The sequence below is a fragment of the Petromyzon marinus genome, chromosome 57, assembly GCF_048934315.1.
Source record: "Petromyzon marinus isolate PM22_M1 ecotype Great Lakes invasive population chromosome 57, UKy_Petmar_22M1.pri1.0, whole genome shotgun sequence".
Lineage (NCBI taxonomy): Eukaryota > Metazoa > Chordata > Hyperoartia > Petromyzontiformes > Petromyzontidae > Petromyzon > Petromyzon marinus.
Genome location: NC_133723.1, coordinates 1843680 through 1987858, shown reverse-complemented (window position 1 = coordinate 1987858; position 144179 = coordinate 1843680). Strand labels below are relative to the sequence as shown.

At 53.9% G+C, this 144179-nt stretch overlaps 6 protein-coding genes across 7 annotated transcripts in view; 2 read left to right on the top strand and 4 right to left on the bottom strand.

The window, feature by feature from the left end:
* CALML4 (calmodulin like 4) overlaps positions 1-26177 on the bottom strand; it is a 36786-nt gene extending 10609 nt beyond the window's left edge. Inside the window, exon 1 of the mRNA XM_032944926.2 lies at positions 26062-26177. Within this exon, the coding sequence (XP_032800817.1) occupies positions 26062-26064 (3 nt within the window). The 5' untranslated portion in view covers positions 26065-26177. The remainder of the gene's footprint in view (positions 1-26061) is intronic.
* Positions 26178-27400: 1223 nt separating this feature from the next.
* On the top strand, positions 27401-40567 carry ST8SIA5 (ST8 alpha-N-acetyl-neuraminide alpha-2,8-sialyltransferase 5). 2 transcript variants are annotated; one of them, XM_076052618.1, is made up of 9 exons: positions 27401-27521; positions 31688-31843; positions 33326-33415; positions 34665-34751; positions 35186-35330; positions 35675-35787; positions 37119-37211; positions 37435-37564; positions 37778-40567. In XM_076052618.1, the coding sequence occupies exons 2-9, from the start codon at positions 31716-31718 to the stop codon at positions 38114-38116; spliced, it is 1125 nt and encodes a 374-aa protein (XP_075908733.1). In that variant the 5' UTR covers positions 27401-27521; positions 31688-31715; the 3' UTR covers positions 38117-40567. The 2 variants fall into 2 exon arrangements, with proteins under 2 accessions (XP_075908733.1, XP_032831594.1); XM_032975703.2 differs by lacking the exon at positions 27401-27521 and adding an exon at positions 29604-30390.
* Positions 40568-48762: 8195 nt separating this feature from the next.
* Positions 48763-54774, bottom strand: LOC116937813 (transmembrane emp24 domain-containing protein 3-like). Its single transcript, XM_032944928.2, has 4 exons — positions 54535-54774; positions 52767-53015; positions 49272-50290; positions 48763-49042 (listed from the first exon to the last, which is right to left on the bottom strand). Exons 1-3 carry the CDS (start codon positions 54718-54720, stop codon positions 50060-50062), a joined length of 666 nt encoding a protein of 221 aa, XP_032800819.2. The 5' UTR covers positions 54721-54774; the 3' UTR covers positions 48763-49042; positions 49272-50059.
* Positions 54775-55379: 605 nt separating this feature from the next.
* Positions 55380-59202, top strand: C57H5orf63 (chromosome 57 C5orf63 homolog). Its single transcript, XM_032975975.2, has 4 exons — positions 55380-55553; positions 57806-57937; positions 58402-58458; positions 58590-59202. The coding sequence occupies exons 2-4, from the start codon at positions 57821-57823 to the stop codon at positions 58845-58847; spliced, it is 432 nt and encodes a 143-aa protein (XP_032831866.1). The 5' UTR covers positions 55380-55553; positions 57806-57820; the 3' UTR covers positions 58848-59202.
* JTB (jumping translocation breakpoint) lies at positions 59077-65148 on the bottom strand. Its single transcript, XM_032944922.2, has 5 exons — positions 64903-65148; positions 63108-63148; positions 62558-62634; positions 60911-60990; positions 59077-59623 (listed from the first exon to the last, which is right to left on the bottom strand). Exons 1-5 carry the CDS (start codon positions 64983-64985, stop codon positions 59467-59469), a joined length of 438 nt encoding a protein of 145 aa, XP_032800813.2. The 5' UTR covers positions 64986-65148; the 3' UTR covers positions 59077-59466.
* A 10787-nt stretch (positions 65149-75935) lies between these two features.
* LOC116955041 (uncharacterized) lies at positions 75936-134575 on the bottom strand. The gene is made up of 13 exons (XM_076052592.1): positions 134288-134575; positions 109918-110079; positions 98844-98907; positions 97341-97413; positions 95868-95971; positions 95207-95302; positions 94877-94948; positions 94146-94236; positions 89447-89621; positions 88634-88723; positions 87158-87255; positions 82794-83018; positions 75936-76324 (listed from the first exon to the last, which is right to left on the bottom strand). The coding sequence occupies exons 1-13, from the start codon at positions 134353-134355 to the stop codon at positions 75936-75938; spliced, it is 1707 nt and encodes a 568-aa protein (XP_075908707.1). The 5' UTR covers positions 134356-134575.
* Positions 134576-144179: the final 9604 nt, after the last annotated feature.

Here is a 144179-nt window from a genome sequence, read left to right as displayed (position 1 = left end):
CCTGACACAGTCTCCACATTCACCCTGACACAGTCTCCACATTCACCTTGACACAGTCTCCCTATTCACCCTGACACAGTCTCCATATTCACCCTGACACAGTCTCCCTATTCACCCTGACACAGTCTCCCTATTCACCCTGATACAGTCTCCCTATTCACCGTGACACAGTCCACATTCACCCTGACACAGTCTCCCTATTCACCGTGACACAGTCCACATTCACCCTGACACAGTCTCCACATTCACCCTGACACAGTCCACATTCACCCTGACACAGTCCACACTCACCCTGACAGTGTCTCCCTATTCACCCTGACACAGTCTCCCTATTCACCCTGACACAGTCTCGCTATTCACCCTGACACAGTCCACATTCACCCTGACACAGTCTCCCTATTCACCCTGATACAATCTCCCTATTCACCGTGACACAGTCCACATTCACCCTGAAACAGCCTCCCTATTCACCCTGACACAGTCCACATTCACCCTGACACAGTCTCCACATTCACCCTGACACAGTCTCCCTATTCACCCTGACACAGTCTCCACATTCACCCTGACAGTCTCCCTATTCACCCTGACACAGTCTCCCTATTCACCCTGACACAGTCTCCCTATTCATCCTGACACAATCTCCCTATTCACCATGACACAGTCTCCCTATTCACCATGACACAGTCTCCACATTCACCCTGACACAGTCTCCCTATTCACCCTGATACAGTCTCCCTATTCACCGTGACACAGTCCACATTCACCCTGACACAATCTCCCTATTCACCCTGACACAGTCCACATTCACCCTGACACAGTCCACATTCATCCTGACACAGTCTCCCTATTCACCCTGACAGTCTCCCTATTCACCCTGACACAGTCTCCACATTCACCCTGACAGTCTCCACATTCACCCTGACAGTCTCCCTATTCACCCTGACACAGTCTCCACATTCACCCTGACACAGTCTCCCTATTCACCCTGACACAGTCTCCCTATTCACCCTGACACAGTCTCCCTATTCACCCTGACACAATCTCCCTATTCACCCTGACACGGTCTCCCTATTCACCCTGACACAGTCTCCATATTCACCCTGACACAGTCTCCACATTCACCTTGACACAGTCTCCGTATTCACCCTGACACAGTCTCCATATTCACCCTGACACAGTCTCCCTATTCACCCTGACACAGTCTCCCTATTCACCCTGATACAGTCTCCCTATTCACCGTGACACAGTCCACATTCACCCTGACACAGTCTCCCTATTCACCGTGACACAGTCCACATTCACCCTGACACAGTCTCCACATTCACCCTGACACAGTCCACATTCACCCTGACACAGTCCACACTCACCCTGACAGTGTCTCCCTATTCACCCTGACACAGTCTCCCTATTCACCCTGACACAGTCTCGCTATTCACCCTGACACAGTCCACATTCACCCTGACACAGTCTCCCTATTCACCCTGATACAATCTCCCTATTCACCGTGACACAGTCCACATTCACCCTGAAACAGTCTCCCTATTCACCCTGACACAGTCCACATTCACCCTGACACAGTCTCCACATTCACCCTGACACAGTCTCCCTATTCACCCTGACACAGTCTCCACATTCACCCTGACAGTCTCCCTATTCACCCTGACACAGTCTCCCTATTCACCCTGACACAGTCTCCCTATTCATCCTAACACAATCTCCCTATTCACCATGACACAGTCTCCCTATTCACCCTGACACAGTCTCCACATTCACCCTGACACAGTCTCCCTATTCACCCTGATACAGTCTCCCTATTCACCGTGACACAGTCCACATTCACCCTGACACAATCTCCCTATTCACCCTGACACAGTCCACATTCACCCTGACACAGTCCACATTCATCCTGACACAGTCTCCCTATTCACCCTGACAGTCTCCCTATTCACCCTGACACAGTCTCCACATTCACCCTGACAGTCTCCACATTCACCCTGACAGTCTCCCTATTCACCCTGACACAGTCTCCACATTCACCCTGACACAGTCTCCCTATTCACCCTGACACAGTCTCCCTATTCACCCTGACACAGTCTCCCTATTCACCCTGACACAATCTCCCTATTCACCCTGACACGGTCTCCCTATTCACCCTGACACAGTCTCCATATTCACCCTGACACAGTCTCCACATTCACCTTGACACAGTCTCCCTATTCACCCTGACACAGTCTCCATATTCACCCTGACACAGTCTCCCTATGCACCCTGACACAGTCTCCCTATTCACCCTGATACAGTCTCCCTATTCACCGTGACACAGTCCACATTCACCCTGACACAGTCTCCCTATTCACCGTGACACAGTCCACATTCACCCTGACACAGTCCACACTCACCCTGACAGTGTCTCCCTATTCACCCTGACACAGTCTCCCTATTCACCCTGACACAGTCTCGCTATTCACCCTGACACAGTCCACATTCACCCTGACACAGTCTCCCTATTCACCCTGATACAGTCTCCCTATTCACCGTGACACAGTCCACATTCACCCTGACACAGTCTCCCTATTCACCGTGACACAGTCCACATTCACCCTGACACAGTCTCCACATTCACCCTGACACAGTCTACATTCACCCTGACACAGTCCACACTCACCCTGACAGTGTCTCCCTATTCACCCTGACACAGTCTCCCTATTCACCCTGACACAGTCTCGCTATTCACCCTGACACAGTCCACATTCACCCTGACACAGTCTCCCTATTCACCCTGACACAGTCTCCCTATTCACCCTGACACAGTCTCCACATTCACCCTGACACAGTCTCCCTATTCACCCTGATACAGTCTCCCTATTCACCGTGACACAGTCCACATTCACCCTGACACAATCTCCCTATTCACCCTGACACAGTCCACATTCACCCTGACACAATCCACATTCATCCTGACACAGTCTCCCTATTCACCCTGACACAGTCTCCATATTCACCCTGACACAGTCTCCCTATTCACCCTGACACAGTCTCCCTATTCACCCTGATACAGTCTCCCTATTCACCGTGACACAGTCCACATTCACCCTGACACAGTCTCCCTATTCACCGTGTCACAGTCCACATTCACCCTGACACAGTCTCCACATTCACCCTGACACAGTCCACATTCACCCTGACACAGTCCACACTCACCCTGACAGTGTCTCCCTATTCACCCTGACACAGTCTCCCTATTCACCCTGACACAGTCTCGCTATTCACCCTGACACAGTCCACATTCACCCTGACACAGTCTCCCTATTCACCCTGATACAATATCCCTATTCACCGTGACACAGTCCACATTCACCCTGAAACAGTCTCCCTATTCACCCTGACACAGTCCACATTCACCCTGACACAGTCTCCACATTCACCCTGACAGTCTCCCTATTCACCCTGACACAGTCTCCACATTCACCCTGACAGTCTCCCTATTCACCCTGACACAGTCTCCCTATTCACCCTGACACAGTCTCCCTATTCATCCTGACACAATCTCCCTATTCACCATGACACAGTCTCCCTATTCACCCTGACACAGTCTCCACATTCACCCTGACACAGTCTCCCTATTCACCCTGATACAGTCTCCCTATTCACCGTGACACAGTCCACATTCACCCTGACACAATCTCCCTATTCACCCTGACACAGTCCACATTCACCCTGACACAGTCCACATTCATCCTGACACAGTCTCCCTATTCACCCTGACAGTCTCCCTATTCACCCTGACACAGTCTCCACATTCACCCTGACAGTCTCCACATTCACCCTGACAGTCTCCCTATTCACCCTGACACAGTCTCCACATTCACCCTGACACAGTCTCCCTATTCACCCTGACACAGTCTCCCTATTCACCCTGACACAGTCTCCCTATTCACCCTGACACAATCTCCCTATTCACCCTGACACGGTCTCCCTATTCACCCTGACACAGTCTCCATATTCACCCTGACACAGTCTCCACATTCACCTTGACACAGTCTCCCTATTCACCCTGACACAGTCTCCATATTCACCCTGACACAGTCTCCCTATGCACCCTGACACAGTCTTCCTATTCACCCTGATACAGTCTCCCTATTCACCGTGACACAGTCCACATTCACCCTGACACAGTCTCCCTATTCACCGTGACACAGTCCACATTCACCCTGACACAGTCCACACTCACCCTGACAGTGTCTCCCTATTCACCCTGACACAGTCTCCCTATTCACCCTGACACAGTCTCGCTATTCACCCTGACACAGTCCACATTCACCCTGACACAGTCTCCCTATTCACCCTGATACAGTCTCCCTATTCACCGTGACACAGTCCACATTCACCCTGACACAGTCTCCCTATTCACCGTGACACAGTCCACATTCACCCTGACACAGTATACATTCACCCTGACACAGTCCACACTCACCCTGACAGTGTCTCCCTATTCACCCTGACACAGTCTCCCTATTCACCCTGACACAGTCTCGCTATTCACCCTGACACAGTCCACATTCACCCTGACACAGTCTCCCTATTCACCCTGACACAGTCTCCCTATTCACCCTGACACAGTCTCCACATTCACCCTGACACAGTCTCCCTATTCACCCTGATACAGTCTCCCTATTCACCATGACACAGTCCACATTCACCCTGACACAATCTCCCTATTCACCCTGCCACAGTCCACATTCACCCTGACACAATCCACATTCATCCTGACACAGTCTCCCTATTCACCCTGACAGTCTCCCTATTCACCCTGACACAGTCTCCACATTCACCCTGACAGTCTCCACATTCACCCTGACAGTCTCCCTATTCACCCTGAAACAGTCTCCACATTCACCCTGACACAGTCTCCCTATTCACCCTGACACAGTCTCCCTATTCACCCTGACACAGTCTCCCTATTCACCCTGACACAATCTCCCTATTCACCCTGACACGGTCTCCCTATTCACCCTGACACAGTCTCCATATTCACCCTGACACAGTCTCCACATTCACCTTGACACAGTCTCCCTATTCACCCTGACACAGTCTCCATATTCACCCTGACACAGTCTCCCTATTCACCCTGACACAGTCTCCCTATTCACCCTGATACAGTCTCCCTATTCACCGTGACACAGTCCACATTCACCCTGACACAGTCTCCCTATTCACCGTGACACAGTCCACATTCACCCTGACACAGTCTCCACATTCACCCTGACACAGTCCACATTCACCCTGACACAGTCCACACTCACCCTGACAGTGTCTCCCTATTCACCCTGACACAGTCTCCCTATTCACCCTGACACAGTCTCGCTATTCACCCTGACACAGTCCACATTCACCCTGACACAGTCTCCCTATTCACCCTGATACAATCTCCCTATTCACCGTGACACAGTCCACATTCACCCTGACACAGTCTCCCTATTCACCGTGACACAGTCCATCATTCACCCTGACACAGTCTCCACATTCACCCTGACACAGTCCACATTCACCCTGACACAGTCCACACTCACCCTGACAGTGTCTCCCTATTCACCCTGACACAGTCTCCCTATTCACCCTGACACAGTCTCGCTATTCACCCTGACACAGTCCACATTCACCCTGACACAGTCTCCCTATTCACCCTGACACAGCCTCCCTATTCACCCTGACACAGTCTCCTTATTCACCCTGATACAGTCCACATTCACCATGACACAGTCTCCACATTCACCCTGACACAATCTTCTTTGGTTCTTTCGGTAAAGTCACGTAGAATGAGAATAAAATAATAAATTGATAAAATAAAATAACACAATAATATATTTTATTTTTATTTTATCAATTTATTATTTTATTCTCATTCTACGTGACTTTACCGAAAGAACCAAAGAAGATGAATCATTGCAGTCACGAAAGCTTTAAATCGAAATCTGACACAATCTCCCTATTCACCCTGACACAGACCACATTCACCCTGACACAGTCTCCCTATTCACCCTGACACAGTCTCCCTATTCACCCTGACACAGTCCACACTCACCCTGAAACAGTCTCCCTATTCACCCTGACACAGTATCCCTATTCACCCTGACACAGTCTCCCTATTCACCCTGACACAGTTCAAATTCACCCTGACACAGTCTCCCTATTCAACCTGACACAGTCTCCACATTCACCCTGACACAGTCTCCCTATTCACCCTGACAGTCTCCCCTATTCACCCTGACACAGTCTCCACAGTCACCCTGAAACAATCTCCCTATTCACCCTGACACAGTCCACATTCACCCTGACACAGTCTCCCTATTCACCCTGACAAAGTCTCCCTATTCACCCTGACACAGTCCACACTCACCCTGACACAGTCTCCCTATTCACCCTGACACAGCCTCCCTATTCACCCTGACACAATCCACATTCACCCTGACACAGTCTCCCTATTCACCCTGACACAGTCTCCCCATTAACCTTGACACAGTCTCCCTATTCACCCTGACACAGTCTCCACATTCACCCTGACACAATCCACATTCACCCTGACACAGTCTCCCTATTCACCCTGACACAGTCTCCCTATTCACCCTGACAAGTCTCCCTATTCACCCTGACACAGTCCACATTCACCATGACACAGTCTCCCTATTCACCCTGACACAGCCTCCCTATTCACCCTCACAGTCTCCCCATTCACCCTGACACAGTCTCCACATTCACCCTGACACAGTCCACATTCACCCTGACACAGTCTCTCCATTCACCCTGAAACAGTCTCCCTATTCACCCTGACACAGTCCACATTCACCCTGACACAGTCCACATTCACCCTGACACAGTCTCCACATTCACCCTGACACAGTCTCCCTATTCACCCTGACACAGTCTCCCTATTCACCCTGACACAGTCTCCACATTCACCCTGACACAGTCTCCCTATTCACCCTGATACAGTCTCCCTATTCACCGTGACACAGTCCACATTCACCCTGACACAATCCCCCTATTCACCCTGACACAGTCCACATTCACCCTGACACAATCCACATTCATCCTGACACAGTCTCCCTATTCACCCTGACAGTCTCCCTATTCACCCTGACACAGTCTCCCCATTCACCCTGACACAGTCTCCCTATTCACCCTGACACAGTCTCCCCAATCACCCTGACAGTCTCCACATTCACCCTGACACAGTCCACATTCACCCTGACACAGTCTCCACATTCACCCTGACACAGTCTCCATATTCACCCTGACACAGTCTCCACATTCACCCTGACACAGTCTCCCTATTCACCCTGACACAGTCTTCCTATTCACCCTGACACAATCTCCCTATTCACCCTGACACGGTCTCCCTATTCACCCTGACACAGTGTCCACATTCACCCTGACACAGTCTCCACATTCACCCTGACACAGTCTCCCTATTCACCCTGACACAGTCTCCCTATTCACCCTGACACAGTCTCCCTATTCACCCTGACACAGTCTCCACATTCACCCTGACACAGCCTCCCTATTCACCGTGACACAATCCACATTCACCCTGACACAGTCTCCCTATTCACCCTGACACAGTCTCCCCATTAACCCTGACACAGTCTCCCTATTCACCCTGACACAGTCTCCCTATTCACCCTGACACAGTCTCCCTATTCATCCTGACACAGTCTCCCTATTCACCCTGATACAGTCTCCCTATTCACCCTGACAAGTCTCCCTATTCACCCTGACAGTCCACATTCACCCTGACACAGTCTCCCTATTCACCCTGACACAGTCCACATTCACCCTGACACAGTCTCCCTATTCACCCTGACACAGTCTCCCAATTCACCCTGACACAGACTCCCTATTCACCCTGACACAGTCTCCCTATTCACCCTGACAAGTCTCCCTATTCACCCTGACACAGTCTCCACATTCACCCTGACAGTCTCCCTATTCACCCTGACACAGTCTCCCTATTCACCCTGACACAGTCTCCCTATTCATCCTGACACAATCTCCCTATTCACCATGACACAGTCTCCCTATTCACCCTGACACAGTCTCCACATTCACCCTGACACAGTCTCCCTATTCACCCTGATACAGTCTCCCTATTCACCGTGACACAGTCCACATTCACCCTGACACAATCTCCCTATTCACCCTGACACAGTCCACATTCACCCTGACACAGTCCACATTCATCCTGACACAGTCTCCCTATTCACCCTGACAGTCTCCCTATTCACCCTGACACAGTCTCCACATTCACCCTGACAGTCTCCACATTCACCCTGACAGTCTCCCTATTCACCCTGACACAGTCTCCACATTCACCCTGACACAGTCTCCCTATTCACCCTGACACAGTCTCCCTATTCACCCTGACACAGTCTCCCTATTCACCCTGACACAATCTCCCTATTCACCCTGACACGGTCTCCCTATTCACCCTGACACAGTCTCCATATTCACCCTGACACAGTCTCCACATTCACCTTGACACAGTCTCCCTATTCACCCTGACACAGTCTCCATATTCACCCTGACACAGTCTCCCTATGCACCCTGACACAGTCTCCCTATTCACCCTGATACAGTCTCCCTATTCACCGTGACACAGTCCACATTCACCCTGACACAGTCTCCCTATTCACCGTGACACAGTCCACATTCACCCTGACACAGTCCACACTCACCCTGACAGTGTCTCCCTATTCACCCTGACACAGTCTCCCTATTCACCCTGACACAGTCTCGCTATTCACCCTGACACAGTCCACATTCACCCTGACACAGTCTCCCTATTCACCCTGATACAGTCTCCCTATTCACCGTGACACAGTCCACATTCACCCTGACACAGTCTCCCTATTCACCGTGACACAGTCCACATTCACCCTGACACAGTCTCCACATTCACCCTGACACAGTCTACATTCACCCTGACACAGTCCACACTCACCCTGACAGTGTCTCCCTATTCACCCTGACACAGTCTCCCTATTCACCCTGACACAGTCTCGCTATTCACCCTGACACAGTCCACATTCACCCTGACACAGTCTCCCTATTCACCCTGACACAGTCTCCCTATTCACCCTGACACAGTCTCCACATTCACCCTGACACAGTCTCCCTATTCACCCTGATACAGTCTCCCTATTCACCGTGACACAGTCCACATTCACCCTAACACAATCTCCCTATTCACCCTGACACAGTCCACATTCACCCTGACACAATCCACATTCATCCTGACACAGTCTCCCTATTCACCCTGACAGTCTCCCTATTCACCCTGACACAGTCTCCACATTCACCCTGACACAGTCTCCACATTCACCTTGACACAGTCTCCCTATTCACCCTGACACAGTCTCCATATTCACCCTGACACAGTCTCCCTATGCACCCTGACACAGTCTCCCTATTCACCCTGACACAGCCTCCCTATTCACCCTTACAGTCTCCCCATTCACCCTGACACAGTCTCCACATTCACCCTGACACAGTCCACATTCACCCTGACACAGTCTCTCCATTCACCCTGAAACAGTCTCCCTATTCACCCTGACACAGTCCACATTCACCCTGACACAGTCCACATTCACCCTGACACAGTCTCCACATTCACCCTGACACAGTCTCCACATTCACCCTGACAGTCTCCCTATTCACCCTGACACAGTCTCCCCATTCACCCTGACACAGTCTCCCTATTCACCCTGACACAGTCTCCCCAATCACCCTGACAGTCTCCACATTCACCCTGACACAGTCCACATTCACCCTGACACAGTCTCCACATTCACCCTGACACAGTCTCCATATTCACCCTGACACAGTCTCCACATTCACCCTGACACAGTCTCCCTATTCACCCTGACACAGTCTTCCTATTCACCCTGACACAATCTCCCTATTCACCCTGACACGGTCTCCCTATTCACCCTGACACAGTGTCCACATTCACCCTGACACAGTCTCCACATTCACCCTGACACAGTCTCCCTATTCACCCTGACACAGTCTCCCTATTCACCCTGACACAGTCTCCCTATTCACCCTGACACAGTCTCCACATTCACCCTGACACAGCCTCCCTATTCACCCTGACACAATCCACATTCACCCTGACACAGTCTCCCTATTCACCCTGACACAGTCTCCCCATTAACCCTGACACAGTCTCCCTATTCACCCTGACACAGTCTCCCTATTCATCCTGACACAGTCTCCCTATTCACCCTGATACAGTCTCCCTATTCACCCTGACAAGTCTCCCTATTCACCCTGACAGTCCACATTCACCCTGACACAGTCTCCCTATTCACCCTGACACAGTCCACATTCACCCTGACACAGTCTCCCTATTCACCCTGACACAGTCTCCCAATTCACCCTGACACAGACTCCCTATTCACCCTGACACAGTCTCCCTATTCACCCTGACAAGTCTCCCTATTCACCCTGACACAGTCTCCACATTCACCCTGACAGTCTCCCTATTCACCCTGACACAGTCTCCCTATTCACCCTGACACAGTCTCCCTATTCATCCTGACACAATCTCCCTATTCACCATGACACAGTCTCCCTATTCACCCTGACACAGTCTCCACATTCACCCTGACACAGTCTCCCTATTCACCCTGATACAGTCTCCCTATTCACCGTGACACAGTCCACATTCACCCTGACACAATCTCCCTATTCACCCTGACACAGTCCACATTCACCCTGACACAGTCCACATTCATCCTGACACAGTCTCCCTATTCACCCTGACAGTCTCCCTATTCACCCTGACACAGTCTCCACATTCACCCTGACAGTCTCCACATTCACCCTGACAGTCTCCCTATTCACCCTGACACAGTCTCCACATTCACCCTGACACAGTCTCCCTATTCACCCTGACACAGTCTCCCTATTCACCCTGACACAGTCTCCCTATTCACCCTGACACAATCTCCCTATTCACCCTGACACGGTCTCCCTATTCACCCTGACACAGTCTCCATATTCACCCTGACACAGTCTCCACATTCACCTTGACACAGTCTCCCTATTCACCCTGACACAGTCTCCATATTCACCCTGACACAGTCTCCCTATGCACCCTGACACAGTCTCCCTATTCACCCTGATACAGTCTCCCTATTCACCGTGACACAGTCCACATTCACCCTGACACAGTCTCCCTATTCACCGTGACACAGTCCACATTCACCCTGACACAGTCCACACTCACCCTGACAGTGTCTCCCTATTCACCCTGACACAGTCTCCCTATTCACCCTGACACAGTCTCGCTATTCACCCTGACACAGTCCACATTCACCCTGACACAGTCTCCCTATTCACCCTGATACAGTCTCCCTATTCACCGTGACACAGTCCACATTCACCCTGACACAGTCTCCCTATTCACCGTGACACAGTCCACATTCACCCTGACACAGTCTCCACATTCACCCTGACACAGTCTACATTCACCCTGACACAGTCCACACTCACCCTGACAGTGTCTCCCTATTCACCCTGACACAGTCTCCCTATTCACCCTGACACAGTCTCGCTATTCACCCTGACACAGTCCACATTCACCCTGACACAGTCTCCCTATTCACCCTGACACAGTCTCCCTATTCACCCTGACACAGTCTCCACATTCACCCTGACACAGTCTCCCTATTCACCCTGATACAGTCTCCCTATTCACCGTGACACAGTCCACATTCACCCTGACACAATCTCCCTATTCACCCTGACACAGTCCACATTCACCCTGACACAATCCACATTCATCCTGACACAGTCTCCCTATTCACCCTGACAGTCTCCCTATTCACCCTGACACAGTCTCCACATTCACCCTGACACAGTCTCCACATTCACCTTGACACAGTCTCCCTATTCACCCTGACACAGTCTCCATATTCACCCTGACACAGTCTCCCTATTCACCCTGACACAGTCTCCCTATTCACCCTGATACAGTCTCCCTATTCACCGTGACACAGTCCACATTCACCCTGACACAGTCTCCCTATTCACCGTGACACAGTCCACATTCACCCTGACACAGTCTCCACATTCACCCTGACACAGTCCACATTCACCCTGACACAGTCCACACTCACCCTGACAGTGTCTCCCTATTCACCCTGACACAGTCTCCCTATTCACCCTGACACAGTCTCGCTATTCACCCTGACACAGTCCACATTCACCCTGACACAGTCTCCCTATTCACCCTGATACAATCTCCCTATTCACCGTGACACAGTCCACATTCACCCTGAAACAGTCTCCCTATTCACCCTGACACAGTCCACATTCACCCTGACACAGTCTCCACATTCACCCTGACACAGTCTCCCTATTCACCCTGACACAGTCTCCACATTCACCCTGACAGTCTCCCTATTCACCCTGACACAGTCTCCCTATTCACCCTGACACAGTCTCCCTATTCATCCTGACACAATCTCCCTATTCACCATGACACAGTCTCCCTATTCACCCTGACACAGTCTCCACATTCACCCTGACACAGTCTCCCTATTCACCCTGATACAGTCTCCCTATTCACCATGACACAGTCCACATTCACCCTGACACAATCTCCCTATTCACCCTGACACAGTCCACATTCACCCTGACACAGTCCACATTCATCCTGACACAGTCTCCCTATTCACCCTGACAGTCTCCCTATTCACCCTGACACAGTCTCCACATTCACCCTGACAGTCTCCACATTCACCCTGACAGTCTCCCTATTCACCCTGACACAGTCTCCACATTCACCCTGACACAGTCTCCCTATTCACCCTGACACAGTCTCCCTATTCACCCTGACACAGTCTCCCTATTCACCCTGACACAATCTCCCTATTCACCCTGACACGGTCTCCCTATTCACCCTGACACAGTCTCCATATTCACCCTGACACAGTCTCCACATTCACCTTGACACAGTCTCCCTATTCACCCTGACACAGACTCCCTATTCACCCTGACACAGTCTCCCTATTCACCCTGACAAGTCTCCCTATTCACCCTGACACAGTCTCCACATTCACCCTGACAGTCTCCCTATTCACCCTGACACAGTCTCCCTATTCACCCTGACACAGTCTCCCTATTCATCCTGACACAATCTCCCTATTCACCATGACACAGTCTCCCTATTCACCCTGACACAGTCTCCACATTCACCCTGACACAGTCTCCCTATTCACCCTGATACAGTCTCCCTATTCACCGTGACACAGTCCACATTCACCCTGACACAATCTCCCTATTCACCCTGACACAGTCCACATTCACCCTGACACAGTCCACATTCATCCTGACACAGTCTCCCTATTCACCCTGACAGTCTCCCTATTCACCCTGACACAGTCTCCACATTCACCCTGACAGTCTCCACATTCACCCTGACAGTCTCCCTATTCACCCTGACACAGTCTCCACATTCACCCTGACACAGTCTCCCTATTCACCCTGACACAGTCTCCCTATTCACCCTGACACAGTCTCCCTATTCACCCTGACACAATCTCCCTATTCACCCTGACACGGTCTCCCTATTCACCCTGACACAGTCTCCATATTCACCCTGACACAGTCTCCACATTCACCTTGACACAGTCTCCCTATTCACCCTGACACAGTCTCCATATTCACCCTGACACAGTCTCCCTATGCACCCTGACACAGTCTCCCTATTCACCCTGATACAGTCTCCCTATTCACCGTGACACAGTCCACATTCACCCTGACACAGTCTCCCTATTCACCGTGACACAGTCCACATTCACCCTGACACAGTCCACACTCACCCTGACAGTGTCTCCCTATTCACCCTGACACAGTCTCCCTATTCACCCTGACACAGTCTCGCTATTCACCCTGACACAGTCCACATTCACCCTGACACAGTCTCCCTATTCACCCTGATACAGTCTCCCTATTCACCGTGACACAGTCCACATTCACCCTGACACAGTCTCCCTATTCACCGTGACACAGTCCACATTCACCCTGACACAGTCTCCACATTCACCCTGACACAGTCTACATTCACCCTGACACAGTCCACACTCACCCTGACAGTGTCTCCCTATTCACCCTGACACAGTCTCCCTATTCACCCTGACACAGTCTCGCTATTCACCCTGACACAGTCCACATTCACCCTGACACAGTCTCCCTATTCACCCTGACACAGTCTCCCTATTCACCCTGACACAGTCTCCACATTCACCCTGACACAGTCTCCCTATTCACCCTGATACAGTCTCCCTATTCACCGTGACACAGTCCACATTCACCCTGACACAATCTCCCTATTCACCCTGACACAGTCCACATTCACCCTGACACAATCCACATTCATCCTGACACAGTCTCCCTATTCACCCTGACAGTCTCCCTATTCACCCTGACACAGTCTCCACATTCACCCTGACACAGTCTCCACATTCACCTTGACACAGTCTCCCTATTCACCCTGACACAGTCTCCATATTCACCCTGACACAGTCTCCCTATTCACCCTGACACAGTCTCCCTATTCACCCTGATACAGTCTCCCTATTCACCGTGACACAGTCCACATTCACCCTGACACAGTCTCCCTATTCACCGTGACACAGTCCACATTCACCCTGACACAGTCTCCACATTCACCCTGACACAGTCCACATTCACCCTGACACAGTCCACACTCACCCTGACAGTGTCTCCCTATTCACCCTGACACAGTCTCCCTATTCACCCTGACACAGTCTCGCTATTCACCCTGACACAGTCCACATTCACCCTGACACAGTCTCCCTATTCACCCTGATACAATCTCCCTATTCACCGTGACACAGTCCACATTCACCCTGAAACAGTCTCCCTATTCACCCTGACACAGTCCACATTCACCCTGACACAGTCTCCACATTCACCCTGACACAGTCTCCCTATTCACCCTGACACAGTCTCCACATTCACCCTGACAGTCTCCCTATTCACCCTGACACAGTCTCCCTATTCACCCTGACACAGTCTCCCTATTCATCCTGACACAATCTCCCTATTCACCATGACACAGTCTCCCTATTCACCCTGACACAGTCTCCACATTCACCCTGACACAGTCTCCCTATTCACCCTGATACAGTCTCCCTATTCACCATGACACAGTCCACATTCACCCTGACACAATCTCCCTATTCACCCTGACACAGTCCACATTCACCCTGACACAGTCCACATTCATCCTGACACAGTCTCCCTATTCACCCTGACAGTCTCCCTATTCACCCTGACACAGTCTCCACATTCACCCTGACAGTCTCCACATTCACCCTGACAGTCTCCCTATTCACCCTGACACAGTCTCCACATTCACCCTGACACAGTCTCCCTATTCACCCTGACACAGTCTCCCTATTCACCCTGACACAGTCTCCCTATTCACCCTGACACAATCTCCCTATTCACCCTGACACGGTCTCCCTATTCACCCTGACACAGTCTCCATATTCACCCTGACACAGTCTCCACATTCACCTTGACACAGTCTCCCTATTCACCCTGACACAGTCTCCATATTCACCCTGACACAGTCTCCCTATGCACCCTGACACAGTCTCCCTATTCACCCTGATACAGTCTCCCTATTCACCGTGACACAGTCCACATTCACCCTGACACAGTCTCCCTATTCACCGTGACACAGTCCACATTCACCCTGACACAGTCCACACTCACCCTGACAGTGTCTCCCTATTCACCCTGACACAGTCTCCCTATTCACCCTGACACAGTCTCGCTATTCACCCTGACACAGTCCACATTCACCCTGACACAGTCTCCCTATTCACCCTGATACAGTCTCCCTATTCACCGTGACACAGTCCACATTCACCCTGACACAGTCTCCCTATTCACCGTGACACAGTCCACATTCACCCTGACACAGTCTACATTCACCCTGACACAGTCCACACTCACCCTGACAGTGTCTCCCTATTCACCCTGACACAGTCTCCCTATTCACCCTGACACAGTCTCGCTATTCACCCTGACACAGTCCACATTCACCCTGACACAGTCTCCCTATTCACCCTGACACAGTCTCCCTATTCACCCTGACACAGTCTCCACATTCACCCTAACACAGTCTCCCTATTCACCCTGATACAGTCTCCCTATTCACCGTGACACAGTCCACATTCACCCTGACACAATCTCCCTATTCACCCTGCCACAGTCCACATTCACCCTGACACAATCCACATTCATCCTGACACAGTCTCCCTATTCACCCTGACAGTCTCCCTATTCACCCTGACACAGTCTCCACATTCACCCTGACAGTCTCCACATTCACCCTGACAGTCTCCCTATTCACCCTGAAACAGTCTCCACATTCACCCTGACACAGTCTCCCTATTCACCCTGACACAGTCTCCCTATTCACCCTGACACAGTCTCCCTATTCACCCTGACACAATCTCCCTATTCACCCTGACACGGTCTCCCTATTCACCCTGACACAGTCTCCATATTCACCCTGACACAGTCTCCACATTCACCTTGACACAGTCTCCCTATTCACCCTGACACAGTCTCCATATTCACCCTGACACAGTCTCCCTATTCACCCTGACACAGTCTCCCTATTCACCCTGATACAGTCTCTCTATTCACCGTGACACAGTCCACATTCACCCTGACACAGTCTCCCTATTCACCGTGACACAGTCCACATTCACCCTGACACAGTCTCCACATTCACCCTGACACAGTCCACATTCACCCTGACACAGTCCACACTCACCCTGACAGTGTCTCCCTATTCACCCTGACACAGTCTCCCTATTCACCCTGACACAGTCTCGCTATTCACCCTGACACAGTCCACATTCACCCTGACACAGTCTCCCTATTCACCCTGATACAATCTCCCTATTCACCGTGACACAGTCCACATTCACCCTGACACAGTCTCCCTATTCACCGTGACACAGTCCATCATTCACCCTGACACAGTCTCCACATTCACCCTGACACAGTCCACATTCACCCTGACACAGTCCACACTCACCCTGACAGTGTCTCCCTATTCACCCTGACACAGTCTCCCTATTCACCCTGACACAGTCTCGCTATTCACCCTGACACAGTCCACATTCACCCTGACACAGTCTCCCTATTCACCCTGACACAGCCTCCCTATTCACCCTGACACAGTCTCCTTATTCACCCTGATACAGTCCACATTCACCATGACACAGTCTCCACATTCACCCTGACACAATCTTCTTTGGTTCTTTCGGTAAAGTCACGTAGAATGAGAATAAAATAATAAATTGATAAAATAAAATAACACAATAATATATTTTATTTTTATTTTATCAATTTATTATTTTATTCTCATTCTACGTGACTTTACCGAAAGAACCAAAGAAGATGAATCATTGCAGTCACGAAAGCTTTAAATCGAAATCTGACACAATCTCCCTATTCACCCTGACACAGACCACATTCACCCTGACACAGTCTCCCTATTCACCCTGACACAGTCTACCTATTCACCCTGACACAGTCCACACTCACTCTGAAACAGTCTCCCTATTCACCCTGACACAGTATCCCTATTCACCCTGACACAGTCTCCCTATTCACCCTGACACAGTCCAAATTCACCCTGACACAGTCTCCCTATTCAACCTGACACAGTCTCCACATTCACCCTGACACAGTCTCCCTATTCACCCTGACAGTCTCCCCTATTCACCCTGACACAGTCTCCACAGTCACCCTGACACAATCTCCCTATTCACCCTGACACAGTCCACATTCACCCTGACACAGTCTCCCTATTCACCCTGACAAAGTCTCCCTATTCACCCTGACACAGTCCACACTCACCCTGACACAGTCTCCCTATTCACCCTGACACAGCCTCCCTATTCACCCTGACACAATCCACATTCACCCTGACACAGTCTCCCTATTCACCCTGACACAGTCTCCCCATTAACCCTGACACAGTCTCCCTATTCACCCTGACACAGTCTCCACATTCACCCTGACACAATCCACATTCACCCTGACACAGTCTCCCCTATTCACCCTGACACAGTCTCCACATTCACCCTGACACAGTCTCCCTATTCACCCTGACACAGTCTCCCAATTCACCCTGACACAGTCTCCCTATTCACCCTGACACAGTCTCCCTATTCACCCTGACAAGTCTCCCTATTCACCCTGACACAGTCCACATTCACCATGACACAGTCTCCCTATTCACCCTGACACAGCCTCCCTATTCACCCTCACAGTCTCCCCATTCACCCTGACACAGTCTCCACATTCACCCTGACACAGTCCACATTCACCCTGACACAGTCTCTCCATTCACCCTGAAACAGTCTCCCTATTCACCCTGACACAGTCCACATTCACCCTGACACAGTCCACATTCACCCTGACACAGTCTCCACATTCACCCTGACACAGTCTCCACATTCACCCTGACAGTCTCCCTATTCACCCTGACACAGTCTCCCCATTCACCCTGACACAGTCTCCCTATTCACCCTGACACAGTCTCCCCAATCACCCTGACAGTCTCCACATTCACCCTGACACAGTCCACATTCACCCTGACACAGTCTCCACATTCACCCTGACACAGTCTCCATATTCACCCTGACACAGTCTCCACATTCACCCTGACACAGTCTCCCTATTCACCCTGACACAGTCTTCCTATTCACCCTGACACAATCTCCCTATTCACCCTGACACGGTCTCCCTATTCACCCTGACACAGTCTCTACATTCACCCTGACACAGTCTCCACATTCACCCTGACACAGTCTCCCTATTCACCCTGACACAGTCTCCCTATTCACCCTGACACAGTCCACACTCACCCTGACACAGTCTCCCTATTCACCCTGACACAGTCTCCCTATTCACCCTGACACAGTATCCCTATTCACCCTGACGCAGTCCAAATTCACCCTGACACAGTCTCCCTATTCAACCTGACACAGTCTCCACATTCACCCTGACACAGTCTCCCTATTCACCCTGACAGTCTCCCCTATTCACCCTGACACAGTCTCCAAAGTCACCCTGACACAATCTCCCTATTCACCCTGACACAGTCCACATTCACCCTGACACAGTCTCCCTATTCACCCTGACAAAGTCTCCCTATTCACCCTGACACAGTCCACACTCACCCTGACACAGTCTCCCTATTCACCCTGACACAGTCTCCACATTCACCCTGACACAGTCTCCCTATTCACCCTGACACAGTCTCCCCATTCACCCTGACACAATCTCCCTATTCACCCTGACACAGTCTCCCTATTCACCCTGACACAGTCTCCCTATTCACCCTGACACAATCTCCCTATTCACCCTGACACGGTCTCCCTATTCACCCTGACACAGTCTCTACATTCACCCTGACACAGTCTCCACATTCACCCTGACACAGTCTCCCTATTCACCCTGACACAGTCTCCCTATTCACCCTGACACAGTCTCCCTATTCACCCTGACACAGTCTCCACATTCACCCTGACACAGCCTCCCTATTCACCCTGACACAATCCACATTCACCCTGACACAGTCTCCCTATTCACCCTGACACAGTCTCCCCATTAACCCTGACACAGTCTCCCTATTCACCCTGACACAGTCTCCCTATTCACCCTGACACAGTCTCCCTATTCATCCTGACACAGTCTCCCTATTCACCCTGATACAGTCTCCCTATTCACCCTGACAAGTCTCCCTATTCACCCTGACAGTCCACATTCACCCTGACACAGTCTCCCTATTCACCCTGACACAGTCCACATTCACCCTGACACAGTCTCCCTATTCACCCTGACACAGTCTCCCAATTCACCCTGACACAGACTCCCTATTCACCCTGACACAGTCTCCCTATTCACCCTGACAAGTCTCCCTATTCACCCTGACACAGTCCACATTCACCCTGACACAGTCTCCCTATTCACCCTGACACAGCCTCCCTATTCACCCTCACAGTCTCCCCATTCACCCTGACACAGTCTCCACATTCACCCTGACACAGTCCACATTCACCCTGACACAGTCTCCCCATTCACCCTGAAACAGTCTCCCTATTCACCCTGACACAGTCCACATTCACCCTGACACAGTCCACATTCACCCTGACACAGTCTCCACATTCACCCTGACACAGTCTCCACATTCACCCTGACAGTCTCCCTATTCACCCTGACACAGTCTCCCCATTCACCCTGACACAGTCTCCCTATTCACCCTGACACAGTCTCCCCAATCACCCTGACACAGTCTCCACATTCACCCTGACACAGTCCACATTCACCCTGACACAGTCTCCACATTCACCCTGACAGTCTCCACATTCACCCTGACACAGTCTCCCCATTCACCCTGACACAGTCTCCCTATTCACCCTGACACAGTATCCCTATTCACCCTGACACAGTCTCCACATTCACCCTGACACAGTCTCCCTATTCACCCTGACACAGTCTCCCTAATCACCCTGACACAGTCTCCACATTCACCCTGACACAGCCTCCCTATTCACCCTGACACAGTCTCTTTATTCACCCTGACACAGCCTCCCTATTCACCCTGACACAGTCTCCTTATTCACCCTGATACAGTCCACATTCACCATGACACAGTCTCCACATTCACCCTGACACAATCTTCTTTGGTTCTTTCGGTAAAGTCACGTAGAATGAGAATAAAATAATAAATTGATAAAATAAAATAACACAATAATATATTTTATTTTTATTTTATCAATTTATTATTTTATTCTCATTCTACGTGACTTTACCGAAAGAACCAAAGAAGATGAATCATTGCAGTCACGAAAGCTTTAAATCGAAATCTGACACAATCTCCCTATTCACCCTGACACAGTCCACATTCACCCTGACACAGTCTCCCTATTCACCCTGACACAGTCTCCCTATTCACCCTGACACAGTCCACACTCACCCTGACACAGTCTCCCTATTCACCCTGACACAGTCTCCCTATTCACCCTGACACAGTATCCCTATTCACCCTGACGCAGTCCAAATTCACCCTGACACAGTCTCCCTATTCAACCTGACACAGTCTCCACATTCACCCTGACACAGTCTCCCTATTCACCCTGACAGTCTCTCCTATTCACCCTGACACAGTCTCCAAAGTCACCCTGACACAATCTCCCTATTCACCCTGACACAGTCCACATTCACCCTGACACAGTCTCCCTATTCACCCTGACAAAGTCTCCCTATTCACCCTGACACAGTCCACACTCACCCTGACACAGTCTCCCTATTCACCCTGACACAGTCTCCACATTCACCCTGACACAGTCTCCCTATTCACCCTGACACAGTCTCCCCATTCACCCTGACACAATCTCCCTATTCACCCTGACACAGTCTCCCTATTCACCCTGACACAGTCTCCCTATTCACCCTGACACAATCTCCCTATTCACCCTGACACGGTCTCCCTATTCACCCTGACACAGTCTCCACATTCACCCTGACACAGTCTCCACATTCACCCTGACACAGTCTCCCTATTCACCCTGACACAGTCTCCCTATTCACCCTGACACAGTCTCCCTATTCACCCTGACACAGTCTCCACATTCACCCTGACACAGCCTCCCTATTCACCCTGACACAATCCACATTCACCCTGACACAGTCTCCCTATTCACCCTGACACAGTCTCCCCATTAACCCTGACAGTCTCCCTATTCACCCTGACACAGTCTCCCTATTCACCCTGACACAGTATCCCCTATTCACCCTAACACAGTCTCCACATTCACCCTGACACAGTCTCCCTATTCACCCTGACACAGTCTCCCAATTCACCCTGACACAGTCTCCCTATTCACCCTGACACAGTCTCCCTATTCACCCCGACAAGTCTCCCTATTCACCCTGACACAGTCCACATTCACCCTGACACAGTCTCCCTATTCACCCTGACACAGCCTCCCTATTCACCCTCACAGTCTCCCCATTCACCCTGACACAGTCTCCCCATTCACCCTGAAACAGTCTCCCTATTCACCCTGACACAGTCCACATTCACCCTGACACAGTCCACATTCACCCTGACACAGTCTCCACATTCACCCTGACACAGTCTCCACATTCACCCTGACAGTCTCCCTATTCACCCTGACACAGTCTCCCCATTCACCCTGACACAGTCTCCCTATTCACCCTGACACAGTCTCCACATTCACCCTGACACAGTCTCCACATTCACCCTGACACAGTCTCCCTATTCACCCTGACACAGTCTCCCCATTCACCCTGACACAGTCTCCCTATTCACCTTGACACAGTCTCCCCAATCACCCTGACACAGTCTCCACATTCACCCTGACACAGTCTCCACATTCACCCTGACACAGTCTCCACATTCACCCTGACACAGTCTCCACATTCACCCTGACACAGTCTCCCTATTCACCCTGACACCGTCTCCCCATTCACCCTGACACAGTCTCCCTATTCACCCTGACACAGTCTCCCCAATCACCCTGACACAGTCTTCACATTCACCCTGACACAGTCTCCACATTCACCCTGACACAGTCTCCCCATTCACCCTGACACAGTCTCCCTATTCACCCTGACACAGTCTCCCTATTCACCCTGACACAGTCCAAATTCACCCTGACACAGTCTCCCCATTCACCCTGACACAGTCTCCCTATTCACCCTGACACAGTCTCCCTATTCACCATGGCACAGTCTCCCTATTCACCCTGACACAGTCTCCCTATTCACCCTGGCACAGTCTCCCTATTCACCCTGACACAGTCTCCCCAATCACCCTGACACAGTCTCCCTATTCACCCTGGCACAGTCTCCCAATTCACCCTGACACAGTCTCCCTATTCACCCTGACACAGTCTCCCCATTCACCCTGACACAGTCTCCCCATTCACCCTGACACAGTCTCCCTATGCACCCTGACACAGTCTCCCCATTCACCCTGACACAGTCTCCACATTCACCCTGACACAGTCCACATTCACCCTGACACAGTCTCCCCATTCACCCTGAAACAGTCTCCCTATTCACCCTGACAGTCCACATTCACCCTGACACAGTCCACATTCACCCTGACAGTCTCCCTATTCACCCTGACACAGTCTCCACATTCACCCTGACAGTCTCCCTATTCACCCTGACACAGTCTCCCCATTCACCCTGACACAGTCTCCCTATTCATCCTGACACAGTCTCCCCATTCACCCTGACACAGTCTCCCTATTCACCCTCACAGTCTCCCCATTCACCCTGACACAGTCTCCACATTCACCCTGACACAGTCCACATTCACCCTGACACAGTCTCCCCATTCACCCTGAAACAGTCTCCCTATTCACCCTGACACAGTCCACATTCACCCTGACACAGTCTCCACATTCACCCTGACACAGTCTCCACATTCACCCTGACACAGTCTCCCCATTCACCCTGAAACAGTCTCCCTATTCACCCTGACACAGTCTCCCCATTCACCCTGACACAGTCTCCACATTCACCCTGACACAGTCTCCCTATTCACCCTGACACAGTCTCCCCATTCACCCTGACACAGTCTCCCTATTCACCCTGACACAGTCTCCCCAATCACCCTGACACAGTCTCCACATTCACCCTGACACAGTCTCCACATTCACCCTGACACAGTCTCCCTATTCACCCTGACACAGTCTCCATATTCACCCTGACACAGTCCACTTTCACCCTGACACAGTCTCCCCAATCACCCTGACACAGTCTCCACATTCACCCTGACACAGTCTCCCCATTCACCCTGACACAGTCTCCCTATTCACCCTGACACAGTCTCCCTATTCACCATGGCACAGTCTCCCTATTCACCCTGACACAGTCTCCCTATTCACCCTGGCACAGTCTCCCTATTCACCCTGGCACAGTCTCCCTATTCATCCTGACACAGTCTCCCCATTCACCCTGACACAGTCTCCCTATTCACCCTCACAGTCTCCCCATTCACCCTGACACAGTCTCCACATTCACCCTGACACAGTCCACATTCACCCTGACACAGTCTCCCCATTCACCCTGAAACAGTCTCCCTATTCACCCTGACACAGTCCACATTCACCCTGACACAGTCTCCACATTCACCCTGACACAGTCTCCACATTCACCCTGACACAGTCTCCCCATTCACCCTGAAACAGTCTCCCTATTCACCCTAACACAGTCTCCCCATTCACCCTGACACAGTCTCCACATTCACCCTGACACAGTCTCCACATTCACCCTGACACAGTCTCCCCATTCACCCTGAAACAGTCTCCCTATTCACCCTGACACAGTCTCCCCATTCACCCTGACACAGTCTCCACATTCACCCTGACACAGTCTCCCTATTCACCCTGACACAGTCTCCCCATTCACCCTGACACAGTCTCCCTATTCACCCTGACACAGTCTCCCCAATCACCCTGACACAGTCTCCACATTCACCCTGACACAGTCTCCACATTCACCCTGACACAGTCTCCCTATTCACCCTGACACAGTCTCCATATTCACCCTGACACAGTCCACTTTCACCCTGACACAGTCTCCCCAATCACCCTGACACAGTCTCCACATTCACCCTGACACAGTCTCCCCATTCACCCTGACACAGTCTCCCTATTCACCCTGACACAGTCTCCCTATTCACCATGGCACAGTCTCCCTATTCACCCTGACACAGTCTCCCTATTCACCCTGGCACAGTCTCCCTATTCACCCTGGCACAGTCTCCCTATTCATCCTGACACAGTCTCCCCATTCACCCTGACACAGTCTCCCTATTCACCCTCACAGTCTCCCCATTCACCCTGACACAGTCTCCACATTCACCCTGACACAGTCCACATTCACCCTGACACAGTCTCCCCATTCACCCTGAAACAGTCTCCCTATTCACCCTGACACAGTCCACATTCACCCTGACACAGTCTCCACATTCACCCTGACACAGTCTCCACATTCACCCTGACACAGTCTCCCCATTCACCCTGAAACAGTCTCCCTATTCACCCTAACACAGTCTCCCCATTCACCCTGACACAGTCTCCACATTCACCCTGACACAGTCTCCCTATTCACCCTGACACAGTCTCCCCATTCACCCTGACACAGTCTCCCTATTCACCCTGACACAGTCTCCCCAATCACCCTGACACAGTCTCCACATTCACCCTGACACAGTCTCCACATTCACCCTGACACAGTCTCCCTATTCACCCTGACACAGTCTCCATATTCACCCTGACACAGTCCACTTTCACCCTGACACAGTCTCCCCAATCACCCTGACACAGTCTCCACATTCACCCTGACACAGTCTCCCCATTCACCCTGACACAGTCTCCCTATTCACCCTGACACAGTCTCCCTATTCACCATGGCACAGTCTCCCTATTCACCCTGACACAGTCTCCCTATTCACCCTGGCACAGTCTCCCTATTCACCCTGGCACAGTCTCCCCAATCACCCTGACACAGTCTCCCTATTCACCCTGACACAGTCTCCCCATTCACCCTGACACAGTCTCCCTATTCACCCTGACACAGTCTCCCTATTTACCCTGACACAGTCTCCCTATTCACCCTGACACAGTCTCCCCATTCACCCTGACACAGTCTCCCTATTCACCCTGACACAGTCTCCCCATTCACCCTGACACAGTCTCCCTATTCACCCTGACACAGTCTCCCTATTCACCCTGACACAGTCTCCCCATTCACCCTGACACAGTCTCCCTATTCACCCTGACACAGTCTCCCCATTCACCCTGACACAGTCTCCCTATTCACCCTGACACAGTCTCCCTATTCACCGTGACACAGTCTCCCTATTCATCCTGACATAGTCTCCCCATTCACCATAGCTCCGTGGTTGTGCGGGCTCCGTGCTTGAGGCGACGCCTGCGGTACACGGATACACTCCGCCTGGCTGGACCCTGCACCCTGCACCCCCCTCCCCCTCCTCTCTCCCTCCCCCAGCCCTTAAGGGCGCGCACAGTGGCCGGGCTCCCCGGGGTCTGTGGGTGGGTGGGGGTGGGAGTGGGGTCTGTGGGGTCTGTGGGTGGGGGTGGGGTCTGTGGGGTCTGTGGGTGGGTGGGGGTGGGGTCTGTGGGTGGGGGTGGGGTCTGTGGGGTCTGTGGGTGGGGTCTGTGGGGTCTGTGGGTGGGGGTGGGGTCTGTGGGTGTAGGTGGGTGGGGTGGGGTCTGTGGGTGGGGTCTGTGGGGTCTGTGGGTGGGGGTGGGGTCTGTGGGGTCTGTGGGTGGGGGTGGGGTCTGTGGGTGGAGGTGGGTGGGGGTGGGGTCTGTGGGTGGGTGGGGATGGGGTCTGTGGGTGGAGGTGGATGGGGGTGGAGTCTGTTGGGGTGGGTGGAGGTGGTGTTGGTGCGTGAGTGTGGGTGGGGAGCGATAGTGTAGCGGTTGGCGCGCTGCGCTATGAACCTGGCGACCCGGGTTCGATTCCCGCTTACGGCCAACACCAGTGACGATTATCTGAACCGGTCCCGGGCCTCCCCTAGGTCGACTCAGCCTCAAATGAGTACCTGGTGCGGTGTGTAAACATTGCCACTAGGGAGACAAAGGCGGTCGGGCGTGGTGCTGGCCACCCACCCCCTCGTGTACCGTTCCGGCCTTCAAAGGTGCTCGCTAACAGCACTTGCCCCTACAGTCTGTTAAGGCTATATGGGGGATCTTTGTCTTTGTGGTAGGTGTGAGTGGGGTTGGTGGGTCGCTATCGACAACCTCGTCAACTGTGTGACGAGTCCCCAACGTTCCGTGTCACCCCCGGCTTGCTGCTGCTGCTGTCGAGGCTCCAGGCGGACGCGGCGACTGCCACTCCGAGGGGTTGGTGGGCGCTGTTGACCACTGTGACCCCAGCCACTCACGGCCACCACCAACACCCCCAGGGACGGCCACCCGAACCGGCTCCTTGGGCTCTCTTGCTCGAGGTCGACTCAGCCTCAAATGAGTAACCTCGGTGCGGCGTCGTAAACATCGCCACCGGGGGAGACAAAGGCGGTCGGGCGTGGGTGTTGGCCACGCACCCCCCCCCCCCCGGTACTCGCTAACAGCACTTGCCCCGACAGTCTATCGAGGCTACACGGGGGATCTTTGCCTTTGTCTCGCTCTTATTTTTATCGATCCCGAGTGACGTCACCGCCATGCGGATTTATAATGTATGCGTGACGTCATGCGCATAGCCCCCCCCCCAACATCCTCGGAGCGGTGGGGCCACAAGCAGCCCCCCCCCGCTCTCCCCCCCTCGTCTAGCCAATCACGAGTCGGGACGCGTTCGGCACTGTACCGGAAGTGCGTACACGTATGGTAAGACGTATAGACTGTAGCATGTAAATATAGACTGTATATACTGTAGCGGGTAAATATAGACTGTATATACTGGTAAATACAAACTATCGGATAGACTGTAGCTGGTACACGTGGACTGTATAGACTGTAGCGGGTACACACGGACTGTATATACTGTAGCGAGTACACGTGGACTGTATAGACTGTAGCTGGTACACGTGGACTGTATAGACTACTGTAGCGGGCACACACGGACTGTATATACTGTAGCGGGTACACGTGGACTGTATAGACTGTAGTGGGTACACGTGGACTGTATAGACTGTAGCTGGTACACGTGGACTGTATAGACTGTAGCGGGTACTCGTGGATTGTATAGACTGTACAGACTGTAGCTGGTACACATGGACTGTATATACTGTATATACTGTAGCGGGCACACGTGGACTGTATAGACTATATATACAGTAGCTGGTACACATGGGCTGTATATACTGTATATACTGTAACTGGTAAACACGGACTGTATAGACTATATATACTGTAGCTGGTACACATGGACTGTATATACTGTAGCGGGTACAAACGGACTGTATAGACTATAGCGGGTACACGTGGACTTTATATACTGTAACGGGTACACGTGGACTGTATATACTGTAGCTGGCACACGTGTACTGTTCATACTGTAGCGGGCACACACGGACTGTATATACTGTAGCGGACGCACGTGCACTGTATATACTGTATATACTGTAACGGGCACACATCACTGTATATACTGTGTATACTGTAGCTGGTACACACGGACTGTAATACTGTACATACTGTAGCAGGTATACATGGACTGTATATACTGTAGCGGGCACACGTGTACTGTATATACTGTAGCGGGCACACACGGACTGTATATACTGTAGCTGGTACACAGGACTGTATGTACTGTAGCTGGTACACACGGATTGTATATACTGTAGCGGGCACATGTGTACTGTATAGACTGTATATACTGTAGCGGGTGCACACGGACTGCATATACTGTATATACTGTAGATGGTACACACGTACTGTATATACTGTATATACTGTAGATGGTACACACGGACTGTATATACTGTATATACTGTTCCCCGTGAAATCGCAGACAACAGAGGGCACGGGGCAGTGAGGGGGGACAGGGCAGCAGTGAGGGGCGGGGTAAGTGAGGGGCGGGGTCAGTGAGGGGGGACAGGGCAGCAGTGAGGGGCGGGGTCAGTGAGGGGCGGGGTCAGTGAGGGGGGACAGGGCAGCAGTGAGGGGCGGGGTCAGTGAGGGGGGACAGGGCAGCAGTGAGGGGCGGGGTCAGTGAGGGGCGGGGTCAGTGAGGGGGGACAGGGCAGCAGTGAGGGGCGGGGTCAGTGAGGGGGGACAGGGCAGCAGTGAGGGGCGGGGTCAGTGAGGGGCGGGGTCAGTGAGGGGGAACAGGGCAGCAGTGAGGGGCGGGGTCAGTGAGGGGGGACAGGGCAGCAGTGAGGGGCGGGGTCAGTGAGGGGCGGGGTCAGTGAGGGGGGACAGGGCAGCAGTGAGGGGCGGAGTCAGTGAGGGGCGGGGTCAGTGAGGGGGGACAGGGCAGCAGTGAGGGGCGGGGTCAGTGAGGGGCGGGGTCAGTGAGGGGGGACAGGGCAGCAGTGAGGGGCGGGGTCAGTGAGGGGGGACAGGGCAGTGGCGGGACGGGGCAGCTGTGGGGGGTCACGGGGCAGCTGGGGGGGCAGTTGGGGGGGGCAGTGGCGGGACGGGGCAGCTGGGGGGGAGGCAGTGAGGGGACGGGGCAGCTGGGGGGGGCAGTGGGGGGGCACGGGGCAGCTGGGGGAGGCAGTGGGGGGGGCACGGGGCAGCTGGGGGGAGCAGTGGGGGGGGCACGGGGCAGCTGGGGGGCAGTGGGGGGGGGCACGGGGCAGCTGGGGGGCAGTGGGGGGGGCACGGGGCAGCTGGGGGGGGCAGTGGGGGGCACGGGGCAGCTGGGGGGCAGTGGGGGGGCACGGGGCAGCTGGGGGGCAGTGGGGGGGGGCACGGGGCAGCTGGGGGGGGGCAGTGGGGGGCACGGGGCAGCTCTGGGGACTTCGTGGCGCTGCACGCATGCGCGTCTCCGCGCGTGACCTTGGCGCGAGGGCGAGAAGAAGCGAGAGAGAATTGCCGCGTGAATCGCAGTCACGAACATCTTCTTTTAGAACCGGATGAGCCATCCGATGAGCTATCAAGCTCCATCTTTTTTTTTTAAACAGACGTCCATTGAGGAGAGAGACAGTGGGTGAGGAGAGAGACAGTGGGTGAGGAGAGAGACAGTGGGTGAGGAGAGAGAGAGACAGTGGGTGAGGAGAGAGACAGTGGGTGAGGAGAGAGAGAGAGACAGTGGGTGAGGAGACAGTGGGTGAGGAGAGAGACAGTGGGTGAGGAGAGAGAGAGACAGTGGGTGAGGAGAGAGACAGTGGGTGAGGAGAGACAGAGACAGTGGGTGAGGAGAGAGACAGTGGATGAGGAGACAGTGGGTGAGGAGAGAGACAGTGGGTGAGGAGACAGTGGGTGAGGAGACAGTGGGTGAGGAGAGAGACAGTGGATGAGGAGACAGTGGGTGAGGAGAGAGACAGTGGGTGAGGAGACAGTGGGTGAGGAGACAGTGGGTGAGGAGAGAGACAGTGGGTGAGGAGAGAGACAGTGGATGAGGAGTGACAAGCGCGGTGAATGGTGAGGAGGGAGGACAGCAGGGAAAGGAGACAGGAGTGAGGAGTGGGGTGAGGAGTGGGGTGAGTAGTGCGGGGTGAGGAGTCGCCGCGGCTCGTAGGCCACATGGCGCCCCGGCCCTGGGGTCGCGGCTCCACAACGCGACCCGCGTGAAGCCGATTCCAGTGAGGTGAGAGCTGTACTCACCCTCACCAGTGTGTGTGTGTACCCTCACCAGTGTGTACCCTCACCAGTGTGTGTGTGTGTGTACCCTCACCAGTGTGTGTGTACACTCACCCGTGTGTGTGTACACTCACCCGTGTGTGTGTACACTCACCCGTGTGTGTGTGTACGCTCACCAGTGTGTGTGTGTGTGTACCCTAACCAGTGTGTGTGTACCCTAACCAGTGTGTGTGTACTCTCACCTGTGTGTGTACTCTCACCTGTGTGTGTAGCCTCACCTGTGTGTGTGTGTACCCTCACCCGTGTGTGTGTACACTCACCTGTGTGTGTGTACCCTCACCCGTGTGTGTACACTCACCTGTGTGTGTGTGTACCCTCACCCGTGTGTGTGTACCCTCACCCGTGTGTGTGTACCCTCACCTGTGTGTGTGTACCCTCACCCGTGTGTGTACACTCACCTGTGTGTGTGTACTCTCACCTGTGTGTGTGTACCCTCACCCGTGTGTGTATCCTCACCTGTGTGTGTAGCCTCACCTGTGTGTGTGTGTACCCTCACCCGTGTGTGTGTACACTCACCCGTGTGTGTGTACACTCACCTGTGTGTGTGTACACTCACCTGTGTGTGTGTGTACCCTCACCCGTGTGTGTGTACACTCACCCGTGTGTGTGTACACTCACCTGTGTGTGTGTACACTCACCCGTGTGTGTGTACCCTCACCCGTGTGTGTGTGCCCTCACCAGTGTGTGTGTACCCTCACCCGTGTGTGTGTGCCCTCACCAGTGTGTGTGTACCCTCACTCGTGTGTGTGTGCCCTCACCCGTGTGTGTGTGTACTCTCACCTGTGTGTGTGTGCCCTCACTCGTGTGTGTGTGCGCTCACCAGTGTGTGTGCATCCTCACCAGTGTGTGTGTGTGTACCCTCACCTGTATATGTGTGTGTACACTCACCTCTGTGTGTACCCTCACCCGTGTGTGTACCCTCACCCGTGTGTGTGTGTACCCTCATCCGTGTGTGTGTGTGTGTGTACCCTCACCCGTGTGTGTGTGTGTACCCTCACCCGTGTGTGTGTACCCTCACCCGTGTGTGTGTACCCTCACCTGTGTGTGTGTACACTCACCTGTGTGTGTACTCTCACCTGTGTGTGTACCCTCACCTGTGTGTGTGTGTGTACCCTCACCCGTGTGTGTGTACACTCACCTGTGTGTGTACCCTCACCTGTGTGTGTACTCTCACCTGTGTGTGTGTACTCTCACCTGTGTGTGTACCCTCACCTGCTCTCCCCGTCTCTGCTCCCCTGGCGCAGCTGCGCTGCTGCAGCAGCAGAAGCAGCGATGGGCTACACGGACGGCACGGCCACCGTGGTGCTGGGCAACCGCACGCTGCTCTTCATGTTCCTGTGCGCGTTCGCCTTCGTCACGCTCTGGCAGGAGCTCAGCTTCGGGCCCCGTGCCCTCCGCAGGTACGTGGGTCCTACGGGGTGCCACTGTGGGTACGCAGCCGCCTCATGGGTCGTGGGGTGACGGCAGGCATACAGGGTGAGCAAGACCCTGTCGCGGTGGTGTCGGTGGTGGTGACCCGAGTCCCATTGTGGTTTCAGGCCGCGGTTGGTCCTATACACGACGCCATATTCTCTGTCCATCTACTTCAGCAGAGGTGGAGGGAATTTCAGCAGCACCTACATCTCTGCTTTATTGACCTGGTCAAGGCCTATGATGCCATGAATGTGCCAGGGTTCTGGGTTATTCCTCATTAGCTTCGGAGTCCCTGACCCTCTGCTCACAATCCTTAAGGACGTTCGTGACGGTGGGCAGGCCCAGGTAAAGCTGCGTGGCCGGGAGACGAAGCCATTTTCTGTTCACCTTGGGATGCGTTAGGGATGTCCTCTGACCCCTACACTATTTAACATATTTTTAACCACATAGTCCGAGAAGCTTTCCATGCCTGTACCTGTGGAATAACCGACTGTAACAGATACAATGGGAGGCTGATCGATGCCTGGGTGTGGTCAGGGGATGGCTTCCTGTTGGTCAACCATATTATGTATTCTGATGAACTGGTAATACCTGCTAACTCTTAATAAGGAGTTGGAGCAGCTATTGCTGAACCGTGACCGCGCTACTAAGAGATGGGGCCTTACCGTCAGCCCCACAAAAACTAAGGACCTGCCTGGGTGTTTTACGTCCTTCCCGCTCCCCGCTCCCCCATGAGTGATGGCGCAGTGGTGGACAAGTTTCCATACCTGAACAGTGTGCGTATGACTGACCCCCGGTTTGGCAGCGGAGATCTCCGAATCAGTCGAACAGCACCATTGTCTCTTCATCAGCTGCCTTACGCCATGTGAAATCAACCTGGCCCACATGCGCAGGTGGTGCGTCTGTCAGTCATCTTAGTCAACCCTGACACCTGAGTCTGTCACGTGACCTCTTGCCAGCAGCGTGCCTTCGACACTTCATGTGGCCTCAAAAGTGCATCCAGCCTGGTACAAAACGCCATGGTGACGTCACCGCCACTTGGTGGTGAACGGGGGTTGTTATGTGTGTGTGTGCGTGATGCAGGTATTTTCTGTCGTACCACGGGCCTCTCCTCCTCAAAACCACTGAGTGGTGGTGACCCCGTGGTGGTGATGGTGCTGTGTGTACGGTGCAGGTATTTTGTGTTGTACCACGGCCCTCTGCTGTTTAACTCCACCGAGTGGTGGTAGAAGTGGTGTGACCCTGTAGTGATGGTGCTGTGTGTATGGCGCAGGTATTTTGTGTTGTACCACGGCCCTCTGCTGTTTAACTCCACCGAGTGGTGGTAGAAGTGGTGTGACCCTGTGGTGATGGTGCTGTGCGTATGATGCAGGTATTTTGTGTTGTACCACAGGCCTCTGCTGTTTAACTCCACCGAGTGGTGGTGAAAGTGGTGACCCTGTGGTGATGGTGCTGTGTGTATGTTGCAGGTATTTCGTGTCGTACCACGGCCCTCTGCTCTTCAACTCCACCGAGTGTCGGGAGCTCCGCACCGACATGACCGATGTCCGCCTGGGAATGTGAGTTTTCCCCTATCCCTCACTCTCTCACCAGCACCACTGACCAGTATCACCAGCGCAATATCACCAGCGCAACTTACCAGTGACATGCAACCAACGCCACCAGTTCCACTCGCCAGTGCCTCTTACCCGTGTTATTCAACCAGTGCCACTCAACAGCGGCACTCACCAGTATCACCAGGGCCACTCACCAGCACCACTTGCCAGTGACATGCAACCAGCGTCACTCACCAGCGCCACTTACCAGTATCACCAGTGCCACTCACCAGCGCCACTCACCCCTATCACCAGGGCCACTCACCAGCACCACTTACCAGTGGCATGCAACCAGCGTCACTCACCAGCGCCACTTACCAGTATCACCAGTGCCACTCACCAGCACCACTCACCCCTATCACCAGGGCCACTCACCAGCGCAACTTACCAGTGACATGCAACCAGCGAAACTCACCAGCGCCACTTACCAGTATCACCAGTGCCACTCGCCAGTCTCACTCACACCAGCGCTACTCACCAGGATCACCAGTGCCATTCACCAGCGCCACTTACTAGTGTCATTCAACCAGCGCCACTCACCAGCGCCACACACCAGCACCTTGTTGCCCTTCCCCCGCACCTCCAATTAGCACAGTTGGCTACGTACGGTCTGAAATAAGTTCAACATACATATATACATACATCAACATACAAGCACCACTCACCAGCGCTGCACATCAGGGCCACTCAATAGCGCCACTCACTAGCGTGATGGAACGGGTGTGATTGCTGTGGAGGCAGTGAGACCATAGGCACCAGGGAGATGGACGTGATCATGGCCGTGACTGTGTTGAGTGCTGGTGATGATGGTGATGTGGTAATGATGGTGATGCAGTAGTGGTGTCGGTGATATGTTGGTGGTTATGGTTTGGTGGTGATGGTGATGATGGTGGTATGGTTATTGTGTTGTGGTGGTGATGATGGTGAAATGTTGTTGTTGGTAGTGATGGTGGTGATAGTGGTGATGGTGCTAGAGATGGTGGTGGTGATAGTGATGGTGGTGGTGATAGTGGTGATGGCGTAGATAGTGGTGGTTGATGGTGGTGTTGGAGTAATGGTGGTGTGGGAGTGATGGTAGTGATGGTGATTTAGCGATGGTGGTGTTGGGGTGACAGTAGTGATGCTGATGGTGGTGATAGTGTTGTTGGTGGTGATGATGGTGGTGGCGTTGGTGGTGGTGGTGTTGGTCACGGGGTTGATGTGTTGCGTCCAGGTTTCGTGAGTCCGATGTCTTTGATCGCTGGCGGCGCCTCCAGGTGTGCGACTGGGCACATAACCGCTCCGAGTCCGACCTGCTCAGGTGCGTGCACGCGTCTGCGTACACTTGCCCTGTGGGTGTGCCCTGCGCTACGAACCTGACGACCCAAGTTAAACTTCCGATGACAGCCAAAACTATTCACGGACATCTGAATTGAGCCTGTGCCTTCCCTAGGTCGACTCGAGCCAAAGTGAGTTCTCAGAAATGCCGTGTAACGTGAGCCCAGGAAGTGGCACACACAAAACCTGCTGCTCGTATAACAGGCGGCTGCTTGCCTGCGGCATCCACCGTACAGGGGCGCGAGGTTGAAAAACCGTCTCGTGTTGTAGCCCTGTGCCCCCTCCCCGTGTCTCCCCATGCCCCCTCCCCCCGTGTCTTCTTGTGTCTTCTGCCCTGTGCGGCTCCAGTGCAACTCCCCCCGTGTGCCCCCGTCTCTCCCCCCCCGCGTTGTCCCCGGCGCCGCGCCGCCGCCGCAGGCTGCAGCTGTCGCGGTGCTGCAATGCGCCGGGGCTGCTGGTGGCGTCTCAGCGGAATGTGGCGCTGGGGAGCCGCCTGCGCTATGAGGGCGAGGAGAAGCGGACGCTGCAGGTCGGCCAGGAGCTGTTCAACATGCTGCCTCCGGTGAGCGCCACGCTGCGCGTCGACCGGCGGACGCGCCCCCGGCTGCGCCGACTTGATGAGTTTACCCGCCCGGCGCCCCGCTCGTCGTCGTGAGCGTCGCTCCCCTCGCCCTCCGCTGCTGTTGGAGGGCGACCGCCTCCAACTGCCCAGCCGCAGAAATGACCAGATCATCAGCATACGTAACTTGCTTGACCAATGGGAAGCTAACCGTTTACTGCACCTGGGCATCGATCAGCCTCTCACTGTATCAGGACCAGATGGAAATTCAATTTGGTTAACTAACACGCACGCACGCACGGCTGTGCGTGTAACAATGACCTTGCCATGACGCTGGCGCTGTGCAGGAGATGCCGTACGGCCGGCAGCAGTTCCGCACGTGCTCTGTGGTGGGGAACGGCGGCATCCTCACGGGCAGCGGCTGCGGGCACCACATCGACAGCGCTGACTTCGTGTTCCGGTAACTCGCCCGCACCACTCGCGGTACAGTGATGTGCAACTCGTGTGGGGTGCCTTGGTGGCTAGGAGATGTTAACTCCCTCGTCTGGTATGCAGGAGGTCATGGGTTCGATCCCTACCCTGACGCCTGCTGTATATTAGGAGTTTGCGTGTCTCTTTCATCATCATCATCATCACGGTGGCTAGGAGATGTTAACTACCTTGCCTGGTATACAGGAGGTAATGGGTTCGATCCCTATCCTGACGCCTGCTGTATATTTGGAGTTTGCGTGTCTCTTTCATCATCATCATCATCACGGTGGCTAGGAGATGTTAACTACCTCGCCTGGTATACAGGAGGTCGTGGGTTTGATCCCTATCCTGACGCCTGCTGTATATTTGGAGTTTGCGTGTGTTTCTCCCCGTGGATGCATGGATTTTTCTCCGGGTCATCCAGTTTCCCCCCCCCCCCCCCTTCACATTTAGAATCAACATCACACCTTAAGAGTATTTGGCTGCTATAAATGTCCACGTGATGATAAGCCACTTCGTTGAGCTATCATTTGTGGCTGGATCGCTTCTGAAAAAGAGCTACATAGCTCATTGGTCCTTACCTGGTGAAATAAAAAATATTTTTTAATAGTTTAGTTGAGTGCGGTGTCCCCTCGCCGCTCACGGTCCGGTAACGAGCACACGCCTCGCGCTTCGGCCGGCAAGATCATGTGAGGGTGACGATGGCCTCGCACGGCCAGTGAAGAGAGAGACGGTTTAGAGGTTCAACCAAAACACTGCCCCGCTCGTCACTAACAACGTACGCACGCACGCACGTTGAACCCCCCTTTCGCTCCGTACGTGGTCAACCGTGCTAATCGGTGGTGCCGGGGGATGGACAACAAACGAAAGACAAAAAGCAGTTCTAAAGAAATGAGTTTGTCAATCTCGATGATTTAAAAGCGCACACCTCCCGATGGCTTCCTCATATCGTGTGCAGCCGTCAGAGGGAAAACACACAACAGACAACGTTTCGGGCAAAGGGCCTTGTTCACAGCCCGTACATAGAGGCTAAAATAAAGAAAGAGTAGATAAGAGTTGGGAGACTTTACACCATGGGGCCGGATGAGAATTGCTTTTTTTAATGTTTCCTGATGACACCAGTTTCTAAACAGGCACATGAACAATTATCTCATTAGAAAATCAACCCACCCACCTCCCCCCCGAATCTGAGAGTGGGGTGAGGAGGAGTGAGGTGAGGAGGGGGGTGAGGAGTAGAAGGGGATGCTGGTGAGAGAGTGGGGTGAGGAGGAGTGAGGTGAGGAGGGGGGGTCCCTGTGTGAGCTCTCCTTGTGCCCGCAGATGCAACCTGCCGCCCCTGCAGGAGGAGTTCACTCAAGACGTCGGCTCCAGAACCGACCTGGTCACGATCAACCCCAGCATCATCAGCGATAGGTGAGCAGGTGGTGAGCGAACGGTGCGGGTGGTAAGCGACCAGGGCGGGTGGTGAGTGAGCGCGGTGGGTGGTGAGCGAGCGGTGTGGGTGGTGAGCGAGCGGTGTGGGTGGTGAGCGAGTGGGGCGGGTGGTGAGCCACCGGTGCGGGTGGTGAGCCACCGGTGCGGGTGGTGAGCCACCGGTGCGGGTGGTGAGCGGCCGGTGCGGGTGGTGAGTGCGCAGGTTTGAGCGCCTGGAGAGGAGGCGGCGGCCGTTTGCGGAGGCGCTGGAGGTGTACGGGAACGCGTCGCTCGTGCTGCCCGCGTTCTACGTGGGGCGCAACACCGAGCTCGCGCTGCGCGTGCGCTACACGGTGCGCCGCCACACCACCACCACCACCCACTCACCCCACCACCACCACCACCGCCACCCACTCACCCCACCACCACCACCACCGCCACCCACTCACCCCACCACCACCACCACCGCCACCCACTCACCCCATCGCCACCCCCCGCTCGGTGTCTCCGTCGCGTGCGCCCGCGCGGTGGTGTAACACGCCGCCGCCCCCGCTCCCCCCCGCCAGATGGAGGACCTGGGCCTGCCGCGGCCCGTGCTCTTCTTCCACCCGGCGTACCTGGCGAGCGTGGGCGCCTTCTGGCGCGCCCGCGGGGTCCACGCGCGCCGCCTCTCCAGCGGCCTCATGGTGGCGAGCGCGGCGCTGGAGCTGTGCCGCGAGGTGCACGCCTACGGCTTCTGGCCCTTCGGCGTGGGCTCGCGCGGCGACTCGCTGGCGCACCACTACTACGACGACGCCAAGCCGCGGCCCGGCTTCCACGCCATGCCCGCCGAGACGGTGCACCTCATGCACCTGCACGCCCGCGGCACGCTGCGTCTGCACACGGAGCCCTGCCCCGCCCGCTGAGACGCACGAGCGCTTGCGTACGCTCGCGCGCTTGCGTACGCTCGCGCGCTTGCGTACGCTCGCGCTCGCGAAGGCAAACGCAAGGGGGGGGACTCGTGCACCCTGCCACACTTGGCGCTTCGCTGGACTCTTGATTTACGATTCTCGCGACGTCGCGGGGATGCGAGGAGGAGGAGGAGGAGAAGTACTGCTGCTGCCGCTTTACACGACTATGCAAGCGCTCGGGCGTGCGGGCGCAGTGCCCGTGTCAGCGTCCGGTGTCCCCCCGTCTCCTCCCCCGTGTGTCCCGTGCTGCATCTCGCCACGTGTCCGGCTTGCCTCCCGTGTCTTGTCACGTGCTTAGGGTTGCCGCCTGTCCACGTTAGACCCGGTACAGTCCGGAGAACTTGCATCTGTGTTGGGGTGCCAGGATTTGATTGGTATCGAGATCTGGTTACCGGTTTTTGTGCTGAACTTCATCACAGAGGACCGGTGCACAGTTTTGATAACAGATACTCATGGATGAATCCACCTGGGTTTTTTGTCTGCAGTGGACAGAGGCGGTGACCCTACCATACATGCTGCTACGTATGTTGAACTCCTTTCTGCACCGGTACGTAGCCAACGGTGCTCTTCGGAGGTGCAACGGTCCCAGGCGTTTGCCCCGTCGCTGTATGTTGCGACGGGGCAAACGCGTGTCCCCGGTGACGCGGCGGTACAGCACGTGCCGCTACCGTGGCGCAACGGTGAGCGGCGCGCTTGGACCTGCATGCAATCCAGAGGTTGCCCGGCATGGCAGTTACAAAAAAAAACGAATGGAGCAAGTTTCTGAAATCCCCCCCCGGCGCCCACCCACCCTGTCCAGACAGCAGTGTAAATGGTTGTTTGGCAGCTGGCGTGTGGAGGGGCAATGCGTGGGTTACGGCTTCCTCTTCCGACGCAGCCTGGGCGACGGGGTAGAGTCGACAAGGTAGCCTCTGGAGTTGCCTCCAGCGGTGGCTCGGAGCAGCTCGTGGGTTAAGAGTTGAGCCCATGGGACACGTGAGGATTGGAGTTAGTTGATGATTGTGGTTCATAGTAATAATAACCGTGTCAACTTGTCACGCACCCGACCCACAATATCTGTTGTCGGAGAGAACCACAGCCTTGCGAGAAGGCAAGCAGCCAGGTGATGAGCCAAGCTAATGTTGCCCTCCGCATGTCAAGGTTTCATCGGCCAATTAATGACTGTTTACATGTGGGAGGAAACTGGGAGGACCCCAGAGAAAAAACCCACGCGTGCGAGGGGGCAACACTCGATTCCGTGCATACGGCTGTGAGGGAAATTATTACACGTTTTGTCGTACCGCATTTCCGGTGACCCAGGGACATGGCTTCCTCCTCGACTCCCACTGGAGTTTCACAACATTCGTGCGATCCGCCGACCCTTGCTGCCTCCACATTGCTTGTCTTTACAGGCCATGTGCGTGGCCAGCAGCCTCCGCTGCTGAATCGTGGTGCCAATCGTGATTGACGACTCCCATCGTGGACGACGATCGTGGTTGACGATGATGATCGTGGTTCACAACGACGATCGTGGTTGACAATCGTGGTTGATGACGATCGTGCTTAACGATGATCGTGCTTAACGATGATCGTGGTTGACGACGACAATCGTGGTTGACGACGACGATCGTGGTTGACGACGATGATCGTGGTTCACGACGATGATCGTGGTTGACGACGACGATCGTGGTTGACAATCGTGGTTGACGACGATCGTGCTTAACGATGATCGTGCTTAACGACGATCGTGGTTGACGGCGACGATCCTGGTTGACGACGATGATAGTGGTTCACGATGATGGTGGTTGTGGTTGACGACGATCGTGGTCGTGGTTGACGACGGCGATCGTGGTTGACGACGACGATCGTGGTTGACAATCGTGGTTGCTGACGATCGTGCTTAACGATGATCGTGCTTAACGATGATCGTGGTTGACGGCGACGATCCTGGTTGACGACGATGATAGTGGTTCACGATGATGGTGGTTGTGGTTCACGATGATGATGGTTGTGGTTGACGACGATCGTGGTCGTGGTTGACGACGATAATCGTGGTTCACGACAATCGTGGTTGACGACGATGATCATGGTTGACGATGATGATCGTGGTTCACGATGATCGCGGTTGCATGAGAAGCCGTTCCGCTGTGCCGTGCGGCGTGTCAAATTTGCACTCGGCGTAGCTGACACTGTACAGCAACTTATTGTGTTTATATAACAGAGAATATTCGTTAGGATGCCGCGCGTGGTTATTTATGCTGTATGTCTATCGTTCGCTTGTCCCGTCTCGTCCCCGTCTCGTCCCCGTCTCGTCCCCATCTCGTCCCGCCACGTGTGGAGCTCCGTGGGGAGAGGCGAACGCGTCGCTCCCGTGCGCGTGTCGCACTGTGGGGGGAACACGCGAGTCATAAACGTGTCACGAATTAGCGTCATTGCCGGTGTGTCATGTCTCCCACGCTGTGTATGGGTGTGTACAGTGAGGGAAAAAAGTATTTGATCCCCTGCTGATTTTGTACGTTTGCCCACTGACAAAGAAATGATCAGTCTATAATTTTAATGGTAGGTTTATTTGAACATTGAGAGACAGAATAACAACAAAAAATCCAGAAAAACGCATGTCAAAAATGTTATAAATTGATTTGCATTTTAATGAGGGAAATAAGTATTTGACCCCCTCTCAATCAGAAAGATTTCTGGCTCCCAGGTGTCTTTTATACAGGTAATGAGCTGAGATTAGGAGCACACTCTTAAAGGGAGTGCTCCTAATCTCAGCTTGTTACCTGTATAAAAGACACCTGTCCACAGAAGCAATCAATCAATCAGATTCCAAACTCTCCACCATGGCCAAGACCAAAGAGCTCTCCAAGGATGTCAGGGACAGGATTGTAGACCTACACAAGGCTGGAATGGGCTACAAGATCATTGCCAATCAGCTTGGTGAGAAGGTGACAACAGTTGGTGCGATTATTCGCAAATGGAAGAAACACAAAAAAACTGTCAATCTCCCTCGGCCTGGGGCCCCATGCAAGATCTCACCTCGTGGAGTTGCAATGATCGTGAGAACGGTGAGGAATCAGCCCAGAACTACACGGGAGGACCTTGTCAATGATCTCAAGGCAGCTGGGACCATAGTCACCAAGAAAACAATTAGTAACACACTACGCCGTGAAGGACTGAAATCCTGCAGCGCCCGCAAGGTCCCCCTACTCAAGAAAGCACATACATGCCCGTCTGAAGTTTGCAAATGAACATCTGAATGATTCAGAGGACAACTGGGTGAAAGTGTTGTGGTCAGATGAGACCAAAATGGAGCTCTTTGGCATCAACTCAACTCGCCGTGTTTGGAGGTGGAGGAATGCTGCCTATGACGCCAAGAACACCATCCCCACTTTCAAACATGGAGGTGGAAACATGCTTTGGGGGTGTTTTTCTGCTAAGGGGACAGGACAACTTCACCGCATCAAAGGGACGATAGACGGGGCCATGTACCATCAAATCTTGGGTGAGAACCTCCTTCCCTCAGCCAGGGAATTGAAAATGGGTTGTGGATGGGTATTCCAGCATGACAATGACCCAAAACACACGGCCAAGGCAACAAAGGAGTGGCTCAAGAAGAAGCACATTAAGGTCCTGGAGTGGCCTAGCCAGTCTCCAGACCTTAACCCCATAGAAAATCTGTGGAGGAAGCTGAAGGTTCGAGTTGCCAAACGTCAGCCTCGAAACCTTAATGACTTGGAGAAGATCTGCAAAGAGGAGTGGGACAAAATCCCTCCTGAGATGTGTGTAAACCTGGTGGCCAACTACAAGAAACGTCTGACCTCTGTGATTGCCAACAAGGGTTTTGCCACCAAGTACTAAGTCATGTTTTGCAGAGGGGTCAAATACTTATTTCCCTCGTTAAAATGCAAATCAATTTATAACATTTTTGACATGCGTTTTTCTGGATTTTTTGTTGTTATTCTGTCTCTCACTGTTCAAATAAACCTACCATTAAAATTATAGACTGGTCATTTCTTTGTCAGTGGGCAAACGTACAAAATCAGTTGGGGATCAAATACTTTTTTCCCTTACTCTAGGTGTATGGGTGAGCGTGTGTATGGGTTTGCAGATTTGCTGAGCATTTCTGAGGTCCTGGGGGAGGGGAAATCCCTCAGCCAGGAAAACAACGTGGCACACAGTGGGGATGACCCTGCTGAGGCTGCAGTGCCTCAAATATTGCAAGAAGTCACCCCCTGTGAGTGGCTGGCTGAGGTGCCATCTGTTGAGGAAGTACTGAAGGCGATCCGGAGTCTGAAACCAGGAAAGGCACCGGGTAGAGATGATCTCCCAAGCTACCTGGTCTGTCGCTCTGCACTAAGCTTCAGGTCTTCTCGGCCACGGTCATTCCCTCCCTTCTCTACGCTTGCGAAACGTGGACCCCCCTAATGGAACATCTTCGCCGGTTAGAAACATTTAGGCTAGCCTGCCTACGATCCATCCTGGGTTTAACCAGGCTGGATTGTGTGAGGAGCTCACAAATCTTTGAAAGATCTGGGCAAGGCCCCATCGGTGAGCTCCTCCGGCAGGCAAGGCTGCGTTAGCTGGGTCATGTAGCCCGTATGTTTAGCCACCGCATGCCGAAACAGCTTTTGTTCGGCCGGATCGAGGGGGCTAAATGGGCGCGGTACGGGCTAGAGAAGAGATGGCGTGATGTGGTACAGGAGGACGTGGAGCTGAGTGGACTTGCCGATGACTGGTACCAGCAGTGTCAAGATCGGCCTCTGTGGAGGAGGCTCGTGAATGACTCTACTGGGCAGTTGGAGGCAGTCACCCTCCAACAACGGAGGGCGGAGGAGCGACGCTCACAACAACGAGCGGAGCGCCGGGTGGCTAAAGTACAGCAGGTTGGCACAGTAGGGTAGCACAGGTGGTGCATCAGCCAGTCATCTCAGTCATCTTAGTCGACCCGTGGCACTTGGGTCTGCCCCGTGACCTGCTAGCGGGCGTTCGACACTTCACGTGGCCTCAAGGTGCACATGGCCTGGCACAAGCGTCGTGGTGACGTCACCGCCACTTAGTGGCGAATGGCGGTTGTTGTTGTAGGTGTATGGATGAGCATGTGTATGGGTGAGTGGGTAGGTGTATGGGTGAGTTGGTAGGTGTATGGGTGAGTGTGTAGGTGTATAGGTGAGCGTGTGTATGGGTGAGTGGGGTAGGTGTATGGGTGCGTGTGTAGGTGTATGGGTGAGTGGGGTGTGTGTATGGGTGAGTGGGGTAGGTGTATGGGTGAGTGGGTAGGTGTATGGGTGAGTGGGTAGGTGTGTAGGTGTATTGGTGAGTGGGGTAGGTGTATCGGTGAGTGGGGTAGGTGTATGGGTGAGTGGGGTAGGTGTATGGGTGAGTGGGGTAGGTGTATGGGTGAGTGGGGTAGGTGTATGGGTGAGTGGGGTAGGTGTATGGGTGGGTGTGTAGGTGTATGGGTAAGTGGGGTAGGTGTATGGGTGAGTGGGGTGTGTGTGTATGGGTGAGTGGGTAGGTGTATGGGTGAGTGGGTAGGTGTATGGGTGAGTGGGGTAGGTGTATGGTGAGTGGGGTAGGTGTATGGGTGAGTGGGGTGTGTGTATGGGTGAGTGGGTAGGTGTATGGCTGAGTGGGTAGGTGTATGGGTGGGTGTGTAGGTGTATGGGTGAGTGTGGTAGGTGTATGGGTGAGTGGGGTAGGTTTATCGGTGAGTGGGGTAGGTGTATAGGTGAGTGGGGTAGGTGTATGGGTGAGTGGGGTAGGTGTATGGGTGAGTGGGGTAGGTGTATGGGTGGGTGTGTAGGTGTATGGGTAAGTGGGGTAGGTGTATGGGTGAGTGGGGTAGGTGTATGGGTGGGTGTGTAGGTGTATGGGTGAGTGGGGTAGGTGTATGGGTGGGTGTGTAGGTGTATGGGTGAGTGGGGTAGGTATATGGGTGAGTGGGTAGGTGTATGGGAGAGTGGGGTAGGTGTATGGGTGAGTGGGGTAGGTGTATGGGTGAGTGGGGTAGGTGTATGGGTGAGTGGGGTAGCTGTATGGGTGAGTGGGGTAGGTGTATGGGAGAGTGGGGTAGGTGTATGGGTGGGTGTGTAGGTGTATGGGTGAGTGTGTAGGTGTATGGGTGGGTGTGTAGGTGTATGGGTGTGTAGGTGTATGGGTGAGTGTGTAGGTGTATGGGTGAGTGTGTAGGTGTATGGGTGAGTGTGTAGGTGTATGGGTGAGTGTGTAGGTGTTATGGGTGAGTGGGGTAGGTGTATGGGTGGGTGTGTAGGTGTATGGGTGGGTGGGTAGGTGTATGGGTGAGTGTGTAGGTGTATGGGTGAGTGGGGTAGGTGTATGGGTGAGTGTGTAGGTGTATGGGAGAGTGTGTAGGTGTATGGGTGAGTGTGTAGGTGTATGGGTGAGTGGGGTAGGTGTATGGGGTAGGTGTATGGGTGGGTGTGTAGGTGTATGGGTGTGGTGGGGTAGGTGTATGGGTGAGTGTGTAGGTGTATGGGTGAGTGTGTAGGTGTATGGGTGAGTGTGTAGGTGTATGGGTGAGTGTGTAGGTGTATGGGTGAGTGTGTAGGTGTATGGGTGAGTGTGTAGGTGTATGGGTGAGTGTGTAGGTGTATGGGTGAGTGTGTAGGTGTATGGGTGTGTAGGTGTATGGGTGAGTGTGTAGGTGTATGGGTGGGTGTGTAGGTGTATGGGTGGGTGTGTAGGTGTATGGGTGAGTGTGTAGGTGTATGGGTGAGTGTGTAGGTGTATGGGTGAGTGTGTAGGTGTATGGGTGAGTGTGTAGGTGTATGGGTGAGTGTGTAGGTGTATGGGTGAGTGTGTAGGTGTATGGGTGAGTGTGTAGGTGTATGGGTGAGTGTGTAGGTGTATGGGTGTGTAGGTGTATGGGTGTGTAGGTGTATGGGTGAGTGTGTAGGTGTATGGGTGAGTGTGTAGGTGTATGGGTGAGTGTGTAGGTGTATGGGTGAGTGTGTAGGTGTATGGGTGTGTAGGTGTATGGGTGAGTGTGTAGGTGTATGGGTGAGTGTGTAGGTGTATGGGTGAGTGTGTAGGTGTATGGGTGAGTGTGTAGGTGTATGGGTGTGTGTGTAGGTGTATGGGTGAGTGTGTAGGTGTATGGGTGAGTGTGTAGGTGTTATGGTTGAGTGAGACGGTTCGAGTTGGACCCAACAGGTCACGCGAGACGGTCACAGTTGCTGGTCTACAGTTGGCACCCCGGGCACGCCATGAAGTCCTCACTGCTCCTGCTGCTGCTGCTCCTCACGGCGACGGCGGCAGAACGCGCCCGCACCAGGTGCCCTCACCAGCTCACCTCCACTCACCACGCTCATCTCCACTCACCTCCACTCACCACGCTCACCTCCACTCACCCCGCTCACCTCCACTCACCTACACTCACCTCCACTCACCCCACTCACCTCCACTCACCCCGCTCACCTCCACTCACCTACACTCACCCCGCTCACCTCCACTCACCTACACTCACCCCACTCACCTCCACTCACCTCCACTCACCCCACTCACCTCCACTCACCTCCACTCACCAGCTCACCTCCACTCACCTCCACTCACCCCACTCACCTCCACTCACCCCGCTCACCTCCACTCACCTACACTCACCAGCTCACCTCCACTCACCTCCACTCACCCCACTCACCTACACTCACCACGCTCACCTCCACTCACCTACACTCACCCCACTCACCTACACTCACCAGCTCACCTCCACTCACCTCCACTCACTCCGCTCACCTACACTCACCACGCTCACCTCCACTCACCCCGCTCACCTCCACTCACTCCGCTCACCTACACTCACCACGCTCACCTCCACTCACCCACTCACCCCGACTCAGGAGGGTTGTACGAGACTATTTTTTTTGGGGGGGGGGGGCAGTGGCTGGCCCCATGGCTCGGGGTGCAAGGGCAATCTGAGTCGCTCGTGGACCCCCCTTAGGTGGCACCTGGAAACGGTCAACAGAACCCCCCCCCCCAGCAGCACCCGGGGGGAGACAGCCGGGGCGAGCCAAGCGGCGGCAGCGCTGTCTGGCATCGGGGCTCTCGACAACGGCACTTCGCACGTGCAGGGGAACTGTGCATTGGCTAGGGGGGTATGGGTGTGTGTGGGTGTGTGTAGGGGTGTGTGTGCGTGTGTGTAGGTGTGTGTAGGGGTGCGTGTGTGTAGGGGTGTGTGTGTGTGTGGGTGCGTGTGTGTGTCGGGGTGTGTGTGTGTGTAGGGGTGCGTGTGTGTATGGGTGCGTGTGGGTGTGTGTGTAGGGGTGCGTGTGTGTAGGGGTGCGTGTGTGTGGGGGTGCGTGTGTAGGGGTGTGTGTGTGTAGGGGTGTGTGTGTGTCGACTCAGACTCAAATGAGTACCTGGTGCGGTGTGTAAACATTGCCACTAGGGAGACAAAGGCGGTCGGGCGTGGTGCTGGCCACCCACCCCCTCGTGTACCGTTCCGGCCTTCATAGGTGCTCGCTAACAGCACTTGCCCCTACAGTCTGTTAAGGCTATACGGGGGATCTTTGTCTTTATCTTTGTGTGTGTAGGGGTGCGTGTGTGCGGGAAACGGTAGTGTAGTGGTTAGTGCGCTGCGCTACGAACCTGGCGACACGGGGTTCGATTCCCGCACACGGCCAACACCAGTGACGGTTATCTGAACCGGTCCTGGGCCCTCCCCTAGGTCGACTCAGCCGCAAATGAGTACCTGGTGCGATGTGTAAACATCGTCACTAGGGAGACAGTCCAGGCCTCCGTAGCCGCTACTCGCCCCCAATTTGTATGGATAACCAGCAGCAGATGAAATGTGTCATTTTACACGTGTCCACTGAATTGCCTCTTATTAAGGCTGTACTGTGGGGTGTGTGGTCTTTGTCTCTCGCAGCCTGCACGGCAACTGGCTGCTACTGCGCATGAGCGCACGGAACGACCAGCGGCCCTACCTCACCGACAGTACGACTGCATCGCGCACGCTCAACTATACATTGTGTGACGTCACGCACCTGGGGGGGAGTTTGAGAAATGTGACGTCACGTAAAAATGCGCAACTTTAAATAAATATAGAATTGTTATAACACTAATTGTTATAACAACACTCCTACCACATTAGAGTGCAGCGCCACATTAAATACGCACTACAATGACAATAGTTTAAAGCGATTTGAAGCATGTTTTATTTTCAAAATGGAAATATGGTTTTGGGGGGGCGGCAGAGCTTTGTGACGTAATATTTGAGGGGGGTCTGACTCACTCTCTCACTCTCCCCTATCTCTCTCTCACTCACTCATTCTCCCCCTCTCTCTCTTTCACTCTCACTCACTCTCCCCTGTCTCTCTCACTCTCCCCTCTCACTCACTCACTCTTCCCCCTCTCTCTCACTCTCCCCTCTCTCTCACTCACTCTCCCCCTCTCTCTCTCTTTCACTTACTCTCCCCTCTCACTCACTCTCACTCTCCCCTCTCCCTCACTCACTCTCACTCACTCTCCCCTCTCACTCACTCACCCCTCTCTCTCACTCACTCTCCCCTCTCACTCACTCTCCCCTCTCACTCACTCTCCCCTCTTTCTCACTCACTCCCCCCTCTCTCTCACTTACCCTCACTCTCCGCTCTCACTCACTCACTCTCCCCTCTCTCACTCACTCTCCCCTATCTCTCACTCACTCTCACTCGCTCACCCCTCTCTCTCACTCACCCTCCCCTCTCACCCACTCTCCCCACTCACTCACTCACCCCTCTCTCTCACTCACTCCCCCCTCTCTCTCTTTCACTTACTCTCACTCTCCCCTCTCACTCACTCACTCTCCCCTCTCTCTCACTCATTCTCCCCTCTCTCTCACTCACTCTCCCCTCTCTCTCACTCACTCTCCCCTCTCATTCACTCACCCCTCTCTCTCACTCACTCTCCCCTCTCTCTCACTCACTCTCCCCCCTCTCTCTCTTTCACTTACTCTCACTCTCCCCTCTCACTCACTCTCCCCTCTCTCTCACTCACTCTCCCCTCTCTCTCACTCACTCTCCCCTCTCTCTCACTCTCCCCTCTCTCTCACTCACTCTCCCCTCTCTCTCACTCACCCTCTCTCTCACTCATTCTCCCCTCTCTCTCACTCACTCTCCCCTCTCACTCACTCACTCACCCACCCCTCTCTCTCACTCACCCCTCTCACTCACTCTCCCCTCTCACTCACTCTCCCCTCTCACTCACTCTCCCCTCTCACTCACTCTCCCCTCTCACTCACTCTCCCCTCTCACTCACTCTCCCTCTCACTCACTCACTCACTCTCCCCTCTCTCTCACTCACTCTCCCCTCTCACTCATCCCTCTCACTCACTCTCCCCTCTCACTCACTCTCCCCTCTCTCTCACTCTCCCCTCTCTCTCACTCTCCCCTCTCTCTCACTCACTCTCCCCTCTCTCACTCTCTCACTCTCCCTTCCCTCTCACTCACTCACTCTCACTCACCCTCCCCTCTCTCTCACTCACCCCTCTCTCTCACTCACTCTCCCCTCTCTCTCTCTCTCTCACTCTCCCCTCTCTCTCACTCTCCCCTCCAGACTTCGGAGCGAAACCGCTGCAGCTGACACCGCGGCGCCCGAGCAGAACCGATGACGGCCGACAGTTTCGCCTCGCTCCGCCACCGCTGCCGCAGTGACTCCGTTTATTCACGCGGCCGCAACAAACGCGGACGCTTACAGTCAAGACACGTTCAAGAGCGCCTCCGGCACCCCGCAATCGTTACACGACTCAGAAATAATAATACTACGGACGAACAATGAAGTCAAAATGCACGGGAATGATATTCAGAGTGCGTGGCGGTCGCGAGGTGCTACAGGATGCGCCAGAGAACGCAGAGCGAGGGGCAGAGGTGGCACGGATCGGCACCGATCGGCACCGCGTTCATGCCCCTGGCGCTCCTCACCCCGCGCTCCTCACCCCACCGCTCCTCACCCCGCGCTCCTCACCCCGCGCTCCTCACCCCACGCTCCTCACCCCGCGCTCCTCACCCCCGGGCTCCTCACCCCACGCTCCTCACTCCTGGGCTCCTCACCCCGCGCTCCTCACCCCTGGGCTCCTCACCCCACGCTCCTCACCCCGCGCTCCTCACCCCGCGTTCATGCCCCCCGCGCTCCTCACCCCGCGCTCCTCACCCCGCGCTCCTCACCCCGCGCCCCTCACCCCGCAGAAGCACAACAATGGCAGCGGTGGGGAGAGGGGGGGAGAGGGGGGCAGAGGCGTCCATCAGGGGTGGCCAAGGGTGTCCAGGCATGGCGAGGCAGCCGTGGCGGAGAGGGCATGGAACGCTTGGGCTCGGCAAGGTGGCCGAGGCAAAACAAGAGAGGGTGGGGCCAATAGTACGACACGAAAGACGAGCGTCCTCCCGCATGGCCCTCAGCAGACTGTCGGGGCAAGCGCTGTTAGCGAGCAGCAGCACACGAGGGGGTGGGTGGCCAGCGCCACGCCCGGCCGCCTTTGTCTCCCCCAGTGGCGATTTTTAAGCACCGCACCGGGTACTCATTTGAGGCTGAGTCGACCTAGGGGAGGCCCAAGACCGGTTGAGATAATCGTCACCGGCGTTGACCGTGAGCGAGAACCGAACTCGGGTCCCCGGATTGGCAGCGCAGCGTAGCGCTAACCGCTGCACCACGGCTCCCCAAGAGTACAACAAAGACGCACACACGTGCACGTAGACACGCACGCACACACACACACACCGACATGAGCACACACGTACGCACACACACACACACCGACATGAGCACACACGCACGCACACAGCAACGCACGTGGTAGCTACGCGAAGCAAACGCGCGCGTACAAGAAGAACACGCGCGAGCACGCACGGGCACACCGGCACACGGACACGCGGACGCGCAAAACACGGGGGCGCGCAAAACACGGGGGCGCGCGGGTGGTCGGGCGGTCTATGACCTCGCCTGTGCCCGGCGGTCCTCGCTGAAGAATCCGCGCAGCAGCAGCACCTGCCCCGCGCCCACGAGCAGCAGCAGCACAGTCTCGCCCAGCGACCAGAGCGCCACGCGCGTGCGCAGCTCCTCGGCACGCGCGCGGCCCTGGCTCTCGCGCAGCCGGTGGTGCGTCTGGTAGTCCAGCGTCGCCCGCAGGCCCTCGTGGACGCTCACGCACGACGACTCCATCTGCGTGGTGGGGGGCAATGTTGGTGGGTGGTTGTGTATTTGGGTGGTTGTGCAGAATGGTTGTGGAGGGTGGTTGTGTATTTGGGTGGTTATGCAGGGTGGTTGTGGAAGTTGTGTATTTGGGTGGTTGTGCAGGGTGGTTGTGGAGGGTTGTGTATTTGGGTGGTTGTGCAGAGTGGTTGTGGAGGGTGGTTGTGTATTTGGGTGGTTGTCCAGGGTGGTTGTGGAGGGTGGTTGTGTATTTGGGTGGTTGTGTATTTGGGTGGTTGTAGAGGGTGGTTGTGTATGTGGGTGGTTATGCAGGGTGGTTGTGGAGGGTTGTTGTGTATTTTGGTGGTTGTGGAGGGTGGTTGTGTATTTGAGTGGTTGTGCAGGGTGGTTGTGGAGGGTTGTGTATTTGGGTGGTTGTGCAGGGTGGTTGTGCAGGGTGGTTGTGGAGGGTGGCTGTGGAGGGTGGTTGTGGAGGGTGGTTGTGTATTTGGGTGGTTGTGGACAGTGGTTGTGGACGGTGGTTGCGCAGGGTGGTTGTGCAGGGTGGATGTGGAGGGTGGTTGTGGAGGGTGGTTGTGTATTTGGGTGGTTGTGGAGGGTGGTTGTGTATTTGGGTGGTTGTGGAGGGTGGTTGTGCAGGGTGGATGTGTACTTTGGTGGTTGTATATTTGGGTGGTTGTGCAGAGTGGTTGTGCAGGGTGGTTGCGGAGGGTGGTTGTGGAGGGTGGTTGTGTATTTGGGTGGTTGTGCAGGGTGGTTGTGGAGGGTGGTTGTGGAGGGTGGTTGTGCAGGGTGGTTGTAGAGGTGGTTGTGTATTTGGGTGGTTGTGCAGGGTGGTTGTGGAGGGTGGTTGTGTATTTGGGTGGTTGTGCAGGGTGGTTGTGGAGGGTGGTTGTGTATTTGGGTGGTTGTGGAGGGTGGTTGTGTATTTGAGTGGTTGTGCAGGGCGGTTGTGGAGGGTGGTTGTGTATTTGGGTGGTTGTGCAGGGTGGTTGTGGAGGGTGGTTGTGTATTTGGGTGGTTGTGTATTTGGGTGGTTGTGCAGGGTGGTTGTGTATTTGGGTGGTTGTGGGTTAGGATAGTTGTGACGCAGTGGTCAGCGCGCCGCGCTACGAACCCGGCCACCCGAGTTCGATTCCCGCTCACGGTCAACACCAGTGAATCGGTCCTGGGCCTCCCCTAGGTCGACTCAGCCTCAAATGGGTACCTAGTGCGGCTGAGCGTCATTGCCCACCCCCTGGTGTGTCGTGTCGGCCTTCATAGGCGCTGCTACTCGCTAACAGCACTTGACCCAACAGTCTGCTAAGGCTACGCGGGGGGGACCTTTACCTTTGGTGGTTATGGATGCCGGCGGTGTTATGGGGGGGCAGCTTGCATTGGGAAGTGGATGCGGCTGCTGTGGGTAGAAGGTGATTGTGGGTGATGGTTGTAGATTGGTGGTGCTGGGTGGTGGCTCTGGAAGTTGTGAAAGGTGGTTGTTGTTGTTGGTGGTGGTTCCTTTAAAAACAGCAGGAGTAGGGGTGAGTAGTGGCTGAGGGTGGTGTTGTTGCGGGGTGGCTGAAGTGTGAATGGGGGTGAGCGTGGTGAGGTTGGTGCAGGCTGGTTGTTGTGAGTGGTGGTGCTTGTTGTGAGTGGTGGTGCTTGTTGTTGGTGCAGGGTGGTTGTTGTGAGTGGTGGTGCTTGTGAGTGGTGGTGCTTGTGAGTAGTGCTTGTGAGTGGTGGTGCTTGTGAGTGCTGGTGCTTGTGAGTGGTGGTGCTTGTGAGTAGTACTTGTGAGTGGTGGTGCTTGTGAGTGGTGGTGCTTGTGAGTGGTGGTGCTTGTTGTTGGTGCAGGGTGGTTGTTGTGAGTGGTGGTGCTTGTTGTTGGTGCAGGGTGGTTGTTGTAAGTGGTGGTGCTTGTGAGTGGTGGTGCTTGTTGTTGGTGCAGGCTGGTTGTTGTGAGTGCTGGTGCTTGTGAGTGGTGGTGCTTGTTGTTGGTGCAGGCTGGTTGTTGTGAGTGCTGGTGCTTGTGAGTGGTGGTGCTTGTGAGTGGTGGTGCTCGTTGTGAGTAGTGGTGCTTGTTGTTGGTGCAGGCTGGTTGTTGTGAGTGCTGGTGCTTGTGAGTGGTGGTGCTTGTGAGTGGTGGTGCTTGTGAGTGGTGGTGCTTGTGAGTAGTGCTTGTGAGTGGTGGTGCTTGTGAGTGGTGGTGCTTGTGAGTGGTGGTGCTTGTGAGTGCTGGTGCTCGTTGTGGGTGGTGGTGCTTGTGAGTGGTGGTGCTTGTGAGTGGTGGTGCTTGTTGTTGGTGCAGGGTGGTTGTTGTGAGTGGTGGTGCTTGTGAGTGGTGGTGCTTGTGAGTGCTGGTGTGAGTGGTGGTGCTTGTGAGTGGTGGTGCTTGTGAGTGCTGGTGCTTGTGAGTGGTGGTGCTTGTAAGTGGTGGTGCTTGTGAGTGGTGGTGCTCGTTGTGGGCGGTGGCGGTGGCGGCGGCGGCGGCGTTTGGGGCTCCCACCTGCGTGAGCGCCGTGACGCGGCGGCCCATCTCGGGCATGAGCGGCGCCTCGTCCCCGACCTGCAGCTCGAAGTAGACCGTCTTGTGCGAGAAAGTGGAGAACTCGTTGGAGAAGCAGAAGCTGTGAAGGCCGCCGCGCTCGCTCGTCCACGCGAAGCTGTCGTGCTGCTTGCGCGTCTCCGTGTACAGCACGCCGCCCTCGGGGCCCTCCAGGCGGCAGTCCACGTCGTAGTGTCCCCCGGTGATCACCTGGCACGTGCAGCCAGGACGTGAGCCGCCTCGCCGGGCACACGGGCGGAGCTGGCGGGTTCGATCCCGGCCTGACGATGCCTGCCGCTGTGCGCGCGGAGTCCGCGTGTCTCTCTCCGTGGTGAGATGTTGACTACCTCGCCTGGTCTACAGGAGGTCGTGCGTTCGATCCCGACGCCTGTTGTATACTTTTGTTTGTGTGTTTGCTCCCTCACCCCGTGGTCGCGTGGATCTTTAATCCGGGGTCTCCGGTTTTCCCCTCCGCGTTTAGAATTGTGCGTTTAAGAGTAAGCCACTTCGTTGAGTTATTATTTGTGATTGCCAGGTCGCTTCTGAAAAAAAGAGCTGTATAGGTCAGTGGGGCCTTATCTAGTCAAATAAAAATTAGTTTAAATGTTTTAGAGACAACTCCTATCGGCTGCCCCTCACCTCGATTCCAGCCCCCCCCCTCCCCCACCGCTCTCACCTGTGGCTACTCAGAATCAGAATATAATCTTTAGAATGGAGGAATCTGATGAGCTATAAAGCTCTTTGTCCACAGATGTCCAGTAGGGGCGGATCAGAACGTTACGATAACAATACAAAAGAATCACGATAGGAGTGCAGAGGTGACTCAAGTGGCTAATAACATAAAAAAAAACATTTTTTAAAAATTGTATTTTACCAGGTAAGGCTCACTGAGCTATCAGCTAATTTGGCCATCACGAATGGCAGCTCAACGAAAGTGGGCTGACATCATCATCATCGCGTGGACATTGACGGCATAGGGGTCCGTAACCTTTGCAGGAAGAAGAAGAGCCATTATTAATATTATTTAGTTTTTGACAAAATAGTTGGGAGAGCCACATGACGCACGCAGAGCTACTTGTACACAACAACATTCTGACTTAAACTAAACAAGTGGTGAACTAAACTGTTGTCCACTCAGATATTTTTTACCCCCCCTACATTCGTTATTCTGTAACAACAACGCAGTTTGTGACCCTTGTACAATTTGTAGTCAACAAGACATTCCACAGTGACCCACATTATGTAATCAATTATCTTTACGTTAAATTGTGTTTAAAGATTTTAGTTTGTTTTTAACCGAACTGCCCGCGCAAGGGGACAGCCACAGAGCTGCCGCGTGCCTCGCTCCGGGCCGCAGGTTGGCAACGAGTGACAGCAGCTCACCCCGGGGGGGGGGGGGGTGGAGCCCTTCACCCGTCCCCCTCACCTCCTCACCCCGGGGGGGGTGGGGGTGGTGGACCCCTTCACCCGTCCCCCTCACCTCCTCACCCCGGGGGGGGGGGTGGTGGACCCCTTCACCCGTCCCCCTCACCTCCTCACCCCGGGGGGGGGGTGGTGGACCCCTTCACCCGTCCCCCTCACCTCCTCACCCCGGGGGGGGGGGGGTGGACCCCTTCACCCGTCCCCCTCACCTCCTCACCCCGGGGGTGGTGGACCCCTTCACCCCCCCCGTCCCCCTGACCTCCTCACCCCGGGGACCCCCTCACGCACTCACCCCGGCTCCCCTCACCTGGTACTCGAGCGAGGCGCGGGCTCCCGCCGCCACGTGCTGATAGAAGCACTGCCTCGCGTTGTCGGGCAGCTCGAACGTGAGCTCCGTGGCGGACACCACCGGGACGCCCAGCGGCAGGAGGAGGAGGAGCGGCCACACGGCCAGGGCCCCCACCACCACCTGGGGACTCCCTCGGCTCCTCATGAGACCCCGGCTCAGCGCATCCAGTAGTGACCCCCTCTCACACTCACCCCCCTCACACTCACCCCCCTCACCCACTGACTGCCTCACTCACCCCCTCACCTCCTCACTCACCCCCTCACCCACCGACTGCCTCACTCACCCCCTCACTCACCCCCCTCACTCACCCCCTCACCTCCTCACTCACCCCCTCACCCCTCACCCACCGACTGCCTCACTCACCCCCTCAGCAGTCCCCGAATCCGCTCTGTGCGTGAATTCGCTTCGTCGAGTCCCCTCTGTCCCGAGTCCCCTCTGTGCCGAGTCCCCCTCTGTGCCGAGTCCCCACGTCCCGAGTCCCCCTCTGTCACGAGTCCCCCTCTGTGCCGAGTCCCCCTCTGTGCCGAGTCCCCTCTGTACGCTGTCCCCCTCTGTCACGAGTCCCCCTCTGTGCTGTCCCCCTCTGCGTTGATTGACAGCGCCACGCGCATGCGCACAACCGTTCGCTCGCTGACCCGCGCGAGACGACGGCCCACCCCACGTAACTGGGGGCGGGGCCCCCAACGTGGCACGTCCACGTGGCGGAAGCGGCCGTGACGTCACGCGGAAAAACAAACACGTGACGTCACGACGGCTCGTGACGTCGCGCGAGGAATACCATTCCGGGGACGTCACTGCGGTGGGGGGGGGGGTAAACAAGCGGCCCTACGTCACGCCCCGCTCCAGACGTGCGCACGAATGACGTCATCCGTAAGCATTGGTAACCCGCGTGACCCCGCTGACCAATCGCACACAAACGGGGTCTGGAGGTCGAGGGAAGCGGTCGTGCGAGTCTCTTCGGCAACAACAGCCACTTCGTGAGTTACAACAACAACCACCACCACCACCAACCACCCTACACACAACCACCACCACCTTCCACAATAATCACAACCATCAACAACCATTCACCACCACCAACACCCATTCACCACCACCAAAAACCATTCACCAACAACCACCACCACCAACAACCCTACACACAACCACCACCATCCACCCTACACACAACCACCACCATCCACAATAACCACAACCACCACCAACAACCACCCACCACAACAACCCTACACACAACCACCACCATCCACAATAACTTACAACCATCCACAACCCTACACACAACCACCACCATCTACAACAACCATAACCACCCACCACTATCCACAACCCTATACACAATCACAACCATCCCCAACAACCCTACACACAACCACAACTATCCACCACTATCCACAACCCTACGCACAATCACAACCATCCACAACAACCCTACACACAACCACCACATTCCACAATAATTTACAACCATCCACAACCCTACACACGACCACGACCATCTACAACAACCATAACCACCCACCACAACAACTCTACACACAACCACAACTATCCACCACTATCCACAACCCTACACACAATCACAACCATCCACAACAACCCTACACACAACCACCACTATCCACAACCCTACACACAATCACAACCATCCACAACAACCCTACACACAACCACAACTATCCACCACTATCCACAACCCTACGCACAATCACAACCATCCACAACAACCCTACACGCCCCGCAAACAAAGATCCCCCGTGTAGCCTGTAACAGACTGTAGGGGCAAGTGCTGTTAGCGAGTAGCAGCAGCACCACCACCTATGAAGGTGATCACGGCACACGAGGGGGTGGGTGGGACAGCAACCATGCCCGGCCGCCTTTGTCTCCCCACTGAGACAACAGCCAGACAAACTTCACACACAACCGTTGTCAGACAACAGCCAGACAAACTTCACACGCAACCGTTGTCAGACAACAACCACACAAACCTCACACACAACCGCTGTCAGACAACAGCCGGACAAACCTCACACACAACCGCTGTCAGACAACAGCCGGACAAACCTCACACACCACCGCTGTCAGACAACAGCCACACAAACATCACACACCACCGCTGTCAGACAACAGCCACACGAACATCACACACCACCGCTGTCAGACAACAGCCACACAAACATCACACACCACCGCTGTCAGACAACAGCCACATCCATTGTAGCTGTCGCACACACAGCAGGTCACGGGCTGCTGCTGCTGCTGGGGCGGCGTTCAGCAGTGGCGGCACGAACACAACAACGCCACCCGTTCCGAACAGGGGAAACACACCACCGCCACCACCACCACGTGGCAGTGTGGTAATGCAGCCTTGCACACCCCCCCCCCCGCACTTAGGTTCTCAATCTTTAAAAAAAAAGTAAAACGTTCATAACTACATTGGGTTTGATGGAACAACAAAGTTCAAACTTACGTGCCCGTTTGCTTAATTTGTGTTTTCGATTATTTACCTTTGGAGAAAAAATAACTCTGCCCATGTCTTGCACCTCCCCCAGAAAGGGCATCTCGCGTGCACACCCATCCCACAGGTTAAGAAGAACCACTGCTCTATTATATACAGCGCACTATACGATGGCCGACGTTTCGGCCGATGGCCTTTGTTCACAGCACGCGGAGTGTGTTGTTGTGGGAGTTGTTGGACGACTGTGGGCGAGTTGACGCTCAGTTCCGGGGAAGCCTTAGCGGGAGGTTGAGACTGGATGCACAACGGGTGCTATGGGTGGCGTTGGCCCGAAAGAGAGGCGCGCGAGTCACGACATCGTCAACACCGCGACCGTGACTGGGGAGGAAGGCCCTCGTCCAGCAGTGGATCAAAGTAAAGGGCCGGACACGTGCAACCGGCTATAGCCGAGCGACAACACAATGCACGGTGGGGGTTGTGCCCCTGTATCAGGAGTCGGTGGTGGGAGGGGGATGATCGCAGCGAGGAACAATACAGCCGCCTGGCAGCAACAACAGCCGACTCCATGCTGCGTTCGCGTGGCGATCGAGGCCTGGGCCCTGACCCCTGACCCCATCCAGTGACCCCCTCCCCCACGCGTGACCCACCCTGGACAACCTTCCCCGTAATCCCCTCCTTTGACCCCTCCTCCCCCGTGACCACCCCCTTCTTATGACTCCTCCCTCACGTGACCACTCCCCCGTGACCCCCTACCCTCCCGTGCCCCTCCAGGTCACAGCTCTCGCCATGTGGACCCTCCTGCGCCGTGCGGCCACGGTGCGTGGGGCCGCTGCCCTGGGGCAGCGCACGGCGGCCACAAGCGGCGATGGGCCTCGCCTGCCCGTGCTCACCCTCTTCACCAGGGTGAGGCCGGATGTGCCCCGCTCACCTCCCCACCCCCCCCCCCCTTCTAAACTAAACTACTTTATTTATCGGGTAAGGCCTACCGAGATGTGTAGCTCTTTTTCAGAAGCGACCTGGCCATCACAAATGACAGCTCAACGAAGTGGGCTTATCATCACCATGTGCAAATTTATAGCAGCAGTCCAAATACTCTGAATGTCTGATGTTAACTATAAATGCGGAGGGGTAAACCGAGGACCCAGAGAAACATTCACGCAACCACGGGGAGAGCGTGCATACTTCAAATATATAGGCGTCAAGGTCGGGATTGAACCCATGACCTCCTGTATAACAGGCGAGGTAGTTAACATCTTAGCGACCGTGGACCCCCCCCCTCCGTCACCCCAGACTTTCCCTTAACCTTTCTATCCGACCTCATCAGCCCCCCCCCACAGCCACTAACGCGCACCGCGGTCTCTGTGCAGCACCCCTGCGTCCTGTGCAACGAGGCCAAGGAGGTGCTGAAGCCGTTCCTTCACCGGGTAAGCTACGGAGCAGCCACCACCACCACCGCGCACCCATCACAGGAGTAATTACCACCACCACCACCGCGACCACCACCCACGTGACCGCGTGTGACCGCGTCGCCCCGCGTGGCTGCACGCGTCGCCAGGTGGAGCTGGAGGAGGTGGACATCATGCATTCGGCTCACAGCTACTGGTTCCAGCGCTACCGCTACGACATCCCGGTGGTGCACCTGGACGGGCGCTTCGTCATGGAGCACCGCGTGCACCCCGGCGAGCTGGAGCGGCGCCTCAGCGCGCTCGAGCAGTACCGACGCGACAAGGCCGCGGCGGCCGGCGGCAGCAAGGGGGCGGCCGGCGGCAGCAAGGGGGCGGCCGGGGCGGCGCCCTCGCAGAACGTGGCGTGACGAGGGGCCTCCTAGGGTTACCTCCTCACCGTCCCGCTCCCAGGGCGGTGGGTCTGCTGCGTTACCCCCTGTAGACGTGGGAGGTAGTGCAGTAATTTGTAGTCACTCTGTTCAGTTGCCCGTACCAAATCGATGACGGGTACGAGGTCTCTGCCCCACTGTACGAGGCCTCTGGTTCTTCGCGTGGGCAGAGGCCGAGGTAGCGGAGAGAAGCTCGAGGCGAGGCGAGCACGTGAAGGATCGGCTTTATTGTTACAGTATTCGACTTACTTGAAAATCCAACGGCCTCTTTACATTAAATAGTGAAATAGGCAATCGCTGCCTTGGGCTGACAAAATAAAGTTTGTACGTTTAAGGAGTGCGTCAGTCGGTTCTGTTGCTCGCTTTATCCACCGTGAAGCGCCCGCGTTTCCCGGCGTCTGAGCGGAGGACCCCAGGGTACGAGCGAGGGGGGGCGGAGGAGACGGCGACGACCCTCCCCGAATGCTGCGCGACGCCGCTGGCTTCGCGGCGGTCACGACCGTCGGGTCACCGCGCCGGCGCGCAGAGCCAAGGGGGGCGGCAACCCCCGCGCCGTCACCGAGTCCCCGCTGCCGCTGCCGCTGGCGGCGGCGGCGGCTCACAGAGACTCGATCTGACGGCGCACCTTGTCCGAGGCGATGCGGTCGAGGCGGCGGTGCCGCAGGGTGACGGCGAGCGCCAGCACGGCCCCCACGCCCACGACGACGAGCTCGAAGCGCCAGAAGGCCCGCTCCTCCGCCGTCACCGAGCGGCAGCTGCACAGAAGGAGGAGAGGCCGTCGTGGTTCACGCGCCAAAGCGTTTATTTAAACTCTTGAACATTTTTTTTATGTTACCAGACGAGGCCCGCCGAGCTGTGTAGCTCTCTTTCAGAAGCGACCTGCCCACAATCGATAGCGCCAACAAAGTTGCTTATCATCATGCGGGTATTTATATCAGGCCAAATACCCTGAACGCGCGTTGATTATAAATATTGAGGGAAAAACCGGGGGACCCGGAGAAGAATCCACACAACCACAGGGAGAGACACCGCAAACTCCAAATATCTGCAGCGCATGGCCACGTCCGTCCCACGTTTAACCCAGGTCGCGCTTGCAAGAGCGGCCTTGTATCATGGCTGGCGGTGGTGGCCGTGCGCGCCTGTAATCCGGCACTGTGGTGGCAGTGAGCGTTGGTGGATCACAAATGTTACTAAATTCCACGTGGGCATCGAGGAGCGTCGTCTCCTTGGCTCACCAGGAGGTACAGCAAAAATGTCGACCCCACCTGTTCAATCTGTTTTTTGTACTCTTTTTAAACATTTATTTACTCGTTAAAGCCCACTGAGCTATTCACTTTTTCAGAGGCAACCTGGGCACACGGAACAATAACTTTTCACTTTATTTTACCACGGCCAACGAAGCTATATAGCTCTATCTCCTTGAAGTGGCTGGTATCATGTCAGAATTCATAGCCAAATAATCTAAATGATTTTACAAGTGGAGAGGAAAACCAGAGGACCCAGAGAAAAATCCATGCAACGATGGAGAGAGAGAGGACACGCAAACTTCCAAAAATACAGGCGTCGGGATCGAACCCACAACCTCCTGCATAACGAATGAAGAGGTAACGGCTCACAAGCGTGAGATTTTTCTGGGTGATCAGATTTACTTCTCTTCTACATTTAAAGCTTTCGTGACTGCAAGGATCCATACTCTTTGGTTCTATTACGCGACTTTACCGAATAGAACCAAAGCGTATCGGATTTACTCTTGCATCTAATCACTCGTTGGTCGATAACACCTTAATATAAAGAGAACGACAGAGCTTGGGAAATTGTGGTCGGCTCATCGCGTGGGCTGCCTTCCTGCTCGTCTTTTGTTCCTCCTCGCACCTTCGAGTCGTTCTCTCTTCACGAGACCGAGAGATTATTGTGTGCATTACAAAATGGAAATGATTAAATTACGAGTCTCAAAAGAGCTTATTATTTACTCCTGGTTAAATGACCGGCTAACCGTAAGATCACTTCTTCCATTTCCTGCGGAGTCACCGGGTGCTGCTCACCTGCGGAACTCGTCTTTGTGTGAATCCACGCAGCTGAGCTTCTCTACAAATCCCGTGGCTACGCAGGCCTCCATCGCCGTCTGTGAGGGGCGGCAGCGGCGGGGAGAGTGATCCAACCACACGGACTCAGCCCAGCAGGACCACTACCACCTCCAATCTCACCCAGCAGAACCACCACCACCTCCATCACACCCAGCAGGACCACCACCTTCCTCTTACCCAGCAGGTCCACCCACCAGCACCTCCATCTCACTCAGCAAGTCCACCAGCACCTCCATCTCACCAGGCAGAACCACCACCTCCATCGCACCCAGCAAGACCTCCACCTCCAATCTCACCCAGCAGAACCACCACCACCACCACCACCTTCCTCTTACCCAGCAGGTCCACCCACCAGCACCTCCATCTCACTCAGCAAGTCCACCAGCACCTCCATCTCACCAGGCAGAACCACCACCTCCATCACACCTAGCAAGACCCCCACCTCCAATCTCACCCAGCAGTACCACCACCACCACCTCCCTCACCCAGCAGGACTACTACCTCCCTCTCATCAAGTCCACCACCTCCTCCATCTCACTCTGCGGGTCCACCACCAACATCTCATACAGCAGATTTATGAGCACTCGACCCCATAAGTCCACCGCCACGTTACCCAGCAAGCCCATTAGAAAACTTAACGAACAAAGTCCACCTGGCTCTACACGGTGCTCGTTTGTGTTACGTTGTGCATATAATGTGCTGTGTGTGTTTTGTGTGTGTTTTGTGTGTGTTTTGTGTGTGTTTTGTGTGTGGTTTGTGTGTGTTTTGTGTGCGTGTTGGGGTATGTTTTGCGTGTGTTTTGTGTGTGTTTTGTGTGTGGTTTGTGTGTGTTTTGTGTGCGGTTTGTGTGTGCGTTGGGGTATGTTTTGTGTGTGTTTTGTGTGCGTGTTGGGGTATGTTTTGTGTGTGTTTTGTGTGCGTGTTGGGGTATGTTTTGTGTGTGTTTTGTGTGTGTTTTGTGTGCGTGTTGGGGTATGTTTTGTGTGTGTTTTGTGTGCGTGTTGGGGTATGTTTTGTGTGTGTTTTGTGTGCGTGTTGGGGTATGTTTTGTGTGTGTTTTGTGTGTGGTTTGTGTATGTTTTGTGTATGTTTTGTGTGCGTGTTGGGGTATGTTTTGTGTGTGTTTTGTGTGTGGTTTGTGTATGTTTTGTGTATGTTTTGTGTATGTTTTGTGTGCGTGTTGGGGTATGTTTTGTGTGCGTGTTGGGGTATGTTTTGCGTGTGTTTTGTGTGTGTGTTTGTGTGTGTGTTTTGTGTGTGTTTTGCGTGTGTTTTGCGTGTTTTGCGTGTGTTTCGTGTGTTTCGTGTGTGTTTCGTGTGTGTTTTGTGTGTGTGTTTTGTGTGTGTTTTGTGTGTGTGTTTTGTGTGTGTGTTTTGTGTGTGTGTGTTTTGTGTGTGTGTTTTGTGTGTGTGTTTGTGTGTTTTGTGTGTGTGTTTTGTGTGTGTTTTGTGTGTGTTTGTGTGTGTTTGTGTGTTTTGTTTGTGTGTTTTGTTTGTGTGTTTTGTTTGTGTGTTTTGTGTGTTTTGTGTGTGTGTTTTGTGTGTGTTTTGTGTGTCTTTTGTGTGTGTTTTCTGTGTGTTTTGCGTGCGGCTTGCGGCGCTCACGCTCTGGAAGTCGGAGCACGGGGTGCAGGGCTGCACTGTGCGGTACTCCTCCAGCGCCCAGCACGGAAGCGGCGTCACTGTGGCCACACACGAGCAGCGCTCGTTCCAGGCGACCGTCCGCAACCCACCACCGCATTATGCTCCCCCCCACCCCCCGCCCACCACCTCTGCATTAGACCGGTACGGATGAGTGGCCTAGAACCATCCCAGCATCCGCCGCCAATGCACGGCGCGGGACTCCCATCGCTGGCAAGATGAGGTGAAAAACACACAGCTCTCTGCCCTCGGATCGGGAATCGGTTCGGGGGCCATGGGCATGCACTCACGGCTGCGACGTAACCACGGACGGGGAGGAAAAAGCGGGGGGGGGGTGGATGCGGTCACGGATGCCGATTGGCTGCAGCGGTAAATTTCGCAGTAGCGGCGCTGTTGTCATTCACGTCCGCGTCACGGGCGAGACGAAACGCTGCTCACGCACGAGTGCCAGCGGCGGGAACGCCGGCGCTGGGGGGGGGGGGGTCAGGAGGAGTTCCAACAGCGCGAGCCTCACCTGCAACCAGAGAGCCCCGCACACTCGCGGCGTCCGCCACTCTGAAACGAACGAGAGAGACCGTTAGCCAATCTGCGGGGTCGCGTCAACATTACCACCAGCGGCATCATTACAGCCAAGGGTAAACTAAAACTAAACTTTTGAATTTACCAGGCAAGGCCCCACTGAGCTACGTGGCGCTTTTTCAGAAGCGGCCTGGCCACAAATGACAGCTCACCTAAAGTGGCTCGTCATGTGGAAACGTATAGCAGCAAAATGACTCTTAAACGCGTGTTTCTAGATGTGGAGGGAGAACACGCAAACTCCAAATATACAAGAAGCGTCAGGGTCAGGAATCGAACCCACGCACTCCCGTATACCAGGCGAGGTAGTTAACATCTCGCCACCATTAAGAGCTCTAAAACACCATCACTATATAAATATTGCTCCTTGTAAGGCCACAAACGGTTATTGAAGAACCACAATCATTATCCTCAACATCGTCACCATGGTCATGATGCACACCGCCATCGTTACCATATCACCATCAACAATGCTCTTCTCACCCCCGCTATGACCCTTATCACCACCACCATCGTCACTGCTAACGTAACAATCATAAATCTTCTCACCATCATCCCAGCATTACTAAAACCATAATCGTCCCATCACCATCGTAAGATCGCCAACATAACCATTTACCATCACAATTACCATGATTATGATTACCATCACTATCAGCACAATCACTATCATTACAACTACCATCACTATAATTACCATGACTCATCACAATCACTATCAATCATGACCATCACTATACGATTACCATCACAATCACCTTCAATATCACAATCATCATCATTACAATCACCATCACTATCATTACAATTACCATCACAATCACCATCAGTATCTCAATCACCATCATTACAATCACCATCACTATCATTACAATTACCATCACAATCACCATCAGTATCATCTCAATAACCATAATCACAATCACCATAATTACTATTACCATCACACTCACCATCAGTATCATCTCAATCACCATCACTATCATTACAATCACCATCAGCATCATCTCAGTCACCATCATTACAATCACTATCATTACTATTACCATCACAATCACTATCAGCATCATCTCAATCACCATCATTACAATCACCATCACTATCATTCCAATTACCATCACAATCACCATCAGTATCATCTCAATCACCATCATCACAATCACCATCACTATAATGATTATTACCATCACAATCACCATCAGTATCATCTCAATCACCATCACTATCATTACAATTACCATCACAATCACCATCAGCATAATCACAATCACCATCATTACAATCACCATTACTATCATTACAATTACCATCACAATCACCATCAGCATCATCACAATCACCATCATTACAATCACCATCACTATCATTACGATTACCATCACAATCACCATCAGTATCATCTCAGTCACTATCATTACAATCACCATAATTACTATTACCATCACAATCACCATCAGTATCATCTCAATCATCATCACTATCATTACAATTACCATCACAATCACCATCAGCATCATCTCAGTCACCATCATTACAATCACCATCACTATCATTCCAATTACCATCACAATCACCATCAGTATCATCTCAATCACCATCACCACAATCACCATCACTATAATTACTATTACCATCACAATCACCATCAGTATCATCTCAATCACCATCAGCATCATCACAATCACCATCAGTATCATCTCGGTCACCATCATCACCCGGCCCCCCGCACTGACCGGGTCAGGCCCAGTTCCGCTCCAAACGCGGCCAGAAGCAGCGGCAGCAGCAGCGGCAGCGGCCCCGGCTCCCAGCCCCGCATCGCGGGTCGGGGAGGCCCCCGGGGCCCCAGAGAGGGACGCGGGGAGGCCGCGGGTCGGGGAGGCCGCGGGTCGGGGAGGCCGCGGCGCAGGCGGCGATACGCGAGCCCTGGGGGGGCCCGTGTCACTGGGGGGGGGGCTGTGTCACTGGGGGGCCGTGTCACTGGGGGGGGGGGGGCTGTGTCACTGGGGGCCCGTGTCACTGGGGGGGGGCCGTGTCACTGGGGGGGGCCCGTGTCACTGGGGGGGGGGCCCGTGTCACTGGGGGGGGGGGGCCCGTGTCACTGGGGGGGGGGGGGCCCGTGTCCCTGGAGGCGTGGAGGCGGCGACCTCTGGAGCGTGGCGCCGCTACGCGAGGCTGCGGCTGCTACGAGACGAGGAGGAGGCCGAGGAGCGGTGGCGGCGCCACCATGACAGTCGGTAACGTCACACGGGCGGCGGTGACGTGGAGGCGGGGGGGGGCTGGCGAGGGGGCGGGGCCGGCGGGGGGGCGGGGCCGGCGGGGGGGGAGGAGCGGTGGCGCAGTGGTTAGCGCTATGCCGCGCTCACCGCTGCGATTCCTGCTCACGGCCACCACCAACACCCGGTGGCGATTATCTGAACCGGTCCTGGGCCTCTCCGCCTAGGTCGACTCAACCTCAAACGAGCACCTCGTGGGGTGTGCAAACATCGCCAAAATGGAGACAAAGGCGGCCGGGGGTGGTGCTGGCCACCCACCCCCTCGTGTGCCCTTCCGGCTTGCTCGCTAACAACACTTGCCCCAACAGTCTGTTAAGGCTACACGGGGGATCTTTGTCTTGTCTTTGGTGGTGGTGGTGGGACTCCGCGTGTGCCAGTAGGGGGCACAGCTCCTGGTGCGCCCCACGGCACCGGCTGGGTCTGTCCCGAGACCTCCTCTTGTCAGCAGCGAGAGCCTTCGGCATTTCACGTGGCCTCAAAGTGCACCTAGCCTGGCACGGGCGCCGTGGCGATGTCTCCGTCACTTAGTGGCGAATGGCGGGGTGTTGGTCCTGGGCCTCTCCTAGGTCGACTCAGCCTCAAATGTGTATCCGGTGCGGTGTTTAAATACAGCATCGCCACTGGGGAGACAAAGGCGGCCGGGAGTGGTGTTGGCCACCCACCTCCACGATGGTGATGACATCACCCAGCACCACGATGATGATGACGTAGCCCAGCACCACGATGGTGATGACATCACCCAGCACCACGATAGTGATGACATCACCCAGCACCACGATGGTGATGACATCACCCAGCACCACGATGGTGATGACGTAGCCTAGCACTACGATGGTGATGACATCACCCAGCACCACGATGGTGATGACGTAGCCCAGCACCACGATGGTGATGACATTACCCAGCACCACGATGGTGATGACATCACCCAGCACCACGATAGTGATGACATCACCCAGCACCACGATGGTGATGACATCACCCAGCACCACGATGGTGATGACATCACCCAGCACCACGATGGTGATGACATCACCCAGCACCACGATGGTGATGACATCACCCAGCACCACGATGGTGATGACATCACCCAGCACCACGATGGTGATGACGTCACCCAGCACCACGATGGTGATGACATCACCCAGCACCACGATGGTGATGACATCACCCAGCACCACGATGGTGATGACATCACCCAGCACCACGATGGTGATGACATCACCCAGCACCACGATGGTGATGACATCACCCAGCACCACGATGGTGATGACATCACCCAGCACCACGATGGTGATGACATCACCCAGCACCACGATGGTGATGACATCATCCAGCACCACGATGGTGATGACATCACCCAGCACCACGATGGTGATGACATCACCCAGCACCACGATGGTGATGACATCACCCAGCCCCACGATGGTGATGACGTAGCCCAGCACTACGATGGTGATGACATCACCCAGCACCACGATGGTGATGACATCACCCAGCACCACGATGGTGATGACATCACCCAGCACCACGATGGTGATGACATCATCCAGCACCACGATGGTGATGACATCACCCAGCACCACGATGGTGATGACATCACCCAGCACCACGATGGTGATGACATCACCCAGCACCACGATGGTGATGACGTAGCCCAGCACTACGATGGTGATGACGTAGCCCAGCACTACGATGGTGAGGACATCACCCAGCACCACGATGGTGATGACGTAGCCTAACACTACGATGGTGATGACGTAGCCCAGCACTACGATGGTGATGAAGTGGCCTAGCACTACGATGGCGATGACGTAGCCTAGAACTGCGATGGTGATGACGTTGCCCAGCACTACGATGGTGATGACATCACCCAGCACCACGATGGTGATGACATCACCCAGCACCACGATGGTGATGGCATAGCCCAGCACCACGATGGTGATGACATCACCCAGCACCACGATGATGACGTAGCCCAGCACCACGATGATGATGACGTAGCCCAGCACGACGATGGTGATGACGTAGCCTAGCACTACGATGGTGATGACGTAGCCCAGCACTACGATGGTGAGGACATCACCCAGCACCACGATGGTGATGACGTAGCCTAACACTACGATGGTGATGACGTAGCCCAGCACTACGATGGTGATGAAGTGGCCTAGCACTACGATGGCGATGACGTAGCCTAGAACTGCGATGGTGATGACGTTGCCCAGCACTACGATGGTGATGACATCACCCAGCACCACGATGGTGATGACATCACCCAGCACCACGATGGTGATGGCATAGCCCAGCACCACGATGGTGATGACATCACCCAGCACCACGATGGTGATGACGTAGCCCAGCACCACGATGGTGATGACGTAGCCCAGCACCACGATGGTGATGACATCACCCAGCACTACGATGGTGATGACATCACCCAGCACCACGATAGTGATGACATCACCCAGCACCACGATGGTGATGACATCACCCAGCACCACGATGGTGATGACGTAGCCCAGCACCACGATGGTGATGACATAGCCCAGCACCACGATGGTGATGACATCACCCAGCACCACGATGGTGATGACATAGCCCAGCACCACGATGGTGATGACGTAGCCTAGCACTACGATGGTGATGACGTAGCCCAGCACTACGATGGTGATGACGTAGCCCAGCACTACGATGGTGATGACATCACCCAGCACTACGATGGTGATGACATCACCCAGCACCACGATAGTGATGACATCACCCAGCACCACGATGGTGATGACATCACCCAGCACCACGATGGTGATGACATCACCCAGGACCACGATGGTGATGACATCACCCAGCACTACGATGGTGATGACGTAGCCTAGCACCACGATGATGATGACATCACCCAGCACCACGATGGTGATGACGTAGCCTAGCACTACGATGGTGATGACATCACCCAGCACCACGATGGTGATGACGTAGCCCAGCACCACGATGGTGATGACATTACCCAGCACCACGATGGTGATGACATCACCCAGCACCACGATAGTGATGACATCACCCAGCACCACGATGGTGATGACATCACCCAGCACCACGATGGTGATGACATCACCCAGCACCACGATGGTGATGACATCACCCAGCACCACGATGGTGATGACATCACCCAGCACCACGATGGTGATGACGTCACCCAGCACCACGATGGTGATGACATCACCCAGCACCACGATGGTGATGACGTCACCCAGCACCACGATGGTGATGACATCACCCAGCACCACGATGGTGATGACATCACCCAGCACCACGATGGTGATGACATCACCCAGCACCACGATGGTGATGACATCACCCAGCACCACGATGGTGATGACATCACCCAGCACCACGATGGTGATGACATCACCCAGCACCACGATGGTGATGACATCACCCAGCACCACGATGGTGATGACATCACCCAGCACCACGATGGTGATGACATCACCCAGCACCACGATGGTGATGACATCACCCAGCACCACGATGGTGATGACATCACCCAGCACTACGATGGTGAGGACATCACCCAGCACCACGATGGTGAGGACATCACCCAGCACCACGATGTTTATGACGTAGCCCAGCACCACGATGGTGATGACGTATGTAGTGACATCGCCGGATGTCAGTGTGCAATGCCGGCCCTCTAGAGGCACTGCGTGTGGTGTAACACCATCGTGGACACGTCAGCGGTGTGGGTGTAGTACCGGCCCTAGAGGGGCTCGTGAGCGCTGATGGATAGCGCTGGATAGCACCACGCTTGGCGTGCAGTGCCAGCCCCTACCGGACAGGGTGTGGGAGTGCCGGCCATAGGAATGAGGTTACTAAAGGCCATGGCACTCAGGTTGACCCGAGAGGACACGTGACCAGTTAAGTCTACAAAGGGGCCCAAGTGGGGGCTAGGGGTGGTCACGTGGTTAGCATCGAGATACTTCCCGAGGATTCTGGAAGGTGGGCGTGGCCAAGGGCGGAGCCAGCCACGCCGTAGAGAATATCAGCCGGGTCCCCCAGAGGGATCGGCGTTGTTGTTGTTCATCCTGAAGAACCCTTCGTCAGCGTTCTACGTTCTCCGAGTCTCCAACACGTGGACCTGGACCCGAGCTGTGGCCTCGATCCGTAGTAGCAGTTACGTTGTAATTAGTGTAGTTACTAGTGTAGTGTAGTTACTAGTGTAGTGTAGTTACTAGTGTAGTGTAGTTACTAGTGTATTAACTAGTGTAGTTAGCCTGGTGGTCACCACCACAGGTTGTTATTCCGTTTGGGGAAAGTTACCCCGTGTGTCGGAGTTAAGTAAATGTGTTGCCTCCAAGTGTACGTCTGCAACTCAGTTGAACTCACTACTACATAGCCCACCACGCGATGGCCCAGGACCACGATCCCCCCCACACACACACACCACACACACACCACACACACAGCTCTAGTAATGTTGACACATTCCATCAGCCACACGGTTATTCCTTCCTGGGGCGACGTAGTGTAAGCAGCGTTGGCACCGCGCAAGCGACACTCTTGGCATCGGTGTCGACATTCAGGGTCTCATCAGCAGGGTCGGGCTCCCTCGAGACGATGCTGGTGGAACTTGCCAGATGTTGTTTATAGGCAAGGTCGTTCTCTGTTAGATTCCCAGTTCTATGCATAATGCAGTGGTGTAACTACATTATTAGTGGCATAGTGATTACATTATCAGTGCTGTAACTACATTATCAGTGGTGTAGTAACTACATTATCAGTGGTGTAGTAACTACATTATCAGTGGAGTAGTAACTACATTATCAGTGGTGTAGTAACTACATTATCAGTGGCGTAGTAACTACATTATCAGTGACGTAGTAACTACATTATCAGTGGCGTAGTGACTACATTATCAGTGACGTAGTAACTACATTATCAGTGGAGTAGTAACTACATTATCAGTGACGTAGTAACTACATTATCAGTGGTGTAGTAACTACATTATCAGTGACGTAGGAACTACATTATCAGTGGCGTAGTGACTACATTATCAGTGACGTAGTAACTACATTATCAGTGGAGTAGTAACTACATTATCAGTGACGTAGTAACTACATTATCAGTGGCGTAGTGACTACATTATCAGTGACGTAGTAACTACATTATCAGTGGAGTAGTAACTACATTATAAGTGGCATAGTAACTACATTATCAGTGGCGTAGTAATTACATTTGCAGTGGTGTAGTAACTACATTATCAGTGGTGTTGTAATTACATTATTAGTGGTGTAGTAACTACATTATAAGTGGCGTAGTAACTACATTATCAGTGGAGTAGTAACTACATTGCCAGTGGTGTAGTAACTACATTATCAGTGGTGTAGTAACTACATTAACAGTGGTGTAACTACATTATCAGTGGCGTAGTAACTGCATTTTCAGTGACGTAGTAATTACATTATAAGTGGCGTAGTAACATGATCAGTGGTGTAGTAATTACATTATAAGTGGTGTAGTAACTACATTGTCAGTGGTGTAGTAACTACATTATCAGTGGTGTAGTAACTACATTTTAACACGTAGGCTTTCGCGACCAGTATCTATAATAAAGGGTTTTTTTGGGTGAGATTGTAAATGTTGTGGCTTGGCTCTCCAACACACCAGTGCGCTACACTAGTGTAGTGTCTTTAAAAAATACTCACACCGACACGTTGTAACAAGTCACCTGCTTACACTTTGTTCACCTATTGCACCAGTTGTAGGCACTCCGATAACTATCTATACTGTCACTTATGCTTAACCTCTCCCCACTCTTATCTACCTTTCACCTCCCTTATCCGCCACTCAGCAGCTTTGCTCTCAGTAAGTCCGCACACAGCATCTTTGCACGCAGCGACTCTACACACAGCGTCTTCACACACAGCGTCTCTACACACAGCGTCTTCACACACACCGACTCTACACACAGCGTCTTCACACACAGCGTCTCTACACACAGCGTCTTCACACACAGCGACTCTACATCTCCACCGCTGCCCTCACCTACGCTCCCTCAGACCCACTCACCCATCTGTCCTGGGCGGGGGGATCAGCCAACACCCACCTAGCGGCAGCGGCGAGATGTCTTCACACTTGGTCCCCGGCAACAACAACTCCCTCTCCGCTCGCGCACACACCCTTATATCCCTCTGCTAATTATCCGAGACCTCTCATGCATCTCTTTAGGCTCTTGCCAGGCCGGCGCCTGTTGGCTGTTGTATATGCCCCCCTTTCCATCTTAATATTAGCAAGTAATGTTTCAATACATATAGATACATATTTCTATTGTTTCTTTTAATTTTAATAATGAATAAAAACACCAAACCAGGCCTCAGCATGGCATGTGGAGGTCATATTTACCTTGACCCACTAACACGATTTTGACGTTCAGAGCCCTCCCAGGGTCAGAGGGAGCAGATAGCAGAGCACAGCGGATTGCAAGGGGCTGACGTAAACACAAAGCCAGGGTCACTGGGAGGTTGCGTTAGCCTAGATCTAGTTAAGTCAAAAAAGCTAATTGGTTCTGCATTACTATTAAAGTAACTTAAAGTCGGAATTTAACGACAGGGTAGGCTAAAGTTATTGATCTTCACACCCACTTCAATTGAACCCTGCCACAAGCTATGTCAATGTAACCATCACCCGTCTATTAATTTAATATGAAATGTATTTCCATATTTTAGTAATTTCTATACGACTTGACCCGAAGCCTATAACAATCAGGTTTTCCTAAGTCAACATAAATGCTCTAGCCTCCACCCATACGCAAATAATAAGCCGGGTTAAAGTAAGAGTAGAGAGGAAAAGAAATGCAAGAGCACAGCAAAACTGCAACGTAAGCAAAGGGCGATGTTAAACCCAGGGTCGGAGAGAAAGGGAAATCCCGGCCGTCTTTGTATCCCTGCAGCGCGGGGTAGGCGTGTGTATATGCTTGGGGAAACACGAGTCAAACACCACAACGAGAAGCTGACTCAGACCTTGGATTAATACAGACTCATAACTGTGGAACTCTGATGAAATGAAATGTTAACTTAAAACTGTTTAACCATTTCTTTGTGCGTCGGTGAAAGTCGGAGGGAATATCGCCCCTCTCTCCAGGTTGTGCACCCAGACAGAGAGGCGCCTTCGAGACAATTTATAACATTTGATTGTTTTACTTGTGGGTTTTATGGTAGGAGTATTACAACGGAATATACCGTGGGTGATGCACAAGGACACACACTGACACACGTACGGACACACACACGGGCACAGACACATACGGACAAATCCTGACACAGCAAAAATCGAAAGAAACCCCGCCTTGTGGGCAGGATCCGAGTGAAGGGATTTTTGGGCATAAAAAGAGGATCCTGAGCATTGAAACCCCAGAGTTCGACTGGGTGGGGGGGGGGGGTCACCAGAGTTCGACCAGGGGGGGTCGACTCTCGGGAGACAGTTCGACTCGGAGGAGTTCAACTCGAGGGAGTTCGACCAGGGGGGTCGGAACTCGGGGAGTTCGACCAGGGGGGTTGGAACTCGGGGGAGTTCGACCAGTCGGCTCGACTCATCAGCAGTTCAAACTGAGAACGAGAGGAACAGGTCGCGAGCCGGCGAGCTGCAGAGCAGGGCGCGGCGAACAGAGGCCAAAGTGGCCCCGTCGCTACCCACTGACGTTGGCAAGACTCGCAAGGTAGTGAGGCGCCACCGAGTGTGATTTTAAAAGAGCTGAACGAGTATTGCTGAAAGTTTATTCGACTTTGAGTCCAGCTGCACAGCGACCGACGCACCAAGCAAGAGCTTCTGCAAACCAGAGTAAGAGCACGTGTGACTTGAGTCATCCAGCAGTGGAGAAAACCCTGCTTTCAGCAAACCAGCAACGAGCACGTTCGAGTTCTCCACCCAGAGAGAGGGAGCGTGCCGATGCAGCTCATCCAACAGCGGAGAGAAACTGCTGTTAGCGAACCAGCACGAGCGTGATCGCGCAGCTCATCCAGCAGTGGAGAGAGGTGTCCACTGAGCAGAACTGAGAGCGATCAAGCAACTCTCCCCCGTGGACAGAGGCTGGCTGCTGCGTGGAGGAGGGCGGCGATACGTATGATGCACTCCCACACCTCACCGCTCTAAATGGAGCGAGGCTACTTCTCCTACAAGCGATGCCAACTTCAGCGTATGGCAACGCAAAGAATTAATTCCAAACACTGACTATTCAAAACAATTCATGTTACTCAAACATACACGGGTCCTTAACCAGAAGCGAACACTCAAGTCCGTGAACCATCTGGCTGTGGAAGCATCGATCGTGTGATAACAGTCCGTCATTTATAAGTATATTCATAATTTCCCTCTTTAATATTTTGTTTTGGACTATACTTCCAATCGCATAAGTTACCAACCGATCCATCAATACGAATTAACCCTTGGCACCTTCGCCACGGAGCTACGCTCCCGGGGAGGAATCGTGCTAAACCGATTTTCTGATCATACAATCTTATTCACGAATTAATTAATTAATCTCCCGTGAGATAACACGTTCTGCCGCATACCCTCACACTAAGCCATTTCGGTAATCTTATAGTCTGTCTGGTGGATCTGTTGTTACATTTATGCCTTTGGAAATAATAACTGTTTGATTGTCTTTTTTTATGAATACCGTTGCATGTTAATCAATCGCCTGTGATAATGTGCTGACCATTTCAAGCATAATGATCGTTCATATTATAATGTATAAGCTTTTGTGTAGCATAGCATTTGCATGTCCTGACTCTCTCTCACTAACAGCAATCGCTTTATGCGGGGTCCATGTGTTATCAAAGTGAAATCGTACAGTCGTTGATGATACTGTCTTGATACCGTGTGGATACCGTGTTGAAGTTCCGAGATTGAGAGTTCACATACATATTATAGTTAAGGTTTAATTAGAAAATAAATTGATTAATACAGAAGTGGTCGTGTGATTCTTTCCTGAAATTTTTGCATAAGATCTGTATCCTGCGACGAGATAGGAACTCGGGAACCTAAACTATAAACACACCAATCCACACTCATTAAACTAAAGCGAACGATATGAACATGGGACCTGAAATATGAACACTCGGGGAGTGTTAAAGCGAGAATCATTGTATTATGCTGATCAATAATACGAAGTTAGACGAGGCCGAATTGACACTAGCGTAACTGCACACGATTGATTGCGTTATCCTGATTGATAACCCCACCTCGTCAACGAGGCAGGGCCTGATTATCATAAAGGCTATCATTAACACAACCACACCCACTCGTATAAATTCATACGATTACCTCTCTAATTAGCATAGTTATACGCATAATTGCACGAATTAACATAATTTCGGATTAATTATGCAAATTTCGAATTTCATTTAATTTTCAATATTTTTCATCAATTTTCACACACCCACATATACAACATGGCCCATCAATCCACCGTTATCTCCCGTCTCCCTGGCAACACCTCCGGTCTCAACTTGCACAACTGGTCGACCCCGTTTGCACCTGCTTCACCCCTTAACAACTGGCGGTTTGTCCGTGCAACCCCCATGTTGCACACGTGCACCTGTTTGCTCTCAGTTGCCCTCGGGTTAACTGTGCGCACCACGTATTTCACTCCTCTACATCCCCCCCCCCCCCACAAATAAAAACACAGCCGTCCCGCCTGTCAAATCTATGCAAGCGCGCGTATGTGTTATGACCAACCCATGAACTAACGTAATCATAAGCAGTGACCGTGGAAGAGTAAAGAACAACAACAATAAACAGTAACAAGGGAATGTGACGGCATGAACAAACCGTCCTATTATCGCAAAGTGAAATCATCGAGTGTGTGCGGCAAGACCGTCCCCGCGGGTAGAGATGGTTTTGCTTGGTTGTGAAGAATGGTCCGCTGCAGGAGTCCTCAACGCTCCGTCCGTGGGCTTTCAGCTCTCCGGTCCTGTATATTGCGGCAGGAGGTGTTGAAGCCGGAGGATGGATGCGGCGGGGACACTCCGGTCCCACGGCGACAGTCGATGGCGATGCGGCCTGTGCAGCCACACCTCTAGCAGGTACGATAAGGACGCCCAGGCGGCTGGCTCAGCCTGGGACACCATTCCCATGCTGATGGGCGCAGGCCAGCGCTCCTTCCCTCCGTTCCCCGGGCGAAGGAGGCGCACGCCTGCTCGTGCACTGCCGGCTCCGTTGCGCCGGCCGCCACCACCGGCCGGTCTTTCAGGTTGAGGTGCACTTGGATGCCGCGGGCTACCCGCAGAGAAGTCAGGTTGTCTACTTCTTCCACCGCGAGGGTGACCCCCAACTCCCAGGCCAAGGAGAGAAGCCATTCCAAGGCGAGGGATTCCAAGGGGATTCTGTCCATGCGAGGGAAAGCCGCGTGCCCCAAGGCGAGGAGAGCACTGCAATGGGCCAGCGGCGTTTCGTTCTCACCCCGTAGCCTGAATCTTCTCCGAACATTAGACGGGGGATCAAAAATAGCGTCCATCTTCGGTGTAGGCGCGCGCGAGGGTCGCTCTATCCGACTCGGGGATGGTTAAAAAGGCGGCTAACGAGTCATCGTCGAGGGCCGTGGGAAGAGCTTGAAGCGCCTCCGGGGATGTCCATCCCAGGGAAATGTAGGCGGCCTCGAATCGATGGCGAAAAGCCGTCCAATCTCCTCCTGCAGCAGTGAACTGACGCACCGGTGGCAGCCGTCGGAACTTGGGAACAACCTCCACCTTGGAAGCCGTCGGCTGCTGCTGCGGTGCGGGCTGATCACCCGAAATGGCGGACGAGTGGAGCATGGCTGCAGCCCCCGAAATGGCGGGAAGGTCCAGCGCTCCAGCCGTCTCGGTCAGGACAGCGGCAGGAAGCGCGTCTTGGCGTCCAGTGATCACGCCACATTGATCACGCAATGTGGCATGATCAGCTGCAGCCAATGATGGCTAAGCGGAGCGTGACGTCACGAATAATACAAGTGGGCTGAATTTATTTTGTGTAACACATTTTCACTAAGCAACTAAATATTTGTGTGTTGCCAATTTTTTGACGCTAGTGCGAACCGGTCTGTTACACTGTGTGTGTCTTGACCCCTGCCGAACCCCGGAGAGTGACTCAACGAACCCTTGGGGTTCGATCGAACCCAGCTTAAGAACCACTGGCCTATAGACTAATACCGCCCATAGACTAAACACTGCCCATAGACTCAACACTTCACCATAGACTCAACACTGCACCATAGACTCAACACTGCACCATAGACTCAGCACTGCACCATAGACTCAACACTGCCTCATAGACTCTACATTGCCCATAGACTAACACTACCCATAAACTAACAATACCCATAGACTAAACACTGCCCACAGACGCAACACTGCCCATAGACGCAACACTGCCCATAGATTCAACACTGCCCATAGACTCAACACTACCCATAGACTCAATACTGCACCATAGACTCAACACTGCCCATAGACTCAACACTACCCATAGACTCAATACTGCACCATAGACTCAACACTGCCCATAGACTCAACATTGCCCATAGACTCAACACTGCCCATATGTTGTGACGTCGGGGATGTCACTGTATGGTACCGGCCCGGAAGGGCCGTTCCGTTCGATGTTCCTACATCGTGGACAGCACCGTGTGGGTGGCTGTGTGTAGCACCAGCCCTAGCGTGGACAGCACCGTGTGGGTGGCTGTGTGTAGCACCAGCCCTAGCGTGGACAGCACCGTGTGGGTGGCTGTGTGTAGCACCAGCCCTAGCGGGGCTTGGTGAGCACCGGGATAGTGCGGGCACCACGCACAGCGTGTGGTGGGGGCTCCCACGAGGTGGAGTGGGTGAGCGTCAGCCCAGGGGCAGGGTTGCCCCGGGCCATGGCACTCTGGTTGACCCCGTAGACACGTGATCCGGAGAGTCCACACAAGGGGCCCCAGGTGGGGGGGGGGGGGGGGGGGCTAGTGGGTGATCACGTGTCCAGGGAGAGCTCTTGAGAAGGATTGAGAAAGAACAAGAATGCTCGAGAAGGCGGGCCGGGCCGACGGCGGAGCGGCCCCGACCGTAGAGGGATATAAGGCAGGTCCCTGAGAGGGACCGGGGTCGCTGAATTCTACAAGCGGGAAGCTCAACACCTACAAGCTGGAAGCTCTACACCTACAAGCTGGAAGCTCTACGTCCTACAAGCGGGAAGCTCTACACCAACAAGCTGGAAGCTCGACACCTACAAGCTGGAAGCTCTACACCTACAAGCGGGAAGCTCAACACCTACAAGCTGGAAGCTCTACATCTACAAGCTGGAAGCTCTACGTCCTACAAGATGGAAGCTCAACACCTACAAGCGGGAAGCTCTACACCTACAATCTGGAAGCTCAACACCTACAAGCGGGAAGCTCAACACCTACAAGCTGGAAGCTCTACACCTACAAGCAGGAAGCTCAACATCTACAAGCGGGAAGCTCAACACCTACAAGCGGGAAGCTCTACACCTACAAGCTGGAAGCTCAACACCTACAAGCTGGAAGCTCTACATCTACAAGCTTGAAGCTGAACACCTACAAGCTGGAAGCTCAACACCTACAAGCTGGAAGCTCAACACCTACAAGCGGGAAGCTCAACACCTACAAGCTGGAAGCTCTACATCTACAAGCTGGAAGCTCTACACCTACAAGCTCAACACCTACAAGCTGGAAGCTCTACACCTACAAGCGGGAAGCTCAACACCTACAAGCTGGAAGCTCAACATCTACGATCTGGAAGCTCAACACCTACAAGTGGGAAGCTCTACACCTACAAGCTAGAAGCTCAACACCTACAAGCGGAAGCTCAACACCTACAAGCAGGAAGCTCAACACCTACAAGCTGGAAGCTCAATATCTACAAGCTAGAAGCTCAACACCTACAAGCTGGAAGCTCAACACCTACAAGCGGGAAGCTTAACATCTACAAGCGGGAAGCTCTACACCTACAAGCTGGAAGCTCAACACCTACAAGCTGGAAGCTCTACACCTACAAGCTGGAAGCTCTACACCTACAAGCGGGAAGCTCAACACCTACAAGCGGGAAGCTCTACACCTACAAGCTGGAAGCTCAATATCTACAAGCTAGAAGCTCAACACCTACAAGCTGGAAGCTCAACACCTACAAGCTGGAAGCTCAACACCTACAAGCGGGAAGCTCAACACCTACAAACGGGAAGCTCAACATCTACAAGCTGGAAGCTCTACACCTACAAGCTCTACACCTACAAGCTGGAAGCTCTACACCTACAAGCTGGAAGCTCTACACCTACAAGCGGGAAACTCAACACCTACAAACGGGAAGCTCAACATCTACAAGCTGGAAGCTCTACACCTACAAACGGGAAGCTCAACACCTACAAGCTGGAAGCTCAACACCTACAAGCTGGAAGCTCTATACCTACAAACGGTAAGCTCAACACCTGCAAGCTGGAAGCTCAACACCTACAAGCTGGAAGCTCTACACCTACAAGCTAGAAGCTCTACACCTACAAGCGGGAAGCTCAACACCTACAAGCTGGAAGCTCAACACCTACAAGCTGGAAGCTCTACACCTACAAGCTGGAAGCTCTACACCTACAAGCTGGAAGCTCAACATCTACAAGCTGGAAGCTTTACACCTACAAGCTGGAAGCTCAACACCTACAAACGGGAAGCTCAACACCTACAAGCTGGAAGCTCAACACCTACAAACGGGAAGCTCAACATCTGCAAGCTGGAAGCTCTACACCTACAAACGGGAAGCTCAACATCTACAAGCTGGAAGCTCAACACCTACAAGCTGGAAGCTCTACACCTACAAGCTGGAAGCTCAACATCTACAAGCTGGAAGCTTTACACCTACAAGCTGGAAGCTCAACACCTACAAGCTGGAAGCTCTACACCTACAAGCGGGAAGCTCAACACCTACAAACGGGAAGCTCAACACCTACAAGCGGGAAGCTCTACGTCTCAAGCTGGAAGCTCAACACCTACAAGCTGGAAGCTCTACACCTACAAGCTGGAAGCTCTACACCTACAAGCTGGAAGCTCTACACCTACAAGCTGGAAGCTCAACACCTACAAACGGGAAGCTCAACACCTGCAAGCGGGAAGCTCTACGTCTCAAGCTGGAAGCTCAACACCTACAAACGGGAAGCTCAACACCTACAAGCTGGAAGCTCAACACCTACAAACGGGAAGCTCAACATCTACAAGCTGGAAGCTCTACACCTACAAACGGGAAGCTCAACACCTACAAGCTGGAAGCTCTACACCTACAAGCTGGAAGCTCAACACCTACAAACGGGAAGCTCAACACCTGCAAGCGGGAAGCTCTACGTCTCAAGCTGGAAGCTCAACACCTACAAGCTGGAAGCTCTACACCTACAAGCTGGAAGCTCAACATCTACAAGCTGGAAGCTCAACACCTACAAGCTGGAAGCTCTACACCTACAAGCTGGAAGCTCAACATCTACAAGCTGGAAGCTCAACACCTACAAGCTGGAAGCTCTACACCTACAAGCTGGAAGCTCTACACCTACAAGCTGGAAGCTCAACATCTACAAGCTGGAAGCTTTACACCTACAAGCTGGAAGCTCAACACCTACAAGCTGGAAGCTCAACACCTACAAGCTGGAAGCTCTACACCTACAAGCTGGAAGCTCAACATCTACAAGCTGGAAGCTCAACACCTACAAGCTGGAAGCTCTACACCTACAAGCTGGAAGCTCTACACCTACAAGCTGGAAGCTCAACATCTACAAGCTGGAAGCTTTACACCTACAAGCTGGAAGCTCAACACCTACAAGCTGGAAGCTCTACACCTACAAGCGGGAAGCTCAACACCTACAAGCGGGAAGCTCAACACCTACAAGCAGGAAGCTCTACACCTACAAGCTGGAAGCTCTACACCTACAAGCTGGAAGCTCTACACCTATAAGCTGGAAGCTCTACACCTACAAGCGGGAAGCTCAACACCTACAAGCAGGAAGCTCAACACCTACAAGCTGGAAGCTCTACACCTACAAGCGGGAAGCTCAACACCTACAAGCTAGAAGCTCAACACCTACAAGTGGGAAGCTCAACACCTACAAGCGGGAAGCTCAACACCTACAAGCGGGAAGCTCTACACCTACAAGCGGGAAGCTCTACACCTACAAGCTGGAAGCTCTACACCTATAAGCTGGAAGCTCAACATCTACAAGCGGGAAGCTATACGTCTCAAGCTGGAAGCTCTTCGTCCTACGAGGCAACCACGTGGTCGGAGACCCGATTGAGTGTCCGACTCTTCGTAGCAGGAACCCCTCTGTATAGAGTAGTTAGCTGGGTGGCCACCACCCTCGGCTGTATCGGGTAAAAGGGCTGTTACCCCTTTGTGTTATGGTGTTACAATAAATGTGTTGCCTCTAAAAGGAACAACGTCTGCTCCTGAGTTGGACTCACTACACATACACTAAACACTACCCATAGACTCAACATTGCCCATAGACTCAACAACTGCACCTCCGATTAGCACGGTTGGCTACATACGGTGTGAACGAAGTTCAACAGACACACACCTTGCATACCTCCCTTGAGCCCAGTCGCAGGGATCCACTGCTACCCTCCACATTCCTAAAGGCAGATACATCTAAGAAATGCAATGTGAGATACAAACATCGAGGCAACTATATAGAACTAGGGCCATTGCCCACACCGTCAAATATTATACACCAATACCTCGTAAGGCTGCGCTGTTGTTGTTGTGTTGCGTTTTTTTGGTTAATTTGTGCACCACTGCCAACGCAGTGTCCCCTGGTACGGGCACGCCTCTGATAGCGCTGCCTCCCATAACGCCGTTTTCGTTACAGTTGATCTTTGTCCAGGAGGAACATTCCTGGGGTAGCGATGGCAAGTTCTCGCTCTAACGCGTGGCGGTGTTCACACTGCAACGCGTTTTGGCTTTGACGCGGTTCTTCCATCAGGGTGCACTTCTTGCACAACGCGGAACGCACGCACCGTTATGACGCGGAGGGCACGCACCGTTATGACGCGGAGGGCACGCGCCGTTATGACGCGGAGGGCACGCTGCCATAACGTGGCTATTGAGCGGTCGACAACAAACTACCTTCTTGAGCTGCGCGGCTGAGCGGTACAGCGATACAGGACGTGGAATGATACGGTAACGTGGTGGCGTGCCGTCAGCTATCTGTTCGCCATCTTACTGCGTTGTGTGCACATCGGATTTCGCCAAACTTTATAGTTACCTTATTTATGGGGAAAGAGATTTTTGCGGACTGAGTTTTTCACTTTAACGCCCGGCACTTGTCAGGAATGCATCTACCGTGGAGCGGAGGGCTTGCCGTATTAGCAAGGCCCCACACGCGCGCTGCCGTTACTGCCGGGTGCGTGGAGTTCAACGCGAGTGGTGATGCGCCAGCTAAAGAAAGGCAGGCTAGTGCATGTGCCCGTGCATGTGCACGTGCATGTGCACGTGCGTGTGTGACCGTGCGTGTGCATGTGCACGTGCGTGTGCCCGTGCGTGTGCCCATAAGTGTGCCCGTGCGTGTGCACGTGCGTGTGCCCGCGCGCCACACAATCAGCGCTGTGGCAGGCGAAAAACGAATGCAGCCTCTCAAGCTCCCGACGCGTCTTTATTGGCGTCTTCTTCGCCCGAGAAAATATACAAATAAAAACCAGACGAGCTCGCCAGCGCCCGATTGGCCGACAAAGGCACACAGCCACGAGGGGCCCTGCACGCGGCAGCCGACGGGCGAGCGACGATGTGACCGAGCGCTTGAGCGACGATGCGTGGTGACGGGCGAGCGACTGAATCCGTGCCCGAATGAGCGAATGGGCGACTGAGCGAATGACCGGCTGAATGAGTTGAGCGAGCGATGAGGCTGCCCGCCCTTCCACAGCCAAAATTCAGCAACGGTGACCGCCAACCCGCGCCCACTCGTCCCCAGTCTCCCACGTTACCTTCAAACGACTCGGCATGTTTCGCGCCTGTGGGCGAACGTGCTTAAGTTTTAAAATGGCAAAAAATAGTGAGACGTTTCAACACGTCCCGATGTGTGGGAAATGAGCAGCATCTTGCAAGGGTCACCCCCCAGCCGGTGTCACGGCTACTGAGCGGGTAGGGGGGGAGGGATCCGTGGTACCAGGGACCGTGAAGACTGAACCCCCCCCCCACTCCGCTCCCCACTCCTCCCCCTCCTCTGAGATGACGCGGTCGTTACAGCCCGCCGGAATCCCGCGCCGAGGAGGAGCGGCGTGGGAAGAGTCACTCCCAGTCGTCCAGCAGCCTGCGCAGGTCCGCCTGCACCTGGAGACAACGAGAGTGGCACGCCACGAGCGTCACACCCGGCCCGGGGCCAGCGGGCCACGCGCTCCGTCTCCACGCGCTCCGTCTCCACGCGCTCCGTCTCCACGCGCTCCGTCTCCACGCGCTCCGTCTCCACGCGCTCCGTCTCCACGCGCTCCGTCTCCACGCGCTCCGTCTCCACGCGCTCCGTCTCCACGCGCTCCGTCTCCACGCGCTCCGTCTCTACGCTCCGTCTCCGCGCTCCGTCTCCACGCGCTCCGTCTCCACACGGTCCATCTCCGAGTTCCGTCTCCCGTTCACGACCGCGGCCACGGGAGAGCGCATGGGGCGGGGCGAGGGGAGGAGGGAGGAGTAGGGGGAGGAGGATGAGTAGGGGGAGGAGGGAGGAGGGGGAGGAGGAGGAGAAGTAGGGGAGGAGGAGTAGGGGAGGAGGAGTAGGGGGAGGAGGAGGGAGGGGAGGAGGAGTAGGGGGAGGAGGGAAGGGAGGAGGGAGGGGGGAGGAGTAGGGAGGAGGAGTAGGGGAGAGGAGTAGGGAGAGGAGGAGGAGGAGGAGGAGTAGGAGTAGGGGGAGGAGAGTAGGGGAGGAGAGTAGGGGAGGAGGAGTAGGGGAGGAGGGAGGTGAGTAGGGAGGAGGAGTAGGGAGGAGGAGTAGGGAGGAGGAGTAGGGAGGAGGAGTAGGGGGAGGAGGAGTAGGGGGAGGATGAGTAGGGGGAGGATGAGTAGGGGGAGGAGGAGTAGGGGGAGGAGGAGTAGGGGGAGGAGGAGTAGGGGGAGGATGAGTGGGGGGAGGAGGAGTAGGGGGAGGAGAGAGGGGGAGGAGGAGTAGGGGGAGGAGGAGGAGGGGGAGGAGGAGTAGGGGGAGGAGGAGTAGGGGGAGGAGGAGGAGGGAGGATGAGTAGGGGGAGGAGGAGTAGGGGGAGGAGGAGTAGGGGGAGGAGGAGTAGGGGGAGGAGGAGTAGGGGGAGGAGGAGTAGGGGGAGGATGAGTGGGGGGAGGAGGAGAAGGGGGAGGAGGAGTAGGGGGAGGAGGAGTAGGGGGAGGAGGAGTAGGGGGAGGAGGAGTAGGGGAGGAGGAGTAGGGGGAGGAGGAGGAGGGGGAGGAGGAGTAGGGGGAGGAGGAGTAGGGGGAGGAGGAGTAGGGGGAGGAGGAGTAGGGGAGGAGGAGTGGGGGAGGAGGAGTAGGGGAGGAGGTAGGGGGGAGGAGGAGTAGGGGGAGGAGTATGGGAGGAGGGAGTAGGGGGAGGAGGAGTAGGGGGAGGAGGGGGAGGAGGAGTAGGGGGAGGAGCAGTAGGGGGAGGAGGAGGGAGGAGGAGTAGGGGGAGGAGGAGTAGGGGAGGAGGAGTAGGGGAAGAGGAGGGGAGGAGTAGGGGGAGGAGGAGGGAGGAGGAGTAGGGGGAGGAGGAGTAGGGGGAGGAGGGAGGATGAGTAGGGGAGGAGGAGTAGGGAGGAGGAGTAGGGAGGAGGAGTAGGGGGAGGAGGAGAGTAGGGGAGGAGGAGTAGGGGGAGGAGGAGTAGGGGGAAGAGGAGGGGGAGGAGTATGGGGAGGAGGAGGGAGGAGGAGTAGGGGGAGGAGGAGTAGGGGAGGAGGGAGGATGAGTAGGGAGGAGGAGTAGGGAGGAGGAGTAGGGAGGAGGAGTAGGGGGGAGGAGGAGGAGTAGGGGGAGGAGGAGTAGGGGGAGGATGAGTAGGGGGAGGAGGAGTAGGGGGAGGAGGAGTAGGGGGAGGAGGAGTAGGGGGAGGAGGAGTAGGGGGAGGAGGAGTAGGGGGAGGAGGAGGAGGGGGAGGAGGAGTAGGGGAGGAGGAGTAGGGGGAGGAGGAGGAGGGAGGATGAGTAGGGGGAGGAGGAGTAGGGGGAGGAGGAGGAGGGAGGATGATTAGGGGGAGGAGGAGGGGGAGGAGTAGGGGGAGGAGGAGGGAGGAGGAGTAGGGGGAGGAGGAGTAGGGGGAGGAGGAGGATGAGAGTAGGGGGAGGAGGAGTATGGGGAGGAGGCGTAGGAGGAGGAGGAGTAGGGGGAGGAGGAGGGGAGGAGTAGAGGAGGAGGAGTAGGGGGAGGAGGAGGAGGAGGGAGGAGGAGTAGTAGGAGGAGTAGGGGAGGGGAGTAGGGGGAGGAGGAGGGGGAGGAGGAGTAGGGAGAGGAGGAGTAGGGGGAGGAGGAGTAGGGGGAGGAGGAGGGTGAGGAGGAGGGGGAGAAGGAGTAGGGAGAGGAGGAGGAGGGGGAGGAGGAGGAGGGAGGAGGGGGAGGAGGAGTAGGGGGAGGAGGAGTAGGGGGAGGAGGAGGAGGGGGAGGAGGCATAGGGGGAGGAGGAGTAGGGGGAGGAGGGAGGAGGAGTAGAGGGGAGGAGGAGGGGAGGATGAGTAGGGGAGGAGGAGTAGGGGGAGGAGGAGTAGGGGGAGGAGGAGTAGGGGGAGGAGGAGGGGGAGGAGTAGGGGGAGGAGGAGGGAGGAAGAGTAGGGGGAGGAGGAGGAGTAGGGGGAGGAGGAGGAGGGAGGATGAGTAGGGAGGAGGAGTAGGGAGGAGGAGGAGGGAAGAGGAGTAGGGGGAGGAGGAGGAGTAGGGGGAGGAGGAGTAGGGGGAGGATGAGTAGGGGGAGGAGGAGTAGGGGGAGGAGGAGTAGGGGGAGGAGGAGTAGGGGGAGGAGGAGTAGGGGGAGGATGAGTGGGGGGAAGGAGGAGTAGGGGGAGGAGGAGTAGGGGGAGGAGGAGGAGGGGGAGGAGGAGTAGGGGGAGGAGGAGTAGGGGGAGGAGGAGGAGGGAGGATGAGTAGGGGGAGGAGGAGGGGGAGGAGTAGGGGGAGGAGGAGGGAGGAGGAGTAGAGGGAGGAGGAGTAGGGGGAGGAGGAGGATGAGGAGTAGGGGGAGGAGGAGTAGGGGGAGGAGGCATAGGGGGAGGAGGAGTAGGGGGAGGAGGAGTAGAGGGAGGAGGAGTAGGGGGAGGAGGAGGAGGAGGAGGAGGGGAGGAGGAGTAGGAGGGAGGAGTAGGGGGAGGAGGAGTAGGGGAGGAGGGAGGAGGGGGAGGAGGAGTAGGGGGAGGAGGAGTAGGGGGAGGAGGGAGGATGAGGAGTAGGGGGAGGAGGAGTAGGGGGAGGAGGCGTAGGGGGAGTAGGGGGAGGAGGAGTAGAGGGAGGAGGAGTAGGGGGAGGAGGAGGAGGAGGAGGAGGAGGGAGGAGGAGTAGGAGGAGGAGTAGGGGGAGGAGGAGTAGGGGGAGGAGGAGGGGGAGGAGGAGGGGGAGGAGGAGGGGGAGGAGGAGGGGGAGGAGGAGTAGGGAGAGGAGGAGTAGGGGGAGGAGGAGTAGGGGGAGGAGGAGGGGGAGGAGGAGGGGGGAGAAGGAGTAGGGAGAGGAGGAGGAGGGGGAGGAGGAGGAGGAGGAGGAGGAGGGAGGAGGGGGAGGAGGAGGGGGAGGAGGAGGAGGGAGAGGAGGAGTAGGGGGAGGAGGAGTAGGGGGAGGAGGAGAAGGGGGAGGAGGAGGATGAGGTGTAGGGGGAGGAGGAGTAGGGGGAGGAGGCATAGGGGGAGGAGGAGTAGGGGGAGGAGGGAGGGGGGAGTAGAGGGAGGAGGAGTAGGGGGAGGAGAGGAGGAAGGAGGGAGGAGGAGTAGGAGGAGGAGTAGGGGAGGAGGAGGGGAGGAGGAGGGGGAGGAGGAGTAGGGAGAGGAGGAGGAGTAGGGAGAGGAGGAGGAGGGGGAGGAGGAGGAGGAGGAGGAGAGGGAGGGGGGAGGAGGAGTAGGGGGAGGAGGAGGGGAAGGAGGAGGGGGAGGAGGAGTAGGGAGGAGGAGTAGGAGGAGGAGTAGGGGGAGGAGGAGTAGGGGGAGGAGGAGGGGAGGGGAGGGAGGAGGAGGATAGGGAGAGGAGGAGTAGGGGGAGGAGGAGGGGGAGGAGGAGGGGGAGGAGGAGTAGGGAGAGGAGGAGTAGGGGAGGGTAGGGGGAGGAGGAGGGGGAGGAGGGAGGGGGAGGAGGAGTAGGGAGAGGAGGAGGAGGGGGAGGAGGAGGAGGAGGGGAGGAGGGAGGGGGAGGAGGAGGAGAGTAGGGAGAGGAGGAGTAGGGGGAGGGAGGAGGGGGGGAGAGGAGGGGGAGGAGGAGAGGGAGGAGGGAGTAAGGGGGAGGAGTAGGGGAGGAGGAGGGGAGGGGGAGGAGGAGTAGGGAGAGAGGAGGAGGAGGGGGAGGAGGAGGAGGAGGGAGGAGGAGGGGGAGGAGGAGGGGGAGGAGGAGTAGGGAGAGGAGGAGGAGTAGGGGGAGGAGGAGGAGGAGGAGGGAGGAGGAGGGGGAGGAGGAGGGGGAGAAGGAGTAGGGAGAGGAGGAGGAGAAGGAGTAGAGGAGAGGAGGAGGAGGAGGAGGGAGGAGGAGGGGAGGAGGAGGGGGAGGAGGAGTAGGGAGAGGAGGAGGAGTAGGGGGAGGAGGGCCCCACTTGTCGGGGCGTTGAGGCCGGTGGCGATGGCGCTGGTCAGGCACGAGTGGCCGTCGGCGGACGGCTCGGACGAGAGGCAGCCCCACTGCTCGGTGAGCCTGCACCAGGCAACAACAACAACAACATCATAAGGCAACGACAACCGCCTTCACCGCTACGTGGCGGTGACGTCACCACGGCACCTGTGCCACGCTAGGTGCACTTTGAGGCCACGTGAAGTGTCGAAGGCTCCTCGCTGGCAGGAAGCTCATGGGATAGAGCCAGGTGCCATGGGTTGACTGACTGAGATGGCTGGCTGATGGACGCGCCAGCTGTGTTGTCCACTGAGCCAACTCTCCGCGCTTTATCCGCCCGGTGCTCTGGTCATTGTAGATCCCCTGTGTAGCCTGAACAGACTGTAGGGGCAAGTGCTGTTAGCGAGTAGCAGCCTATGAAGGCAGGCCACGGCACACGAGGAGGTGGGTGGCCAGCACCACGCCCGGCCGTCTTTGTCTCCCCAGTGGCGATGTTCACACACCACACCAGGTACTCATTTGAGGCTGAGTCAACCTATGGGAGGCCCAGGACCAGCTCAGATAATCGTCACCGATGCTGGCCGCTGCGCTGCCGCTCCCCACGCTGCACGCTGCACTCTGTAGCTGCACACCGCACACTGCACACTGCACACCGCACACTGCACACCGCACGCCGCACACTGCACACCGCACACTGCACACTGCACACTGGACGCTGCACACTGCACACTGCACACCGCACACTGCACACCGCACGCCGCACACTGCACACTGCACGCTGCACACTGCACTCTGTAGCTGCACACCGCACGCTGCACGCGCGTGGAAGTCGCCGCCGGCCACATGGCCTGCTCAGAGCGAGCGCCTCGCACAAACCCGAAGGTTGGGAAAACTCAAATCCTGGTTAGGGGGGCGTTTTGGGGGGAGGGGGGGGGGTTGGTGGGGCTTTGGGGGTGGGGGTTTTGGGGGGTGTTGGCTGACTCAGCCCATCGTCACTTTGGGGGATATTGCCGGTGGTCGCTCTGTGGAGAGCCTCGCCCCCCACGGGAGACCGAGCACCGCCCCTCGATGCTCGCACGAGAAGCAGCCGTCGCTGACTCCGTTCATTCAATCTGACCTCGACTCACGTTAGCGCGCCGCGTTCTTCAATTTGCCACGGAACACGGTGGTGGTTTCCGTTGTTGTTTCGTGTTTTTCCTGCTCCCGTGTCCGCTTCACTGCCGTAACTTTACCTTCATTTGTTTCTGCTTCTGGAATTTTTGGCGGGCCGGGGTCACTGACGCCTGCAAACGACGCTCCTCTGTCCTGGTTTGTTGAGTTCTCGCCGGGTCGCGCAAACTCCAGCCTGTGACGCGCTGCGGTTGTCATGTGGATCCGCGATGGCGTGGACGAGCGGGCGGGCCGAGGGGGCCGAGGGGGCCGAGGGGGCCGAGGGGGCCGAGTGGATGAGCGGACGACTCACCCTGGCGTGGCCTCCATGAGATGAATGTGCCTCTCCAGGGAGGCGATCCTCAAGGTCAAGTACGAGGAGATGCCCACCAGCAGCACCGTCCTGGGGGGGGGGGGGGCAGAGGCGGTGTCCACACGCCGCACTCGTCAGAGGCTCCCAAGAGATGTCCAAAGAATCGGTCTCTGCGCTCCACTCGGCTGTGTGGGGCGACCGGGGCATCCCCGTGTGGTGCAAGCCACGTGAGTGTGCATGCGTGCATGTGTGCATGCGTGCGTGTGTGCGTGTGTGCATGTGTGCGTGCGTGTCTGCGAGTGTGCGAGCGTGTGTGTGCGTGTGTGCGTGTGTGCGTGCGTGCGTGTGTGCGTGCGTGTGTGCGAGTGTGCGAGTGTGTGTGTGTGCATGTGTGCGTGTGTGCGTGTGTGCGTGCGTGCGTGCGTGTGTGTGTGCGTGTGTGCGAGTGTGCGAGTGTGCGTGTGTGCGTCTGCAATGGTCAGTGCGCTGCACTGCGAACCTTGCGACCCGAATTTGATTCACCCTCACATCGATCACCGGTGACGATTATCTGAACAGGTCCTGGGCCTCCCCTCGCTCGACTCGACCTCAAATGAGTGGCTGGTGTGGGTGCGTAAACATCGCCACCGGGAAGACAAAGGCGGTCGGGCGTCGTGCTGGTCACCCACCCCCTCGTGCACCGTGCCGGCCTTCATAGCTGCTACTCATTAACAGCACTTGCCCCAACAGTCTGTTCAGGCTACACGGGGGGGGGGGGGGGGGGAGTGGGGATCTTTGTTTTTGACTGTGTGACCGTGCCGCCGGGAGGCTCACGTGAGGAACAAGGTGCAGAGCATGCAGCCGAGGCTGCGGCCTGAGCTTGGGGGCCCCGGTGCATCGTGGGTGGCGGTTGCAGCGCCGCCCTCCACCGCCGGTGCATTGTGGGAGTAGAGGCCGCCGTCTCCGTCCACGCTGTCGAAGCTGGGCTCCTGCGCGCTCGATAGTTGATCTGAAACGTGAACGCAGAAAAACACGCGCAGGCACCACGGATACCTTCAGACACTGATTGGCCGTGTTGGGTGGTGGAGGGCTGCGACACATTTATAAATAACGCGATCTAACCCAAAAACGTTTATTATGACCGACAGGTGCCGAGACACACACCTACAGGTACCTAGAGACATCTACAGGCATCAACAGTTACAGTGAGCGAAAAAAGTATTTGATCCCCTGCTGATTTTGTACGTTTGCCCACTGACAAAGAAATGATCATTCTATAATTTTAATGGTAGGTTTATTTGAACAGCGAGAGACAGAATAACAACAAAAAAAATCCAGAAATACGCATGTCAAAAATGTTATAAATTGATTGGCATTTTAATGAGGGAAATAAGTATTGACCCCTCTGCAAAACATGACTTAGTACTTGGTGGCAAAACCCTTGTTGGCAATCACAGACATCAGACGTTTCTTGTAGTTGGCCACCAGGTTTTCACACATCTCAGGAGGGATTTTGTCCCAACCTCTTTGCAGATCTTCTCCAAGTCATTAAGGTTTCGAGGCTGACGTTTGGCAACTCGAACCTTCAGCTCCCTCCACAGATTGTCTATGGGATTAAGGTCTGGAGAATGGCTAGGCCACTCCAGGACCTTAATGTGCTTCTTCTTGAGCCACTCCTTTGTTGCCTTGGCCGTGTGTTTTGGGTCATTGTCATGCTGGAATACCCATCCACGACCCATTTTCAATGCCCTGGCTGAGGGAAGGAGGTTCTCACCCAAGATTTGACGGTACATAGCCCCGTCCATCGTCCCTTTGATGCGGTGAAGTTGTCCTGTCCCCTTAGCAGAAAAACACCCCAAAGCATAATGTTTCCACCTCCATGTTTAACGGTGGGGATGGTGTTCTTGGGGTCATAGGCAGCATTCCTCCTCCAAACACGGCGAGTTGAGTTGATGCCAAAGAGCTCCATTTTGGTCTCATCTGACCACAACACTTTCACCCAGTTGTCCTCTGAATCATTCACATGTTCATTAGAAAACTTCATACGGGCATGTATATGTGCTTTCTTGAGCAGGGGGACCTTGCGGGCGCTGCAGGATTTCAGTCCTTCACGGCGTAGTGTGTTACCAATTGTTTTCTTGGTGACTATGGTCCCAGCTGCCTTGAGATCATTGACAAGATCCTCCCGTGTAGTTCTGGGCTGATTCCTCACCGTTCTCATGATCATTGCAACTCCACGAGGTGAGATTTTGCATGGAGCCCCAGGCCGAGGGAGATTGACAGTTCTTTTGTGTTTCTTCCATTTGCGAATAATCGCACCAACTGTTGTCACCTCACCAAGCTGCTTGGCAATGGTCTTGTAGCCCATTCCATCCTTGTGTAGGTCTACAATCTTGTCCCTGACATCCTTGGAGAGCTCTTGGGTCTTGGCCATGGTGGAGATTGTGGAATCTGATTGATTGCTTCTGTGGACAGGTGTCTTTTATACAGGCAACAAGCTGAGATTAGGAGCACTCCCTTCAAGAATGTGCTCCTAATCTCAGCTCATTACCTGTATGAAAGACACCTGGGAGCCAGAAATATTTCTGATTGAGAGGGGGTCAAATACTTATTTCCCTCATTAAAATGCAAATCAATTTATAACATTTTTGACATGCGTTTTTCTGGATTTTGTTGTTATTCTGTCTCTCACTGTTCAAATAAACCTACCATTAAAGTTATAGACTGATCATTTCTTTGTCAGTGGGTAAACATACAAAATCAGCAGGGGATCAAATACTTTTTTCCCATCACTGTACCTAGAGACACCGACAGATACCTACAGATACACGTACAGGCACTGACACATACCAAGAGACACTGACAAATACCTACAGACACACCTACAGGCACCGACACGTACCTAGAGACACTGACAGATACCTACAGGTACACTTACAGGCACTGACACATACCAAGAGACACTGACAAATACCTACAGACACACCTACAGGCACCAACACGTACTTAGAGACATCGACAGATACCTACAGATACACGTACAGGCACCAACACGTACCTAGAGACACCGACAGATAACTACAGACCCACCTCCCGGCACCGACACGTACCTACAGACACCGACAGATACCTACAGACCCACCTCCTGGCACCGACACGTACCTACAGACACCGACAGATACCTAGAGACACCGACAGATACCTACAGACACACCTACAGGCACCGACACGTACCTAGAGACACCGACAGATACCTACAGACACCGACAGATACCTACAGACCCACCTCCCGGCACCGACACGTACCTAGAGACACTGTTAGATACCTACAGACACACCTAGAGACACCGACAGATACCTACAGACACCGACAGATACCTACAGACCCACCTCCCGGCACCGACACGTACCTACAGACACCGACAGATACCTAGAGACATCGACAGATACCTACAGACACACTTACAGGCACCAACACGTACCTACAGACACCGACAGATACCTACAGAGACACCTCCCGGCACCGACAGGAACAGCAACACACCGGTGGTTTACGTCGGGGACGCCTTCCTGAAAGGTGCGATGACGAATATCTCAACGACGTCAATTGAAGCGATTGACAGGTGGTGGCTGGTGGTGGTGGAGGCGACGGATAATGGGAAGGAATGGATGATGCTGTCAGCGACGTGAGTGTGCGGGGCCGAGGCTGGCGGGAATCGGGTCGTGGTGTTAATGCAGCGACGAGGTGTTTGGGAAACGCCGCGAAAGGGGGAGACGTTAATCGGTGGTACGACTGTACTTCGAGACACCTAAAGACACGTACAGACAACAACAGACACCAACAGAAACCTACAGACACCTACAGGCACCAACAGAAACACAACAGACACCTACAGACACCTACAGGCACCAACAGAAACACAACAGACAACAACAGACAACTACAGACAACTACAGACACCTACAGCCACCAACAGAAACACAACATAAACACAACAGACAACTACAGACACCTACAGGCACCAACAGAAACACAACAGACAACTACAGACAACTACAGACACCTACAGGCACCAACAGAAACACAACAGACACCTACAGACAACTACAGACAACTACAGACACCAACAGAAACACAACAGACAACAACAGACAACTACAGACACCTACAGACAACTACAGACACCAACAGAAACACAACAGACAACTACAGACACCTACAGACACCTACAGGCACCAACAGAAACACAACATAAACACAACAGACAACTACAGACACCTACAGACACCAACAGAAACACAACAGAAACACAACAGACACCTACAGACACCTACAGGCACCAACAGAAACACAACAGAAACACAACAGACACCTACAGACACCTACAGACACCAACAGAAACACAACAGACAACTACAGACACCTACAGACACCTACAGGCACCAACAGAAACACAACAGACAACTACAGACAACTACAGACACCTACAGGCACCAACAGAAACACAACAGAAACACAACAGACAACTACAGACACCTACAGACACCTACAGGCACCAACAGAAACACAACAGACACCTACAGACACCTACAGACACCTACAGGCACCAACAGAAACACAACAGACAACTACAGACACCTACATACACCTACAGACACCAACAGAAACACAACAGAAACACAACAGACAACTACAGACACCTACAGACACCAACAGAAACACAACAGAAACACAACAGACACCTACAGACACCTACAGGCACCAACAGAAACACAACAGAAACACAACAGACAACTACAGACACCTACAGGCACCAACAGAAACACAACATAAACACAACAGACACCTACAGACAACAACAGACAACTACAGACACCTACAGACACCAACAGAAACACAACAGAAACACAACAGACACCTACAGACAACTACAGACACCAACAGAAACACAACAGAAACACAACAGACACCAACAGACAACTACAGACACCAACAGAAACACAACAGAAACACAACAGACAACTACAGACACCTACAGGCACCAACAGAAACACAACATAAACACAACAGACACCTACAGACAACAACAGACAACTACAGACACCTACAGACACCAACAGAAACACAACAGAAACACAACAGACACCTACAGACAACTACAGACACCAACAGAAACACAACAGAAACACAACAGACACCAACAGACAACTACAGACACCAACAGAAACACAACAGAAACACAACAGACAACTACAGACACCTACAGGCACCAACAGAAACACAACATAAACACAACAGACACCTACAGACAACAACAGACAACTACAGACACCTACAGACACCAACAGAAACACAACAGAAACACAACAGACACCTACAGACAACTACAGACACCAACAGAAACACAACAGAAACACAACAGACACCAACAGACAACTACAGACACTTACAGGCACCAACAGCGGCGTTACCTTTTCATTGGCTGCGAATTTTCTATGGAGACTACCTGGCGCGACCGCTCCATTTCCCTACCGTGTCTCCGTCCGGGGGAGTTGCTGCGTGAGCTGTCGCTGGAGTCTGAGTCGCGGCCACGCTTCGGACTGTCGGGTACATCTGGAAAGTTCTATGAGCACACACGCACACACACACACGCACACACACACACGCACACGCACGCAGGCCTAGGTGTACATGGGTGGTAGGGTAGATGGAGTGGTGAGGTGGAATGGTGGGGTGGTGGAGTTGTAGACTGGTGGAGCGGAGTGGTGGAGTGGATTTGTGGGGTGGAGTGGAGGAGTGGCAGAGCAGAGTGGTTGAGTCCAGCGATGGAGCGGAGTGGTTGAGTGGCGTGGCTGAGTAGAGCGGTGGGGTGGAGTGGTGGCGTGGAGTGATTGAGTGGAGCGGTGGGGTGGAGCGGTGGGGTGGAGCGGTGGAGCTGGGTGGTTGAGTGGCATGGCTGAGCAGAGCAGTGGGGTGGAGCGGTGGGGCTGGGTGGTTGAGTGGCGTGGCTGAGTGGAGCGGTGGGGTGGAGCGGTGGAGCTGGGTGGCTGAGTGGAGCGGTGGCTGAGTGGAGCGGTGGGGTGGAGCGGTGGGGCTGGGTGGTTGAGTGGCGTGGCTGAGTGGAGCGGTGGGGTGGAGCGGTGGGGCTGGGTGGTTGAGTGGCGTGGCTGAGTGGAGCGGTGGGGTGGAGCGGTGGAGCTGGGTGGCTGAGTGGAGCGGTGGGGCCGGTCCGCTTGGGCGGCCCGGCTCGGCAGAGTCCCCACCTCCAGGTGGGTGCACACGGCGCGAAGGACCTTCAGCGCCGTCTCCCGTGACAGCAGGGACACGAACGTGTGCTGGGGAGACACGGGCAGGGCACGGGGCAAACGCGGCCGTGAAGCAGGCAAAGACACTCGTCGGGTGAGGGTGGCGGGGGGGGCCCACAGAGAGGCCGCGAGGAGACGACGGCTCGGCAGGAATCTCGAGAAACGTGAACGGGCCGCTCGCGCACTCCCCGGCGCCGAGGGTCATCTCCTTCGCGGTTGCCGAGGTCGCGCGGCGGCGGTCGTTGCCGTGGCGGTGGTCGTTACCGTGGTGGTGGTGGTGGTCGTTACCGTGGCGGTGGTGGTGGTGATCCGCACGGCGTTGGGCACGAGCCGTGCCGTCTTGTCCTTGTGAATGGCCGTCACCTCGCAGACCGGCACCGCGATCTGCATACAGCCGCAGTGACAAGATGTTGACAACCTCGCCTGGTGTGCAGGAGGTCGTGGGTTCGATCCCGATCCTGGCGCCTGCTGCTGCTGTATATTTTGAGTTTTCTGCGTCTCTCTCTCATCATCATCACGGTGGCTAGGAGATGTTAACTACCTTGCCTGGTGTACAGGAGGTCATGGGTTCGATCCCGTGTCTCTCTCTCTCCACCGTGGTCACGTGGACTTTTCTCCGGGTTCCCCCATTTTATGTATTTGGCCGCTATAAATTCCCACGTGATGATAAGACACTTCGTTGAGACCCGTCATTTGTGGTAGCCAGGTGGCTTCTGAAAAATCAACTACACAGCTCAGTGGGGCCTTACCTGGTGAAAATAACAAAAACTGTTTTAGTTTCACAGCGGCACGGCCCTCATCAGGCACTCGGAGAGCGAACGCGCCACTCCCGCATGGCGCCCCAGTGAGTACGTGCCCACTCGTGCCCGTTCGTGCCCCATGGTGCCCTCTCGTGCCGAATTGATGCCCGTGTGCGTGGATCCCGGAGGGAGTGGAGCCCTCACTGCACCTTCATGCTTTTCCCAAAGAGGTTGGCGTGGAAGCAGATCCAAGACTTGGACACAAACAGTCGGCCCTGGTAAACAATGTCCTTTTGCAGGGCGCACGTGTACGCTGACGCACACAACACGCAACACAACACGCAACACATGTGCTCGCGGTGAGTAGGCGGTCATTCATTGACCCATCAATTACAATGCAACCTTTTAACACCGCAGAGTGAACCGGTACACGCTGCTCGGTCAGTCGAGGTCTGTCCTCAAAACTGAGCGGCTAACACAATACCATCGGCAGATCTCGACTTCAAATAAATTCCCCGCCACCCAAACACAGAGAGGCACCACGGTGGCTAGGAGATGTTGACTAACTCGCCAGGTATGCAGGAGGTCGTGGGTCCGATCCCAACTCTGACCCCTGCTGCTGTATATTTGGAGTTTGCGGTGTCTCTCTCCCCGTGGTGGCGTGGATTTTTCTCCGGGCCCTCCGGTTTTTCTCTCCACATTAAGAATCAGCATCACGCGAATAGAATTTTCGGCTGCTATAAATTTCCACGTGGTGATGAGCCACCACTTCGTTGAGCTATTATTTGTGATAGCCACACGCTTCTGAAAAAGAGCTGTGTACAGCTCAGTGGGGCCTTACCTGGTCATGTAAAAATGTTTATAGTTTAGTTTCAATAGGTGCCAATTCCCCGGACCGGTGGTAACCCTCCTGCAGGCTGACGTCACGGGCGCCAGCATGTCTCCTCATTTGCGTATCTCCGTCTCTCCACGTAAAACATAAAAGTGTTTCTTACACAACCCATCAGCCGCACGGCCTTCTGGGAGTCTTCTTCTTCTTCCGTATGGCATGTTTGGGAAACGCAGCAGATTACAAATCGATGTCGAGATTTGATATCCCACTTGACCACTTCGGAAGTAACCGTCGTGTGGATTAGTTTCAGATCGTTATTGAACGATGTGATTTGGGGCAGTCTTTTCACGACCGGGGGCAGTCCGTTCATGACTGGAGTAGTCTGTTAACGACTGGGGGCAGTCCGTTCACGACTTGGGGCAGTCCGTTCACGATTGGGGGCAGTCCGTTCACGATTGGGGGCAGTCCGTTCACGACCGGGGGCAGTCCGTTCACGATCGGGGGCAGTCCGTTCACGATCGGGGGCAGTCCGTTCGCGACTGGGGGCAGTCCGTTCACGATTGGGGGCAGTCCGTTCACGATGTGAATTCATTCCTCACGGGAGCGCTGCACTGTTTTCAAGACGAGCGAGGCTGTGGAACCGGTTTAAACGTGCAGCGTCCCATCGGCAGGGTCAGGCTTTATCGAGTCAGTGCTGGTGAACTGCCGACCTTTGGGGCAAGGGACCCCACCACCACCACCCCCTTTGTGCTGCCAAGTTCGAGGGGAAAAAATAATAATTGGTGGAGCGACACGGAACCCGAAGGCAGGTGGGGCGAGCGCGTCAATGGGAGAGAGGCCGACGACTCACTATCGATGAGCTCCTCTTGGTGAGAGATACTTTTGAAGAGCTTGTGAAATTGCCTGTTGTGCTTTTTTGGAGGCTGAGCAGACGGGGAGAGACAAGGGGTGGGGGCGGGAGGGGGGGGGTGAACCGTGAGTTATCTTTTAGCTATCACCGTTGCTCACCCACAGCGAGCACAATGCTCGCAGATCGCTCCACGCTATGTCACCTCCTCGGGAGATCGAACCGATGACCTCCCAGCTTCCTCCCACGTTCATACGCAGGGTGCTTCAAAAAAACATGTCAATTTGCAACAATACCACGGGAAATTTGAAGTTATCCTGAGATGTGTGCAAACCTGGTGGCCAACTACAAGAAACGTCTCACCTCTGTGATTGCCAACAAGGGTTTTGCCACCAAGTACTAAGTCATGTTTTGCAGAGGGGTCAAATACTAATATCTCTCATTAAAATGCAAATAATTTTTTAAACATTTTTGACATGCGTTTCTCTGGGTTTTGTTGTTGTTATTCTGTCTCTCAATGTTCAAATAAACCTACCATTAAAATTATAGACTGATCATTTCTTTGTCAGTGGGCAAACGTACAAAATCAGCAAGGGATCAAATACTTTTTTCCCTCTGTACGTAAGTGTAAACATTTATTTTTAAGCACCCTGTATATGTAAAATAAACTCATCATGGATTGGCTGAAAACATCTTCAAATAAAAAAACTAAAATATGAAATAAATAAACTTTTTTTTATTTCACCAGGCAAGGCCCACTGGGACTCTTTTTCAGAAGCGACCTGGCCTCAAGCGATATCTCACCAAAGTGGCTCAGCGTCATCGTGAGCACATTTACGGCGGCCGAATACCCTAGACGTGCGACGTCGATTCTCAATGTGGAGGGGAAAAACCGGAGGACAACCGGAGAAAAAATCCACACCACCACGGGGAGAGAGAGCGAGAGAGAGAGATGCGGAAACTCCAAATCTACAGCAGCAGCAGCAGGCGTTAGGGTCGGGATCGAACCCACGACCTTCTGCGTACCAGGCGAGGTAGTTAACATCTCATAGCCACCGTGGTGATGATGAGAGAGAGATGCGGAAACTCCAAATCTACAGCAGCAGCAGCAGGCGTCAGGGTCGGGATCGAACCCGCGACCTCCTGCGTACAAAGGCGAGGTAGTTGACAGCTCGCCATCGTACCGGCCAACCAACGCAGAACCAGGACCCTTTTGATAAAAAGAAACCCCCCCCCCTCAACTCTCATTGCCATTTCCCTGGCAGAAGGGCCTCTGGAGGTAGCTCTGGAGAGGCCCTCCCGTCGACGGAATTTCGCCCTGCTCGTCCACGCTGTCCAGGCGGAGTACGCACACTTTACCCCGCGGTCAGCGCGACCTGCCGCTCGCGCTGACCGCGGCTAACGCGTGGCGGCGGACGCGCGCCGTTGCGTCAGCTGCCGCGCCGGGAGATAGAACTGATGAGCTCACGTGCAGCCCTGTCTGTGCATTTCGCGTGCGCCACTCACGGTGATGGACATGTGCCTCCTCGTGTCAAATTGCTCCGATGGGACCGGGTCCAGGGTTTTTGAGCTGAAACGGAGCACACACGTACAACAACAACCACAACAATCGTCGCCATTCGCCACTAAGTGGCGGTGACGTCACCACATACAGACACACGTACAGACACACACAGACACACGTACAGACACACCCAAACACACGTACAGACACACACAAACACACGTACAGACACAAACACACATACAGACACGCACAAACACGTACAGACACAAATACACGTACAGACACACACAGATACACGTACAGACACACCCAAACACACGTACAGACACACACAAATACACGTACAAACACACGTACAGACACATACAGACACACGTACAAACAACAACCGCCATTCTGCCACTAAGTGGCGGTGACGTCACCACGTCGCTTGTGCCAGGCTAGGTGCACGTTGAGGCCACGTGAAGTGTCGAACGCCCGCTGGCAGGAGGTCACGGGGCAGACCCAGCAGATGCCACGGGTCGACTGACTAAGATGACTGAGATGAGTGGCCGATGCACCACCTGTGCCCCCTACTGTGCCAATCTACTGTGCTTTAGCCACCCGACGCTCCGCTCGTTGTTGTGAGCGTCGATCCTCTGCTCTCCGTTGTAGTTGGACTGCCTGCAACTGCCCAGTAGCGTCCTTCACGAGCCTCCTCCACAGAGGCCGATCTTGACACCGCTGGTACCAGCCATCGGCAAGTCCACTCAGCTCTATATCCTCCTGTACCACATCATTCCATCTCTTCTCTAGTTCATGCCGCGTCCGTTTAGCCCCCTCTGTCTGGCCTAAGAGAAGCTGTTTGGGCATGCGGTGGCTGGGCATGCGGGCGACATTACCCAGCCAACTCAGCCATGCCTGTCGGAGGAGCTCACTGATGGGCATATATCCAGATCTTTCAAGGATTTGTGAGCTCACACAATCCAGCCTGGTTAAACCCAGGATGGATTGTAGGCAGGTCAGGCTGAATGTTTCTAACCGGCGAAGATGTTTCATTAGAGGGGACCACGCTTCACAAGCGCAGAGAAGGGGGAGAGAATGACCGTGGCCGAGAAGACCCGAAGCTTCGTGTGGAGCGACAGGCCGGGCAGCTTCCACACAGCGTTACGCAGCCGAGGAAAAGATGTTGCCGCTCGACTGATTCGGAGCAGGATCTCTGCTGTCAAACGGGAGGCACTCATGAGCACACTGTCAGACAACTCTCTACCATCTCCAACAACTGCTCCATCACCAATGCGGAGTTGGGAGGGGGAGTGTTTGGTGGGCACATCATAACTCCAGGCAGGTGCTGAGTTTCGGTGGGGCTGATGGTAAGATCCCACCTCAAAGTGGCACACTCTGGGTTCAGCAGCAGCACCTCCACGCCCACACAAAATACAAAGGTCCCCCGTATAGCCTTAACAGACTGTTGGGGCAAGTGCTGTTGGCGAGCACCTTTCAAGGCCGGCACAGCGCACGAGGGGGGGGGGGGGAGGGTCGCGGCCAGCTCACGCCCGGCCGTCTTTGTCTCCCCAGGGCGATGTTTACACACCAAACCAGGTACCCATTTGAGGCCGAGTCGACCGAGAGGAGGACCAGGACCGGTTGAGATAATCGTCACTGGTGTTGTGCCGTGAGCAGGAATCGAACTCGGCTCGCCAGGTTCGTAGTGCTGCGCACTAACCACTACACTACCGCTCCACACGCACACACATAGAGACACAGACACACACAGATACACACACAGAGATACACACACACAGACACACACACACAAAAACACGCACAGACACACACACACAGAGACACACACAGAGACACACACAGACACACACACAGAGACACACACAGACACACACACAGAGACACACACAGAGACACACGCACAGACACACAGATACACACACAAACACACAGAGACACACAGACACACACACAAAGACACACACACAGACACACAAAGACACACACACAGACACACACACAGACACACACACACAGAGACACACACACAAACACACAGAGACACACACACAGACACACAGATACACACACAAACACACAGACACACACACACAGACACACAAAGACACACACAGACACACACACACAGACACACACACAGAGACACACACACAAACACACAGAGACACACACACAGACACACAGATACACACACAAACACACAGACACACACACACAGACACACAAAGACACACACACAGAGACACACACACAAACACACACACAGACACACAAAGACACACACACACAGACACACACACACAGAGACACACACACACAAACACACAGAGACACACACACAGATATACACACACACAGACACACAGATACACACACAAACACACAGACACACACACAGACACACATAGACACACACACCGACCTAAACAAACACACACACAGACACACTGTGAGACATACACACACAGAGACACACACATACACACAGAGACACACACACAGACAGACACACATAGACACACACACACAGACACAAACACACAGACACACACACACAGACACACATAGACACACACACCGACCTAAACACACACACACAGACACACTGTGAGACATACACACACAGACACACACACACAGAGAGACACACACACAAACACACAGAGACACACACACAGACACACACACAGAGACACACACAGACACACACACACAGACACACTGTGAGACATACACACACGTGTGTATGCCACGCGTGTGTATGTGGCCACGGCTTGCCGCGTCTTACAACAATAATAATAATTAATAATAATGATTACTATCCGCGTCGCTCTCACTGAACACAACTGGCGGCTCCGTGCGCCCTCGCTGGGAGTCGGGGACGGCGCTCGCCCTGTCACGAGCGCCGCGCTCACAAAGTCACCCAACAGGTTGAGCCGGGGCGTGGGGTGGCCCATTGACGCCTCGGGGGGGGGGGGGGGGCGTGAGGCGAGGTGGGTGGGGGGGTGAAGCGAAGTGGGGGGGGGGGGGTCGTGAACCCACTCGGCCGGGACTCTTGCGGGGTTCTCTCCTCGTGTTGAGGACTCGGTCTAGAGGACTGTCGCTGCTTCGCCTCAGCCACCACTACCACCATCACCGCTCTGCACATCACAAACTCACCCACTCGCTCACTCAGCCACTCACTCACTCACCCACTCAGCCACTCGCTCACTCAGCCACTCACTCACCCACTCATCCACTCACCCACCCACTCGCTCACTCACCCACTCACTCACCCACCCACTCGCTCACTCACTTAGCCACTCACCCACTCAGCCACTCGCTCACTCAGCCACTCACTCACTCAGCCACTCACTCACCCACTCACCCACCCACTCGCTCACTCACCCACTCACTCACTCACTCACGCACTCACTCACTCACTCAGCCACTCACTCACTCACTCACCCACTAACTCACTCAGCCACTCGCTCACTCACCCACTCACTCACCCACCCACTCGCTCACCCACTCAGCCACTCACTCACCGACTCAGCGACTCACTCACTCACTCAGCCACTCACTCACTCACTCACCCACTCATCCACTCACTCACCCACTCACTCTTCCACTCACTCACTCACTCACCCACTCACTAACTCACCCACTCATCCACTCACTCACTCACCCACTCACTCACTCACCCACTCACTCACTCATCCACTCACTCACTCATCCACTCACTCACTCATCCACTCACTCACTCATCCACTCACTCACTCATCCACTCACTCACCCATCCACTCACTCACCCACTCACTCACTCATCCACTCACTCACTCATCCACTCACTCATCCACTCACTCACTCATCCACTCACTCACTCACTCATCCACTCACTCATCCACTCACTCACTCACCCACTCACTCACCCACTCACTCACTCACGCACTCATCCACTCACTCACTCATCCACTCACTCACTCATCCACTCACTCACTCATCCACTCACTCACCCATCCACTCACTCACTCATTCATCCACTCACTCACTCACTCATCCACTCACTCACTCATCCACTCACTCACTCATCCACTCACTCACTCATCCACTCACTCACTCACTCAGCCACTCACTCACCCACTCATCCACTCACTCACCCACTCGCTCACTCACCCACTCACTCACTCACGCACTCACTCACTCACTCAGTCACTCACTCACTCAGCCACTCACTCACCCACTCGCTCACTCAGCCACTCACTCACTCAGCCACTCATTCACCCACTCACTCACTCACTCAACCACTCACTCACCCACTCACCCACTAACTCACTCAGCCACTCGCTCACTCACTAACTCACTCACCCACCCACTCACTCATCCACTCAGCCACTCACTCACCCACTCAGCCACTCACTCACTCACTCACCCACTCACTCTTCCACTCACTCACTCACCCACTCACTAACTCACCCACTCATCCACTCACCCACTCACTCACTCATCCACTCACTCACTCATCCACTCACTCACTCATTCATCCACTCACTCACTCACTCATCCACTCACCCACCCACTCGCTCACTCACCCACGCACTCACTCACTCACTCAGCCACTCACTCACCCACTCACCCACTAACTCACTCAGCCACTCGCTCACTCACCCACTCACCCACTCACTCACCCACCCACTCACTCACTCACCCACTCACTCACTCACCCACTCAGCCACTCACTCACTCAGCCACTCACTCACTCAGCCACTCACTCACTCACTCATCCACTCACTCACCCACTCATCCACTCACTCACCCACTCACTCTTCCACTCACTCACTCACTCACCCACTCACTAACTCACCCACTCATCCACTCACTCACTCACCCACTCACTCACTCACCCACTCACTCACTCATCCACTCACTCACTCATCCACTCACTCACTCATCCACTCACTCACTCATCCACTCACTCACTCATCCACTCACTCACCCATCCACTCACTCACCCACTCACTCACTCATCCACTCACTCACTCATCCACTCACTCATCCACTCACTCACTCATCCACTCACTCACTCACTCATCCACTCACTCATCCACTCACTCACTCACCCACTCACTCACCCACTCACTCACTCACGCACTCATCCACTCACTCACTCATCCACTCACTCACTCATCCACTCACTCACTCATCCACTCACTCACCCATCCACTCACTCACTCATTCATCCACTCACTCACTCACTCATCCACTCACTCACTCATCCACTCACTCACTCATCCACTCACTCACTCATCCACTCACTCACTCACTCAGCCACTCACTCACCCACTCATCCACTCACTCACCCACTCGCTCACTCACCCACTCACTCACTCACGCACTCACTCACTCACTCAGTCACTCACTCACTCAGCCACTCACTCACCCACTCGCTCACTCAGCCACTCACTCACTCAGCCACTCATTCACCCACTCACTCACTCACTCAACCACTCACTCACCCACTCACCCACTAACTCACTCAGCCACTCGCTCACTCACTAACTCACTCACCCACCCACTCACTCATCCACTCAGCCACTCACTCACCCACTCAGCCACTCACTCACTCACTCACCCACTCACTCTTCCACTCACTCACTCACCCACTCACTAACTCACCCACTCATCCACTCACCCACTCACTCACTCATCCACTCACTCACTCATCCACTCACTCACTCATTCATCCACTCACTCACTCACTCATCCACTCACCCACCCACTCGCTCACTCACCCACGCACTCACTCACTCACTCAGCCACTCACTCACCCACTCACCCACTAACTCACTCAGCCACTCACTCACCCACTCACCCACTAACTCACTCAGCCACTCGCTCACTCACCCACTCACCCACTCACTCACCCACCCACTCACTCACTCAGCCACTCACTCACTCAGCCACTCACTCACTCAGCCACTCACTCACCCACTCACTCACTCATCCACTCACTCACCCACTCATCCACTCACTCACCCACTCACTCTTCCACTCACTCACTCACTCACCCACTCACTAACTCACCCACTCATCCACTCACTAACTCACCCACTCATCCACTCACTCACCCACTCACTCACCCACTCACTCATCCACTCACTCACTCATCCACTCACTCATCCACTCACTCACCCATCCACTCACTCACTCATTCATCCACTCACTCACTCACTCATCCACTCACTCACTCATCCACTCACTCACTCATCCACTCACTCATCCACTCACTCATCCACTCACTCATCCACTCACTCATCCACTCACTCATCCACTCACTCATCCACTCACTCACTCACTCATCCACTCACTCATACACTCACTCATCCACTCACTCACCCACTCACTCACTCACTCACCCACTCATCCACTCACTCACTCATCCACTCATCCACTCACTCACTCACCCACTCACTCATCCACTCACTCACTCACCCACTCACCCACTCACTCATCTACTCACTCACCCATCCAACACACTGCACATCACAAACTCACCCACTCACTCATCCACTTATCCATCCACCACACTGCAGGTCACAAACTCACCCATTCACTCACTCATCCGCTCACCCACTCACTCACTCACCCACTCACTCTCACCCATCCACTCACTCACTCATCCACTCACTCACCCACTCACTCACTCATCTACTCACTCACCCACTCACTCATCCAACACACTGCACATCACAAACTCACACACTCACTCATCCACTTATCCATCCACCACACTGCAGGTCACAAACTCACCCACTCACCCACTCATCCACTCACCCACTCACTCACTCACCCACTCACTCACTCACCCACCCACCCACTCACTCCCTCACCCATCCACTCACTCACTCATCCACTCACTCACTCACCCTCACTCACTCACTCACCCACTCACTCACTCTCTCATCTACTCACTCACCCACTCACTCATCGTACACACTGCACATCACAAACTCACCCACACACTCACTCATCCACACACTCACTCATCCACTCACTCACTCGCTAATCCACTCACTCACTCGCCCATCCACCACACGGCAGGTCACAACTAGAAAGACAAATAGTCCATCTCCCTCCTACAGCCTTTGTCTGTATGTTGAACTTCTTTCGCACCGTGCGTAGCCATCCGTGCTAATCGGAGATGACCGGGAGTCTGTTGTGGCAAGTGCTGTTCACAGGTGCTGTTAGCAAGCACCTATTAAGGCCAGCAATGGTGCACGAGGGGGTGGGTTCCCAACACCACGTCCGACCGCCTTTGTCTCCCCAGTGCTGATGTTTACACACCGCACCAGGTATTCATTTACTTAATTTTTTTTAGTAAATTTTATTTTTACCAGGCAGGGCCCCACTGAGCGACGTAGCTCTTTTTCAGAAGCGATCTGGCCACAAATGACAGCTCAACAAAGTGGCTCGTCATCGTGTGGAAATGTATAGCAGGCAAATACTCTGAATGCGTGATGTTGATTTAAAATGTGGAGGGTAAAACTGAAGGACCCGGAGAAATATCCACGTGACCTCGGGAGAGACACCGCAAATATACAGCAGCAGCAGCAGGCGTCAGGGTCGGGATTGAACAAACCACCTCCTGTGTAGTAGGCGAGGTAGTTAACATCTCCTAGCCACCGTGATGATGATGAGAGAGAGACACGCAAACTCCAAATATACAGCAGCAGCAGGCGTCGGGGTCGGGATTGAACCCACCACCTCCTGTAGACCGGGCGAGGTAGTTAACATCTCCTAGCCACCGTGATTATGATGATGAGAGAGAGACACGCAAACTCCAAATATACAGCAGCAGGCGTCAGGGTCAGGATTGAACCAACCACCTCCTGTAGACGAGGCGAGGTAGTTAAAATCTCATAGCCGCCACGGTTCAATGTGGGCCCCCAGCGTTTGGAATTTTAGTCAGAAATGACTTGCGAACGTGGGCAGAATGTCTAAGAGTAAATAAAACAGACAAGACTCCTCCTCATTAAATGTCTCTCCACGTAACGTACAGTAGTGAGTAATTGGATAGAACTGATGATTGGTTTGTTACCCTTGTATCTGGCAACAAAACTGACACCTTTTTTTACAAGGAGTGATGTTTACATTGACCACAATACCTGCGGTCGGAACGCAAACACAAAACAACAACTCTGATAATGTATGTGGCACTGTCCTTGAAATTGATTGGTCCACACCCGGTGAGACTCCTTGTAAAAAAAAGGTGTCAGTTTTGTTGCCAGATACAAGGGTAAAAAAACAATTATCATATTTTGTTACTGGCAAATGAGGTTTCCAATGGTGGCTAGAACTGCCCCACCCCGAGCTAAGAGTTGCTCCGATACTTGCATCGTCTTTGTCGCTGTCCGCCTTTGTGCCGTTCTTCTCCGTTCTAACACCGCTGGTGAGGCGAGGCCACAAAGAAGGCCGCTTGCTGTCCCTGCGGTAGGCCAATCGGTTTCAAAGACGTTGCGTGCATTATTATCAGAGCACGTTTGTTCACACGTTCACCAGATGTAGCGTGTGGGTTGACGCGGGCTTGATTGCTTGCAACAGGTATCGATATGAGTGTTTGAGCATCTGCAACACTTTGATTTGAAGCTTTCGTGACTGCAGGGATTCATGTTCTTGGTTGCTCGTGTTGCAGTCGAAACGTCGTGAGAATTTCATTGTTTTATATTTTTATTATTTTATTGTTTCCCTTCTACGTGGTGACTTTACCGATATAACCAAGAACATCTGTGACACTTGAAACGGCCATTCTCATGTTTTCATCATTGGGGCCGTCCATAAATGACGTCACGCGATTTTGGACGATTTTTGACCCCCCCCCACCCTCATCACACGACGTCACAAAAAGTCAGACCCCTCCCCCTCAAATATGACGTCACAAAGCTCTGCCCCCCCCCCCAAAATGCTTCAAATCGCTTTAAACTATTGTCATTGTAGTGCGTATTTAATGTGGCGCTGCACTCTGATGCTGTAGGAGAAAACACTTATCAACAAGTCAATTTAATTAAGTAGAACGTGTTGTCTATATTTATTTAAAGTTGCGCATTTTGATGTGACGTCACATTTCTCAAACCCCCCCCCCCCCCACCGTCACACATCGTCACAAATGTCTGACCCCCCCCCCCCCAGGTGCGTGACGTCATTTATGGACGGCCCCATACTGGCGAAAAGGGTCTCATAGTCCGAACTGCTCCACCTGAGCAATGAGTGCTGATTTCTGACTTTAACATCCTGCTAATCTATCACATTAACACAGCTGCTTCCATGCTAAATTCTCCTGTTTGATATGTAAACTCCTTTGTCAAGGCGCTCTGCTCCTCCCACCCAGCTTAAAAGACGGTTTGTGAAACGGCGAAACTTTCTTTATCACCGACTCATCCCACGCTCCGCCACCATTCGCCTCGTCCAGGCACAGCGGGGTCCAGGCCATCTGGTGGGAAGCTGCGGTGCGGCGGCTGTTGTAGATTGAAAAGTCCTGGCCTGGCCCGGCCTGGTAGCCCCCCCCCCCCCCCCCATGTCACGAGTCGCTCGTGTTGGCATCACGTGGACTAAAATCGCAACCGCCGCGTGATGCCAACTCGGGTGGCAGCAGCGAGCGAAACATCGGGTCCAGGCTCCCGGCCTGAGACAAGAGGCACGGCGGACACGGGCCGGCCGGCCGCCGTGCCGGTCGGCGTGGGCAAGGCCACGAGGGCACGTGCTGTGCTGTAGGCGGGTGTGGTGAACTTCTTTCGCATCGTACGTAAGTCAACCGTGGCTATATCAGAGGCGCAGTGTTGAGTCTTTGGGCAGTGTTGAGTCTATGGGTAGTGTTGAGTCTATGGTGCAGTGTTGAGTCTATGGGTAGTGTTGAGTCTATGGGTAGTGTTGAGTCTATGGGTAATGTTGAGTCTATGGGTAGTGTTGAGTCTATGGGCAGTGTTGAGTCTATGGGCAGTGTTGAGTCTATGGGCAGTGTTGAGTCTATGGGTAGTGTTGAGTCGATGGGTAGTGTTGAGTCGATGGGTAGTGTTGAGTCTATGGGCAGTGTTGAGTCTATGGGTAGTGTTGAGTCTATGGGTAGTGTTGAGTCTATGGGTAGTGTTGAGTCTATGGGCAGTGTTGAGTCTATGGGCAGTGTTGAGTCTATGGGTAGTGTTGAGTCTATGGGTAGTGTTAGTTTATGGGCAGTGTTAGTTTATGGGTAGTGTTAGTCTATGGGCAGTGTTGAGTCTATGGGCAGTGTTGAGTCTATGGGTAGTGTTGAGTCTATGGGTAGTGTTGATTCTATGGGTAGTGTTGAGTCTATGGGTAGTGTTGAGTCTATGGGCAGTGTTGAGTCTATGGGCAGTGTTGAGTCTATGGGTAGTGTTGATTCTATGGGCAGTGTTGAGTCTATGGGCAGTGTTGAGTCTATGGGTAGTGTTGAGTCTATGGGTAGTGTTGATTCTATGGGCAGTGTTGAGTCTATGGGCAGTGTTGAGTCTATGGGTAGTGTTGAGTGTATGGATAGTGTTGAGTCTATGGGCAGTGTTGAGTCTATGGTTAGTGTTAGTCTATGGGTGGTGTTGAGTCTATGGGTAGTGTTAGTCTATGGGTAGTGTTAGTCGATGGGTAGTGTTGAGTCTATGAGTCGTGTTAGTCTATGGGCAGTGTTAGTCTGGGCAGTGTTAATCTATGGCCAGTGTTGAGTCTATGGGTAGTGTTGAGTCTATGGGTAGTGTTGAGTCTATGGGTAGTGTTGAGTCTATGGGTAGTGTTGAGTCGATGGGTAGTGTTGAGTCTATGGGTAGTGTTGAGTCTATGGGCAGTGTTGAGTCTATGGGCAGTGTTGAGTCAAAGGGTAGTGTTGAGTCTATGGGCAGTGTTGAGTCTATGGGCAGTGTTGAGTCTATGGGTAGTGTTGAGTCTATGGGCAGTGTTGAGTCTATGGGCAGTGTTGAGTCTATGGGCAGTGTTGAGTCTATGGGCAGTGTTGAGTCTATGGGCAGTGTGTATGTTGAACTTCTTTCTCACCGTACGATCGTGACATCACCACGTGACGCGTCTTACCGGAGGAGCTGCTTGGGAGGCCTCTTGCCGGTGGGGGTGGTGGCAGCCCCCACCGCCCCCACCGCCCCCACCTCCTCCACATTCTCTCCCACGCCCTCAAGCTCGGCCGCTCTGCTCTCTTCCCCGTGCCGCCTCAACACCAACCCGTCCTCCGACAGCGACCTGCAGCCAGCGGCACCACACCGCTCCATCACCACACCGCTCCATCACCACCACACCGCTCCATCACCACCACACCGCTCCACCACCACACCGCTCCACCACCACACCGCTCCATCACCACACCGCTCCATCACCACCACACCGCTCCATCACCACCACACCGCTCCATCACCACCACACCGCTCCACCACCACACCGCTCCATCACCACACCGCTCCATCACCACACCGCTCCATCACCACCACACCGCTCCATCACCACCACACCGCTCCACCACCACACCGCTCCATCACCACACCGCTCCATCACCACCACACCGCTCCATCACCACACCGCTCCATCACCACCACACCGCTCCACCACCACACCGCTCCATCACCACACCGCTCCATCACCACCACACCGCTCCACCACCACACCGCTCCACCACCACACCGCTCCATCACCACACCGCTCCATCACCACCACACCGCTCCATCACCACCACACCGCTCCATCACCACCACACCGCTCCACCACCACACCGCTCCATCACCACACCGCTCCATCACCACACCGCTCCATCACCACCACACCGCTCCATCACCACCACACCGCTCCACCACCACACCGCTCCATCACCACACCGCTCCATCACCACCACACCGCTCCATCACCACACCGCTCCATCACCACCACACCGCTCCACCACCACACCGCTCCATCACCACACCGCTCCATCACCACCACACCGCTCCACCACCACACCGCTCCATCACCACACCGCTCCATCACCACCACACCGCTCCACCACCACACCGCTCCATCACCACACCGCTCCACCACCACACCGCTCCACCACCACACCGCTCCACCACCACACCGCTCCACCACCACACCGCTCCATCACCACACCGCTCCACCACCACACCGCTCCACCACCACACCGCTCCACCACCACACCGCTCCATCACCACACCGCTCCACCACCACACCGCTCCATCACCACACCGCTCCACCACCACACCGCCCCATTACCACACCGCTTCATCACCACCCCGCTCCATCACCACACCGCTCCATCACCACACCGCTCCATCACCACACCGCTCCATCACCACACCGCTCCATCACCACCACACCGCTCCACCACCACACCGCTCCATCACCACACCGCTCCACCACCACACCGCTCCACCACCACACCGCTCCACCACCACACCGCTCCATCACCACACCGCTCCACCACCACACTGCTCCACCACCACACCGCTCCACCACCACACCGCTCCATCACCACACCGCTCCACCACCACACCGCTCCATCACCACACCGCTCCACCACCACACCGCCCCATTACCACACCGCTCCATCACCACACCGCTCCATCACCACACCGCTCCATCACCACACCGCTCCCTCACCACACCGCTCCGTCACCACACCGCTCCATCACCACACTGTTCCATCACCACACCGCTCCACCACCACACCGCTCCACCACCACACCGCTCCATCACCACACCACTCCAACACCACACCGTTCCATCACCACACCGCTCCATCACCACACCGCTCCATCACCACACCGTTCCATCACCACACCGCTCCACCACTACACCGCTCCATCACCACACCGCTCCATCACCACACCGCTCCACCACCACACCGCTCCACCACCACACCGCTCCATCACCACACCGCTCCATCACCACACCGCTCCACCACCACACCGCTCCACCACCACACCGCTCCATCACCACACCGCTCCATCACCACACCGCTCCACCACCACACCGCTCCACCACCACACCACTCCACCACCACACCGCTCTACCACCACTCCATCACCACACCGCTCCACCACCACACCGCTCCACCACCACACCACTCCACCACCACATCGCTCATCCACCACTCCACCACCACACCACTCCACCACCACACCGCTCCACCACCACTCCACCACCATACCGCTCAACCACCACACCGCTCCACCACAGCACTCAACCACACCCTCACCATGACCCCTCAAACTCCCTGCACTACCACACACCAAGATCCACCACGTAGCCTTTAGCAGACTTTTGGGTGAAGTGCTGTGAGTTGGCAGGGCACATGAGGGGGCGGATGGCCAGCACCATGCACGGCCGCCTTTGTCTTCCCAGTGCTGATGTTTACACACCGCACACCAAGTACTCATTTGAAGCTGAGTCGACCTAGGGGAGGGCCAGCGAGTGGGAACTTGGGTCGCCGGGATCGTAGGACAACACACTACCTGCACTACCACACTCACAGTACCCCACTCCCTGCACTACCACACACACAGCACCCCACTCCCTGCACTACCACACTCACAGTACCCCACCCCCTGTACTACCACACTCACAGTACCCCACTCCCTGCAGTACCACACTCACAATACCCCACTCCCTGCACTACCACACTCACAGCACCCCACTCCCTGCACTACCACACTCACAATACCCCACTCCCTGCACTACCACACTCACAGCACCCCACTCCCTGCACTACCACACTCACAATACCCCACTCCCTGCACTACCACACTCACAGTACCCCACCCCCTGTACTACCACACTCACAATACCCCACTCCCTGCAGTACCACACTCACAGCACCCCACTCCCTGCACTACCACACTCACAGTACCCCACTCCCTGCACTACCACACTCACAGTACCCCACTACCACACTCACAGTACCCCACTCCCTGCACTACCACTCACAGTACCCCACTCCCTGCACTACCACTCACAGTACCCCACTCCCTGCACTACCACACTCACAGTACCCCACTACCACACTCACAGTACCCCACTCCCTGCACTACCACTCACAGTACCCCACTCCCTGCACTACCACACTCACAGTACCCCACTACCACACTCACAGTACCCCACTCCCTGCACTACCACACTCACAGTACCCCACTCCCTGCACTACCACTCACAGTACCCCACTCCCTGCACTACCACACTCACAGTACCCCACTCCCTGCACTACCACTCACAGTACCCCACTCCCTGCACTACCACACTCACAGTACCCCACTCCCTGCACTACCACTCACAGTACCCCACTCCCTGCACTACCACACTCACAGTACCCCACTCCCTGCACTACCACTCACAGTACCCCACTCCCTGCACTACCACTCACAGTACCCCACTCCCTGCACTACCACTCACAGTACCCCACTCCCTGCACTACCACTCACAGTACCCCACTCCCTGCACTACCACACTCACAGCACCCACTACCTGCACTACCACTCACAGTACCCCACTCCCTGCACTACCACTCACAGTACCCCACTCCCTGCACCTCGGCTGCTGTTGTTGTTGTTGTTGCTTCTTCCCCAGCGCCATGGCGGCACCGCCGCTGCCGTGGCCGACTCGGAACGCGAATCAAGTGACGCGCCACGTGGTGGCCCTCCCCCCTCACCTGGCCCTCCCCTCCCCCCTCACCTGTCCCTCCCCTCCCCCCTCACCTGGCCCTCCCCTCCCTCCTCACCTGGCCCTCCCCTCCCTCCTCACCTGGCCCTCCCCTCCCCCTCACCTGGCCCTCCCCTCCCTCCTCACCTGGCCCTCCCCTCCCTCCTCACCTGGCCCTCCCTCCCCCCTCACCTGGCCCTCGTCACCTGGCCCTCCCTCCTCACCTGGCCCTCCCCTCCCTCCTCACCTGGCCCTCCCCTCCCTCCTCACCTGGCCCTCCCCTCCCCCCTCACCTGGCCCTCCCCTCCCTCCTCACCTGGCCCTCCCCTCCCTCCTCACCTGGCCCTCCCCTCCCTCCTCACCTGGCCCTCCCCCCTCACCTGGCCCTCCCCTCCCCCCTCACCTGGCCCTCCCCTCCCTCCTCACCTGGCCCTCGTCACCTGGCCCTCCCTCCTCACCTGGCCCTCCCCTCCCTCCTCACCTGGCCTCCCCTCCCCCCTCACCTGGCCCTCCCCTCCCCCCTCACCTGGCCCTCCCCTCCCCCCTCACCTGGCCCTCGTCACCTGGCCCTCCCCCCTCACCTGGCCCTCCCTCCTCACCTGGCCCTCCCCTCCCCCCTCACCTGGCCCTCCCTCCTCACCTGGCCCTCCCTCCTCACCTGGCTCTCCCCTCCCCCCTCACCTGGCCCTCCCCTCCCCCCTCACCTGGCCCTCGTCACCTGGCCCTCCCCCCTCACCTGGCCCTCCCTCCTCACCTGGCCCTCCCCTCCCCCCTCACCTGGCCCTCCCTCCTCACCTGGCCCTCCCCCCTCACCTGGCCCTCCCCTCCCTCCTCACCTGGCCCTCCCCCCTCACCTGGCCCTCCCCTCCCCCCTCACCTGGCCCTCCCTCCTCACCTGGCCCTCCCTCCTCACCTGGCCCTCCCCTCCCCCCTCACCTGGCCCTCCCTCCTCACCTGGCCCTCCCTCCTCACCTGGCGTTCCGCACTTCCCCCTAGCGGCCCCACCCAGACACCACATCCCGCTTCTATATAAACATTGACGTGGCATGAACAATAACAACAAGGGTTTGTACCCTTTCTGGCAATAAAACATGAGTTGTTACCATGTTCAAACACCAAGTAGATATATTTTGCAAGGAATCAAGTCTGAATGAACCACACGTAAGGAGTAAAACCTATTCTTATTTTTAACACTAAAAATGCCATCGATATTGACGCGAATGCAGATTCCTCATTTTTTTTGTGTCTTTAGCAGGAGTGGCCCCAAGTCAGCATCGAGACCGAGCCCTCGAACCCCAGACGGGACTACCACCTTCCCTCGCGGGCTTAGCCACAGAGGAGTACACGGGCGATGCCACCCTCCCTCGCGGGCTTAGTCACAGAGGAGTACACGGGCGATGCCACCCTCTCTTGTGGCTTAGCCACAGAGGAGTACACGGGACTATCACCCTCTCTTGTGGCTTAGTCACAGAGGCGTACACGGGCAATGCCACCCTCTCTTGTGGCTTAGTCACAGAGGAGTACACGGGCGATGCCACCCTCTCTTGTGGCTTAGTCACAGAGGAGTACACGGGCGATGCCACCCTCTCTTGTGGCTTAGCCACAAAGGCGTACAAGGGCGATGCCACCCTCTCTTGTGGCTTAGCCACAGAGGCGTACACGGGCGATGCTACCCTCTCTTGTGGCTTAGTCACAGAGGCGTACAAGGGCGATGCCACCCTCTCTTGTGGCTTAGTCACAGAGGCGTACAAGGGCGATGCCACCCTCTCTTGTGGCTTAGTCACAGAGGCGTACACGGGCGATGCCACCCTCTCTTGTGGCTTAGTCACAGAGGCGTACAAGGGCGATGCCACCCTCTCTTGTGGCTTAGTCACAGAGGCGTACAAGGGCGATGCCACCCTCTCTCGCGGGTCGATGCGCGTCTCACCAGCCTAGGCACGGACGACGGTCAGTCGCTAATCTCTCTACTGAGATGACGGGGGTGGGGGCTATATTACACAAATCGTTTGGGTGATCTGTGGCTCGCGCCAGACTCTCTGTACGCCGTGGGTAACGCTGCTGGGTAGGCTACGTGGAATTCCATGCAATTTTTAAATATACGTATTTTTTGTTTTTTTTTACGAAAGGCTTGAGATAAAAGTTGTAACTAATTATGAGGCGGTTTTTCTCCAAAAAATTGCCAGCGCCGCTTTTTGATCGAAGCCAAGTGATTTTATATTTTCGTTTTGCACGCCACCATTGCAGAATAATTATACAAATAGTTTGGGTGATCTGTGCATAACGCCTCGCACTGTACGCCATGTGTAACGCTGCTGGGTAGGCCATATTGACTTTGTCGTGCAATTTTTAATTTATATTTCAAAACCTTTTTCAATAAAGGCATTTTTACACCAAATTCGATGCAAAGAGGGAATTGTTGATAAAATACGTTCAATGCAATCTCAAAATTTTCGTCTCTCATCATTAAATCAACCCGTCACGCGACTGCCAACGCCACGATGGTTCAATGGGATACGCCACAAGAAATGTTGTTTTGTTGCGTGAATGAGGCGCTCGGAAGGAGCTGGCGGAGTTCCGCAACCGCCACGTAGCGGGCACGATCAGACACCACGGCCCGAGTGAGGGCCAGGCAAAGCGAAGAACCGGTTTGAACCCCTTCTCTGGCAATGATTCAGGGGGCGTGTCCAAATGTTCGAACGCCCAGCTAGACCGAAGACCCTTTGCAAGGAATCAAAGTCAAAGCGTTCACCGCACGCAGTACGCGTGGTCAACATGAAAACAAACGTGCTCTGATAAGGGGCCGTCCATAAATGACGTCACGCGATTTTGGACGATTTCTGACCCCCCCCCCACCCTCGTCACACGGCGTCACAAAAAGTCAGACCCCCCTCTCAAATATGACGTCACAAAGCTCTGCTCCACCCCCCCCCCCCGAAAAGCATATTTACATTTTGAAAATAAAACATGCTTCAAATCGCTTTAAACTATTGTCATTGTAGTGCGTATTTGATGTGGCGCTGCACTCTGATGTTGTAGGAGTGTTGTTATAACAATTAGTGTTGTCTTCTTTGGTTCTTTCGGTAAAGTCACGTAGAATGAGAATAAAATAATAAATTAATAAAATAAAATAACACAATAAAATTCTCACGACGTTTCGGCCACAACACAAGTGGCCTTCTGCAGGTGAAAGGAACAGACCTGTCGGGACGACAGAGCTTAACAACGTTCACTGAAGCTCTGTCGTCCCGACAGGTCTGTTCCTTTCACCTGAAGAAGGCCACTTGTGTTGTGGCCGAAACGTCGTGAGAATTTTATTGTGTTATTTCATTTTATTAATTTATTATTTTATTCTCATTCTACGTGACTTTACCGAAAGAACCAAAGAAGATGAATCCTTGCAGTCACGAAAGCTTTAAATCGAAAATTAGTGTTGTTATAACAATTCTATGTTTATTTAAAGTTGTGCATTTTCATGTGACGTCACATTTCTCAACCCCACCCCCCCTCCCTCGTCACACATCGTCACAAAAATCTGACCCCGCCCCCCTCCCCCCTAGGTGCGTGACGTCATTTACGTACGGCCCCTAATTACAACACATGGCATCGTCTCGGGAAACTGGCGTACACCAGAGATAGCGGCCTCGCCTCGCCACCAGTGTGAGACCACAGAACGCCGCCAACAGTCGAACACTACGAAGGCAATGCACGCGGTCAGAGCACGCAGAGCTCAGGTTGAGCGGCTCCATCACGGGACACCCCTATGCCAGTGTCTCGTCGCTCGCTTGCATCAATGCTGCTGAACTGCAGGACGGACGTGCAGACGAAGGAGGTGCACTTCATTCGGGAGAATGAGTCCGAATCTGAATGTATCCTGCGAGAAATCCGATGAGCTAGGAAGCTCTTTTTTTCTTTGTTACATACGTCCAGTGTGGCTGCTTGTGCGAGGAGACTGGAGGACATTGAGAAAACCCCAGCACCCTGCCGCTTACAGCGGGAGAAGTCCTTGCCTTGTAAGATCGGCCTGGCCCTGCTGATGAGACACTGTGTGTCGACACCGGCCCAGAGTTTTCTCGTCTTGAAACAAGTGCTGCTGGAAATTACGCACATTAGAGATTTACGTGTTGATGGGTTACATCGCGTAGATATTAAATGTGTCGTTAAGCCCGCCACCACCCGACACGGCCAATTAGTACGGCGCGAAAGAAGTTCAACGCACAGCCACACAACCACCACCCCCATACCCCGTACTGCGATGACCTTGGCTCTAACCCTCCCGCCCACAGAGTCACGGCACTCGGTGAGACTTTGCAGGGCAAACACGCGCGGCATTAAATCGGCGTCGAAGTGTCGTGATGCTGCACCCATTGCGTTGATCTTTCAATCCTGGCGTCAGCACACGGCCACTAGAGGGGTTTAATGTGGTAGCCGTGACGAGACTTGACACTTTTTAAACTTTTGTTTTTGACGTGCAATGACGCAACGGCGTCAGAACGCAGTGCACGACCATTTGACTCGAATCCATGCAAAAAGGTTTCATCTATTTGGGGTGTTTGATCATCTTGAACACACCTCCTGTTTCATAGCCAGCAAGGGTAAGGAGATAGTCTTATTTTTTGTTTCACACTTTGATACTGGCAAGAAGGTATCCCATGATGGCTGCTGCTCACCCCGAGCTATGAATGCTCTGACACGTGTGGCATTGTCCTTGTCCTGGTCGCCTTTTGGCGTCGTTCTCTGCTCTGACACCGGTGGTGAGACAAGGGCACTCAGAAGGCCGCTGGTGTAGGCCAATCCGTTTCAAAGACAATGCTACATTATTATCATAGCGTGTTTGTTTACATGTTCACCACAAGCACTGTGTGTGGTTAATGCAGCACTTGATCCCTTGCAAAACGGTTTCTATTTGGGTGTTTGAACATCCCTTTGGTTTTTTCGGTAAAGTCACGTAGAAATAATAAATAGAAAAATTTTCAAATAGCATACGACGTTTCAATTGCAACGCAAGCAATCATCATCAGGCACAGAAGAGCTAAATTTAAGAGAGATAGGAAACACAGAACCGCAGACATATATACAGACACCTAAGTACTTAGGTGACATATATACAACAACAACAACCGCCATTCGCCACTAAGTGGCGGTGACGTCACCACGACGCTTGTGCCAGGCTATGTGCACCCTGAGGCCACGTGAAGTGTCGAACGCCCGCTGGCAGGAGGTCACGGGGCAGATCCAGGTGCCACGGGTCGACTGACTGAGATGACTGGCTGATGCACCACCTGTGCCCCCTACTGTGCCAACCTGCTGTGCTTTAGCCACCCGGCGCTCCGCTCGTTGTTGTGAGCGTCGCTCCTCCGCCCTCCGTTGTTGTTGGAGGGCGACTACCTCCAACTGCCCAGTAGCGTCCTTCACTCTTAATAACACACACACACTCAATAACACACAATAATACACACACACGTACTCAATAACACACACATACACAATAACACACACACTCAATAACACACACACTCAATAACACACACATACACACACTCAATAACACACACACACTCAATAACACTCAATAACACATACACACACACTCACTCAATAACAAACAATAACACACACACACACTCAATAACACACAATAACACACACACATACTCAATAACACACACATACTCAATAACACGTACACACATTCAATAACACACACACTCAATAACACACACACACTCTCAATAGCACACACACTCAATAACACACACGCACTCAATAACACACAATAACACCCACACACTCAATAACACACACACTCAATAACACACAATAACACACACACACAATAACACACACTCAATAACACACACACTCAATAACACAATAACACCCACACACTCAATAACACACACACACACACACTCTCAATAACACACACACACTCAATAACACAATAACACCCACACACATACTCAATAACACACACTCAATAACACCCACACATGCTCAATAACACACACACACACACTCAATAACACACAATAACACCCACACACATACTCAATAAAACATACACACTCAATAACAACAACAACCGCCATTCGCCACTAAGTGGCGGTGACGTCACCACGACGCTTGTGCCAGGCTATGTGCACCCTGAGGCCACGTGAAGTGTCGAACGCCCGCTGGCAGGAGGTCACGGGGCAGACCCAGGTGCCACGGGTCGACTGACTGAGATGACTGGCTGATGCACCACCTGTGCCCCCTACTGTGCCAACCTGCTGTGCTTTAGCCACCCGGCGCTCCGCTCGTTGTTCTGAGCGTCGCTCCTCCGCCCTCCGTTGTTGTTGGAGGGCGACTACCTCCAACTGCCCAGTAGCATCCTTCACGAGCCTCCTCCACAGAGGCCGATCTTGACACCGCTGGTACCAGTCATCGGCATATATACAGACACATATATACAGACATATATACAGACACCTAAGTACTTAGGTGACATATATACAGACGCATATACAGACACCTAAGTACTTAGGTGACATATATACAGACGCATATACAGACACCTAAGTACTTAGGTGTCTGTATATATGTCTGCGGTTCTGTGTTTCCTCTCTCTCTTAAATTTAGCTCTTCTGTGCCTGATAATGATTGCTTGCGTTGCAACCGAAACGTCGTATGCTATTATGTAATTTTATTGTTTCTTATTTCTATGTGACTTTACCGAAAAAACCAAGGAGTAATTACTGCAATCACGAAAGCGCCAAATCAAGTTTGTTTGAACATCTTTAACGCTTGCTCGTTGGTTCTTTCGGTAAAGTCACGTAGGTGGAAAAATAAAACAGAATAATTTATCACGACGTTTGGATCGCAACACAAGCGGCCGTCCTCGGGCGGAAAAAATAATCGAGCAGTGGAGCTGCGCTTGAAACGTCGTGATATGTAGATTTTGTTTATTTTTTATTTTTCTACCTACGTGACTTCACCGAAAGAAACAAAGAGTGTGGATTCCTGCAGTCACGAAAGCTTCAAATAAAGATCTTTAACACTTGTTTTATAGCCAGCAAGGGTAAAACACCTATTCTTAATTTTTATCATCAACCTGCCAAAAGTGTACCCGAGCTACGAGTGCTCTGATACTTGCATCGGTTAATGCTCGACTCGACTCCTTGCAAGAGGGCATCATCCATCTGGCCGTTTGAACCTCTGGGACACAACTCACGTTTCATGGCCACAGAGGGGTTAAATAAAAAAGAAGCCTCCTCTTATATAAATATTTATTTTATAACCCCCCCCCCCCCTTCACGTTTGATGAGATCTCTGCCGCCAGGGAGCCCTTCCCCGTGATTACCGCCACGCGGTGCCCCCCTCGTCGGCAGCGGGCGAGGGGGGCAACTACACGGACGGCATTCTCAGCGTGCTTTTCGTGCTCGGGTTCTTCAACCTCGCCCCGCCACCACTGCTCTGGTAGATGTTAACTACCTCGCCTGGTATGCAGGAGGTTGCGTGTCTCTCTCTCTCTCTCTTTTTACGATCAGAGGAAACGAGAAGATGCTCGGTGTAGTCGGCACTTTGCTTCGTTCATCATTTCGGTTTTTTTAATGATTTGCTTTATGTAAACCCCTCCCCCCCTTTTTAAATGAAAGATTTATCAAAAGATTCCTCGCTCTGCTCCCCTTACCCCTTCCCTCTCTCTCTACCCCCCCTCTCTCTCTCTCTACCCCCTCTCTTCCTACTCCATGTCGCTCTCTCTCTCGCTCTCTGTCTCGCTCCGCGTAGTCGCGTGGATTTTTCACTGGGCTCCTCCGGGTTTTTCTCTCCGCATTTAGAATCAACGTCACGCGTTTAGAGTAATTTGGCTGCGACTTGACATTTTAACACGATGATGATGATAAATCCACTTCGTTGAGCGTTCATTTCTGATCGCCAGGTTCGATCCCGACTATCATTTGTGATCGCTTCTGAAAAATAGCAACATAGCTGAGTGGGGCATTACCTGGTAAAATAATAAATATATATTGTCTTAAAGTTGTCATCTCCAGCACGAGTGAGGGTGTTCGTGTCTTGTCTGTTTTGTAGTTTGAGCCTCGGGTGTGCGCGTAGGCGTGGTGAGAGAACGAGACTCAACACACGTTCGTTAACACCACCACCACCACCACCGTGCATGTGCCCTTAAAAGATTTACGTACTGCATATAATTGGCGACGTTTATATGTACGTATGTATGCTGAACTTCTTTCGCACCGTACGTAGCCAACCGTGCTAATCGGAGGCGCGGGGGAAGGACAACAAACGAAAGACAAAAGCAGTTCTGAAGAAATGAATGAATCAATCTAGAGGATTTCAAAGTGCATAGCCCCCAGTGACTTCCTAATATCGTTAAAGCAGAGCGTTCCAGACGGCCGCGGAAGCGCATCTGAAAGTGCCGCGCAATGCGGCGACCGCCGTCTTTGTTCGATGGCAGCCAAAATCCGCTGCGGTGAGGATGTTGCGGTGAGGATGTTGCGGTGAGGATGCTGCGGTGAGGATGCTGCGGTGAAGATGTTGCGGTGAGGATGTTCCAGTGAGGATGTTCCAGTGAGGATGTTGCGGTGAGGATGTTGCGGTGAAGATGTTGCGGTGAGGATGTTCCAGTGAGGATGTCGCGGTGAGGATGCTGCGGTGAGGATGCCGTGGTGAGGATGCTGCGGTGAGGATGCTGCGGTGAGGATGCCGCGGTGAGGATGCCGCGGTGAGGATGTTGCGGTGAGGATGTTGCGGTGAGGATACTGCGGTGAGGATGCCGCGGTGAGGATGCCGCGGTGAGGATGCTGCGGTGAGGATGCTGCGGTGAGGATGTTGCAGTGAGGATGCCGCGGTGAGGATGCCGCGGTGAGGATGCTGCGGTGAGGATGCTGCGGTGAGGATGCTGCGGTGAGGATGTTGCGGTGAGGATGTTGCGGTGAGGATGCTGCGGTGAGGATGTCGCGGTGAGGATGCCGCGGTGAGGATGCCGCGGTGAGGATGCTGCGGTGAGGATGCTGCGGTGAGGATGTCGCGGTGAGGATGTTGCGGTGAGGATGCTGCGGTGAGGATGTTGCGGTGAGGATGCTGCGGTGAGGATGCTGCGGTGAGGATGTTGCGGTGAGGATGTTGCGGTGAGGATGCTGCGGTGAGGATGTCGCGGTGAGGATGCTGCGGTGAGGATGCCGCGGTGAGGATGCTGCGGTGAAGATGCTGCGGTGAGGATGCCGCGGTGAGGATGTTGCGGTGAGGATGCTGCGGTGAGGATGTCGCGGTGAGGATGCTGCGGTGAGGATGCTGCGGTGAGGATGCTGCGGTGAGGATGCTGCGGTGAGGATGTTGCAGTGAGGATGCCGCGGTGAGGATGCTGCGGTGAGGATGCCGCGGTGAGGATGCTGCGGTGAGGATGCTGCGGTGAGGATGTTGCAGTGAGGATGCTGCGGTGAGGATGCTGCGGTGAGGATGCTGCGGTGAGGATGTCGCGGTGAGGATGCTGCGGTGAGGATGTTGCGGTGAGGATGCTGCGGTGAGGATGCTGCGGTGAGGATGCTGCGGTGAGGATGTTGCGGTGAGGATGCTGCGGTGAGGATGCTGCGGTGAGGATGCTGCGGTGAGGATGTTGCAGTGAGGATGCTGCGGTGAGGATGCTGCGGTGAGGATGTTGCGGTGAGGATGTTGCGGTGAGGATGTTGCGGTGAGGATGCTGTGGTGAGGATGTTGCGGTGAGGATGCTGCGGTGAGGATGCCGCGGTGAGGATGCTGCGGTGAGGATGCCGCGGTGAGGATGCTGCGGTGAGGATGCTGCGGTGAGGATGCTGTGGTGAGGATGTTGCGGTGAGGATGCTGCGGTGAGGATGTCGTGGTGAGGATGCTGCGGTGAGGATGCCGCGGTGAGGATGCTGCGGTGAGGATGCTGCGGTGAGGATGCCGCGGTGAGGATGTTGCGGTGAGGATGTTGCAGTGAGGATGCCGCGGTGAGGATGCTGCGGTGAGGATGCTGTGGTGAGGATGTTGCGGTGAGGATGCTGCGGTGAGGATGCTGCGGTGAGGATGTTGCAGTGAGGATGCTGCGGTGAGGATGCTGCAGTGAGGATGCCGCGGTGAGGATGTTGTGGTGAGGATGTTGCGGTGAGGATGCCGCGGTGAGGATGCTGCGGTGAGGATGTTGCGGTGAGGATGCTGCGGTGAGGATGCTGCGGTGAGGATGCTGCGGTGAGGATGTTGCGGTGAGGATGTTGCGGTGAGGATGTTGCGGTGAGGATGCTGCGGTGAGGATGTTGCGGTGAGGATGTTGCGGTGAGGATGTTGTGGTGAGGATGTTGCGGTGAGGATGTTGCGGTGAGGATGTTGCGGTGAGGATGCTGTGGTGAGGATGTTGCGGTGAGGATGCTGCGGTGAGCATGTTGCGGTGAGGATGCTGTGGTGAGGATGCTGCGGTGAGGTTGTTGCGGTGAGGATGCGGCGGTGAGGATGCTGCGGTGAGGATGACCACCAGAGTTTTGCGCCACAGGCCGTTTTCATGGTACATCAAAGAGAAAAGAGCCGGACAGAAAATGTTCACAACGTTTGGAGACTACAAATGGTCCCCCCTAAAACCGCGTCCGCACAAACCGTGGCAGACGCGGCTACCTGATTCACAAATTGAAAGTTAAAAAACTCTCCAAATAGTGGTGTGACTGCGGGCCATCCAGAACAGCCCGTACACAACGTGTTACGACCCCGATCCACAAGCAACGGAGAAGGAGACATCGCAGCGATGACGATACCCCGCTACCGCTCCTGACGGCGGTTAGAATCTGTGTCTTGACCGTCGCCTAAATGCGACATTGCAATTGTCGGCTCTGCATCTACCACCAGCAGCCAGGCGAAGGAAAGAAAGACGACGACCACAGAGGTGGTGGCGCAATTTGCATTCTGCCCGTGGAGCAGAGACGGCACGCAGCCCACTACTCGGGTTTTGTGTCGTGACCTCTGCCGAGATGGAGAGGTGGGTGGGGGGAGGGGTCAAGTTTGCCATGCCGGCGTCGTTCGCCTGCAATGGCATTTCGCAGAGATTCACTCAACCCGGCTCTCGTAACCGCAGCGTGCGTCCCAGCCGGTGTCGGCGAATTTCACGCCGAGCCCACGCTTTTCGTTTGTTGCGAGCCGCATTCGACGCGCCCTGCAACGCGCTTCTCTTGACGCCGATTTCTGCTTGCCTCCTCGCCGCGCTGACATTCCGCTTTCGCTTCGGCCATTGCGGTGGGTCCCGGCCCAACGGTCTCGCCGACCGTTACCGCTGGGGACACAACTAGTGGCAGCCTCGATGTGCGCCCTCCGGGTAGAGCAGACAGTGCACCGCATCCCCATCGGCAAGCTCAGCGGAGGTCTTGCTCGCCCTCAGCACGGCAGTGCCGGATGCAAACCGCGTGGCTTGGGGACTTTGCATTCGCCAAGTAAATAAAACTGCGGTGGTGCACCGGGTCACTCGCTCCCGCCCACGAGACTCGCTGCTGTTCTCGTTGACTTCGCAAACGGTCACGCGCGGAACCAACGCAGCCACTCGAGGTCAACAAACTTAAATGCAAAATCTGTTAAATCTGTGTCACGCGCACACCCAAAGTACATCGAGCCGAAAACTGAACACGTTAAAAATGATTTTTTTAAAAATATATAATAGGCAACGTTTCAGGTGATGGCCCTTCTTCATAGCAAACAGAGCGGGGGGCCAGGGAGAGAACACACGTTCCAGCGATTATGGAACGTGAGAGAGAAACCTTCAACTCGTGCTAGCAGGGGAGGAACGCAACTCCCAGAGGACGTCCACCATGGAGATGAAGTCTATGGGAGCCTTTAACATTGAAGTCTATGGGAGCCTTTAACATTGAAGTCTATGGGAGCCTTTAACATTGAAGTCTATTGGAGACTTTAACATTGAAGTCTATGGGAGACTTTAACATTGAAGTCAAAGAGAGCTTTTTACATTGAAGTCTATGAGAGCCATTAACATTGACTTCTATGGAAGCCTTATACACAAAGTCTAAGGGAACCTTTAACATTGAAGTCTACGGGGAGTCTTTAACATTGAAGTCTACGGGGAGTCTTTAACATTGAAGTCTAAGGGAGCCTTTAACATTGAAGTCTAAGGGAGCCTTTAACATTGAAGTCTATGGGAGCCTTTAACATTGAAGTCTATTGGAGCCATTAACATTGAAGTCTATTGGAGCCATTAACATTGAAGTCTATTGGAGCCTTTAACATTGAAGTCTATGGGAGCCTTTAACATTGAAGTTTATGGGAGCCTTTAACATTGAAGTCTATGGGAGCCTTTAACATTGAAGTTTATGGGAGCCTTTAACATTGAAGTCTATTAGAGACTTTAACATTGAAGTCTATGGGAGACTTTAACATTGAAGTCTATGGGAGCCTTTAACATTGAAGTCTATTGGAGCCATTAACATTGAAGTCTATTGAAGCCATTGACATTGAAGTCTATTGGAGCCTTTAACATTGAAGTCTATGGGAGCCTTTAACATTGAAGTCTATGGGAGCCATTAACAGTGAAGTCTATGGGAGCCTTTAACATTGAAGTCTATGGGAGCCTTTAACATTGAAGTATATGGGAGCCTTTAACATTGAAGTCTAAGGGAGCCTTTAACATTGAAGTCTATGGGAGCCTTTAACATTGAAGTCTATTGGAGCCTTTAACATTGAAGTCTATGGGAGCCTTTAACATTGAAGTCTATGGGAGCCTTTAACATTGAAGTTTATCGGAGCCTTTGACATTGAAGTCTATGGGAGCCTGTAACATTGAAGTCTATGGGAGCCTTTAACATTGAAGTCTATGGGAGCCTTTAACATTGAAGTCTAAGGGAGCCTTTAACATTGAAGTCTCACTCAATAGGCCTGTGTGTCTCGAGAGGCAATTCTTTTGTGCCTTACGAGGTCAGCTGTGGGGTTTGCAGCGCCTAGAACAACTGGCGCAGAAGTTGCAAGTGAATGCGGTGGCAGCTCCAGAGGTGTTTGTTGCTTTTTCTTTACGTCGCTCCCTCTTGGTCTGCCAAGCGGTGCGTCTTTTATCCTCGCCTCTCCCGAGGCCTGTCTTCACAGCCTGCTGCCAGCCGAGTCGGTCGCCGGCAGTTTTCTCCCAGTCACCTGGGTTGATGTCGCAGCTCTTCGTGTCCCGTTTGCAGACATCTTTGAAGCGCAGAACCGGGCGACTAGTGGCTCGTGTGCCTGATGCCAGCTCGCCGTACAAGACATCCTTGGGTATTCTGCCATCCTGCATGCGGCGCACGTGTCCAAGCCATCTCAGGCGCCTATGACTGAGTAGAGAGCACGTGCTGGGAATGTTGGCCAAGTTGAGGACTGAGGTGTTGGGGAATGTGATCTTGCCATCTGATACAGATGATGCACCTGAGACAGAGAAGGTGGAATGTGTTTAGTCGATGTTGCTGATGGGCGTATGTTGTCAAGGACTCAGACCCATAGAGGAGGGCGCTAAAGGCAATGGCCTGATACACTTGTACTTTGGTGTTGAGAGTTAGGGATTTGTTCTCCCACACTCTTATGGTCAACTTGAACATAGCTGTAGACGTCTTCCTAATGCGCTTGTCAATCTCTGTGACAAGGGACAAATTGTAGGTGATGGTAGAACCCAAGTAGGTGAAGTCCTGAACAGCTTCCAGGGTGTAACTGCCAATGTTTATGGAAGGGGAGTCTCTGACGTCCTGGCCCATGACATTGGTCTCTTTCAGACTGATTGTCAGGCCAAAGTTGTTGCAGGCATTGGCAAGGTGGTCGATGAGTGTCTTACAGACCTTGTTCTGTGTGAGCTGTCAACGCAGCATCATCAGCGACTAGGAGTTCTCTGTTGAAGACTTTGCGGACTTTGGTTTTGGATCTGAGGCGGCCAAGGATGAAGAGTTTGCCATCAGATCTTGTATGGAGAAAGACTTCCTCTTCTGCCGTCCCACAGGCATAGGTGAGCATAAGTGAGAAAAAGATGCCAAATAGTGTTGGGGCAAGCACGCACCCCGCCTGCTTTACACCGCCGAGTATGGGAAATGCCTCTGAAGTGGTGCCACTGTGCTGTATTGTTCCTTTCATGTTGTCATGGAAAGTGGAGATGACTGCCAGCAGCTTCAGTGGGCAGCCGATCACTTTCAAGAGTTTTAAGAGGCCTCCCCTGCTGACGAGGTAAAAGGCCTTTGCTAGATCAATGAATGCAATAAACAGGGGCATTCTCTGTTCGCGACATTTCTCCTGTAGCTGGCGCAAGGAGAAGACGTGTCGATGGTGGACCTTCCTGCTCTGAAGCCACTCTGTGCCTCAGGATGAGTCCTCTCAGCTAGTATCCGCAACCTGCTGAGGACCACATGGGCAAAGGTTTTCCCCACGATGCTCAGCGGGGAGATGGTGTGGTAGTTATTGACGTCCCCACGGTCACCCTTGTTCTTGTATAGGGTGATGTTGTTGGAGTCTCTCGTGTCTCGAGGCACTGCTAATTCTTCCCAGCACTGGCAGAGAAGTTCGTGGAGTTTTGTGAGGATGGTGGGTTTCGCACATTTCAGTATCTCAAATGTGATGCCCTCCTGTCCCAGGGACTTGCTGCTGGCTCCCGAGTTGATGGCGTTGTCAATTTCCTTCAAGGTTGGAACATTGTCCAGTTCGTGTATCGTTGGTAAGGGCTTTACATCAGCAAGGGCAGCTTCTGACACGCCATTGTCTCGTGAGTAGAGCTCTGAGTAGTGTTCTACCCACCTGGCCATTTTTTCCTGTTTATCAGTGATGGTGGCCCCTTTGCTGGATTTCAGGGGGGCAGTCCTCCTGATGTTTTGACCAAAGGCTGTCTTGATGCCTTCATACATGGCACGGATATTACCAGTGCCAGAGGCGAGTTGGATCCTACTGCTGAGGTTCAGCCAGTAGTTCTTGGCGGTCGTTTGAGCTGCACTTGGGGCAGGCTTCAGAGCCCTTAATGATCCTGTACTTGGGGCTTGCTTTTACTTCAGGAGCGCCATGCGCTTGCCTTGGAGGATGGGTTCCAATACAGTCAGGTGTTCCACAATCCAGTCCATGTTCTGCCTTGTCTGCTTGCCGAAGGTATTGATGGCTGCATTGAAGATGGCGTCTCTGATGTACGCCCACTTTGTCTCCACGCTTCCATCTGGTGTGTCGTGTAGGGGCTGCTCAAGGCTGTGTTGGAATGATTGAGTGAGCTCTGGGAGGGAGGTCTTGGCAGAGTCGATGTTTGGGTAGCGCTTTGTTTGAGGCGGTGTATCTTTTTGGGGCGCAGTCTGACCTTGCTCTGATACCGCCGAGTGATCGGTGTCACAGATTGCACTGCGGTGGCTGTGTGTGATGAGCACCGACTTGAGGAGGGCTCGTCGGGTGATGACAAGGTCCAGTTGGGGCCAATTGAGAGACCTTGGATGTCTCAGTGACATTTTATGGAAAAGGTTGCGTGAGAAAGAATGAGTTTGTTATACAGAGATTGTGGTATGAGCAGAGCTCCAGTAGTCTTTGGCCGCTGGCATTCATTTTTCCGATGCCATGATGGCCAAGGCAAGCGGGCCATGCAGCGTGGTGAGTCCCAACCATTGCATTGAAGTCTCCCAACAGAAACACGTGTTCAGAGCTGGGGATTTTGAGAATAATATTGTGAAGCTCCTCATGGAACTGGTCATGAATCTCCTGAGGTGAGTAGAGTGTTGGGGTGTAGACACTCAGGATGTTTACATGGCCAGAAGCAGTGAGCAGTCTCATGAGCAGAATCCGCTCGGAGCCTGCGGTCGGTGGATCTATCATGCCAAGGAGTGTGTTTTTGACGGCGAACCCAACACCGTGTTGCCTTGGTTCGTTCTGCTGTTTTCCTTGCCAGTAGAAAGTGTAGTCACTCTCTCATAGTGAGCCACTGCCAGCAAGCCGGGTCTCCTGCAGCGCTGCAATATCAACATGGAGTCTCGCCAGCTCCCTGTCGATAACTGCAGTCTTGCGGACGTTCTCAATCTGCAATAGATCTTCAGAGAGGCCAGGACACATTGTTCGTACATTCCAGCTTGCAAAGTTAAAGGCTGGTACCTTCATTTCTTTTGTTTAACTTTTGTCTGGTGCAGATGTTGCAGCTTGTCTGGTGATGAACCATAAGCTCCAAGCACCATCTGGAGCAGGTGCGCCGTGGCGGGAAAGCTCCTTATTGGCTGCGGGCTGCCCAGCTTGAGGCGGGTGGCGGTAACTATCCATTGGGGTGCAATGACCCCTCCCACCGATGATGGCAACCTGTGACGCCCATTTTTTACGCCAATCTAAAATGGGCTTATAACCCGTGACTGCTGCCATCCGTGTTTCTTGGCCACGATTATGTGGCCGAGGAGGAGTGTCCTCTCCCCATTCTTGCACCTCTTGTTGGCGCAAAGCCCGGGCAGATTATTCTGGAAATCCTGGGTCGCCCATGCGTCAGGATCCTCCCCTCGGTCTTGCTGGTGAGGTCCAAAGGAGTGCGTAGCGCGACGTTTGGTACCAGTTTGGCTGCAGGGGCTGCCGGGAATGTGCCGCAGTGCGTCACAAAACCGCCTGAGGGGCCCCACTCCTGAGTTTCTGTCGGGGTTTACTCCCTTAGCCATTGACTCTCTCGAGACACTCACAAGGCAGTGAGAAAAACGCGTAGCCCTGGGGGGGGCCCTTACCAGGTACTGGCAGCCGGGCCAGCTGTGCCTGGGACTTGCGTAATGCAGGGTCGTCACGCCCTGAGGTCGTTTGTCGCCTTTAACATTGAAGTCTATGGGAGCCTTTAACATTGAAGTCTATGGGAGCCTTTAACATTGAAGTCTATGGGAGCCTTTAACATTGAAGTCTATGGGAGCCTTTAACATTGAAGTCTATGGGAGCCTTTAACATTGAAGTCTATGGGAGCCTTTAACATTGAAGTCTATGGGAGCCTTTAACATTGAAGTCTATGGGAGCCTTTAACATTGAAGTCTATGGGAGCCTTTAACATTGAAGTCTATGGGAGCCTTTAACATTGAAGTCTATGGGAGCCTTTAACATTGAAGTCTATGGGAGCCTTTAACATTGAAGTCTATGGGAGCCTTTAACATTGAAGTCTATGGGAGCCTTTAACATTGAAGACTAAGGGAGCCTTTAACATTGAAGTCTAAGGGAGCCTTTAACATTGAAGTCTATGGGAGCCTTTAACATTGAAGTCTATGGGAGCCTTTAACATTGAAGTCTATTGGAGCCTTTAACATTGAAGTCTATGGGAGCCTTTAACATTGAAGTCTATGGGAGCCTTTAACATTGAAGTCTATGGGAGCCTTTAACATTGAAGTCTATGGGAGCCTTTAACATTGAAGTCTAAGGGAGCCTTTAACATTGAAGTCTATGGGAGCCTTTAACATTGAAGTCTATGGGAGCCTTTAACATTGAAGTATAAGGGAGCCTTTAACATTGAAGTCTATGGGAGCCTTTAACATTGAAGTCTATGGGAGCCTTTAACATTGAAGTCTAAGGGAGCCTTTAACATTGAAGTCTAATGGAGCCTTTAACATTGAAGTCTAAGGGAGCCTTTAACATTGAAGTCTATGGGAGCCTTTAACATTGAAGTATAAGGGAGCCTTTAACATTGAAGTCTATGGGAGCCTTTAACATTGAAGTCTATGGGAGCCTTTAACATTGAAGTCTAAGGGAGCCTTTAACATTGAAGTCTAATGGAGCCTTTAACATTGAAGTCTAAGGGAGCCTTTAACATTGAAGTCTATGGGAGCCTTTAACATTGAAGTCTATGGGAGCCTTTAACATTGAAGTCTAAGGGAGCCTTTAACATTGAAGTCTAAGGGAGCCTTTAACATTGAAGTCTATGGGAGCCTTTAATATTGAAGTCTAAGGGAGCCTTTAATATTGAAGTCTAAGGGAGCCTTTAACATTGAAGTCTATGGGAGCCTTTAACATTGAAGTCTAAGGAAGCCTTTAACATTGAAGTCTAAGGGAGCCGTTAACATTAAAGTCTATTGGAGCCTTTAATATTGAAGTCTAAGGGAGCCTTTAAAATTGAAGTCTAAGGGAGCCTTTAACATTTAAGTCTATGGGAGCCTTTAACATTGAAGTCTATGGGAGCCTTTAACATTGAAGTCTATGGGAGCCTTTAACATTGAAGTCTATGGGAACCTTTAACATTGAAGTCTATGGAAGCCTTTAACATTGAAGTCTATGGGGAGTCTTTAACATTGAAGTCTATGGGAGTCTTTAACATTGAAGTCTACGGGGAGTCTTTAAAATTGAAGTCTATGGGAGTATTTAACATTGAAGTCTACGGGGAGTCTTTAACATGGAAGAGGTACGTGGATGACACTTTTGACATCTGGCCACATGGCCGGCCTGCTCTAGACCAATTCCTCGACCACATCAATTCCATACACCCAGCCATCAGATTTACCACGGAAGTCGAAAAAGATGGCAAGCTACCTTTTTTGGATGTCCTAATAAAAAAGAGACCTGATGGTTCAATGAGCCACTCTGTCTACAGGAAAGCTACCCATACGGATGCTTATCTGAAACCGGATTCCCACCACCATCCATCACAGAAGAATTCTCTCATCAAGACTCTGTACCATAGAGCCCAATGCATATCCGACCAGGAACACATAGGCAGTGAACTCAAGCACGTACACCAAGCTCTTAAGGTTACTCCGACTATACAATCCGCAAAGCTATCACTCAAACCATGAAGAAGGACCCTCTTGAGGAGCCTTTCAAAACCATCACTTTACCCTACATTGCGAGGATCACGAAAAAGATCTCCAAAATCTTGAATAAACACAAGATCCAGGTCCGTTTCAACACATTACATAAAATCCGTGATCTGGTTCCGTCTGTAAAAGATGTGATTCCGGACATACAGTACCCTGGTGTCTACAAACTAAGTCGCCTCTGTGGTAGTAGCTACATTGGAGAAACCAAACGCCATGTCTCGGACCGCATTCATGAACACAAAGCAGACCTTAAACACGGTAGGACCAACACCTCGGCCGTGGCAGATCATTGTTATAATTCAGTAGGCTCACATGACATTGACTTTTCCAAGACAGAGGTTCTTTGTAAGCCATCTGGCTACCATGAGAGATTCGTTTATGAGGTTATCCACATATACAAGCACAGAGACATTTTCAACCGAGAAGATGGATTCTGGCTTAGCAATCATTGGAAAGATTTGATAAACCATTTCAGGTCTTAATTGATTGTACACGCTTACAGTGGCTTTCAGACAGCATACATTAATTTTTCATCTCCCCCCTCCTCTTTTCAGAACATAGATGGACTAGTCCTTCTACATAAACTGCCAAATTGCTGCGCGTGGCGCTGACGGTTTTAAATAAATAAACCGTTTTAAAATAAATAAATTAATGCGGACCGACACACCTGATGACGACCGTTTGTGTTATGGTCGAAACGTCGTAAGAATTTTTATTGTTTTATATATATTTTATTATTTTATTGTTTCCCTTCAACGTGACTTTACCGAAAGAGCTAAGAATATGAATTACTGCAGTCACGAAAGCTTTAAATCAAAATTCTACGGGGAGTCTTTAACACTCCAGCGCTGTCCTACCAGACAGTCTCGCCCCTTCACCTGATGAAGGCCGCTTGTGTTGTGGCCGAAACGTCGTGAGAATATTATTGTGTTATTTTATTTTAGCAATTTATTATTTTATTCTCATTCTACGTGATTTTACCGAAAGAACCAAAGAAGAGTCTTTAACATTGAAGTCTACGGGGAGTCTTTAACATTGAAGTCTATGAGAGTCTTTAACATTGAAGTCTACGGGGAGTCTTTAACATTAAAGTCTATGGGAGTCTTTAACATTGAAGTCTAAGGGAGTCTTTAACATTGAAGTCTAAGGGAGTCTTTAACATTGAAGTCTATAACATTAAAGTCTATGGGAGTCTTTAACATTGAAGTCTACGGGGAGTCTTTAACATTGAAGTCTAAGGGAGTCTTTAACATTGAAGTCTATGGGAGTCTTTAACATTGAAGTCTAAGGGAGTCTTTAACATTGAAGTCTATGGGGAGTCTTTAACATTGAAGTCTATGGGAGCCTTTAACATTGAAGTCTAAGAGAGCCTTTAACATTAAAGTATAAGGGAGCCTTTAACATTGAAGTCTATGGGGAGTCTTTAACATTGAAGTCTAAGGGAGTCTTTAACATTGAAGTCTATGGGAGTCTTTAACATTGAAGTCTAAGGGAGTCTTTAACATTGAAGTCTACGGGGAGTCTTTAACATTGAAGTCTATGGGGAGTCTTTAACATTGAAGTCTACGGGGAGTCTTTAACATTGAAGTCTATGGGAGTCTTTAACATTGAAGTCTAAGGGAGTCTTTAGCATTGAAGTCTACGGGGAGTCTTTAACATTGAAGTTCATGGGGAGTCTTTAATCGGCGATGCCTGGTGATGCTGGCAAAGAGACGTGTGCCCAGGACAACTGGGTTTGTGCAGCAGGAGCAGCAGGAGCAGGAGCAGCAGGAGCAGGAGCAACAGGGGCAGCAGGAGCAGCAGGAGCAGCAGCAGCAGGGGCAGCAGCAGCAGGGGCAGCAGCAGGGGCAGCAGCAGGGGCAGCAGCAGCAGGAGCAGCAGGAGCAGCAGGGGCAGCAGCAGCAGCAGGGGCAGCAGAGGCAGCAGCAGGGGCAGCAGAGGCAGCAGCAGGGGCAGCAGCAGCAGCAGGGGCAGCAGCAGGAGCAGCAGCAGCAGCAGGGGCAGCAGCAGCAGGGGCAGCAGCAGCAGGAGCAGGAGCACTCTCCCCTCACCTGAGCAGGGGGTAGCCATGGGGAGATTTCTTCCCCGTCGCCTCTCCCGCCTCTTCGTCCGACGACATGTAGCCCACGTGACAACCACAGTGGCACCGGCTGAGGGGTGGCACCGGCTGAGAGTGGGGGAGTGTGCGCCAGAGTCCTCTAAGGGGGTGGGTCTGTAGAGAGTCCCTGTAGAGTGTAGAGAATGGTAGCCCAGAGAGAGAGTGGTGAGAGTCTCTATAGAGTAGCACACAGAGAGAGTGGTGATAGTCTCTAGAGAGTGGTGAGAGTCTCTATAGAGTAGCACACAGAGAGAGTGGTGAGAGTCTCTAGAGAGTGGCGAGAGTCTCTAGGGAGTAGCACACAGAGAGAGTGGTGGGAGTCTCTAGGGAGTAGCACAGAGAGAGAGAGAGTGGTGAGAGTCTCTAGAGAGTGGTGAGACTCTCTAGAGAGTGGTGAGCGTCTCTAGAGAGTAGCCCAGAGAGAGAGAGAGTGGTGAGAGTCTCTAGGGAGTAACACAGAGAGAGAGTGGTGAGAGTCTCTAGAGAGTAGCACACAGAGAGAGTGGTGAGAGTCTCTAGAGAGTGGTGAGAGTCTCTAGGGAGTAACACACAGAGAGAGAGTGGCGAGAGTCTCTAGAGAGTAGCACACACAGAGAGAGTGGCGAGAGTCTCTAGGGAGTAGCACACAGAGAGAGTGGTGAGAGTCTCTAGGGAGTAACACACAGAGAGAGAGGGGTGAGAGTCTCTAGAGAGTGGTGAGAGTCTCTAGAGAGTGGTGAGAGTCTCTAGAGAGTGGTGAGAGTCTTTAGGGAGTAACACACAGAGAGAGAGTGGTGAGAGTCTCTAGAGAGTAGCACACACACAGAGAGTGGTGAGAGTCTCTAGGGAGTAGCACACAGAGAGTGGTGAGAGTCTCTAGGGAGTAACACACAGAGAGAGAGAGTGGTGAGAGGCTCTAGAGAGTGGTGAGAGTCTCTAGGGAGTAACACAGAGAGAGAGAGTGGTGAGAGTCTCTAGAGAGTGGTGAGAGTCTCTAGAGAGTGGTGAGAGTCTCTAGGGAGTAGCACACAGAGAGTGGTGAGAGTCTCTAGGGAGTAACACACACAGAGAGTGAGAGAGAGTGGTGAGAGTCTCTAGAGAGTGGTGAGAGTCTCTAGGGAGTAGCACACAGAGAGAGTGGTGAGAGTCTCTAGGGAGTAACACAGAGAGAGAGAGTGGTGAGAGTCTCTAGAGAGTGGTGAGAGTCTCTAGAGAGTGGTGAGAGTCTCTAGAGAGTAGCACACAGAGAGGGTGGTGAGAGTCTCTAGGGAGTAACACACAAAGAGAGAGTGGTGAGAGTGTCTAGAGAGTGGTGAGAGTCTCTAGAGAATGGTGAGAGTCTCTAGAGAGTGGTGAGTGTCTCTAGAGAGTGGTGAGAGTATCTATAGAGTAGCACACAGAGAGAGTGGTGAGAGTCTCTAGAGAGTGGTGAGAGTCTCTAGAGAGTGGTGAGAGTCTCTAGAGAGTGGTGAGAGTATCTATAGAGTAGCACACAGAGAGAGTGGTGAGAGTCTCTAGAGAGTAGCACACAGAGAGAGTGGTGAGAGTCTCCAGAGAATAGCACAGAGAGAGAGTGGTGAGAGTCTCTAGAGAGTGGTGAGAGTCTCTAGGGAGTAGCACACAGAGAGAGTGGTGAGAGTCTCTAGGGAGTAACACAGAGAGAGAGAGAGTGGTGAGAGTCTCTAGAGAGTGGTGAGACTCTCTAGGGAGTAACACACAGAGAGAGTGGTGAGAGTCTCTAGAGAGTGGTGAGAGTCTCTAGAGAGTGGTGAGAGTCTCTAGAGAGTGGTGGGGAGAGGAGTGAGCGGCTACCTGCAGGGGGAGTGAGTCGGCGGTGTCACTCGGTGCGACTCCCCCACTGGACTCCAGCCCCAGGGAGGAGTCACTCCACCCACATCGACTTCTCACCAAATCCTCACAGACTCCCACTCCCACCAGACTCCCACCCTCACCAGACACCCATAGACCTCAATGTTGAAGGCTCACCTCCTCATCAACGCCACCTCCTCATCAACGCCACCTCAACAACGTCACCACCACATCAACGCCACCTCAACAATGCCACCTCCTCATCAACGCCACCTCCTCATCAACGCCACCTCCTCATCAACGCCACCTCCTCATCAACGCCACCTCCTCATCAACGCCACCTCCTCATCAACGTCACCACCACATCAACGCCACCTACTCAACGACGCCCGTTGATGACATGGACAAAGTCAGACATCCGTGGCGATCCTTCGTCCGTTGTGGAAATTCCACGATCCTCTGCCGGGGCCCTGAAGGTGCAACGTCACTCGCAGGATGTGCTTGAGGGGTCCCTGCCGTTCGTGGCGATCTCGCACCCCCCCCCCCCCCCTTTAGTCGAAAGGGATGAGGAGGAGGAGGAGGATGAAGAGGGCATTAGCAGGCGTGGGGCTCATTCGGTCGGCGAATTTGATGACTACCCACGCTGCCTTTCTGCTCCTTTATCCACCCGGCGCACCACTCGCTGTTGTGAGCGTCGCTCCTCTGCCCTCCGCTGTTGTTGGAGGGCGACTGCCTCCAACTGCCCAGTAGCAGCAGCAGCAGTAGCGTCCTTCACGAGCCTCCTCCACAGAGGCCGATCATGATACCGCTGGTACCTACCAGTCATCGGCAAGTCCACTCAGCTCCACGTCCTCCTGTACCACATCACTCCATCTCTTCTCTGCCCGTGCCTCCTGTACCACGTCACTCCATCTCTTCTCTAGCTCCGTGCCACCTGTACCACATCACTCCATCTCTTCTCTAGCCCCGTGCCTCCTGTACCACATCACTCCATCTCTTCTCTAGCCCCGTGCCTCCTGTACCACGTCACTCCATCTCTTCTCTAGCCCCGTGCCTCCTGTACCACGTCACTCCATCTCTTCTCTAGCCCGTGCCTCCTGTACCACGTCACTCCATCTCTTCTCTAGCCCGTGCCTCCTGTACCACATCACTCCATCTCTTCTCTAGCCCCGTGCCTCCTGTACCACGTCACTCCATCTCTTCTCTAGCCCGTGCCTCCTGTACCACGTCACTCCATCTCTTCTCTAGCCCGTGCCTCCTGTACCACATCACTCCATCTCTTCTCTAGCCCGTGCCTCCTGTACCACATCACTCCATCTCTTCTCTAGCCCGTGCCTCCTGTACCACATCACTCCATCTCTTCTCTAGCCCGTGCCTCCTGTACCACATCACTCCATCTCTTCTGTAGTCCGTGCCTCCTGTACCACATCACTCAATCTCTTCTATAGCCCCGTGCCTCCTGTACCACATCACTCCATCTCTTCTGTAGCCCGTGCCTCCTGTACCACGTCACTCCATCTCTTCTCTAGCCCGTGCCACCTGTACCACATCACTCTATCTCTTCTCTGGCCCCCTGCCTCCTGTACCACATCACTCCATCTCTTCTCTAGCCTCGTGCCTCCTGTATCACATCACTCCATCTCTTCTCTAGCCCGTGCCTCCTGTAAAACATCACTCCATCTCTTCTCTAGCCCGTGCCTCCTGTACCACATCACTCCATCTCTTCACTAGCCCGTGCCTCCTGTACCACATCACTCCATCTCTTCTCTAGCCCGTGCCTCCTGTACCACATCACTCCATCTCTTCTCTAGCCCCGTGCCTCCTGTACCACATCACTCCATCTCTTCACTAGCCCGTGCCTCCTGTACCACGTCACTCCATCTCTTCTCTATCCCGTGCCTCCTGTACCACATCGCTCCATCTCTTCTCTAGCCCGTGCCTCTTGTACGACGTCACTCCATCTCTTCTCTAGCCCCGTGCCTCCTGTACCACGTCATTCAATCGCTTCTCTAGCCCCGTGCCTCCTGTACCACATCACTCCATCTCTTCTCTAGCCCCGTGTCTCCTGTACCACATCACTCCATCTCTTCTCTAGCCCGTGCCTCCTGTACCATATCACTCCATCTCTTCTCTAGCCCCGTGCCTCCTGTACCACATCTACTCCATCTCTTCTCTAGCCCCGTGCCTCCTGTACCACGTCACTCCATCTCTTCTCTAGCCCCGTGCCTCCTGTACCACATCACTCCATCTCTTCTCTAGCCCGTGCCTCCTGTACCACATCACTCCATCTCTTCTCTAGCCCGTGCCTCCTGTACCACATCACTCCATCTCTTCTCTAGCCCGTGCTTTCTGTACCACATCACTCCATCTCTTCTGTAGCCCGTGCCTCCTGTACCACATCACTCCATCTCTTCTATAGCCCCGTGCCTCCTGTACCACATCACTCCATCTCTTTTGTAGCCCGTGCCTCCTGTACCACGTCACTCCATCTCTTCTCTAGCCCGTGCCACCTGTACCACATCACTCCATCTCTTCTCTAGCCCCGTGTCTCCTGTACCACATCACTCCATCTCTTCTCTAGCCCGTGCCTCCTGTACCATATCACTCCATCTCTTCTCTAGCCCGTGCCTCCTGTACCACATCTACTCCATCTCTTCTCTAGCCCCGTGCCTCCTGTACCACGTCACTCCATCTCTTCTCTAGCCCCGTGCCTCCTGTACCACGTCACTCCATCTCTTGTCTAGCCCCGTGCCTCCTGTACCACATCACTCCATCTCTTGTCTAGCCCCGTGCCTCCTGTACCACGTCACTCCATCTCTTGTCTAGCCCCGTGCCTCCTGTACCACGTCACTCCATCTCTTCTCTAGCCCGTGCCTCCTGTACCACATCACTCCATCTCTTCTCTAGCCCGTGCCTCCTGTACCACATCACTCCATCTCTTCACTAGCCCGTGCCTCCTGTACCACATCACTCCATCTCTTCTCTAGCCCCATGCCTCCTGTACCACGTCACTCGATCTCTTCTCTAGCCCCGTGCCTCCTGTATCACATCACTCCATCTCTTCTCTAGACCGTGCCTCCTGTACCACATCACTCCATCTTTTCTCTAGCCCCATGCCTCCTGTACCACGTCACTCGATCTCTTCTCTAGCCCCGTGCCTCCTGTATCACATCACTCCATCTCTTCTCTAGCCCCGTGCCTCCTGTACCACATCACTCAATCTCTTCACTAGCCCGTGCCTCCTGTACCACATCACTCCATCTCTTCTCTAGCCCCGTGCCTCCTGTACCACATCACTCCATCTCGTCTCTAGCCCCGTGCCTCCTGTACCACATCACTCCATCTCTTCTCTAGCCCGTGCCTCCTGTACCACATCACTCCATCTCTTCTGTAGCCCGTGCCTCCTGTACCACATCACTCCATCTCTTCACTAGCCCGTGCCTCCTGTACCACATCACTCCATCTCTTCTCTAGCCCGTGCCTCCTGCACCACATCACTCCATCTCTTCTCTAGCCCCGTGCCTCCTGTACCACATCACTCCATCTCTTCACTAGCCCGTGCCTCCTGTACCACGTCACTCCATCTCTTCTCTAGCCCGTGCCTCCTGTACCACATCGCTCCATCTCTTATCTAGCCCGTGCCTCCTGTACCACGTCACTCCATCTCTTTTCTAGCCCCGTGCCTCCTGTACCACGTCATTCAATCGATTCTCTAGCCCCGTGCCTCCTGTACCACATCACTCCATCTCTTCTCTAGCCCCGTGTCTCCTGTACCACATCACTCCAACTCTTCTCTAGCCCGTGCCTCCTGTACCATATCACTCCATCTCTTCTCTAGCCCGTGCCTCCTGTACCACATCTACTCCATCTCTTCTCTAGCCCAGTGCCTCCTGTACCACGTCACTCCATCTCTTCTCTAGCCCCGTGCCTCCTGTACCACGTCACTCCATCTCTTGTCTAGCCCCGTGCCTCCTGTACCACATCACTCCATCTCTTGTCTAGCCCCGTGCCTCCTGTACCACGTCACGCCATCTCTTGTCTAGCCCCGTGCCTCCTGTACCACGTCACTCCATCTCTTCTCTAGCCCGTGCCTCCTGTACCACATCACTCCATCTCTTCTCTAGCCCGTGCCTCCTGTACCACATCACTCCATCTCTTCACTAGCCCGTGCCTCCTGTACCACATCACTCCATCTCTTCTCTAGCCCCATGCCTCCTGTAACACATCACTCGATCTCTTCTCTAGCCCCGTGCCTCCTGTATCACATCACTCCATCTCTTCTCTAGACCGTGCCTCCTGTACCACATCACTCCATCTTTTCTCTAGCCCCATGCCTCCTGTACCACGTCACTCGATCTCTTCTCTAGCCCCGTGCCTCCTGTATCACATCACTCCATCTCTTCTCTAGCCCCGTGCCTCCTGTACCACATCACTCCATCTCTTCACTAGCCCGTGCCTCCTGTACCACATCACTCCATCTCTTCTCTAGCCCCGTGCCTCCTGTACCACATCACTCCATCTCGTCTCTAGCCCCGTGCCTCCTGTACCACATCACTCCATCTCTTCTCTAGCCCGAGCCTCCTGTACCACATCACTCCATCTCTTCTGTAGCCCGTGCCTCCTGTACCACATCACTCCATCTCTTCTCTAGCCCCGTGCCTCCTGTACCACATCACTCCATCTCTTCTGTAGCCCGTGCCTCCTGTACCACGTCACGCCATCTCTTCTCTAGCCCGTGCCACCTGTACCACATCACTCTATCTCTTCTCTGGCCCCGTGCCTCCTGTACCACATCACTCCATCTCTTCTCTAGCCTCGTGCCTCCTGTATCACATCACTCCATCTCTTCTCTAGCCCGTGCCTCCTGTAAAACATCACTCCATCTCTTCTCTAGCCCGTGCCTCCTGTACCACATCACTCCATCTCTTCACTAGCCCGTGCCTCCTGTACCACATCACTCCATCTCTTCTCTAGCCCGTGACTCCTGTACCACATCACTCCATCTTTTCTCTAGCCCCGTGCCTCCTGTACCACATCACTCCATCTCTTCACTAGCCCGTGCCTCCTGTACCACGTCACTCCATCTCTTCTCTAGCCCGTGCCTCCTGTACCACATCGCTCCATCTCTTCTCTAGCCCGTGCCTCCTGTACCACGTCACTCCATCTCTTTTCTAGCCCCGTGCCTCCTGTACCACGTCATTCAATCGATTCTCTAGCCCCGTGCCTCCTGTACCACATCACTCCATCTCTTCTCTAGCCCCGTGTCTCCTGTACCACATCACTCCATCTCTTCTCTAGCCCGTGCCTCCTGTACCATATCACTCCATCTCTTCTCTAGCCCGTGCCTCCTGTACCACATCTACTCCATCTCTTCTCTAGCCCCGTGCCTCCAGTACCACGTCACTCCATCTCTTCTCTAGCCCCGTGCCTCCTGTACCACGTCACTCCATCTCTTGTCTAGCCCCGTGCCTCCTGTACCACATCACTCCATCTCTTGTCTAGCCCCGTGCCTCCTGTACCACGTCACTCCATCTCTTGTCTAGCCCCGTGCCTCCTGTACCACGTCACTCCATCTCTTCTCTAGCCCGTGCCTCCTGTACCACATCACTCCATCTCTTCTCTAGCCCGTGCCTCCTGTACCACACCACTCCATCTCTTCACTAGCCCGTGCCTCCTGTACCACATCACTCCATCTCTTCTCTAGCCCCATGCCTCCTGTACCACGTCACTCGATCTCTTCTCTAGCCCCGTGCCTTCTGTATCACATCACTCCATCTCTTCTCTAGACCGTGCCTCCTGTACCACATCACTCCATCTTTTCTCTAGCCCCATGCCTCCTGTACCACGTCACTCGATCTCTTCTCTAGCCCCGTGCCTCCTGTATCACATCACTCCATCTCTTCTCTAGACCGTGCCTCCAGTACCACATCACTCCATCTCAACACTAGCCCGTGCCTCCTGTACCACATCACTCCATCTCTTCTCTAGCCCCGTGCCTCCTGTACCACATCACTCCATCTCGTCTCTAGCCCCGTGCCTCCTGTACCACATCACTCCATCTCTTCTCTAGCCCGTGCCTCCTGTACCACATCACTCCATCTCTTCTCTAGCCCCGTGCCTCCTGTATCACATCACTCCATTTCTTCTCTAGCCCGTGCCTCCTGTACCACATCACTCCATCTCTTCACTAGCCCGTGCCTCCTGTACCACATCACTCCATCTCTTCTCTCGCCCCGTGCCTCCTGTACCACATCACTCCATCTCGTCTCTAGCCCCGTGCCTCCTGTACCACATCACTCCATCTCTTCTCTAGCCCGTGCCTCCTGTACCCTATCACTCCATCTCTTCACTAGCCTGTGCCTCCTGTACCACATCACTCCATCTCTTCTCTAGCCCGTGCCTCCTGTACCACGTCACTCCATCTCTTCTCTAGCCCCGTGCCTCCTGTACCACGTCACTCAATCTCTTCTCTAGCCCCGTGCCTCCTGTACCACATCACTCCATCTCTTCTCTAGCCCCGTGTCTCCTGTACCACATCACTCCATCTCTTCTCTAGCCCGTGCCTCCTGTACCACATCACTCCATCTCTTCTCTAGCCCCGTGCCTCCTGTACCACATCTACTCCATCTCTTCTCTAGCCCCATGCCTCCTGTACCACATCACTCCATCTCTTCTCTAGCCCGTGCCTCCTGTATCACGTCACTCCATCTCTTATCTAGCCCCGTGCCTCCTGTACCACGTCACTCAATCTCTTCTCTAGCCCCGTGCCTCCTGTACCACATCACTCCATCTCTTCTCTAGCCCCGTGTCTCCTGTACCACATCACTCCATCTCTTCTCTAGCCCGTGCCTCCTGTACCACATCACTCCATCTCTTCTCTAGCCCCGTGCCTCCTGTACCACATCTACTCCATCTCTTCTCTAGCCCCATGCCTCCTGTACCACATCACTCCATCTCTTCTCTAGCCCGTGCCTCCTGTATCACGTCACTCCATCTCTTATCTAGCCCTGTCCCTCCTGTACCACGTCACTCCATCTCTTCTCTAGCCCCGTGCCTCCTGTATCACATCACACCATCTCTTCTCTAGACCGTGCCTCCTGTACCACATCACTCCATCTCTTCTCTAGCCCGTGCCTCCTGTACCACATCACTCCATCTCTTCTCTAGCCCCGTGCCTCCTGTACCACATCACTCCATCTCGTCTCTAGCCCCGTGCCTCCTGTACCACATCACTCCATCTCTTCTCTAGCCCGTGCCTCCTGTACCACGTCACTCCATCTCTTCACTAGCCCGTGCCTCCTGTACCACATCACTCCATCTCTTCTCTCGCCCCGTGCCTCCTGTACCACATCACTCCATCTCGTCTCTAGCCCCGTGCCTCCTGTACCACATCACTCCATCTCTTCTCTAGCCCGTGCCTCCTGTACCCCATCACTCCATCTCTTCACTAGCCCGTGCCTCCTGAACCACATCACTCCATCTCTTCTCTAGCCCGTGCCTCTTGTACCACATCGCTCCATCCCTTCTCTAGCCGTGCCTCCTGTACCACGTCACTCCATCTCTTCTCTAGCCCCGTGCCTCCTGTACCACGTCACTCAATCTCTTCTCTAGCCCCGTGCCTCCTGTACCACATCACTCCATCTCTTCTCTAGCCCCGTGTCTCCTGTACCACATCACTCCATCTCTTCTCTAGCCCGTGCCTCCTGTACCACATCACTCCATCTCTTCTCTAGCCCCGTGCCTCCTGTACCACATCTACTCCATCTCTTCACTAGCCCGTGCCTCCTGTACCACATCACTCCATCTCTTCTCTAGCCCGTGCCTCCTGCACCACATCACTCCATCTCTTCTCTAGCCCCGTGCCTCCTGTACCACATCACTCCATCTCTTCACTAGCCCGTGCCTCCTGTACCACGTCACTCCATCTCTTCTCTAGCCCGTGCCTCCTGTACCACATCGCTCCATCTCTTATCTAGCCCGTGCCTCCTGTACCACGTCACTCCATCTCTTTTCTAGCCCCGTGCCTCCTGTACCACGTCATTCAATCGATTCTCTAG

Excerpts from the sequence above, each read along its gene's own strand:
- LOC116937813 (XM_032944928.2), bottom strand. The coding sequence starts at position 54,720 with ATGAGGAGCCGAGGGAGTCCCCAGGTGGTGGTGGGGGCCCTGGCCGTG. Across the intron at positions 53,016-54,534 it reads GCGCCTCGCTCGAGTACCAG|GTGATCACCGGGGGACACTA; the intron begins GTGAGGGGAGCC and ends TGCACGTGCCAG. Across the intron at positions 50,291-52,766 it reads GCGTCACGGCGCTCACGCAG|ATGGAGTCGTCGTGCGTGAG; the intron begins GTGGGAGCCCCA and ends CCCACCACGCAG.
- LOC116955041 (XM_076052592.1), bottom strand. The coding sequence starts at position 134,355 with ATGTCGTCGGACGAAGAGGCGGGAGAGGCGACGGGGAAGAAATCTCCC. Across the intron at positions 95,303-95,867 it reads TCTTTGGGAAAAGCATGAAG|ATCGCGGTGCCGGTCTGCGA; the intron begins GTGCAGTGAGGG and ends GGCTGTATGCAG. Across the intron at positions 94,949-95,206 it reads TCACCACCACCACCGCCACG|CACACGTTCGTGTCCCTGCT; the intron begins GTAACGACCACC and ends GTGTCTCCCCAG.
- ST8SIA5 (XM_076052618.1), top strand. The coding sequence starts at position 31,716 with ATGGGCTACACGGACGGCACGGCCACCGTGGTGCTGGGCAACCGCACG. Across the intron at positions 31,844-33,325 it reads GGGCCCCGTGCCCTCCGCAG|GTATTTCGTGTCGTACCACG; the intron begins GTACGTGGGTCC and ends TGTATGTTGCAG. Across the intron at positions 37,212-37,434 it reads CCCAGCATCATCAGCGATAG|GTTTGAGCGCCTGGAGAGGA; the intron begins GTGAGCAGGTGG and ends GTGAGTGCGCAG.
- JTB (XM_032944922.2), bottom strand. The coding sequence starts at position 64,985 with ATGCGGGGCTGGGAGCCGGGGCCGCTGCCGCTGCTGCTGCCGCTGCTT. Across the intron at positions 63,149-64,902 it reads GCGGAACTGGGCCTGACCCG|AGTGGCGGACGCCGCGAGTG; the intron begins GTCAGTGCGGGG and ends CGTTCGTTTCAG. Across the intron at positions 62,635-63,107 it reads GCGGGGCTCTCTGGTTGCAG|TGACGCCGCTTCCGTGCTGG; the intron begins GTGAGGCTCGCG and ends GTGTGGCCACAG.
- C57H5orf63 (XM_032975975.2), top strand. The coding sequence starts at position 57,821 with ATGTGGACCCTCCTGCGCCGTGCGGCCACGGTGCGTGGGGCCGCTGCC. Across the intron at positions 57,938-58,401 it reads TGCTCACCCTCTTCACCAGG|CACCCCTGCGTCCTGTGCAA; the intron begins GTGAGGCCGGAT and ends GTCTCTGTGCAG. Across the intron at positions 58,459-58,589 it reads TGAAGCCGTTCCTTCACCGG|GTGGAGCTGGAGGAGGTGGA; the intron begins GTAAGCTACGGA and ends ACGCGTCGCCAG.